At 39.0% G+C, this 144,179-nt stretch overlaps 1 protein-coding gene across 3 annotated transcripts; it reads right to left on the reverse strand.

The window, feature by feature from the left end:
- Positions 1-32,450: 32,450 nt before the first annotated feature.
- CCDC172 (coiled-coil domain containing 172) lies at positions 32,451-115,522 on the reverse strand. 3 transcript variants are annotated; one of them, XM_089313972.1, is made up of 9 exons: positions 115,401-115,522; positions 114,930-115,070; positions 114,658-114,743; positions 81,969-82,049; positions 79,758-79,923; positions 72,950-73,051; positions 71,810-71,912; positions 38,826-38,913; positions 32,451-36,945 (listed from the first exon to the last, which is right to left on the reverse strand). In XM_089313972.1, exons 1-9 carry the CDS (start codon positions 115,498-115,500, stop codon positions 36,910-36,912), a joined length of 903 nt encoding a protein of 300 aa, XP_089170098.1. In that variant the 5' UTR covers positions 115,501-115,522; the 3' UTR covers positions 32,451-36,909. The 3 variants fall into 3 exon arrangements, with proteins under 3 accessions (XP_089170098.1, XP_051680147.3, XP_089170100.1); XM_051824187.3 differs by having other exon boundaries at positions 81,969-82,085; XM_089313974.1 differs by lacking the exon at positions 115,401-115,522 and adding an exon at positions 115,183-115,394 and having other exon boundaries at positions 81,969-82,085.
- Positions 115,523-144,179: the final 28,657 nt, after the last annotated feature.

Here is a 144,179-nt window from a genome sequence, read left to right on the forward strand (position 1 = left end):
TCAGCTTCTGAATACTGGATTTTGTATTATTAATTCTTTTCTAACTTAAGAAAATCTTAGATTGCTTATTTGCTCATTCCCATTACTAAATTGTAAGCTTGAAGGCCGAGTGTGTGTGGGTGTGTGCATGCGCACGCACGCACAGGTTTTTGTAAAACAGATCTCATCAGCATTCATGTACGGCTTTCACAACAGGCCTCCATGCGCTTTCCCACTGTTTCCCACTTTATACATCCTTCAAACTGAACCCCTAAGAACCCGGAAAATCAGCTGGTTGTGCTCACGATTCCCTGCACCTCCTCCTGCACTGAGTCAGATGCAGCCTACGTGTTACCTACACTGTGAAGCCATCCCCACTCTCTGACTCAGCAGTTATTATATACTCTGTGCTCCTCTACACAGTACACATCGCTCTAACTCTGACACTACTACATTATAATCAGACTCAAGTTGGACTGTCCCATCTGACCACCTCCCTGAAATTAACTTTCAACTACTTTCATAGTATTCTTTTAAGCTTCCATATTTCCAGAAAGGTTTAGTTTTGATGAATTAAAATTTTTATTATCAATTTTCATTTTATTTAAAAGACAAAGATTTTCCAACTGCTGGTTCACTCCCCAGAAGCCCACAGCAGTCAGTGCTGGGCCAGGCTAAACTAGAAGTCCAGAATTTAATTTAGGTTTCCCACATGGATGGCAGCGACCCAAGCACTTGAATCATCACCTGCTGCCTCTCAAAATGTACATTAGCAGGAAGATGGGATCAGAAGTGGGGCCAGGACTCAAACTTGGGTACTCCAGTACAGGATCCAGCCATCCCAAGCACCGTGTTAGCTGCTGAACCAATGCCCACTCTGAATTTAAACTTCCTGAGACAAAGATTACTTGGGGTATTTTGGAGACAAATGGGCTTTCTCTTTTCACAGTGTCAGTAATTCAACTGTTATACACAGAATGAGATTGTTCTATTTTGGGTGTATTAAATACATATCTTTAAACTCTCTATATGATAAATCACAAAATATTTTAATAAGAGCACTTACTTTCCTCTGGCAGATTTTATATTTAAATTTTACATGACAGGGCATGCTGTAGAAAAGACAAACCAATTTGACATCAAAGAGAGTAGTATGAAAAAGGCTCTCTAGAGATAGAGATAAATAGAAACACAGGGTATTGGTCTCTACTTCTGATACTTATCCTACCCAGAAATTACCTAGGATCATATACTCTGAGTCTTGACTCTTGTTTACAAAGTGAGGAAGTTGAACTTTGTAATAAAAGGTTCTTTGTGGTTTTAAGACAGCCTATGCTTTAAATTTTAAGGATCACTTTCAAAGAGACTTGAGTAAGCTCTTCTAAGAAAGAAAATAACCAATGTTTCCTCCTGTCTCACGAGGATGCTGTGCTGTAACCATAAAATTATCCTAATGTGTCATTATTTCTTGCTACCTGTGCCGTCTCAGTGTTTATCGCAGTTAGGGGGTCACTGTAAAGAAAGAAGGGTCTCTCTTGGAGTGGATAGATATCATTACACAATTTTAGGAAAGAAGAAAGACTTTAATTTCAACTAAAATAAACAAATGATCAATTTGTCTTGGCGAGTAAAGGGACTGGTGTATGCCCAGTCACATCTGAGACTTTACCGTGGCATGAATATCACTGTTATTTAAAAATAAAATCAGAAACTGAGATTCACTTTTTCCCCCTTATGGAAGGGCTAATGAAAATAACAAGGAATTAAATTTCTTTATGCTCCACCTTAGAGCCTTAGAAAATAAGTCCCACCCTTGGGTTGGGAGACACCTGAGAAAGGAGTAGACTAATTGACAGAAGATAAAGGACTCAATTTAGGAAGAAATCTTCAGATAGTAAAAGGTCCCCAAACTGGAACTCATTAATTGATTACTTCAATAGTATATTTGAGAAACACTGGTTACAAACAGGGCTTTAGTTTTAAATATTGATTCTGCCTCAGAGAGTCTACAGTCTAGGAGAATTTGCAAGGCATATGCATAAAGAACTCTAAATTCAGATAGAAGGTAAAATTAAGAACTGAGTTATATCTTCCTGAACTTAAAAAAAAAAAGGAACTAAGTAGAAAGGCAATAAATCAAACATCATTGGCGATGTTCAAGGAGAGGCTGCATGACTGGGGTAGGAAGTTTAAGAGCATGACTTTCAGGATCTTCTCTGAAAAACGCTTTGCAGTTTTATTAAGTGTATCACTGTAGTAAGGCCTTTTAAAAACTGTCTGATTTTCTGTTCCACTCACATCTCAGTTAGATATTGATTTTTCTTGCAGAAACATATCTCTACTTCATACTACTAATTTCCAATACTAGTTCTCGGAAAAAAACACTGTTAATTAACTTACTTACATGTCAGAGAATTTAATCAATTAGAAAAGGCCAATATTGTTTTTAAAACTATTTCTAAAAATGTAAACTTTTTAAAAAGTATAATCCTGATAATTTTTATAAAGTAAAATAATTACTTTAATAAAAAGTAGAAAAATGCAATGAATAAGCTTATATCTATAATTTCCATTCACTTTTCATACTATTTTAGCTTTGAGATTAACTGTTCAGAATCTTATTTCACAGCCACTCAACTTTTATTGACTTCAATATTGACAGACTCGCTACATGTTATAAAGTCTTGTGTGGCATGATATGTAATTAAAATACTTAGTCTGATAAGTTATATTAGTGGATGTGTGTCAGAGAATGCCTGTTTGCCTTGGAGAAGAATGTAAACCCACACTAATTAATTTATTGTGGAAAAGTCTATCAGGGAATTCACCACCTTGCCTTTGTTTACTTTGTAAGATGCTGGCAGCTATAGGCTATGGGTAAGAGCCCTGTAGGCTCAGCCAACTGCACTTTCATGTGACTCTGTTAACAGTAAACTCACATTCAACTAATCTACTAATTGCTCAACATGTAAAGTCAATGGGTTAGATTAAAATAACAGCATCAGTAGAAACACCTTTTCTTGGAATTATCGACTAGCAACTTTTTTTTTTTTTTTGACAGGTAGAGTTAGAGAGAGAGAGAGAGAAAGGTCTTCCTTTCGTTGGTTCACACCCCAAATGGCCGCCATAGCCGGCGCGCTGTGCTGATCTGAAGCCAGGAGCCAGGTGCTTCCTCCTGGTCTCCCATGGGGTGCAGGGCCCAAGCACTTGGGCCATCCTCCGCTGCACTCCCAGGCCACAGCAGAGAGCTCGACTGGAAGAGGAACAACCGGGACAGAACCGGCGCCCCAACAGGGACTAGAACCCGGAGTACTGGCACCACAGTCGGAGGATTAGCCAAGTGAGCTGCTTCACTGGCCGACTAGCAACTTTGATTTGCACTTCAAAGAATACCAAAAATTCTCCCAGAGTATCTCCCAAGTTTATCTATTTCTTACAGGCTTTCAAAATAAAAGTCATGATAATTATACTTTTAACTTATGGGGCAAGGCTGCCTTGTACATCCAATTGAACAGTGATGTGTAGCATGTGCCCATTTTTAGAATAGGGAGTTATAAAGTAGTCAGATCTGGTTCACTGCTTGAAGTTCAAGACACTGAGGATAAGGCTCTAATAACTGATTTAGGTGCCCAAACTGACAAGAAGCTGAAATGTAAAACTGGAAAACAAAAAAATCAATGTATAAGGAAAAAAAACTCACGTCTGAGAAGGCAAGATACTTTGGTACCCAGTAATCATGGTCTCCCCCCAAGTCAGATCAATATGTTTCTGTTGCTTGGTGTCATATCTGATCTAACCAAGCTTAGCTTGTTGAGTGGTATTTATGACTAATTTTGTCAATCTGGAAAAACATGCTATATCTAGCTCCACATTAACAATATACTTGAATTCACTTGTCTGAGTACATTTTCCCCTTCACAGTGCTACAGACACTCTCAAAAAAATCCTGCCTTTTGGATTCTCTGTAAACATCATATAAATTATTTTCTTTAATATGGTCTTTTATCAAAGGATGATAAAACAGCAACTGGAGGCTTAGGTCAAGGAAGAGGTCATTGGTTCAAATGTCAACAGGGCCAGCAAGTCATGTAAACAAGTGGAGAAGATGAGGTGCCAGTCCAGCCAAGTGGCAGAAACACAACCAAAATTACATTTTCTCAACAATGATTTAAGAATATAACACAGTACAAACCAGTATGTACAACATTAGAAATATTTAATATTTTAAACAGAAGTATATTTCATTATTGAGATTTTATTTCATAAATTATTACTCTTGACTTATCATTATAATCCAACAGAAGGTATTACCAACAGCCATAAAGCCAAAGCCAGAAGTTCTTCGACTGGGGCAATAATTTGATTTTCCTGGTTTGATAAGCAAAAGCAAAGCTTACAGTTATTGCTGCTATGTAATGTGTGCAGAGTCTATACAATGATTGTCATCTAAAAGATGTGTGTTCAGTTCTGGTGCTGCAACATCATTGTTTTTTGTTTTCAGTTATTCACTGCTTTGAAGGTTAAAATCTTCCACGTGTAGCTCTTTGTTTATATTGTCAACATCAAACTAGAAAGGGAAACTTAAGTAACAGCTTATTTTCATAAAGTTTAAAATTAAAGAACCTTTTTTGGAATGCCATTTTCAACTATGCAGTTTTGTTAATGTGGTTACAGTGTCACTACGTAGCCATAATATATATTACACTTTAAATTCTTTGGTACAAGCAATTCCTAATGATGTCATCAGGAGACCTAAATTCTATGTCTCTTGCAAAATCTTTCCTTTTTGAGTCTAAGTTTTCACATTAACTTTGTTCATTAATGGAACTGGGTCACATTAACTGATTCTGATCAACTGCATTACAGTTTGTAACACATTCTTACTGACAAAGATAAATCAATTGCTGAATTTGAATCAGGGTTTCTCATCTGATATACAAAAAAAGTGCCAATATCACAGTAACTAGATACTATTAGTTACATATGTGCTCCCACCATCTGTAGTAGAACTACTGCAAACAATTTAACTGTTTTCATACAACTTTTCTGTAGTGCTCAGACATTACTTCAATACACTGGTCAATAGTATTTCCAGTAAGACTTAAATTTACAAATGCTGTCTCGGTGTGAGATGTACATAATTTCTACTGCTTTCTATGATGCTTTTTATACTTGCCATTTGCAAGTTTTTGATGCATGAGCAATTTTTTTCTCTTGATGCATAACCTCATTTCTAGTATATCAGATATTTCATTCATAATCAGAAACAGTTGCTTGCTGAAAATTCAGTTTTTTTTCTCCACTTACACTTTTCATCTCTTACCTTCTCCACGTACCAGTTATAGATCTTATTATGGTTTATTTCATAATGGCCTCTAAAATGTGGTTTTATTTCAACACAGTCATCTTTTATTTACTTGCTACACATAAAATACTATTCTTCACTTCACCAAAGAAAGATGGTCTCTTCCATTGTGCCTGAATCAAACTTCTTTACTCCACATTCAGTGGGGACATGGCTACAGAAAAACAATTCTCTGTTCTAGGAGTAACTAATGCAAACTGCAATTGAAGTCAGTCTGTGTTAGACACAAAAGGAAGTGATGGTGCTTACGGTTAACAAGAGAGTGAGTGCTCCATTTAAAGGAAGGGTTTCTGTATAAAACAAGTGGCTGGGGCCAGTGTTGTGGCTTGCAATGCGGCATCCCACATGGACACTGATTCAAGTCCAGGCTATTCCACTTCCACTCCAGCTCTCTGCTAATGCTCCTGGGAAAGCAGTGGAAGAGGGCCCAAATGCCTGGGACCCTGCCACTCACGTGGGAGACCTGCATGGCGTTCCTGGCTCCTGGCTTTGGCCTGGCCCAGCCCTGGTTATTGTGGCCATTTGGGGAGTGGACCAGCTAATGGAAGATCTCTCTCTCTCTCTCTCTCTCTCTCTCTTTCTCCTTCTCTCTCTCTGTAACTCTTTCAAATAAATGATAACAAAAAAAACAAGTAATCAATTGTTTCCATGCAGGAACATAGACCAATATTGTCAGAATTCATAAGGAACTCTAAAGGAAGCTGGGAAATTGTTAGTTCAATTAAAACAAAACCCAGTACATGTCGATAGCTTCACAGACGATCCGTATGCAATGCCTATATTAAAGTGTTTGATATTTTCATAGAGTTTTGCTTTTCTGGAACTACACCAATCACCATGAATGGAAGCTATATATTCCCAATATCTCAAGTATTTGCAAAAACTCTTACTGGTATAGTGTAAATCTCTTATTTTTTGTTATTCCCATCATGTTTTACCAACTAGTAGAGATGTCAGTTGCCTAGCACTACATCTGCTATCCCAGAGTTGATGTCATATTATGCAGCCTACCCGCAAATCTGGGATTTATGGATGGGTACATGACCCAAGTCAGGCCGATCAAAACCCTCATTATGTTTCATTCTCAACAGTTAAGAGAGATATTCTCTCTCTCTCTCTCTCTCTCAAAAGATTTATTTATTTGAAAGAGTACCTCAGAGAAGGAAGGAGAGCAAGTGCAAGAGCGAGAGCAAGAGCAAGAGAGATCTTCCATTTGCTAACTCATTCTCCAGATGCCTGCAATAGGCAGGAGCCACGAACTCCCTTAGGCTCTTCCATGTGGATGGCAAGGACATTAAGTAGGCTAATCCTCCTTCTGAGGTGCTGGCATCCCATATAGGCGCGGGTTCTAGTCCCAGCTGCCCTTCTTCCAATCCAGCTCTCTGCTACAACCTGGGAAAGCAGTAGAAGATGGCCCAAGTGCTTGGGCCCCTGCACCCACATGGGAGACCCGAAAGAAGCTCCTGGCTCCTGGCTTCAGACTGGCCCACCTCCAGCCATTGCAGTCGTTTGAGGAGTCACCAGCAGATGGAAGACCTTTCTCTCTGTCTGTAACTCTGCCTCTCAAATAAATAAATAAAATCTTTTTTTTTTTTAAAAAAAGGATCACATAGGGCAAAACATAATGTGATATTTCCAATAAAATCTTCCTGACAAAATTCAATCCAAGTAAAGTACCCAGCCAGTGATATCGCCCAACCAAACATCACAATAACTAACTAAAGAAGCATTCATTCTAATACTAATGCTGTCTATACTCCACTGGCAGAGCGCTATTGCCCAGCGTCAGCAGAACACAGGAAATGCATCAGAATCCAAGGAGATAAACCAAATCTGGATCCAGCTCTATAATTTTTTTTTTTTTTGACAGGCAGAGTGGACAGTGAGAGAGAGAGACAGAGAGAAAGGTCTTCCTTTGCCATTGGTTCACCCTCCAATGGCCGCCACGGCCGGCGCACTGCGGCCGGCACACCGCGCTGATCCAATGGCAGGAGCCAGGAGCCAGGTGCTTTTCCTGGTCTCCCATGGGGTGCAGGGCCCAAGGACTTGGGCCATCCTCCACTGCACTCCCTGGCCACAGCAGAGGGCTGGCCTGGAAGAGGGGCAGCCGGGACAGAATCCGGCGCCCCGACCGGGACTAGAACCCGGTGTGCTGGCGCCGCTAGGCGGAGGATTAGCCTAGTGAGCCGCGGCGCCGGCCTCAGCTCTATAATTTCTAAACCTGTATTCACTAATTTAAGGATAAAGTATGCACACTGACTCAGGAAATGCTGCTGAATGCATCTGCCATTAGTCTGAAGACCTTGCAATATTATAATGTTCATGACTATATTCTCATGAACTTGATGTAAGTGTCTTACTCAGCACTTTATACCAACACAGTTCAGCTGGGATACCTGTTCCACACGTACATTGCCTATAGGTTGATCCAGTGTGCACGGTAGACAATCAATCTAGGTTATGTATCCAGTTTTCTGGATTAGTCATATCAAATATCCTCCCTCATTGCCCTAGAAGTATCTTCATATTTGTCAGATTAGATGGTGTGAAAGAATCTTCTATAGGAGATGGGTAGGATGGAAGCCTGTTTAGGAGAGCAAAGGGAGCCTTTTTAAGGGAATAAGAGATGGCGAACACCAAGACCCATTTCATCCATTTACGTTTTGCAGAGGTGCTAAGGCATGTTCTGTGGACCACAGCTGACCTCCAAAAGACAAAACTCCAAAAGACTGGAGATGGCTACCAGTTATTCTGAATTTCTTTCATCTTCAGTTCATCAGAGTATGTAGGACTTTTATTTCTAAGATAAAATAATCTTTTTATTGTTACATTAAATATTTCATTCATTTGAGACAGAGGGAGGGAGAGGGAAGGTGGGGAGTGGGGGGAGAGAATGCTATCCTCTACTGGTTCACTCCTCAAATGCCCACACTGGGCAGGAGTGGACCAGGGCCAAAGCCGAGAGGTAGGGAAAAATCAAGGTCTCCACATGGGTGGGGGAGACCCAGCAGCTTGCATCATCACTACTGCCTCCCAGGGCCTGCCCTGGTGGGAGGCAGGAATCAGGAGGCAGAGGTGAGTATCAAACCCAAATGCTCTGGTGTAGGAGGTGGCATTCTAATCACCAGTTTGACTGGCAGCTTAACTGCTAGGCCAAATGTCTGCCCCAGATGTATGGTTTTAAATTGCGGGATGGAGACTAATGTATGGCCTAGCAGTTAAGACACTGGTTGAGATGTTCACGTCCCGTATCAGAGTAACTGTGTTCAATCTCTGGATCTAATCTCTGATTCTGATTCCAGTTTCCTACTGGTTCAGACCCTGGGAGGCAGCAGGTGATGGCTCAAGTAGTTGGATTCCTGCCACCCACGTGGGAGGCATGGATTGAGTTCCTGGCTCCTGGCTTCATCTTGGGCCAGCCCCAACTGAGGGCAGAGAGACATCAGCATCAGCCCTCAGAAACGGCCATGACTGACCTATATCTGTTACAGTTCTTGAGAGTCAGTCAGCTGTGAACATTTCTCACCTGGTCTGTTGCATTGATTAGCACCATAGCTGACACAGCAAGAAATGGTGAAGAGAGGAAAAGTGGGCATGGGGGCAGATTAGAAAAGTATCTTGGGAGAGGAGTGATTCATACCATCAAGAATCTAAATACAGTACATTGATAAATGAACTCAGTAAGTTCTCAACAGATTTCCTAAAATATAAACCAAAGAACTGTTGCTTATACACAGAAACCAGTACAATTCCATTTGAGTTTAGCTATTAAACCAACTTACTTGAAAGGTAAAAAGTGTATTTCCTGTTATAAGGGGAAAAGCTGAAAACCAATTAAGTTAATGAAAATAGGAAGACTTCACAGTAGCGGTGCAACCCCAGTGGACTACACTCAATCCCTTCAAAAGGTCCCAAACCTAAAACCACAGGAACATTTGGGAGGCTACTGGTGACTCATCCAATAGGAACCTAAGCCTCATACTTGTTGCTTACACTACTTGGTTTTTATACCATACTTTTGTTCAATAAAGGTGAACTACTGCTGAATTATTTTAGAGCCCACTATAAAAATGTTGCTCCATGATATTAAATTCACCAGCACAGAGATGCTTCCTGGAATATCAAACAGGTACTGAATTCTGAAATTGTGCCAGAAGATTACAAACACAGACCACAATTTCTTCTGCTTCACATTAAGAAATCAGACAGTGCTGAGACAGCAAATGCTCATTCTTAAAGGACAATGTTATCCACAAAATAGGGCCAAATAGAGGAAGCTCTTGATTCTGTTTCAGAGTAAAAGAGTTCTAGAATTATGTCTACAATTATGTCCATATAATTTACATTGATTCCAAGATGCTTTCTTTCTTTTCTGCAAGTATATGTATGTTTTGGACTTGTGGGCAGAGAAAAGACATAGTTTAATGTAAATAGTTAAGCTGGGTAGATAGAAGGAAAAGGGTGCTTGAATAAATAAGACTTCAATGGCAAAAACAAAACAAAACAAAACAAAACCTCAGCCTTGTTCAATGTCAGATGAACATAGGGGAGGGACTGACTGGTGGAATACACAGGGAACAGGAAGAGGTAAAAGAACTAAGCACTAGAGATTTATAGAAAAACAATAAGAACCCCCCCCCCCCCAAAAAAAAAACCAGAAAAAAAAAAAAAAAAACCCTGAGCTGCATCAATAAAACCCATACCTCCCCAGTTTCCACAATAGCCTACAGGAGTACAATCTGTGGGGAGCAATCCGGACTGGACTGAGTTACTGGAATTAAGACTTATTCTATGCATCTGCTCTCCCACAATATGGCGCTGGGAGAGAAGTAAACAGCTTCCGCACAGCTGCCTCCAGTTCAACTAATAAACTGTAGGACTTGCTCCTGATTGGAGGAGAGCAGCGTACTCGGCGTGTGGGCAGCCGAGTTGGGATTGGCGGAGGAGGACTATAAAGGAGGAGAGAGACGGCATGTACCAGGAACATCTAAGGGGAACATCTAGCTGAAGGAACACCTGTGCAGCCCCCGAGAAGAGCCGGCCGGCGGTGTGCCGCTCCCCTGCGGAAGTGGGGAATGTGGCTAGGGGGAACTGCCCTTCCACGGAGGTGGAAGGGATAGTAGCCAACCCGGGAAGAACCAGCAGCAAACCCGGGGAGGGCCGAGCAGACGAAAGAACAGCGCAGGGTCCTGTGTCGTTCCTCCACGAAGACGGGGAGCGACAACAATCCAAAAGTGTGGAAAATAACCCAGCAATAAATTAGGCCTTTATGTCACAATCATAGCTGTACTGTAGTGACTTGAAACTGATATATAGATCACTAGATTAAACAGTTTCTGATGTTGAGTCTGAGTGAATGAATCAGTTTTCCTAGACTGATACTAGGCAGGAAATGAACTAAGGAATTTATTTGAACTAGGCTCATAGCCTGCAGCCGATAGTAGAGGTGAAAGAATGACAGAAACAGTAACAAAGATTGTAATATCGAAGGAGATTATGGTCAAGGTTTACCAGGTTTCTCATCACCCTATAGGCTCACATGTACTATATTAAAAATCAGAGTCAGTCCAGTGAAAGCCAAGTGGGATGGTACCTCATCCTTGCTTGAGCTGTCTTAATAATATGTTAGCCAACTTTTCTTTACTAAAACAAAATACTTGAGGCAGTCTAACTCTATAAAGAAAAGTGGTTTATTTTGGCTCACAATTCTGGAAGTTCATGTTCAAGACTGCACATTCCCCATTGGTTTAGCCTCTGGTGAAGACATTCTTGCTGGTAGGGTGTGTATCACATGGCAACAGACAGGGAGTGCAAGTCTATATGTGTATCTGTCTGTATCCTTTCAAAACATAGGGGCTCCACTCCAATGACCCTATCCAATCTAATCACTTCCCAAAGAGCCTACTTCTAATTATCATGATTGGATTACATTTCCACCCTTTTAGCAGCATTAACATAAGACTTTGGGGACTGAACTCCTGAGTTCTAGGAGACAAATATCCAAACCAGAGGACTCTTTCGTTGCCTCCTTCCTAACACTCATATCCTTTTCACATACAACACACAGTCATTCCAACCCCAATAGTTCCAAAATCCTAACCCAATCTCACATTAATTTAAAAGTTCAAAGTCTCATCTAAGACTCAAAGCAAACTCTTCCAGCTGTGAGCCTCTAAACAATCAAAACAAGTGGGAGAGGCACAGGTTATTTATTTCCATTCCAAAGGGGGAAAGAAGAATAATCAGCTCAAAGCACACCCAAAACTCAGTGAGGCAAACATTAAATCCTAAACCTCCCTGTTTGGCATCCAAGGCACACTGTTAACCGGGGATGGGCTCCCAAGGGCTTGGATATCCCCACCCTAAAATCTTCTCTACCAAATAAACTAGCCCATCATCTATAAATTCAGATTATAGCATTCACAAGACTACTCTGAAAGGCTGCTCTGCCTGTATCTATCATTTACTCACTTTTAACAAATTTGGCTTTGGAAAGAACCTGGAGTTGAACCAGGGTTGTTTTCTGCCATGAATACTGGGAGATCCAATTTTGAAATAAACAGTATAATCTGCAGATGAGCCCACAGCTCCAGAATGACCAACTGAAAAATGTTTTCCTCATTCCTATCAGAGCCATTAACAATACTTCTCAGCCTCAGCTGAATATTAGAATTACTCAGGGAGCTTTAAAATTTTGGCCTCAGTTTTTGTTTGCCTGTTTGATTTGTTCTATTGTTAAAAATTTAGATGTAGTTGCTTGAAGATGGAATAAAACATGTAAGTATACACACCATTAAAATGTTAACATTTAGCAAAGTAGGAGTAGACAAGTTTCCTCAGTTTGATAAAGGGTATTACAAAAGAAACTACTGTTAATATATTGAATGGTGAAACAGTAAATCCCTTTCCCCTAGGTGGGAAATAGGACAAGGATTTTTGCTGCCATCATTTGTATTCAACAGTGTACTAGAAATTCTTGCTGGTACATTAAGACACAAAGAAGAAACAAAAGACACCTATATGGGCTGGGGCCTGACTGTGGCATAGTGGGCTTAGCCTTGCTGGTGGTGCTGGCATCCCATGTGGGTGCTGGCTCTAGTCCCTGCTACACTACTTCCAATCCAGTTCTCTGCTATGGCCTGGGAAAGTACCAGAGGATGGCTCAAGTACTTGGAGCTATGAACCCATGTGACAGCCCCAGAAGCAGCTCCTGGCTCCTGGCTTCAGATCAGCACAGCTCTGGCCGTTGCAGCCATTTGGAGAGTGAACCAGTGGATGGAGGACCTCTCTTTGTAACTCTCTCTCTCAAATAAATAAATAAATAAATCTTAAAAAAAAAAAAAAACAAAAAAAAGACATCTATATTGGAAAAGAAGTTGTCAAACTGTCATCATTTTCAGATGACATCAGTGAGTATGTGAGAAATCCTAAGGAATCCCATAGAACTAACAAGTGAACTTAGCGATCACAAGATACACAGATAATATCAAAAAGGAACTGTATGTCTAATACTAGCAATGAAAAATTATAATAAAATTAATTTTAATATAAAATACTTTGGAAAATATCCTCCAAATATCTCACAACAGCTTTACCTGCTACACCACAGCACCAGCCCCCATATTGGTTTTTAAAATTCAGATGGAAATACAAAGGATATAGAGGACTCAAAGCAATTTTGATAAAGAAGTAGAGTTGGGGGATTGTACTGTCTGGTTTTAAGACTTGCTACCTAAAGCTACTATAATCAGGACAGTTTGGTATTGACATAAAGATCTGAAGCCAGGAGCCAGGTGCTTCTTCTGGTCTCCCATGCAGATGCAGCATGGTGTGCCGGCCGCAGCCCACTGGCCACAGCGGCCATTGGAGGGTGAACCAATGGAGAAGGAAGACCTTTCTCTCTGTCTCTCTCTCTCACTGTCCACTCTGCCTGTCAAAAAAAAAAAAAAAAGAGAGAGAGAGAGAGAGACATATATATCAATAGCACAAAATATAGGCTGGAAATAGACTTACTCATACATGATCAATTGATTTTTTGACTAAGGCAGCCAAGCGATCCAATGGGGATATGTCTTTTTTTTTTTTTTTTTGACAGGCAGAGTTAGACAGTGAGAGAGAGAGAGAGAGAGACAGACAGACAGAGAGAAAGGTCTTCCTTTTCCGTTGGTTCACCCCCCAAATGGCTGTTACAGCAGGCGCGCTGCGCTGATCTGAAGCCAGGAGCCAGGTGCTTCCTCCTGGTCTCCCATGCGGGTTAAGGGCCCAAGCACTTGGGCCATCCTCCAGTGCCTTCCCAGGCCACAACAGAGAGCTGGACTGGAAGAGGAACAACAAACCAGGACAGAATCCAGTGCCCCAACTGGGACTAGAACCTGGAGTACTGGTGCTGCAGGCAGAGGATTAGCCAAGTGAGCTGCAGCACTGGCTAATAAGTCTTTTTAAATATTGCTAAAAAAAAAAAAAAAAAAAAACCTGGATTTCCATATGAAAAAGAATAATGGACCTAAATCCTATTATTACCACACACACGAAAGTTTATCTGAGGTGGATTATAAACCTAACTGTAAAATCCAGAATTTAAGACCTTTAAAAAAGAAATCACAGAACAGCTTAGCAGCTTTTGGGTAAATGGAATTTTTGGACAATACACAGAAAATACTAACCAAAAAAGGACACTGATAAATTGTTTTCACCAAAATTTAAAATTTGTTTCTCAAAAGTTATTTTAAAAATGAAGAACCAAACATTCCTAGCTCTTGTAGGTACTATAGACTTCCAGAAATAAAACAGCAATCCTATAAATTATCATTTAAATTGAATATGATTTTAATAGGCAAAAGATTTGGACAAGTTATTTTTTAATAGGCAAAAAATCTGTACTTTCCTGGTACAATCTTTGTTAGGTATCAGGGTTATTCTCACCTTATAAAACAAGTTGAGCACTGTTCCCTCCTATTATATTTTATCTGAGAGTTTGTGTATTATTGGCTTTATGTCTTCCTTCAGTGTGTGGTAGAATTCACTAATGAAGCTACCTGAGACTAGTTTTCTGTGTAGGAAAGTTCCTAATTATAATTCTTTAATAGGTGGCTATTTGTGGGGAGCAACTCGGACTAGACTAAGTTACTGGAATTAAGACTTATTCTATGCATCTGCTCTCCCACAATATGGCGCTGGGAGAGGAGGAAACAACTTTAACACAGCTGCCTCCAGTTCGACCAGTAACCTGCAGGAGCTGATCCTGCTCCTGATTGGAGGAGAGCAGCATACTCGGTGTGTGGGTAGCAGAGTTGGGATTGGTGGAAGAGGACTATAAAGGAGGAGAGAGACACCATGCACCAGGAACATCTAAGGGGAACATCCGGATAACATCTGAGCAGCCCCCCGAGAGAGCCGGCCAGCGGTGTGCCGCTCCCCCGCGGAAGTGGGGAAAGTGGCAGGGGGAGTCGCCCTTCCACGGAGGTGGAAGGGTCGGCAGCCAACCCGGGAAGAACCAGCAGCAAACCCGGGAAGGGCCGAGCAGACAAAAGAACAGCGCAGGGTCCTGTGTCATTCCTCCACAAAGAGGGGGAGCGACAGCTATTTAGATGTTTTATTACATCAACCTTGGGTACTTTAAGAAATGTTTTGATTTTTATTTATAAGATTGATGTGCTGCCTACTGTGCTAAGGAAGCAGGTTGGTTTTTATTCAGCTGCCAACTGACTGGCGTAAAGATATCTGTGATACTGACATTCTTAGAATGCCCGTGGAATCTATGGTAGAGTCCATTGTTTCATTCCAGATATTGGCGATTTGTGTTTTCTTTTTTCTTGATCAAACTTGTTAGGGATGTAGCAATTTTATTAACTTTTTTCAAAAGATCAACTTTTGACTATGTTGATCTTTTTCTTTTAATTGGTTCCCATTCCAATGTATATTATTTTATTTCTTCCTATTTTAATTTGTTCTTTATCTTTTTGAACTCTTTAAGTTAGGAATTTAATTTTGTTCCTTTCTTCTTTTCTAATATAAGCATTTAAAGCTATACGTTCTTCTCTAAACACTGCTTTCACTGTTCTCCTCAAATTTTAATATGTTGTGAATCTTGATGTGAATGGAAGGGGAGAGGGAGTGGGAAAGGGGAGGGTTGCGGGTGGGAGGGACGTTATGGGGGGGAAGCCATTGTAATCCATAAGCCGTACTTTGGAAATTTATATTCATTAAATAAAAGTAAAAAAAAATATGTTGTGCTATCATTATCACCCAGTTAAAATTATTTCCTTTTTTTGTGATTTAGTATTACTTAACTTTTAAATACTTGCAGGATTCCCTAAATATTTTATTGTTGTTGATTTCTAATTTAATACTATTGTGATTACAAAACGTTTTATGTATTGTTTCAATTCTTCGATACTTAATGAATTTGTTTTATGTGCTATTATATGCTCTATTTTGCTGAATATTCTATGTACACTTGAAAATAATATGTATTCTGATGAACCTGGGCAGAGAGTTCCATAACTTTTAACTAGGTCAAGCTAGTTGAGTGTTATCCAAGCAATATATTTCCTTATTGTTTTTTTTTTTTAATCTATTTGTTCTATCAATTAGTGAGAGCAGGTGTTAAATCCTCAACTGTGATTGCAGATTTATCTATTTCTTTCTTGAGTGTCACATGTCAAAACAAGGAAAAGTTTGTTTTTAATTCTTTTAATATTATTCCTCAGTGGATAAACCATCAGTAAGAGACACGTTTAATTTAATTATAAAATTACATTAATTTCATGATAAATAATTATTAATAGTTAACAAATACATTATATTTAATTTTAAAGCTACATTCAAGTGCAGTCTCTTAGAGGAAATCATGGTTCAGTATATATACTTTCAGGCTTTCTTGATAACTATAAATATATAGATATGGTACACATATATGATAGCAGAATAATGCTCCCATCAAGATGCCCACATCCTGGCCGGCACCGTGGCCCACTAGGCTAATCCTCCGCCTTGCGGCGCCGGCACACCGGGTTCTAGTCCCGGTTCTAGTCCCGGTCAGGGCACCGGATTCTGTCCCAGTTGCCCCTCTTCCAGGCCAGCACTCTGCTGTGGCCAGGGAGTGCAGTGGAGGATGGCCCAAGTGCTTGGGCCCTGCACCCCATGGGAGACCAGGAGAAGCACCTGGCTCCTGTCTTTGGATCAGCGTGGTGCACCGGCCGCAGCGCGTCAGCCGTGGCGACCATTGGAGGGTGAACCAACGGCAAAGGAAGACCTTTCTCTCTGTCTCTCTCTCTCACTGTCCACTCTGCCTGTCAAAAAAAAAAAAAAAAAAAAAAAAAAGCCCACATCCTGATCTCTAGAACTTATAAATATGTTATATTACACAGCAAACTGGAATTAGGGCTGAAGGTAGAATTAAGTTTGCTAACCATCTGATGTTGAGACGGGGAGATTGTCCTGGGTCTCTATATAAGCTCAGTACAATCACAAGGGTCCCTATAAATGAAAGAAGAAGAAACAGCAATGCAGCTTAAGACTAAGCTTGGCACTGCTTGCTTTCAAGATGGAATGGAGCCACAAGCTACGAGGTACAAGCACCCCTACAAGCTGAAAACGTCAAAGAAGCAGATTCTCTCCAAGACCCTCTAGAAGGAATGCAGCCCTGCTGATGTCTTGATTCTAACCCAGTGAAAACCAATGCTTATTTTCAACCTCTAGAGCTATAAAACACTTTGTGTTGTTTTATGCCATTAAATATGATTGTCAGAGCAGCTAATAGGAAGCTAGTAAAATATGTCACCATCTATTTACCTATATCTGATATCTACACACATGTATGTATCGTTTACACATTATAGATGTGAAGTACATTGTTATTTAAAATACAAATTGTATTTTCTAAATTGACTTTTACACTTAAAAATATATCATGGATATTTCCCCAAACTAGTAACAGATATTCCTCAATTTTTAATAGTTTTATAATGTGACCTTGATGCCACATTTAACCCATTTTCAAGATTTTTAACTACAGATGATGTTGCATTCTTATTTAAAAACATTCACACTACCTATGATTAATAAATTATGTTATTAATTTTGGTTATCAGTTATGAATTTTGCTACTCTACAAATACTATCACAAAGAGCTTGTCCATTTCCCCTAATTTCACCAATATTGGTATAATCTCTCAGTTCAATTTTTGCCAGTTTACAAGAAAAACTGTATCTTGTTTTATTTGTATATTTTAATTATAAATGAGTTTGAGCATCTTTTCATATGAATATTAGCCTTTGTATCTTTTCCTATTAATTATTGATATCTCTCATGTATTTTTCTATTATTTCCTCTTTATTATATTTGAAGATCTCTAAATTATTAATGCTAGCCCTCATTTATTACTTGTTGCATATATATTTTCTCAGTTTTTCCTATGTGCATGTGTGTAGTGTTGGATGCCCTTGGTCTGAAGTATCTGAATTAGATCAATGTTGATGAAGTCTCTGGCACAGCATGCAGCCCACAGAAGACATTCAACATGTGGAGTTACTATTATTATTCTTGTTCTGTGAATGGAGGAGATGGCTGATATTATATGCATCTCGTATACTTGTACACGTCTTTGAGGAAACGAAATGCTTCATTTTCTATACACTCCTCACTTACATGATACTCTTAGCACTCAGTCCTAGAGATGTATTTCTTACTTTTTTTTTTTTTTTTGACAGGCAGAGTGGATAGTGAGAGAGAGAGACAGAGAGAAAAGTCTTCCTTTTGCCGTTGGTTCACCCTCCAATGGCCGCGACGGCTGGCGCGCTGCGGCCGGCGCACCGCGCTGATCCGAAGGCAGGAGCCAGGTACATATCCTGGTCTCCCATGGGTGCAGGGCCCAAGCACTTGGGCCATCCTCCACTGCACTCCCTGGCCACAGCAGAGAGCTGGCCTGGAAGAGGGGCAACCGGGAGAGAATCCAGCGCCCCGACCGGGACTAGAACCCGGTGTGCCGGCGCCGCTAGGCGGAGGATTAGCCTATTGAGCCGCGGTGCCGGCCTTCTACTTTTTACTTTCACATTCTGTTAACAAAATGGTTAAACTGACACTTTTTAAATTGAGGTTTTTTTTTTTTTAAGATTTATTTACTTAATTGAAAGGCAGAGTGATAGAGAGGGAGAGCTAGAAAGAGAACTTCCATCTGCTGGTTCACTCCCCAGAAGGCCACAATGACTGCGGCTGGGCCAGACGGAAGCCAGGAGGCAGGGGCCCATGCACTTGGGCCACTCTTCCACTGCATTAGCAGGGAGGTGGATTGGACTCTAACTGGGGCTCCTATATGAGATGCTGAGGTTGCAGGTGACAGTTTAACCTGCAGTGCCATAGCACCAACCCCAAAGCTGAGTTTTAATTAATCTAAAATAATTTACCCTCAAACATTACACTATTATTGGCATAAAATGATCAAATGACTCATCCTTGACAGCAAAATGTCCTCAGACAGTGGAACAAAGGCATAACAGGTATTGGAGAGCCTTGTAGACACTGTCTCATGCTCCCCAGACAGGAACTAATGTACTGTGGCTAAGAAACGAAGAGTGTTAGTATCATTTCTGTATTCACAGTGCATACCTTCTTCCACAAGGAAAAGATTTTAGTGGACTATCTTACTAGGCTTCATATATTAGGCTTCATTCAATGATATAAATAATTTCTGCAAGTGCTATTAGATGAGTACTTTTTAAAAAATCATAGGCTCAGTGTTAAACTAAATGAAAGACGTGGCAGAACGGTCATGAGGAATTACAGAGAGTGAGAGATCTGAGGCAGGAAGACCTTTAAAGTCAGAGGTCTGATTACTGCTGGTGCTCTACTAACAAGTCCTTTACCTACAAAAGCACCGTCTTCTGGCCTGGATTAATTAAAACCAAAATGATCTTTCAGTGAAATTGTTCACATACTGACAGACATAGAAAGCTGGGGGAACATTAGCATTCCAAATGATGCACCTCCTCCTATGTTTTATACCATCTTATCATCCTCGATCAATTTAATAAGCCACTCATTCACTCAACAAACATCTATGCACTACTTACTAAAGGTTTTTATCCTTGCACTGAGCCTGGCACAGCCGCTTATGTTTACTAAGCATTTATTTAACAAAATGAAAAATGAATAGATCTGTGGAGCTGTATGCTGTGCTGGGTAGGATGGTCAGGTTTTAGGCCTTACCTCTCCTCATACTACTAGAAACAGCTGCCCCTTCCTTCTTTCTTTTTTCTAAAACATTTATTTATTTATTATTTGAAAGGCAGAGTTACAGAGAGGCAGAGACAGAGGCAGAGGGAGAGCCTTTGATAGAGGGAGAGACTGGTCTGACAACTTTGAGCCCTTGGACGCAGCTGTGGTTAAAGGTCAGGCTGCATCCCAAGGACTCCTTAGGTAAGTGAGATAGTATAATTTTTTTAAAATAGTTCAAGTTGGGTATGTAGTCATATGAGTTTCAGTTGTACAGAGATGCAAATCAAAGTGCACCAACTTATTCAGGACTCATCTGTTGGTTCACTCCCCAGATGGCCACAATGGCCAGAGCTACACCGATCCAAAGCCATGAGCCAGGAGCTTCTTCCCGGTCTCCCACACAGATGCAGGGGCCCAAGCACTTAGGCATTCTCCACTGCTTTCTCAGGCCACAGCAGAGAGCTGGATCAGGAGTGGAGCAGCTAGGACTTGAATAGACACCCACATGGGATGCCAGCAGTGCAGGAAGCGGCTTTACAGCACCGGCCCCTCATTCCTTCCTTCTTGAAAGTTGGATTCCTTGATTTTGTCCATGTCACTCTCACTTTGTTTTTCTCCTACCTCTTAGGGCAAGCCTTACTGTTCTGCTCATCCTCATCTACTTGACCCTGAAATTTTGGTAGTTCCTCTGGGGCCTGTTTCTTTGTTTGTTTTAAAGAGCTATCTATTTATTCTGAAACTCAGAGTTACAGAGAGAGAGAGGGAGAGACAAACAGCCCTTCCATCCACTAGTTCACTCCCCAGATGGTTGTAATGATCAGGGTTGGGCCAGGCCTAACCCAAGAACCTCATCCGGGTCTGCCACAAGGGTGGCAGAGGCCCAAACACTTGGGCCATCCTCCACTGCTTTTCCCAGCCCATTAGCAGGGAGCTGGGTCAGAAGTGGAGCAGCCAGATATGGACTGTCACCCGTAAAAGATGCTGGCTTTGCAGGTGGTGGGCAGCTTTACTTGCTTTGCTACAACACCAGTCCCTTAGGCTTTCTTTTGAGCCACTCATTCAAACCTGGTTTGAAACCTGGCTATTTCATAACCATGTCTTCAATATCTGTAAATTGGCAACAAATCTTTATTTCTAATTTAAGTCTCTCTCCTAACAGATCCTACCCAATCGTTTTTCAGTTTCTCCAATTGCATGTCTTGCAGATACCTCACTGGAATTCACCATTCTCCATCCCACCCCACCTCCACCTCCACCTCCTTTCAATCCCCATTACTCCACAGCACCTATCTCAACAAATGGAATGTCTATGCAAACTAGTGTTCAAGCCAGAAACCTGGAAGTCACGGGTAGTTCCTCTGTTTCCTCCATTTCTCATTCCCACTTTCTTCCTTCCAATCAATCATGAAGCTCTCCTCACTGTGGGGCTTACATTTTTCTCAAATTTTAAGGTTTTCTGTCTCCTCCGGCCAATTGCCTCCACATGTTCTTGGTCCAAGCCGTTCTAAAGTTTCACCTCTTACACTGTAATAGCCTCTGACCTCCCTGCCTTTAGTCTTTCTCCTCTTCAATTTCTTTCTCATGCTGTGGTCAAAATAATCTAGAAGGAAATAGTATCATGTAACTCCCTTATTACATTTTTTTTTTCATCATCCCTAAGGAAACATCCAATTGGTCCGTTTATAGTGCAACCCGAGATCTGGCTTATGGATACTGATTCCTGTACTACATGGGATTCAGATCTTTCACAGAAGCCCTCTCCTCTTCCTGAAACAGCCTCCCACCCACTTCCACTCCACCTTTCATTATGCTAACTCACTGACTCTTCAGGTGTCTGTTTAAACATCACTCTCTCTAGGAGTCATTCCTTCATCCCCCATCTGCTCTCACAGTGCCATTTTAAAACATGTACCATATATATTTTCTTCTTTATTAATTCATCTTCTCCACTGAAAACAAGCTTTATTAGTGCAGGAACAATGTGTATATTAGAATCCAATTTTCCTTCTAGCATTAGCACTATGTCTGGTACACAGTAGACACACAATAAATATTTATTGACTAAATGAATGAATAAATGGAATTCAAACAAAAATAAAACAGTCTTTGCCCTCAAGGACCCTGCGGGCCACAGAAAGACAAAAATATTGATCATAGTCAAACGCAAATGATGTGTCATAACATAGATATATGCAAAAGTTACAAAGAAATCAAAGAGTTGATTAATGTTGTCTATAGTTGAGCAAGACACAAAAAGGGCTTTATAGAGAAAATGATACCTGAACAAAACTTTGAAGTAGGGATTCAGAGTACTTGGAATATATTAAATAATTTTGCTGCTAGTACCAAACATTCATTCTTCCTTCTTGTGGTAACAGAAATATGGAGAAATATGCTTCCCCTTTCTTAGTGCATGAGATAGGCTTGCATGGAGCTGATCTTACCCCTTGCCTCACTACTCAGCCTTGCCTGACTGATCAGAATCACAGAGATTGGTTCAAAGACAGGCACCTAGTTCAGAGCAGGCCAACAGTTCAGAGACTTGCTAGAACTAGGAGACAAAGGTGCTTCTTTCCACGTGGATATAAGAAAGGCCTGGAGGTACCAGTAACCATCTTTGCCACCATGTGTGTAGCATTTGCCTGGAGATGAAGCTAGCCTTTGATAGAGGGAGAGACTGGTCTGACAACTTTGAGCCCTTGGACTCAGCTGTGGTTAAAGGTTAGGCTGCATCCCAAGGACTCCTTAGGTAAGTAAGATAGTATAATTTTTTTAACTAGTTCAAGTTGGGTTTGTAGTCATATGAGTTTCAGTTGTACGGAGATGCAAATCAAAGTGCCCCAACTTATTCAGGACTCAATAAGTATCAAAAAGGATATGCATTAATGGGCAAAAATAATGAAGTGTGATTCCAGTTAAAGGAATAAACAGCATAAGCAAAGGACTAGCAAATTTTATACAGCGTTAAGCTGTTAATGAATGCTTCTCTAAAATGCAGGATGCCAGGAATGTGGGCCTCTGCCTTCTCAAATCAAGACCACCACCTATCTCACCTATTTCTGCTTGGGGCCCCCTCTCCACGAAACGCAAGGGAAAAAACAGCCCCAGGCTCACCTCACATGCTTTCTATCTCCTGGGAATCATGACTCTACCTGATTTCAGTACCCAAAAACAGTTGCCTAAGACACTAGTCTCATTTTCTTGTTTTCAGTATGAGGGCAAGTCCAATCTCAATTATTCACGTGACTGGAAGCCAAGGCATACACAACTATTTGACTCCTTAAGTTATAACTTGGATAAAACAAAAGAAAAGACACATACTCGCTTCCTTTCATTATTTCTTTGTAGAAGAACCTTCAAATGGAAAATGAGGTCCTAGAGTGAGAAATGATGCCTCGACCATTTTTTTTCATTCCAGGGCTTTGATATGGACCCAGTACTATGTTAACTGTCAATGAATAATTATTTAAGTGAATGAATGACCAAATAACTGAATATTAAATATGCTAAAAAAACTTTAAAAAATATTAAAGCATTACATTTTTTTGATCCTCATTCACATTGTCCATAGGATAAATAAAGAGGATGGCTGACTAGTGTAGTTAAAAGAAATCAGATTCAAGTGGGTGTACATTGTTTATACCTTTCTTACATAAAGTTCAAGTACAGACAAAACTACTCTACAGTGAAAAAAACCAAAACAATGGTTCCCTGAGGCAGGGCAGGAGCAGGGAGGCATGGGAGCTTGCTGCAGAGATGCGAGCATCCTATCCCTGGTCTGGGTGGCTACATGAGTGCACACCTTTGTCAATGCTTATTAAACTGTCTGCTTCAGTTCTGTGTATTTTATTGTATATAATTTACAGCTCAAGAAAAATTATTTAAAGGAGAAAAAGCAATAAAGAAAAGATAAGGAACTGTGTTTACATGGCAATGCTTAGCTTTTTATGCAAGCCTAAGAGGACTCTTGTAACTTAAAGAAAGTAGTATTTTGTAACATTGTTGGAGTTATTTTAAGATGGTTCAAATCAGCTTCAGAGACTCAGTCATTAAATTTCAGATTTACTGAGAGTCCTAGTCACATGGGTGGCTCCTGAAAACTCTGGGCTTCATTCCAGGGTCATCAGGATGGACTTTTCTTTGAAAAAAAAATCCTGTCTTAAGTCTTGTCTTTTGGGCTCAGAGAAAGATATTTCAACCTTTTACTTGAAGCAGTGGTTTACAAACTGGAGTATGTCTCTGCATCCCCGGGAGGACTTGTTAGAACAGAGATTGTCAGGCCCTACCTCCAGGTCCTCCTTCAGTGGGTCTGGGGTAGAGCCCTACAATGTGATACCACTGCTGCTGGGTTGGGAACCACACTTTGAGAACACTGGTCTAGAGGACAAAAATGTGATTGCCCAAAATGAGACTTAAATTGAGATAAAAGGGTTGGGGATTACAACATTCAAAATGTAACATTTTCTTACTCGTTCTATCCTCAACAACACCTGATGCCCTTGCCCAGAGACCCTTATATTCTCCAGAAAATAAACCTGAAATCTTCTGTCTGGGCTGGGGAGACACAGTTCCTCAGCCAGAGTGAGCTGTCATGAGATCTGAGGATCCAGTTTCTTAAACACATGTTCCACCAATGCTTGCGTTTTCAGTCCCATCTTCTCCTCCCTCACCAGAGGTACTCAGTACTCCCACTTCCTGAGTGTTTTGAGGGTACCATAGGGGTCAATCAACATGGTTTTCCTCTGATGGTCAGGAATCCACTTTCTCAAGTTTGCTAAGTCCTTCTCCACTTAAGCCTCTGCTTTTAGCTTTCTGAAGTTGTATTCCTATCAACTCTTCAACACCAACTTCTCTTTCCCCTTAGGTCTCTAAGGAAAATAAATTTACCACTGTGGTAGAGGCCTTTGTCTTTTAATTATTAAAGTTGTGGTAGAGACACCCCCCCACCCCAAGGTCAGGCAGAAAAACGACAAACTTACCCTGGAAATGGAATGTGATCATTATCTGCTTGCCTATGAATGCTTCAGCTATAGTTATTATCTGCTTCTATGTAACCATTTCAGGTTCTGCTTGGTAGTATAGAGCAATGGTGTTAACCGTTGCCAGACAGGGTACAGCTCAGTATGTGTGTGGAACAAACATCATCAGCAACTATGTACACATGCACAGTATTGTATCAATTCCGGTGGCCGCCACGCAAAATTAACATATCCAATCAAATGTATGCACGTGGCCATATAAGGGGGACAATGAAGCTAAAATCACATTTAAGGAAATATACCCTCTTTGGTACAGGCTCAGGCTTTTGGATAAGAAATTCCACCTGGGCCTTATGCCAGCATAAACAATAAAAGGCTACTTCCTGTTAAAAGGCCTTGGTGTCCTCTCTGTACTCAAGTCCCGCTACACTACTGTATAGTGGACTTCAGGGGAAAGAGCAGGGGAAAGGTTGTGTTCAATCTGTCACTGTCGACTGAAATTTAGAAGTCTTCAGTGTGCAAAAACACCTGTGTTTCCAGACTCCAATTATATCTCTAGTACACAACAAATAGAATTTTTTTAAAAGTAAATTGAGGAGGCTGGCAATGTGGCTCAGTAGGTTAATTCTCTACCTGCGGCGCTGGAATCCCATATGGGTGCTGATTCTAGTCCCAGTTGCTCCTCTTCTGATCCCACTCTCTGCTATGGCCTAGGAAAGCAGTCTTGGGCCCCTGCACCCATGTGGGAGACCCGGAAGAAGCTCCTGGCTCCTGGCTTCGGATCAGCACAGCTCCGGCTGTTGTAGCCACTTGGGGAGTGAATCAGTGGATGGAAGACCTTTCTGTCTCTCCTTCTCACTGTCTGTAACTCTATCTCTCAAAAAAATAAATAAAATCTTTAAATAATAGTAAACTGATCCAACTGTAAGAGTGCCTCTATGTTGGTCAGTTCAATTGTTTCAAACTTCACAAACAATGCCAATTATCTTGACATAAGGCAATCTGTTTCACAGCTTCAGACACATTTCTATCACAGCCAAGTGTACCTTGAGTCTTAGACACAAGCCACGTGACTCCAAGCAAGCGATTTCAAAGTGTATGAACCAATAAGTCCATTTTATATATAAAGAGTAATACTGGGCTGGCGCCGCGGCTCACTAGGCTAATCCTCTGCCTTGCGGCGCCGGCACACCGGGTTCTAGTCCTGGTCAGGGCGCCGGATTCTGTCCCGTTGCCCCTCTTCCAGGCCAGCTCTCTGCTGTGGCCAGGGAGTGCAGTGGAGGATGGCCCAAGTGCTTGGGCCTTGCACCCCATGGGAGACCAGGATAAGTACCTGGCCCCTGCCTTCGGATCAGCGCGGTGCGCCAGCTGCGGTGGCCATTGGAGGGTGAACCAACGGCAAAAGGAAGACCTTTCTCTCTGTCTCTCTCTCACTGTCCACTCTGCCTGTCAAAAAAAAAAAAAAAGAGTAATATTGAAAACATTAATGCCATGCTAAAGTATCCTATTCCATACTGTCTTCTGACCAACAATTAAAGTGACTGATTAACTGAGCACATACTGAGCTTCAGAATTATGCTACAGCCTTTATAGATACTTCTCACATAATCTTTCAAACAACCAAACAAAATGGATATTATTTTCTTTTATTATGACCAGTTAGAAGACTGAAATCCTGAAAAGTTGAGTAACTAAATCAAGACCACATAGGAAGGGCTGAACCAGAATAGAACTGTAGGCCTGCCTCATTATAAGGCCATTTTAAGTCAAATGAGGGAAAAACAAATTGATATACTTATTTTGAATATAAAACCCAAGCTGATTTTGTAATATACCATAGCCTACTTAAATTCAAACTTTTTACAAATTTGGGCCACTACTACTACTTTCACTATTTTATTTTATCTCTATTATTTGTATTATTTGTCTTCCATAAAAAATACCAGAACAAAGCTTTAAAAATTATTCATTATGTTGAAGATTATTACAATATATTTAATAGCTTTCTAAGTTTGCATAAAGAACAAGTTCATCCAAGATTACTATCGATCGTATGGTGAGTCACTGTGTGCATTTCTGCCAAGAGTACCAACACCACAGAGAACCCTTCAGAAGCACAGACTTTGTGAGCATCACTCTGCAACATCCTATATCTTCAAATAAGAACAGAGTCCACATATCTGGACCAATAAGGTGGTTTTTAGTTTATATAGTTCACTCTTTTACATTCTTTTGGGAGACTTCCAAATGAAGCTTTTTATCAAAAAGAAGAGATTCTACTAGGAAGTAATCTTCATATTTTAAAATCTAAAAATTGAAGGGAACATAGCTTTATTAACTATCCAAAAATACAAGTTACCCAGTAAAATATATAAACCAGCTAAGTGTAGTCAGAAAGAGTGAAGACAAAAAATATATTTTTAAATATGAAAGTGTATTTGGGAACAGCACAGAAAGGAAAAGCTGAGGTTTTAACAATTAGAAGGAGGAGGAGGAGATAGAGGTGGGAAAAACGCTAACTTAACACACCCATAAAATATCTTTGTTAGAAAATGGCACAACCCTATTCTCTAGGAGCAGGAAACCCACTCAATTGTATCATGTTTTTGCTTTATTGCACACCAGAATTATAAAAGCTAAAATATCATTAACTGATACTGATTTTTTTCTCTCAATTTCAAAGGACTGATATTACAGAAAATACATCACATAATTTTTCTTTTCTTTAAAAGAAAAAATCACACAAAATACATTACATAATTTAACCTATTTTAAAGAGTAGAGACAGGTCATTGATATGATACGCAGAATTATGGCTCCCTCCAAAGATGTAAAAGAGTGATCTATATAAACTAAAAACCACCTTATTGGTCCAGATATGTGGACTCTGTTCTTATTTGAAGATATACACGTGTGTAAAATAGCAAAGGAATCAATATTTCCATTCCAACTACTTCCACACTTGATTGGAAAGAGTAACCAATGGCCTTCATTCAGAAAGAGAATGTTTTCACATCCCTGGTGCATAGAAAATTGCTCTCTGCAACTGTGAAACTGTGCAACTGTGAAACTGCTGCATTTCTAAATTCATGCAAAATCAGCCCCCAGGTACTCTGGGTTAAGAAATACAGCATTTATTAGAGAGGATTGAGTTAAGGAAGTCCTGGATTCAGGTCTACTTTGAGAGTGACAGTGTGTTATCTTGGCAATTTACTTAGCTTTGCAGTGTCTGTTTCCTTGGCTATAAAATTCATTAATATTCTTATCTTTTAGGTTAATGATGAAGACCAGAGTTGATTTATTTAAAGCCAGATCATGAGAGGTCAGGGATAAAATTCTGAAATTAGGCTCTCTAACACACTCTCTGTGTGTGTGTTTCTAAAGTACTTCAAAAAGTCTGTGGGGGGCAAGTGAGCATTTGGTACAGTGGTTAGGGTAACTGTATTCTTCTTCTTTGGAGTGCCTGGGTTCGAGTCCTGCCTTTGTTTCTGACTTTAGCTTCCTGTTGGTGTGTACCCTGAGAGGCAGCAGGGGATGACTCAAGTGGTTGAGTCTCTGTCACTCCTGGGGGAGATCTGGATGGAATTCTAGCATCTTGGCTTTGGCCTGGTCCATCCCCAGGTGTTGTAAGCAGTTGGGGGAGTGAACCAGATGATGAAAGATCTTTCTCTTTCTTTCTCTCTGTCTCCTTGCTTTTCAAATAAATAAAAACATAGAATAAATTAAAAGTTTGCTTCAGTACAGTAAATTCTGAAAGTTTTTTTATTTTCCACAAACTTCTTGAAAATTTTCCATATGTATGGATTTGAAACTTTTTTGCACCAACATAAACTTATATTTTAATTCCATTTTTCCACACAAGTTTTTGAAGTACCCTCATAAATAAATATATATGCATACATGATTGCATGTTTGATTAGTGTTCATGGGCTCAGGAAACATATGGAACTTGAGAATCATTGTCAAGTTTAACTGACACCATTCAGTAAAATAAAGCAAACTTTTTAATTTGAGAGGCAAAGATATGAGAGCTCTCATCCACTGGCTCATGCCCCAAATGCCTGCAACACCCAGGGCAGGGCCAGGCATACACTGGGAGCCAGGAACTCAATCCAGGACTCCTACGTGGGTGGCAGGAATCAACTACTTGAGCCATGGCCTGCTGCCTCCCAAGGTATGCATTAGCAGGAAGCTGGAATTGGTAACAGAGCCAGAGCTTGAACCCAGGCACTCCTATGTCAGATGTGGGCATCCCAAACAGCATCTTAACCACTAGTCCAAATGACCACACTGAGTTGAGAATTAAAAAAGAAAAAGTTTTAAAGAAAACAAAGATCTAGTGATAAAGCTGACTGGTAGGTCAATCATCAGATTCTAAGTAAAGTGACTTCACTATATTGACATGCCCATAATTCATGAGTGAATCTGAAAACTAAATACAAGCACTTAAAAGGAGACTGAAAACTTGTTACTTACATTTTAATTTTAAAAATAAGGGGGAAAATGCATTGATTAAATCAACTAAGGTTGGAGAAAGTAGAAACAGTGTTGTGATATAACTAAAATGTCACTTTTAGGTTATTTAGACTACATTTTCTCTAGTGGCTATGTGATACTAATTTTTTTCTTGGCATATAAAAACTGTTTTCAGTGATTTTTCTCATCTCTTTAAAAATGTGATAAAAATCTGAAACTTAGTTATCAAACATATACTTGAAATTATATGTTTCAGCAATTAAAATTTTATATAAAGAGATTTAAAATGTATATTTACAGAAATAAAGGAAAGGATAGGAAAGGAAAAAGGAGGGAGAGAGGGAAGGAGAGAGGGACAGAGGAAAGAAGGAAGGTAGATTGGTCTTCCCCAAACTTGAGTACCAAAAAAAAAATCCACATATTTGTTAAATCTTGTTCAATGTGGTACCAGACAAATCCAGCAGATGGCACTCATATTTTTCTAAATATGGTGCTGAATTAAAAGCAGGATTGCTTAAGCTTTGTACTCTCATTTCAGACCAGAAAGACTGAATAAATCATAGAAGGAAACCCATTTCACAATTTTCTATTACCATGGAGAAATAATGCTCTTAAAGTACTCTAATGCACATTCATAGCTTGCAAGCAGAGTACAATTTTCACTTCCTATTCTAGCAGCTGGTGGAAAGTAAATGTTCATAACCATTATCTGCCAATCAACAGCTTGATAATAGAAAGCCATAGTGACCACTGAGAGACCTACAAACTCTTCCCTTGATGGGATGTGGGATCATTATTTTCTTCTACTTTATTTGGATGTTTTTATTTGTTTTTCTACATACATAGATTCTGAAATTAGCAAAAATAACCTCTACCAATTTTTCAGCCAGGTAAACAGAGCCTCAGAAAAAGTGAGGAATGAGATCAATTAACCCAATCAAGAAAGACAATCAACTATAAATTAATCAGTTTCTTTAAAAAATCAATAATTTATACTTAAAACCTTGATTAAGATAGCTTAATTATACACAAGCTAATTCAAGCCATATTCCAACACTTTCTATACTGCAGACAGTAGTCCAGCTTTGAGGGAAAAGCAGTGTGTGATACAACGAATACTTGTGCTCTCATGGAACCTGTATTTTAATGGTGGTAAATGAAGAAGAAAAATAAACAAGAAAGATGTCAGGAAGCATGAGGAGCATGAAGAGAATTTAACTAGGGTGTGAGATAGTGGGACTGTGTGACTTCTTTAAACTGTTTAAAAAAACACTTCTCTGAGGAGGTGACATTTCACTTGAGTGACACAAGCAGCCAGCCATGGAGAACCCAGTGGGAGGAGCACCTCGGCAGAGGGCACACAGCTCATGAGACGATCTGAAGACCAGGACAAGTTAAGCATTTTGGAGGGAAGAAGGTAGGCCTGTGGGGCAAAAGAGGAGTGTGCAAGGAGAAGAATGAATGGCATGAGTTCTGAGAGATAGATGGGAGACAGGACAGGTGAATGAAGCTAGAAAGAACAGAACAGGAGGGCAAGATTCAGGTTAATCAGAGATTCTTCTACATGTTTATCTTTCTGGGAGTTCCTATTAGACCATATTTCTGCATTAGTGAGAACAGAAGAATGAAAATAACTCTTATGATTTGATATTTTAAGCAGGTCCCAGCCTTTGAGCCAGCACCTTAAAAACGAATTACCACAGGATGGCACTGGAAAAATACATCTGTAGGCCGGCGCTGTGGCTCAATAGGCTAATCCTCCGCCTGTGGCGCTGGCACCCTGGGTTCTAGTCCCAGTCCGGGCGCTGGATTCTGTCCCCGTTGCCCCTCTTCCAGGCCAGCTCTCTGCTGTGGCCCGGGAAGGCAGTGGAAGATGGCTCAAGTGCTTGGGCCCTGCACCCCATGGGAGACCAGGAGAAGCACCTGGCTCCTGCCTTCGGATCAGCGGTGCGCCGGCCGCAGTGGCCATTGGAGGGTGAACCAACGGCAAAGGAAGACCTTTCTCTCTGTCTCTCTCTCTCTCTCACTGTCCATTCTGCCTGTCAAAAAAAAAGAAAAAAAAAAAAGAAAAGAAAAGAAAAGAAAAATACATCTGTAGAACATAAAGTGTGATGATGTAGACATTCAGGAAATGCTGAGAAGGTGCATTTTCAATAATACTTGAGTCTGTTTTGTTCTGATTTGCCCCTTTCTTCCTGAATGTAGAAGGACATTCTTAGCTAATGAGAGATTTATATTCACTGATTCTGATTAATCAATGCTTTCTGGGGACCAAAGGGTGATTTAAATAATTCTCAGATTTATCTTCTCATACTTATCAGTTGTGTAAGATTTTAGCATACACAAATTCTAAAAAGCACTATTTTTTTAAAATTTATTTGACAGATAGAGTTAGACAGTGAGAGAGAGAGACAGAGAGAAAGGTCCTCCTTCTGCTGGTTCACCCCCCAAATGGCCGCCACAGCTGAAGCTATGCCGATCCAAAGCCAGGAGCCAGGTGCCTCCCTTCCCCTGGTCTCCCACGCGGGTGCAGGGGCCCAAGCACTTGGGCTACCCTCCACTGTCCTCCCGGGCCACAGCAGAGAGCTGGACTGGAAGAGGAATAACCGGGACTAGAACCTGGTGCCCATATGAGATGCCGGTGCCACAGGCAGAGGATTAATCAAGTGAGCCACAGCGTCGGCCCCAAAAGCAGTATTTTTTAAGGTACATAAAACTGAAGCCCAAACAGCTCATCCATAAATAGAGGCCCACTGCTCTCTGTGACCTCGCACAAATTAGATCATCAATCCAAACCTCAGTTCCTTCTGTAAAAACTTGGCTATATGCTAGGTCTCCATAGACTCAACAAAGAGTTTTGATGTTATTGGATAAAACTGCTTTTATAAATATAACGTTGGTATTTTACTTGGTACCAGATTTTAGCACCAAATTTTAATTGGCACCAGATTTTATAGTTGACCCTGCACTGACCTTTTAACTACCCCTATGTCACCCAATCCCAATCAGGAGCTTCTTTGTCAAAGTCCACAAAAACTCTTTCAACAACCACATTACTTAATGATGACTCGAATTTGCAAATACTTTCTCTAGTAATCACAAAGTCACATTCAGGAATATTCATTAGTAATTATATTTGCATCTATTAAACATAGATTAAGAGGATTTTATTTTAACAAGATTTTATTTACCAACTAATTAGAATAATTTACTATAAGTATAAAAATAATCAATTTAGAATTATTAGAGTAGTGTAACTTTGGCTTGTAAGAAAAAAATAATATCATCTTCTCTCTAAGGGCCTTGTTCACAACAGATATTTGTATCAGTCATTGTTATTAATTTCACATTTTTATTTACTCTCTATTTTCCCAGACATTCAAATTCTGGTACGGTTGATTTCATACCGTCTTTTAAAAGATAACTTCGCCACGTATCAAAAGGAGTGGTTTAAACAGCATTCAGTTCTGACAGCCTTGCTCTTGATGCCCTCCCAGCAGCAGCAAGGAGAGCACTGCCACCAGTTGTGGCTCTCGTGGTCATGCTCTCTTTCTTCCTGTGATTGAAGCAAATAAGAACAACAAGCACCACCCTGCAAAATTCGTCCTCCTGTCTGGTAAACGTGACCTTCCAAACAGTGAGTAACCAACAGACAGAATCCTGATTCTGCCTTACTGAACAGGACAAAGTTCTTAGATTATTTCCTTCATGTATCAGTCAATACTGTCTCAATATTACTCTTTTGTCAAAAGGCATGAAAATCAATAAGAAAATAAAGCTTCTTCATTGATATAATGATTTGAAATCATCACACCAAGACAATTACCTACTTAACCTGAAAATATAATGTTTAGAAAGCACAAATTTAACTAACATTCACTCCTGTCTCAAATAATTTCATAGATAACTTCATCCTTACCAGTCTTCATTAAAAAAAACTGTTGCCTTAAGATAAAAGGGCCACAAAAACTCCAAGACTTAATCCTTGCTTCAGCTAATGACAAAAAAATTTTTTTTTCATTTTTAGTTCATATCCTAAAAAAATTTCCTTGACAGAAAATGTTCTGAACTAGATTCTGAGAGGTAAATGTATTAGGTTATTTTAAGTTTTTCAGAATGACTAAGGGGAGAAGGGGCGGGGTCAAAAAAGAAAAATAAAAGTTTTCCTAAAATACATCAATTTCAAATACTAAAATAATTTTTAGTAAATTGAACAACTTTAAATTTCAAAATTTATGCTATAAAAATATTAGAACAACAGAACACCTTACCCTGGTACAACTAGGATTAAAATCATCTCATATTTATTTCTAATCATGTCACTGTATTGCTACTGTTTTCTGGACTGAAAGTAAATGATTTATTCACAGTAGTGTGACACAATTATGTATGATTGATTGGTATGAAATAGAAAGGGACTTTGTCCTCAGCCAAAGCTAGGAACTGGGCCTGTCCTATGTACACTGTCTGTCCATCTGCAGCTAGCCAGCTGAATGACTGCTTGCCCTTTTGGTAAGAGACTCAAAAGATTTTTCTCAGCACAATTCCCACTCTACAGTAATTACCAATGCCAATTAATTCTGTTCTTTTTAGATTCCATTCAAAATAATGCAATGACCTCAACCTTACCAGACTTTTCACAATCTCATCACGATTTTTAAATTCCAAGAAGAAACAAGCAGGTAGGCAAAATGTTCCTTGGTTCATATTTTTTTAAATAGGAGAAAACACTACTGTTGACAAAACAATGATAGTATAAGACATCTTCCTGATTGTTTATACCTTAAAGCTATTTCTTTGCTTTGCTTTTTCTTCCCATTTCAATAATTAGGCCAAGAAAAGAAGAAAGGAATTTCTAGTCCAGTGGTCATGCTCCACATCCTGTAATTTTACTGTTGTTTTCTTCCTAGCCAAATAGCTCCATTAATCAGCAGGAAAAAAATATGCAGCAAACTATCTATCTATACATTCTAATATTATCCCCAATGGAAAACTGAAAATTGAAGTTGCTTGTGAAAGAACTGTTACATTAAAGAACTATTTTGACATGGCAGGAACCTCAGAGCAGTTATCAGTGTTACTTTGGGTTAGTTTGCACTTCGGTTATAACTAAGTATATGGCAAATTTTATGAATTTACTTAATGAATGGGCATTCATTTGAAAACTGCCTTTCTACACAAAGTCTCGCTTCCAGCGTAATTAAATTCAGCCTGAGCCATATTTTTACTCAGATAATTTCAGTTAATTTTCCTACACAAGAGTTTTATGACTTACTAATTCTTTAAAAAACTAAAAACAGACCTACTCCACGCTGCTATTTTATATTGATGGCGCAGTTTAGCTTTGTGCACTGATTTCTATTGATCGCTGTATTTTCTTTGCTTCAGAGAACTTGTTCTTTTGATTACATTGATTCAAAAAGTTCCAGTTATTTAGACTGACGTCACATGGGCAGTGCTTTGTATTATTCTTTCACCTGGTGCTAAAATCATTATTCATTTGCATATATTAAATTATTTTAAATATTAAAGGATGCATTTCAAGCATTTATGAAAATATTGAGCTCAGTCTTTTCTCATAATTCATATTAAGTCTTATTCTACTATTGAATATTTAACCTAGATATTTTATATATCAGACATGTGAAAGAACAGTGTATCAATAATATAGTATTCTGAATATGTATTCTGCATATATGCCATTGTGTGCTAGCTATATAAATAGGTGGCAGATCTCTAGTTCGTATCAATATTTTAGTTACAATAATGAACAAAAATTATTGGTAAGTGAAAACCCATGCTGCATATTAACAATATGATATACACATAGTAGTAGATATTTACAAAAATTAGAATGTGGGTTGGCAAATGGACTAAAATAAGACAACTGAAGTTGTGATTAATTGCAATAACAATTTCCCACTCCTTTCATATAAAATAGGTTGTAATTCTCTGGAACCATTAATTTTTTCCTTAAGCAAAAATAATTTATTATTAATTTAAATTTTTAAAAATAAAAATAGAAACAGTTCTGAAATGATTTAATCAGAAATTAGTTTTTGTACAGCTCAAAGCACAGTGTTTTAAGTTAGCTAATTTTTTTAAAAGAGTATAGAATATATACACAAAAGTTGTGTCAAAGTGAGAATTGCTGTGAAATTAGACCTAAGCACTTTATCTTAATGTCAGTAGATACAAGACATTTGTAAAAATGTCATATTTGACAGTAAATTAATTCAACTCCAACTACAAAAGAGAACACGTTTCTAACATTAGCACTCAGTACTTTAAAATGTTTTTCCCAAGTAAGTTTTTCCCCCATCCCACCTATTCCAATTTAAGGTCATTAAAATATTTATTTATTTATTTGAAATGCAGACTTATAGGGGGAAAGAAAGAGACAAAAAGATATTGTCTCTTTGCTGGTTAACTCCCCAAATGTCTACAACGGCTGGGGCTGGGCCCAGCCAAACCAAAGCCAGAAGCCAGGCTTCTTCCAGGTCTCCCATGTGGCTAATCACTCAGACCATTCTCTGCTGCTTTCTCAGACACATTAGCAGGGAACTGGATGAGAAGTAGACCAGCCTGGACACAAATGGGCACCCATATAGGATGCTGGCATCACAGGCAGCAGCTTTACCCACTACGCCACAACAGCAAAGCCTAAGGTCTTTTTGAACAGTTTCAACACACTTTTAAACACTGGTGAAAATATACTTTTCTGCCTAGTCAGTAGTGGTACCAGCAGAAAGACAAGGGACATTGAAAATTTGGAAGTACTATCATGTTGAATCCAATCATGAGTCTCCTATTTTCAGTCACAATGTTCAGGCCATAAGCAAGGATGAGTTCTGGTAGCCATAAGGAGATTATCTTTTTTTTTTAAGTGTTTTTTTTACTTATTTATTTATTTATTTTTATTATTTTTTATTTTTATTTGTTTATTTATATGACAGGTAGAGTTATAGACAGTGAGAGAGAGACAGAGAGAAAGGTCTTCCTTCCATTGGTTTACTCCCCAAATGGCCACTACGGCCGGCGCTGCACCAATCTGAAGCCAGGAGCCAGGTGCTTCCTCCTGGTCTCCTATGCTGATGCAGGGCCCAAGCACTTGGGCCATCCTCCACTGCCCTCCTGGGCCACAGCAGAGAGCTGGACTGGAAGAGGAATAACCGGGACTAGAACCCAGTGCCCATATGGGATGCTGGTGCCGCAGGCGGAGGATTAACCAAGTGAGCCACAGCGCTGGCCCTGGAGATGATGTACTTCTGCCAGTGGATAATTTATTTTATTCTAACCAACACTGGCACTAGGAAGAAAAGCAACAGGCAAAGAGTGCTAGAAAACAGCTGTAGCTGCCTTAGACCTTACAGACGCCACAGAAAATGGAGAAAACTGGCTTTTGCAGATGAAGAGTCTCGGAGGAACTTATCAACACATATTTTATGTTTAATGAAGGATTAGAATGAAAGTAAGCACCACTGCTGGTGGAAACAGCACCAACAAAATTAGGTCAATAATCTGAGTGTTTTTTCCTATGTAAGTTCAACTGGACCCAAGGTAAGCTACAACAAAGAATGAAAACTACAGATGAGAAAAAACAGATAAGCTTCAGGGTCAGGGAAATCCAAGAAGCCTGGGAACACAAAATCTATTTCTCCTTTCTCTTCCTTTAGAAACAAAATCATATACAAGAACCCATAAAGTTCCGGTGAGTAACAAGACAAAAATTATTTTAATATACTAGCAAATTAATTCTATATATTAACAACTTTGAGCATTCTAGAACTCAAGTTTTTCACAAGAATCCTTTATAATGGGTGCCAACCATGTATCTATTACAAGATTTGATTCTATAATGCTTTCATCCAAATTCAGGTGACTGATTCTCTAAGTTATTCATCTTCCTGAAGACCTTTCTGTGCCAATGTCTGAAAAAAAATATTTATAAGGAAAATTAAATTCTAATATAGGAATTATATAAAATTTACCTACATACAGCACAATAACTCTAAACATCTCTTTTTTTCTAAATATTTGCTTATTTTCATCTATTTGAAAGGCAGAGTGACAGAAAGGTAGAGAAAGGGAGGGAGAAGTGAGGGAGAGAAAAGGAGGGAGACAAAGGGAGAGATCTTACATCAGCTATTTCACTCCCCAGACGCTTGTAAGTCAGGCTGGGTCAGGCTGAAGCCAGGAGCCAGGAACTCATCTGAGTCTTCTGCCTTGGTAGGGGCCCAAGCGTTTGAGCCATCACCTGCTGCCTCCTAGGATGCATTAGCAGGATGCCAGATTGGAAGTGGAGGAACTGAGACTTGAACCAGCACTTTGATATGGGATGCAGGCATAGCAAGAGGCGGTTTAACCTACTGTGCCACAATGCCCACACCTAAACTCAAATGAATTATAGTTTCACAAGTTTTCATAGAAAATACAAATCCAAACATAACCTATTTGAACATATTTGAACAAGAAAATGTTTACAGGAAATAAACACGAAGCAAAATTTAAAATATCAAATTAAAATTATATTTTATCATACTTGAAAGCTATGTATGTCCTCTGTTAACACAGAACATGGCAAACACTATGTTCATTTTATCAATAACCAAATAATTGAAAGCAAATAAAATCTCCAACACAATGTGAAAATAAGTCTTCAATAATTGAATCCAAAGTTTTGACATCATAGAAATCTGCACTAGGGACGGCACTGTGGCATAGCAGGTAAAGCCACTGCCTACAATGCCACCAGCCCACATGGCCGTCGATTCAAGTCCCGGCTGCTCCACTTCCAACCCAGCTCCCTGCTGATGCTCCTGGAAAAGCAGTGGAGGATGGTCTAAGTCCTTGGGCCCCTGCACTCATGTGGGAGTCCCAGAAAAAGCTCTTGGCTCCTGGCTTTGGATCACTCCAGCAGCAGCCATTGCAGCCATTTGGAGAGTGAATCAGCGGATGGAAGACCTACCTCTCTCTCTCTCTCTCTTTCTGCTTTTGCCTCTCTGTAACTGCCTTTCCAATAAATAAATAAATCTTTTAAAAAAAACCATATGTAAAAAATAGAAATCTGCACTGACAAAGTTTTAAGATCAAATATTATAAAAGTATAATTTATGCCTATCAAAAACAAAAAGTTTTTAGGCCGGCGCCGCGGCTCACTAGGCTAATCCTCCGCCTAGCGGCGCCGGCACACCGGGTTCTAGTCCCGGTTGGGGCGCCGGATTCTGTCCCGGTTGCCCCTCTTCCAGGCCAGCCCTCTGCTGTGGTCAGGGAGTGCAGTGGAGGATGGCCCAAGTGCTTGGGCCCTGCACCCCATGGGAGACCAGGAAAAGCACTTGGCTCCTGGCTCCTGCCATCGGATCGGCGCGGCGGCGGCCATTGGAGGGTGAACCAACAGCAAAGGAAGACCTTTCTCTCTGTCTCTCTCTCTCACTGTCCACTCTGCCTGTCAAAAAAAAAAGTTTTTAAGCATTATGGTAGTTAAACTCCTTTAGTGCATTAATCCTCTAGTTGTAGCTTCAGTCAAGGAAATGTGAGGTCAGATTTGTATTTTTTTCAACTTAGTTTGAAACTGTACATATTCTCTTTGACTAAAACTTGCTTTATGTAGAACATTAACTATCAGGAACTAAAAACATTTCATGGAATTATATCTTGACCTTAGGGTTTTTTTTTTTTTTTTTTTTCAGTTACATTTTTTTTTCTGCAGAGGAGCAAAATACCAATACAAGAATATGTACATCAATAAAACCATTCTTACCAGTAGGCAAAATAATGCTTAATAGAAGTTAAACAGTCAATGATAGCTTACCAACTCCAAAAATTCTATTTCTGTTTGCAGAGCTTCATAAATACTTTCCAAGTCATCTTCCTTATAAAGTTCTAATTCTTTTTTAAGTCTGTTTTAAAAGAAAATGTGCCTTATTAGTTCAATAGTAAATTGTTTTATATATTTTTTATTATACAAAAAATGGCTGGTTATAGTTTCTATAACAGAATTCAAGGTAAAACTAAAGAACTTGGAAATTTTAATTCTCTGTAACACCATAAGGCTCACATAAAATTTGGGGGAAAAACCATTTATAAGAAAAATAAATTAGGGAAGGGCATTTGGTACCATGGTTAGGATGCTGCTTAAGAAACCTGTATTCCATATTGGAGTCCCTAGGTTCAAGTCTGAGCTCTGCTCTCAATTCTAAAGTCCCATTCATGCTGCACCCATGGTGGAAGCAGATGAGGACTCAAGTGCTTGAATTTCCCAGCTGTGTGGGAGATGCGACTGGAGGTCCTGGTTCCTGCTTGGGTTTGGTATAGTCCCAGTTGTTGTGGCCATCTGAGGAGTGAACCAGTATATATGAGATCTCTGTCTTTCTTTCTCTCTCCCCCTCTTTCTCTTCCTCTAAAATAAATGTTTTTTTAAATAAAAAACATTTTTTAAATAAAAACATTTTAAAGGAAAAAAAGGAATACTGAATAGAAAATAAGCATTTTATATTTTAACATAATTCAAGAAGCACTGCTGTAATAGGAAAAATATAGCACTATATCTGAAGACCTCTATTTTAGTTCTGGCCATTAATAAACTTAACACGCTGAAATTATTGAGTTTCTCTGAACCTCACCTGAAAATTTTTAAGTATGGAAAGAAAATTATTTCTGAGATTATTTCTTGCTCTAATACTAAATGACAAGTTTATGCAGAATATATAATTAAAATGTATTTTAATCTGAGACTGAGAAAACAATATCAATGTTCCTTTTACCCAATTATCTTTAATCCTTTAAATATTCAGATGTTTAAGTCATTTTATGTTTGTATTTAATGTGAGAGGTTTTTTATTGTAGCGCTTTGTTTAACATTTCTTCCAAAAATAAAATTACAAATAAAATCTAAGAGCTGTGGCTGGAGACTGAAACCAGGAATCTGGGCGTTCGAAGCTGCCCCGAGGGCAGAGAGTAAGAGCAGCTCTAGCTCACAAATCTAAGCTACTCTTGGGCCAGCAACATGGTGAAAAGCACAGAACAACTTGAACCTTTGCTGAACCACAGCACTCAAGGGGAAACTGAAGGGATCCTAGACAGCAGTATTCCCCAGATACAAGCCAAAGCAAAATAAGAGCCTCTCCAAAGGAAACTTTTAAAAAATTAGACCAATACGTCTCCCACAGATTGAAAACAAATAATGAGCATACAATAAAAAAATCACTACCCAACTAACAAAGCCACTATGAGTAAAAGTCAGCAACAACAGGAGGTACCACATAATACCTATCACATGAAAACTAAAATCCCTTCAGATAAAGAGAACACCATGGAAATGTGCACCAAACAAAAAACTAAGTTTTTAACAGGTCATTCATAAAAAGATATTTGATGGCTAATAAAAATATGAATTGGTGCTCAACTTCATTAATGATCAGAGAAATACAATGGAAAATACAACAAAATATTCCTAAATATCCACCAGAAAAGCTAAAACGAAAAATAGGCAATAGTAAGTGCTGACAAGTATATGAAGAAACTAGAACTTTCAAAACTGACACAAAATGATACTTTCCATTCTGTTTAACCGATTTACATCATATTTAAAATAGATTTCTAATGGAAATCATATAGTTGTGTCTTACTCCTTCATCTAACATGATAATTTCTGTCTTTTAGTGGGCAAGTCCATATGATTTATATTTAGTATGGTTATATGGCTGGATTAAAATATAGCACTTATCTAATTGTCTTCAATTTGCTCCATCTGCTCCTTCCTTTTTGTTTTCCCTTCTGCTTCCATTTGGATTAATATTTTCTCATTACTGTATTTTTATATTCCCCATTATTTATAGCTATTTTTTAATTTCATAGAGCTTGGACTGCTGTTATGGCACAGAATCAAGCTGCCGCTTGCAACGCCTGCATGCTGTATCAGAGTGCTAGTTTGAGTCTTGGCTGCTCTGCTTCTGATCCTGCTCCCTGCTAATACACCTGGGAAGGCAGTGGAAGATGGCCCAAGGACTTGGAACCCTTCCACCTCTGTGGGAGATCCAGATGGAGTTCCTGGCTCCTAGCTTCTTCCTGGATGAGACCTGAGTGTTGGGAATATTTCAGGAGAGAACCAATGGACAGAAGATCTCTGTCTCTCCCTCTCTCTGTGTTGCTCTTTCAAATAAATAATTCCTTTTTAAAAAGCTCAATATGTAACTTCAGTTTATTACTGTGTACTCTCAACTAGTAAAATACAGCTGCACTTACATAAGAACCGTACAACAGTACATTTCCAATTCCACCTTTCCATTTTTTTCTATTATCATCATATATTTTCTTTTACATATGCTATAAACCTAAAATGTTGATACTATTTTTGCTTTAGTCATTTATCTTTTAGAGCAATTAAAAATGAAAAGGGGCTATTTTTGCTTCCCTTCATCTTAACCCTTCCTGAAGGTTGTTTCTTTGTATAGCTCAGCTCTGAGTTTCTATCTGACATCATATTACCTCTTCCTGAAAATTTTGCCATAGCTTATATTTGTAGGACAATCTGTTGGCAAGCAATTAAATCAACATGTATTTGTCTAAAAATATATTAATTTGCCTTCATTTCTGAAAGGTATTTTCACTGAGAGTTCTGAATTGGTAGCTCTTGATTGGATTAAGATGTTAGTCCCTTTTCTTCTGATTTGCGTGACTTCTAATCAGAATCTACTGTAATTCTTTATTTTTTTAAGATGTTATTTGAAAGGAAAGTAATGGGGGGTGGGGCAGGGAGAGACACAAAGAGAAAGAGAGAGATATCCCATCCACTGGTTCCCTCCCAAGGAGGCTGCAACAGCAAGGTCTAGGCCAGGCCAATGCCAGGAGCCAGAAACTCCATCTGGGTCTCCTATCTGGATTTCAGAAGCCCAAGAACTTTGCCCACCTTCTGCTGCCTTTCTAGGCTCATTAGCAGGAAGCTGGATCAGGAGCAGAGCAGTTGGGATTTGAACTCTAGTATGGGATGCTGGCATCACAAATGCCAGTAAGCCAGCCCCCAGTCCACCAAAATCCTCACTTTCCTTCCCTTGTATGAAGTGTGTCTTCTTTCTTCACCTGCATCATGATTTCCCTTTTATCTTTTTTTTAATTCCATAAACTCTATAAATTGTTGCAATTTATAAGAATTCAGGAAGGTTACCAGATGAATTTTTTTTCTTTCTTTTCTTAAAAGATTTATATATTTATTTATTTGAGAGGCAGAGTTAGAGAGAGACAGAGACAGAGAGAGAGAGAGAGAGAGAGAGAGAGAGAGAGATCCTCCATCCACTCTTTCACCCACAAAGGGCCACAATGAATGGAGCTGAGCTAATCTGAAGCCAGGAGCCAGGAGCTTCTTCTGGGTCTCTCCCATGGGTGCAGGGGCCTAAGCATTTGGGCAATTTTCCAATGATTTTCCAGGCCATTTACAGGGTGTTGGATTGGAAGTGGAGCAGCCGGGACATGAACTGGCACCCATATGTGATACTGGCGCTGCAGGTGGAGGTTTAACCAATAACGCCACAGTGCCACGACCCCTCTTTTTAAGGGGTTCAAATACCATGTATATAGATTTTTTATAGTACTTGGGACTCTTTGAGATTTTTACATTTGTGAAGTAAAGTATTTCTTTACTTCTATAAAGTTTCCTGCCATTATCTCTGACATACAGAACAGTATGTATGAATCTCAAATGCAATATACTACATTTTAAAAGGCCAGACTTAAGAGGCTACACTGCACATCATTCCATTTATGTTACAAATGGAAAGGGGAAGATTAGGAAAAGAAAATAAATTAGGGCCAGGAGTGGATTGCAGGCAATTATTACAAAAGAGCAAGAGGATACATTCTGGCATAACTGAATAATCTATATCATGATTGTGACAGAAGTTGCATGACTGAAGTGTTTGCCAACTGGGAACTGTACACTAAAAAGGTGAATTTACTATATGTAAACTATATTAACAAGACTGTCTTTTAAAAGGTAATAACAAGAGTCCAGTGGCTATGGCATAGTGGGTTAAGCCTCTGCCTCTAACACCCACGTCCTACATGGACATCATTTCAATTCCTAACTGCTCTACTTCCCATCCAGTTCCCTGCTAATGCACCTAGGAAAGCAGTGGGAAATGGCCCAAGTGCTTTGGGCCCTTGTACCCACATGGGAGACCCAGAAGATCCTGGCTCCTGGCTTCACATCAACCCAGCTCGGGCCGTTGCAGCCATTTGATGAGTGAACCAGCAGATAGAAGATTCTCTCTCTCTTTCTCTCTCCTTCTTTCTCTCCCTTTATCTCTAACTCTGCCTTTCAAATAAAATAAATAAACCTAAATAACAACAAAAACCTAAGAGTTCAGGTACTATAGGAATACAAGTCATCTAAATTTTTTAAAAAATCTGAAAATCAAATAAAATAACCAAAAAGCCATATAAGCTAGCTAGCAAAGAAAAGGCATCACAAACTTGAAATTACATGTAGTAGTGAAGTAAACATCTAAATCCTGGGGAACCCACTCTGAGGCCTACACCAAAGGGAGACAGGTAAGTAGCAATTATATTAAAGAGAGGATAAAGGAAAAGGAAGCCTAGAGGGGATGAAACAGAGATTTAGTGACCCTAAAAAAGTGAAATTCTGGTCTTGGTAGAGAAAATACCGAGAACAGGCCTGAACACTCAGGTACTGGCTTCTGTGACTGAAGGAAGTTTTTAAAATTAATGGTTCTCATCTTTTGCATGGGAAAGGCCTTTTGATTTTTGACTTCATAACTTTTGTTCTTCCTGGGTACTTAATTTACATTTTCTTCCTTCTTGTCTTTAAAGAAGTTTGTCTTCCAAATTGTCTATTTCTCAGCCAATAACCATAGCTGAAAGGGAGAAAAGTTTTCTTTCATTTTGTTACAGAAGATGTTTTTCAAAGAACTAGATTATGAACATATGAAGCAAAACACTTTAAGAGACCATAATGATCTCACAACTACATAAATTGGTCCATAGTATACAAAAATATAAGGAAAACTGCCAACTTCTTTTCTTCAAGCAAATATAACATTGATACCTAAATCCAACAAAGATATTACACAGGGGTGGGCATTTGACCCAGTGGTAAAGATGTTGTTTAAAATACCCAAATGTCCTAGCAAAGTACCTAGGTCCATGTCCCAATTCCAATTCCAATCCAGCTTTTTGCTAAAATAGACCCTGGGAGGTAGCAACTGATAACTCAAGTAGTTGGGTACCTGTCATCCTCATGGGAGACCTGAACTGAGTTTCCAACTCCCATTGGTGGCATGACCCAGTCCCAGCCATTGCAACATTCGAGGAGTGAATCAGCTGATGGGAGCTCTCTCTGCCTGTCTCTCAAATCTCTCTCTCTCCATCTGTCTCTTTCCTCTCAAATAAAAAGAAAAGGCAATTTTAAAAATATAGTGCCTATATACACATCTGTGAATACTGATGTAGAAATTCAAATATCAGCAAAAAGAATCCAGTATCACATTAAGAACATACTGTGATCAATTTGGATTTATTCAAGGAATTATTGCCAGTTCCTATTAGAAATTCATTAATATAATTGACCAATACTAATATCTCCAAGGAAAAAAAACAGTATTATTTATGATGGTTCTCAAGTAAGCACTTCATTTCCTGGTAAAACACAGTATTTTCTGTATATAAAGATAATTGAAAATGAATCTTGATGTGAATGGAAGGGGAGAGGGGTCGGGAGGGGGGGTTGCAGGTGGGAGGGAAGTGATGGGGGGGAAAAAGCCATTGTAATCTATAAGCTGTACTTTGGAAATTTATATTCATTAAATAAAAATTTAAAAAAAACCACTGTGGTCAATCTCTTTAAATTTGGGATCTAGAAAGACCACTGTCTGTTATTTTCTAATACCTTGTTAGAGGAACTAGCCACTTAAATCAGTCTATAGAAAATAACTAAGGGGTTGGCACTGTGGCTTAGTGGGTAAAGCCTGCAGTGTCAGCATCCCATGTAGGTGTGGTTCAAACCCCAGCTGCTCCTCTTCGGATCTAGCTCTTTGCTGTGGCCTGGGAAAGCAGTAGAATATGGCCCAAGTGCTTGGGCCCCTGCACCGATATAGGAGACCCAGAAGAACCTCCTGGCTCCTGGTTTCAGATTGGCCCAGCTCTCGCCATCCAGCCATTTGGAGAATGAACAAAAAAAAACAAAAACAAAAAAAAAACAAAAAAAAAAAAACAAAAAAAACAAAACTAAAAGACATAAAGAAGAAATAAAGCTACTTTGGTTTTCAGGAGATATGACAACATACCCAGAAAACTCAAGAGAATTAATGAGAAAACACAATAAGATAATTTAGTAAGGTAGCAAGATAAAAATAAAAAATAGGCTTCACACTCACCCATAATAACTAAAGCACTATTTCTAACAGTATTTAAAACTACAAGTTACCTAACAATAAAACTCACAAAATATGTTCCACATTGATAAGTATAAACTTCCATTAAAAGTTATTAATTAAGACTTGAATAGATAGAAATATCCTAAGCTCATAGACAGCAATTCTCAGTAATACAGTTATAAATTCTCCCAAAAGTGACCATAAAATGAGTTTAACTATAATCAAAATCCTAAAATATTTTCATGGATATGATAAAGTTGATTCAGAAATTATACTAAAAAGCAAAGGATAACCAAGACATTCCCAATCAATACACAAAATTGGTGCAGAAGATATCCTACCTATATCAAAATTCATTACAAAGTAACAGTAACTAGGGGTCGGCACTATGGTGTAGGGGGCTAAGCCTCCACCTGCAGTGCCAGAATCCCATTTGGGTGCCAGTTCATGTCCTGGCTGTTCCTCTTCCAATCCAGCTCTGTGCTATGGCCTGGGAAAGCCGCAGCAGATGGCCCAGGTGCTTGGACCCCTGCACCTGCATGGCAGACCCAGAAGAAGCTCCTGCTGTTGGCTTTGGATTGGCTCAGCTCCAGCCATTGTGGCCATCTGGGAAGTAAACCAGTGGATAGAAGACCTTTCTGTCTCTCTCTCTCTCTCTGTCTGTAATTTAACCTCTCAGATAAATAAATAAAAATCTTTTTAGAAAATGGTTTAAAGTAACAATAATTAAGTACTTAAAATTGAATAGTATGCATTTAATAGTAATTAAGATACTTCTGAATGTGGATGAACTAATTGACCAAAGGAATACAATATACACTATATATGTATGTTTGTTTTTTTTTTTAAATAAATGTAGATTAGTAGAGGAAGGAGAAAATAATACTGCTAGGAGAACTGGTTATCTATACCAGGGAAAACTGATCTTACCATACCCCTAAACAAAATGTAATTCCAGATAAACTAAGGACTCAAATGTGAAAGGCAAACCTTATGAACAATTAGGAGAAAAATATAAGAGAATAACCTTTTGAACTTTGGTAGGGAAAGAGTTCACAAAACATGAAAAGATGTTAAACCACACACATAGTTGAGGCAATGCAGGGCAATGCAGGATAAGACTATAAAATATCATGTACATAAGATTGGCAAAAGTTAATAAGTTTGAAAATTAATTTATTTTTGGAAATATAAATCAATTAAAATTGTATAATGTGTTAACAGAAATAGAAATTGGTTTAATAACTTGGGAAAACTGTCATTATTTTATGAATTTCAACATTTACATGTCCAGTACTCAGCAATTTCAACAGGCATGTGTCTTAGAGAAATTCTTGTATATGTGTACCAGCTTGGAAACCTCAGCACTTTCTGTGATAGAAAAAAACTTGGAAATGACCCAACTGTCCATTAAAAATAGAAAAAAGATAGTGGTATATTCACCAACATGGTTAAATTCAACAATGTTGAATTTAAAAGTCTCAGCACAACATCATTTTTACATAATTCAAAAGCAACCAAGAGACTGTTTGGCCATACATATATATTATAAATGGATTATACATAAATACATGGCATAAATTTAAATACATGATATAATACAACAAATAAAACTAAATAAAACAAAATGAATCAAATAAGCATTATAGAAGGATTATAAGATAGTGGAATAGGTAGGGAGCTTACTGCTTTAGCCTAGGGGAAGATAATTAAAACAAAAAAAGGTAGAGAGTGCAATCTCAGAATTAGGGAGAGAACTGTAGAGGAAATTCCACACAAATTAGAAGGACACTGGGGATCTACTTGGAGGGTGTGGATGCACACAACTCAGGACCCCAGCAGCCAAGAGCCTCAGCACCAGCTTTGGAGAGTGAGGTGAGATCAGACTGCAGCAGCCCAAGACTCTGGCAATAAAGCTTTGGGAAGAGCCTGGCATGAGTTGGACTTGGAGCCCTGTGGGGGACAGCATACCTGCCAACCGAGAGGGAAAAAAGGCGGCATGTTTCTCTCTTCCTGACCACTCAAAACCAGCATCCCATAAGTAGCTGAGAGAGGGTGGGCACCATTTTGGATATATGTAAAGCTGTACCACCTTGAGTCCATGCGCCAAGCAACCAGCCAACAGGACAGCCTGGAGTCTGGCTGGGAAAACTGAGAGGGGGCTGGGTATTTGTGACTGTGGGAGCCTTGTGTGCTGGAATTGTTGAAAACACTGTGACTGTGTCGGAGTGTGCAGGGCATGGCTGGGTCTTTGGGTAGTCACTGTGGGCGATTCCACACACTCAGGGCCCCCTGATTCCCTTATGAGGGTAATTGCTATGGGACCTGTGATCACACCAAGAACTGCACAATCCTTCATGTGGTTCTGTGGCAGTGTGGAAGAATAATGCACCCACTGGGTCTACTGCCCAGGCATTGGTATCCTTGGAGGAGAGAAGGTGATCAAGCCTCCTCTCTGATTAAAAAAAGAAGTTTACCATTGCTTCTCGGCCTTTTGGCTAAGATCTAGTGTAAAAAAAGGTTTACCGCATCCTACTTGGGTGTCAGCTTGGATACTACACTCACCCTGGAGCACTGAACAGAGCTCCCTGGCCAAACCTAGCACATGCCTCTGAGTAATCACTGAAAGAGCAGACATTCTACTAAACCACAGAGGCATAGTCCAAAGATAAAAGACATCACAGGGAAAAAAAAACCTAACAAGTATCTCCACAAATGCCACAAATGTATAAAAATAAATGCAGAAATTCAAGAAAAAAGAATAAGGAAGACAACATCATGCCCCCAAAGGAGGACAATAACACTTTAATACTAGAATGTGAAGATGAAGAGATTGAAGAAATGACAGAAAAGGAATTCAAAAATTTGATCATAGGATTACTTAGATGTAATCAGAAGCAAATCCATGAATTAAAGAAATCCATACATGACATGAATGAAAACTTTTCTCATGAAATTGAGATGTTAAAGACAAATCAAAATGAAATATTAGAAATGAAAAATTCAAGAGATCAAATAAAAAACGTGGTAGAAAGCCTTAACAACAGACTTGTTGAGGAAGAAGAAAGTATATCAGGGTTAGAAGACAAATCTCTGCAAATTTTACAGTCAGACTAAAAAAAGAAGAAATTAGAAAACTAAAAAACAGTGCTGGAACTTTATGAGATATTATCAATGACCTAACATATGGGTCTTAGGAGTTCCTGAATGTATGGAAAGAAAGAATGGATTAGAAGGCCTTTTTAGTGAAATAATTACAGAAAACTTTCCTAATTTGGAGAAAGAAAGGGACATCCAAGCACAGGAAGCACACAGAACTCCTAACAGACAAGATCAGAAAAGATCTTCATGATACATTGTAGTCAAACTCTACACAGTAAAACATAAAGAAAAGATTCTGAAATGTGCACAAGAGTAATGCCAGATTACTTTCAGAGAATCTCCAATTGGACTCACAGCTGACTTCTCATCAGAAATCCTACAGACTAGGAGAGAATGATGAGATATATTCCAAGTCCTAAGAGAAAAAAAAAACTGTCAACCTAGAATACAGTATCCGGCAAAGCTCTCATTTATGAATGAAGGTGAAATAAAGACCTTCCATTAAAAAAAAATACCTTCCATAACAAACAGAAATTGAAAGAATTTGTCACCACTCATCCAGCCTTACAAAAGATGCTTAAGGATGTGCTACACATGGAAACACAGAAACATGGTCACCATTATCAAAGAAGGTGAAGGCAGAAAATCTTCCAGTAAAAGTACAAAGGAAATCCAAAGTAAATAATGGGAATATATATGGAAAAACAGCAGGACTAAGTCATTACTTATTAATAGTCACCTTGAATGTAAATGACCTCAACTCCAGTTAAAAGACACAGATTGCTTAATGGATTAAAAAACAAAACCTATCTATTTGTTGCCTACAAGAAATACATCTCACCAACAAAGATGCACACAGACTGAAAGTGAAAGTATGGAAAAAGATTTTCCATGCTAACAGAAACCAAAAAAGAGCTTGGGTAGCCATCCTAATATAAGACAAAATAGACTTTAACATAAAAACTGTTAAAAGAGACAAAGAAAGACATTATTTAATTATTAAGGGATCAATTTTACAGGAAGATGCAACTATAATAAACATATATGCACCTAATTACAGGGCACTTGGCTATTTAAAAGAAATGTTAATTTACTTAAAGGGAGACATAGACTCCAATACAATAGTAACAGGGGACTTCAATATCCCACTTTCAGCAATGGACAGATCAACCAAAAAGAAAATAATCATGGAAACAACAGTTAACTGACACTATAGACCAAATGGACCTAACAGATATCTACAGAACTTTTCATCCTACAGTTACAGAATACACATTCTTCTTACTAATGCATGGAACTTTCTCTAGGAAAGACCACATGCTAGGCCATCAAGCAAATTTTGAAATATTCAAAAAAGTCAAAATCATACCAGGAATCTTCTCTGATCACAATGGAATGAAGCTGGTAATTCACAACTCAAGAATCTCTAGAACATATGCAAGCACATGGAAACTGAACAGCATGATCTTGAATGAACAGTGGGATACAGAAGAAATTAAAAGAGAAATAAAAAAATTTCTGGAAACAAAAGAAGATGACAAACAACATATCAATATTTATGTGATACAGCAAAAGCAGTGTTAAGAGGAAAGTTTATAAAAATTGGTGCCCACATCAAAAATTGGAAAGGAACCAAATAAATGAGCTATCAATACATCTCAAGACCTAGAAAAACAATAGCAATCCAAAACCAAAATTAGTAGGAGGAAATACATAATTAAAATTTGAGAAGAAATAAACAAAACTGAAAGCAAACAAAACAAAACAAAACAAAACAAAAAACAACACAAAATACTAGTGAAACAAAGAGCTGGTTTTCTGAAAAAATAAACAAAATTGACAAAATGACACACCATTGGCCTAACTAACCCCACCCCACCAAAAAAGTGAGAAGACACAAATCAACTATAATAGAGATGAAAAAGGAAAGGTAACAACAGATACCACAAAAATAAAAAGAATCATCAAAAATTACTACAAAGAGCAATATGCCAACAAATTTGGAAATTTAGAAGAAATTGATAGATTTCTGGACACATACAACCTACCTAATGTGAGCCATAAAGACATAGAAAACCTAAACAGACTAATGACCAGGATGAAAATTCAATCAGTAATAAAGACCCTCCCAAGAAAGAAAAGCCCAGGACCGGATGGCTTCATTGCTGAATTCTACCTAATTTTTAAAGAACAATTTACTCCAATTCTTCTCAAGCTATTCCAAACAGTTGAAAGGGAAGGAATCCTAACAAATTCCTTCTATGAAGCCAGTATCACCTAAATTCCTAGATCAGAAAAAGTTATAAGAGGAAGAAAACTAAAGACCAATTTCCCTGATGAACATAGATGTAAAAATCCTCAACAAAATGCACAAAAAATACACAAAACAACACATCAGAAAGATCATTCACCTGGAGCAAATGGGATTTATCCATGGTAGGCATGGATAGTTCAACGTTTGCAAATCAATCAATGTGATACATCACATTAACAAACTGACGAACAAAAAGCATATGATTATCTCAATAAATGCAGAGAAAGCATTTGATAAAATACAGCATCTTTTCATGATGAAAACTTTAAGCAAAGTTGGTATAGAAGGATCATTCCTGAACACAATCAATAAAATTTATGACAAACCCATGGCCAGCATCCTATTGAATGGGGAAAATTTGGAAGCATTCCCGCTGAGATCCAGAACCAGGCAAGGATGCCCACCCCCATCACTGCTTTTAAATATAATCCTGGAAGTTTTATCCAGAGCCATTATGCCAGAGAAAGAAATCAAAGGAATACAAATTGGGAAGGAGGAAGTCAAACTATCCCTATTTGCACATGACATGATTCTATATATAGGGGATTCAAGAGACTCCACTGAGAGACTATTGGAATTCATAAAAGAGTTTAATAAATTGCAGGATATAAAATCAACACAGAAAAATCAATAGCCTTTGTATCCATAGACAATGCCACCACTGAGAAAGAACTTCGAAGATCAATCCTATTCACAATAGCTAAAATAAAAAAAAAAAAAATTAAATACCTTGCGATAAATTTAAGCAAAGATATCAAAGATCTCTATGATGAGAATTACAAAACATTTAAGAAACAAACAGAAGAAAACACCAAAAAATAGAAAAATCTTCCATGTTCTTGAAAGAATCAATTTCATCAAAATCTTCATACTACCAAAAGCAATTTACAGATTCAATACAATAGAAATCAAAATACCAAGGACATTATTCTCAGATATAGAAAAAATGATGCTGAAAATTGTATGGAAACACATGAGACCCTGAATAGCTAAAGCAATATTACACAACAAAAACAAAGCTAGAGGCATCACAATACCAAATTTCAAGTTATACTACAGAGCAGTTATAATCAAAAGTCTGGTACTGGTAAAAAAAAAAAAAAAAGAAAGAAAGAAAGAAAGAAAGAAAAATGGATCGACCAATGGAACAGAATAGAAACTCCAGAAATGAACCCACACATCTACAACCAACTTATCTTTGACAAAGTAGCTAAAATCAATCCCTGGAGCAAGGACAGTTTCTTCAACACATGGTGCTGGGAAAACTGGATTTCCACATGCAAGTATGAAGCAAGACCCCTCCCTTATACCTTACATAAAAATCCACTCAAATGGATTAAAGACCTAAATCTACAACCCAATACCATCAAATTATTAGAACACAAGGGGAAACCCTGAAAGACATTGGTATAGGCAGAATTCTTGGAAAAGACCACAGAGGCACCACTCATCAAAGTCAAAACTGACAAATAGGATTACATCAAATTGAGAAGCTTCTGCACTGCAAAAGAAACACTCAGCAAATTGGAAAGGCAACCAACATAATGAGAGAAATAATTTGCAACTATGCAACTGATAAAGGATTAATAACCAGAATATATAAAGAGACCAACAAATTCCACAACAAAACAAACAATCCAGTTAAGAAATGGGCAAAGGACTTAAACAGGCATTTTTCAAAAAAGGAAATCTAAATGGCCAACAGACACATGAAAAAATGCTCAGGATCACTAGCTGTCAGGGAAATGTAAATCAAAACCACAATGAGGTTTCAACTCACCCCAGTTAGAATGGTTCTCATAGAGAAATCAACAAACAACAAATGCTGCTAAGGATGTGGAGAAAAAGGTACCCTAACCCACTGTTGGTGGGAATGTAAACTGGAAGACAGTATGGAAATACCTCCAAAATGGACTTAGACCTACCAAATGACCTATCCATCCCACTCCTGGGAATTTACCCAAACGAAATGAAATCAGCATAAGAAAGAGTTATCTGTACTCCCATGTTTATTGCAGCTCAATTTATAATAGGTAAGATATGGCAAAAATACAAATGTCTGTCATTTAAAACTAGACAAAGAAATTATGGTATATGTACACCATGGAATAGTACACAGCAGTTAAAAAAACAAATCCTGTCACTTGCAACAAAATGGATGAAACTGGAAAACATTATACTTAGTCAAATAAGCCAGTCCCAAAAGGACAAATACCATTTGTTCTCCCTGATCTGTGATAACTAATAGAGCATCTAAAATATAATCTATAGAAGTGAAATTGACACTTTGAGATGTGATGACTTTGAATTGCCCTTGTCTTGACTGTTGAGGAACAAGTTTTTTTTTTCCATACTATTTATTAAACACTTTACTTAGAATAGAGTTAATCTTATGTGTTTAAAATTAATTAAAAATAGATCTTGGTAAAAATAATAATGGGCATAGGAGAAGGAGGAGGAAGAAAGGTGGGAGTGTGAGTGGGGGGGCAGGTACAGTGGGAAGAATCACTATGTTCCTCAAGTTGTATTTACGAAATGCGTGAAGTTTGTATACCTTAAATAAAAGTTTTCTGGGGAAAAATAGAATTATAATATATTTTGGGACATTATTTAGAAAATGAAATACAATACAAGACATTAATTATACCTGAGGTAAGGAGGGGAATATAGATAAAGGAGTTGCTATAGCTAATATATGTTATTGGTAATATTCTAATTAGTTCACAGATGTAAATTATCTTATTATACTTTAGAGATTTCTTATACTCTACATACTATTAGGAAAGAAAAACATTATTTATAATAGGAATGAATGGGGAAAATAATGCCCTAAATATGTGAACCATTGTGTTATGAACTTTTAAGAATGTATAGATATAGGGCTCCAAGATGGTGGAATAGGGAGGAAGCTCACTGATAGTCCAGTTTAATAAAAGTGGAGAAACTGTAGTCTCAGGGAAGACTTAGGGAAAAAACTGCAGATGAAACTCTTCTGGAATTAGAGGGACACGGTGGACCTACGTGGAGGGTACGGGCACCCACAGCTTGGGAGCCCAGCTGCCGAGAGAGTCTCCACTCCAGCTCTGGAAAGGGAGGTGAGGTGAAACCAAAGTAGCCTGAAACACTGGCAGAAAAGCAGCAGGAAGAGCCTAGAGGAAATGAGGCTTGAAGCCCCATGGGGGAAAAGTATACCAGCCTAACTAGAGGAGAGAAAAAAAAAATAAAAGGGACCGGTATGGACACGATTCTCTCTCTCCACTCACCTTACAAAGGCAAGTGAGACAATAGAGCAGGCGCCATTTTGGACATATGTAACAGCTGTGCCAGCTCACGGCTGCGCCCGCCCTCAACCAACCAGAAAAACCTGACTCTGGTGGAGAGAAATAACAGGAGACTAAGAGCTAGTGAATGTGTGGGACTGTGAAAAAAAAAATGGAGGGTGTGTGGTAGAACTCACAGTTGGCTGGGACGAGAGTAGTCTTGATGGGAACGCCAGAAATTCAGGTGGCCTTGGCTACCTGGTGAGAGACATTGCAGGGGAATCTGAGTTTACACTGAGGACTGCACAAATCCTTTGTGTGGTCCTTGGGACAGAACAGACGAATATTATACCCACTGGGGCTAGTGCTCAGGCACTGATTGCCATCGAGGAGAAGAGCTCAGCTGAGCAGAAGTAATTCCCCTCTGAATAAAAAAAATAAGAGAGAGAGAGAGAGAAGATTTACCACGCCAAACCTGGGTGTGTCACCTTTGGCACACCCTTAACCCTAAAGAACTGAACAGAGCTCTCTGACCACACCCACCACAAGCCTCTAGATATTCACCAAAAGCAGACAGTCCACTTAATCTAGAGTCATAGCATGACGAGAAAAGCCACCACAGCAAAAAAAAAAAAAAAAAAAGAAGAAGAAGAAGAAGAAGAAGAAGAAACCAAAGAATATCTCCACAATGCCAAACAACAAATGCAGAAACCAAGGAAACAAGAACAAGGAAGTCATTATGATGCTCCTAAATGAACATGGCACTCCAATACAAGAGTATGAAGATGATGAGATAGAAGAAATGCAAGATACAGATTTCAAAAAATTTATGATAAGAACATTTAGAAGTTATCAAAAAATGTATGAACTACAGAAATCCATAAAGGACAGGACAGAAAAATCTCTCTCGTGAAAATGAAATCTTAAGGAGGAATCAAAATGAAATGAGGAATTTAGTAGAACATGAAATTGAGATATTGAAGAGAAACCAAAACAAAATGAAGAATTCAATAGAACAAATTAAAAATCTTAAGGAGGAATCAAAATGAAATGAGGAATTTAGTAGAACATGAAATTGAGATATTGAAGAGAAACCAACACAAAATGAAGAATTCAATAGAACAAATTAAAACACATTTGAGAGCCTTAAAAACAGAATCAGTGAGGAAGAAGAGAGAATATTGGACTTAGAAGAGAGAGCACAGGAAAGTATACAGTCAAACCAAAGAAGAGGAAATTAGAAATCTAAAAAAATATTGTTGGGAATCTATAGAATACTATTTTAAAAAACCAACATTTGGGTTCTAGGAGTTCCTGAAGGCATAGAGAGAGAGAGAAAGGCTTAGAAGGCCTTTTTTAGTGAGATACTAGCAGAAAACTTCCCAGGTTTGGAGAAGGAAAGAGACATCCAAGTACAGGAAGCACATAGAACTCCCAATAAACACGACCAAAAGAGATCCTCAACACGACACATTGTAATCAAACTCACCACAGTGAAACATAAAGAAAAGATTCCAAAATGTGCAAGAGAGAAATGTCAGATTACTCTCAGAGGATCTCCAATCAGATTCACAGCCAACTTCTTATCAGAAACCCTACAGGCTAGGAGGGAATGGTGAGATATAGCACAAGTATTAAGAGAAAAAAACTGCCAGCCTAGAATATTATATCCTTCAAAGCTCTCATTTGTGAATGAAGGTGAAATAAAGACCCTTCATAGCAAACAGAAATTGAAAGAATTTGTCACCACTCGTCCAGCCCTGCAAAAAATGCTTAAAGATGTGTTACACACAGAAACACAGAAACATGGCCATCAATACGAAAGAAGGTAAAGGAAGAAAATCTCTCAGTAAAAGATCACAGGAAATTCAAATATATATTAGAAATATCTTTGGAAAAATGGCAGGGCAATGTCGCTACTTATCAATAGTCATATTGAATGTAAATGGCCTCAACACTCCAATTAAGACACAGACTGGCTGAATGGATTAAAAAACAAAACCCATCTATTTACTGCTTACAAGAAACACATCTTTCCAACACAGATGCATGCAGACTGAAAGTGAAAGGTTGGAAAAAGATATTCCATGCCAACAGAAATCAAAAAAGAGCTGGTGTAGCCATCTTAATATCAGAAAAAATAAACTTTAACACTAAAACTGTTAAGAGAGACAAAGAGGGGCACTATATAATGATTAAGGGATCAATTCAACAGAAAGAAGTAACTTTTATAAACGTATAAGCACTTAATTACAGGGCACTGGGTTATTTAAAAGATATGTTAAGGGGGCTGGTGCCGCGGCTCAATAGGCTAATCCTCCACCTTGTGGCACCGGCACACCGGGTTCTAGTCCCAGTCGGGGCACTGGATTCTGTCTCGGTTGCCCCTCTTCCAGGCCAGCTCTCTGCTGTGGCCCAGGAGTGCAGTGGAGGATGGCCCAAGTACTTGGGCCCTGCACCCCATGGGAGACCAGGAGAAGCACCTGGCTCCTGCCTTCAGATCAGCACAGTGCATGGCGGCCATTGGAGGGTGAACCAACGGCAAAGGAAGATCTTTCTCTCTGTCTCTCTCTTTCTCTCACTGTCCATTCTTCCTGTCAAAAAAAAAGCCACGTTGTCTGCATGTTGTTGGTCTAAAGGAGTTCTCTCCCAGGAGGGGGATTAAATCCTCAGGACCTCAGCATCACACTTGGCTAAGAAAAAAAAAAAGATATGTTAAGGAACTTAAAAGGGAGACTTAGACTCCAATACAATAGTATTCAGGGGCTTCAGGACTCCACTTTCAGCACAGACACATCAACCAGACAGAATATCAACAAGGAAACAGCAGATTTAATCGACACTTAGCCAAAATGAATCTAATAGATATCTACAGAAATTTTCATTCTACACTTAAAGAATACACATTCTTCTCAGCAGTACATGGAACCTAATCTATGACTGACCACATACTAGGCCATAAAGCAAGTCTCAGCAAATTCAAAAGAACTGAAATCATACCATGCATCTTCTCAGACCACCATGGAATGAAGCTGGATATTAGCAACTCAGGAATCCCTAGAGCATATGCAAACACATGGAGAGTGAACAACATGCTCCTGAATGAACACTGGGTCATAGAAGAAATCAAAAGAGAAATCAAAGACTTTCTGGAGGTAAATGAGGATAACAATACAACATATCAAAACTTATGGTATACAGCAAAAGCAGTGTTAAGAGTAAAGTTTATAGCAATAGGTGCTTACATCAAGAAATTGGAAAGGCACCAAACACTATTAGTGCATCTTAAGGATCTAGAAAAATTGCAGCAAACCATACTCAAAACTAGTAGAAGAGAAATAATTAAAATTAGAGGACAAATCAACAGAATTAAATCCAAAAAAAAACATTACAAAAGATCAGCAAAACCAAGAGCTGGTTCTTTGAAAACATAAACAAAATTGACACACCATTTGCCCAACTAACTAAAAAAAGAAAAGACCCAAATCAATAAAATCAGAGATAAAAAAGGGAACGTATCAACAGACACCACAAAAATAAAAAGAGTCATCAGAAATTACTAAAAAGAGTAGTATGCCAGCAAACAGGGAAATATATCAGAAATGAATAGATTCCTGGACACATATGACCTACCTAAATTGAACCAGGAAGAAAGAGAAAACCCAAACAGTCCCATAACTGAGTCAGAAATTGAATCAGTAATAAAGGCCTTCCCAACAAAGAAAAGTCCAGGACCGGATGGATTCACTGCTGAATTCTACCTAATGTTTAAAGAAGAACTAATTCTAATTCTTTTCAAACTATTCAGAACAACTGAAAAAGAGGGAATCCTCCCAAATTCTTTCTATGAAGCCAGCATCACCTTAATTCCTAAATCTGAAAAAGATGCAGCATTGAAAGAGAATTACAGACGAATTTCCCTGATGAACATAGATGCAAAAATCCTCAATAAAATTCTGACCAATAGAATACAACAACACATCTGAAAGATCATCCACCCAGACGAAGTGGGATTTATCCCTGGTATTCAGGGATGGTTCAACGTTCGCAAATCAATGTGATACACCACATTAACACACTGCAAAAGAAAAACCATATGATTACCTCAATAGATGCCGAGAAAGCATTTGATAAAATACAACACCCTTTCATGATGAAAACTCTAAGCAAACTGGGTTTGGAAGGAACATTCCTCAATACAATCAAAGCAATTTATGAAAAACCCACAGCCAGCATCCTATTGAATGGGGAAAAGTTGGAAGCATTTCCACGGAGGTCTGGTACCAGACATGGATGCCCACTCTCACCATTGCTATTCAATATAGTACTGAAAGTTTTAGCCAGAAAGAAAAACAAATTAAAGGGATACAAATTGGAAATGAAGAAGTCAAACTATCCTGCTTTGCAGATGATATGATTCTTTATCTAGGGGATCAAAGAACTCTACTAAGGGACTATTGGAACTCATAGAAGAGTTTGGCAAAGTAGCAGGATAGAAAATCAATGCACAAAAATCAACAGCCTTTGTATACACCAGCAATGCCACGGCTAAGAAAGAACTTCTAAGATCAATCCCATTCACAATAGCTACAAAAACAATCAAATACCTTCGAATAAACTTAACCAAGGTTGTCAAAGATCTCTATGATGAGAATTACAAAACCTTAAAGAAAGAAATAGGATACCAAAAAATGGAAAAATCTTCCATGCTCATGGATCAGAAGAATCAATATCATCAAAATGTCCTTTCTCCCAAAAGCAATTTATAGATTCAATGTGATACCAATCAAGATACCGAAGACCTTCTTCTCAGATCTGGAAAAAATGATGCTGAAATTCATATGGAGGCACAGGAGATCTCGAATAGCTAAACCAATCTTGTACAACAAAAACAAAGCCGGAAGCACCACAATACCAGATTTCAGGACATCCTATAGGGCAGTTATAATCAAAACAGCATGGTACTGGTACAGAAACAGATGGATAGACCAATGGAACAGAAAAGAAACACCAGAAATCAATCCAAACATCTACAGCCAACTTATATTTGATCAAGGATCTAAAACCAATTCCTGGAGCAAGGACAGTCTATTGAACAAATGGTGCTGGGAAAATTGGATTTCCACATGCAGAAGCATGAAGCAAGACCCCTACCTTACACCTTAAACAAAAATTCACTCAACATGGATTAAAGATCTAAATCTACAACCCAACATCATCAAATTATTAGAGAACATTGGAGAAATCCTGCAAGATGTAGGCACATGCAAAGACTTCTTGGAAAAGACCCCAGAAGCACAGGCAGTCAAAGCCAAAATTAACAACTGGGATTATATCAATTGAGCAGTTCCTGTACTGCAAAAGAAACAGTCAGGAAAGTGAAGAGGCAACCAAAAGAATGGGAAAAAATATTTGCAAATTATGTAACCGACAAAGGATTAATAAGCAGAATATATAAAGAGATCAAGAAACTCCACAACAACAAAACAAACAACCCATTTAAGAGATGGGCCAAGGACCTAAATAGACATTTTTCAAAAGAGGTAATCCAAATGGCCAACAGACACATGAAAAAATTCTCAGGATCACTAGCCATCAGGGAAATGCAAATCAAAACCACAATGAGTTTTCACCTCACCCCAGTTAAAATGGCTCACATACAGTAATAAACTAACAGATGCTGGCGAGGATGTGGGGAAAAAGGGACACTAATCCACTGCTGGTGGGAATTCAAACTGGTAAAGCCACTATGGAAGTCAGTTTGGAGATTCCTCAGAAACCTGAAACTAGCCCTACCACATGACCCAGCCATCCCACTCCTTGGAATTTATCCAAAGGAAATTAAATTGGCAAATAAAAGAGCTGTCTGTACCTCAATGTTTATTGCAGCTCAATTCACAATAGCTAAGACATGGAATCAACCTAAATGCCCATCAACAGGAGACTGCATAAAGAAATTATGGGATATGTACTCTATAGAATATTGTACAGCAGTAAAAAAAAAAAAGTGAAATCCAGTCATTTACAACAAAATAGAGGAATCTGGAAACATCATGCTGAGTGAAATAAGCCAGTCCCAAAGGGACAAATATATGTTCTCCCTGATCGGTGACAACTAACTGAGCACCTAAAAGGAAACCTGAAGTGAAATGGACACTATGAGAAACAATGACTTGATCAGCCTTTGTCCTGACTGTCGAGGAACAACTTGCTATTTTATTCTTTTTTGTGTTTTTTTGTTCTACTTAATACCATTGGTTGAACTCTTTAATTAACACACAATTATTCTTAGTTGTTTAAATTTACCTGAAAAGTGATCCCTGTTAAACATAAGAGTGGAAATAAGAGAGGGAGGAGATGTACAGTTCAGCACATGCTCAATTGGACTTACCCCTAATGGTAGAGCTAGAAACGTGCCAGGGGATTCCAATTCAATACCATCAAGGTGGCATGTACCAATGCCATCTTACTTGTAAAGTTCATAATTGATCAAAAAGTTAGGATTAAATGTCAAAGGGATTACATAAATAAGACCAGTGTCTGCAAATAATTGATAGAATTAAAAAGGATAGAATCCCCCTACATGGGAAGTAGGATACTCAGCAGACTCATAGAATGGCAAAAGCCCTAAATAGCACTCTGGCCTCAGAATCAGCCCTTTAGGCATTCGGATCCAGCTAAAAAGCCCATGAGAGTTTTGCAGGCATGGAAAGCCAAGACACTGTGGAAAACAAACAAACAAACAAACAAACACCTAAATGAAAGATCTCTGTGAGTGAGATCCCAGCGGAAAGAATAGGCCATCAAAGAAGGAGGTACCTTTCCCTGAAGGTAGGAAAGAACTTCCACTTTGTCTATGGCCTTGTCTAAAAAAGATTGGAGTTGGTGAACTCAAGAGGCTTCCATTGCCTTGGCAGCTCATGACAAGAGCCTCAGGTGATTACTGACATCATAAATAAGAGTGTCAATTGTTAAATCAACAACAGGAGTCACTGTGCACCTGCTCCCCATGTAGGACCTCTGCCCTTAATGTGTTATACTTTGCAAATTAATGGTAAAACTACTACTCATACAGTACTCCATACTTTGTGTGTCTTTGTGGGTACAGTCTGTTGAAATATTTACTTAGTACGTACTAAGTTGATCTTCTGTATATAAAGATAATTGAAAATGAATCATGATGAAGAATGGGATGGGAGAGGGTGTGGGAGATGGGATGGTTGCAGGTGGGAGGGAGGTTATGGGGAGAAAAGCTGCTATAATTCAAAAGTTGTACTTTGGAAATTTATATTTATTAAATAAAAGTTGAAAAGAAAAAAAAAGAATTTATAGCAAATAGGATCTTATAGTAATGCTTAATTAGGAATGATAATTTACTAATTTTTAGCATTAATGTTTACACAAGCATAAAAACTCTTATAGCGGCTGGCACTGTGGCACAGCAAGTTAAGGCCCTGGCCTGAAGCACTGGGATCCCAAATGGGCACCGGTTCTAGTCCCGGCTGCTCCTCTTCCAATCCAGCTCTCTTCCATGGCCTGGAATAGCAGCAGAAGATGGCCCAAGTCTTTGGCCCCTTCATCCACATGGGAGACCCAGAAGAAACTCCTGGCTCCTGGCTTTGGATAGGCACAGCTCTGGCCCTTGTGGCCATCTGGGGAGTGAACCAACGGATGGAAGACCTCTCTCTGTCTCTCCTCTCTCTGTAACTCTGTCTTTCATATAAATTAAATAAATCTTAAAAAAAACCTCTTATAATCTATATTTTTAAAGAGTAGATAGAAGGTCAAATGGAGAATTACAATGTACCATGTCTGGTACAACGTACCAAGGACACAGTTATTATAATGTAAGTAAGGCTTCATTTTAATATATTTATGATTTCAAATAGAATGATAAATATCCTTCTTCCCACTATACCATCAATACTTGCTCATCTCCTTTTTCAATTCAAATGGACTGCAGACTCTTTACGATCTTCCATGCCCATCAGAATTGGGTGGTGATCACTCTTTTTCAGATACCTAATAATAAGAATGAGAGACTTCCAAAATTAAGGAGGGCATTGAGAGCGAATTATAGAAAGTATTTCTTTATTCAGCATATAATCAAGCTGTAGAATTTAGATCTGCACTTAAAGAAAAGATTGCTGTTGCTAGCTTTAAAACAGGCTAGATGATAATGGTATGAATATTAATACATTTGCAGCTAGCCAAAGCAATATAATGGTAAGCACATCTCATGCTTCAGTGCATAGACTGATTACTTACAAGAGTCAAGAAGGACTTCCCTCACCCATTGCACAGTAACTAAGGTCAATCTGAACAGGTTATTGTCACCTTTCTCTGAATTATCAAATAACGATCAGAATGGGTCATTATTGCTAGTTTGGCATAACATATGTTCCCTGTATTTTAATGATTTTCTGTACCACTCCAAAAATTTTTTAGTTGTTTCTCAGAGACATAGAAAAGCCTGAAATAACAGTAGAAATAATAGTACCCTCCTTAGCTATAGGATTACACACAAATACTATTTAAGTATAAAGAAATACAAATTTACCCGAAGCCTTAATACCAAACTCAAATGCTGTAAAATGTAGGATATTTCATTTCATTATGTAATTTCCATATAATAATGAATACACAGTTTGGCCTCTTAGTTTGTTCTCTTGGTTAATGCAACCATACCCTTTTCCTCCAGTAAACTACATGTGCCAATTAATAACATTTAAGATAAATATGTAGCATTCCAAGTGGCCACACCACAGTTATCTTATTCTTTTATGGAAGGGCATTTTAGTTGTTCATATTTTTTTAATCAAAAATAACATTACTATGAACATCTTTGTGAATCAAGGTTCTTCTATACTTAGAATTGCTTTCCTTGGGCTAAAGTTCGTAAGTGGAATTACTGGGACAAACTGCATTAACATTTCAAAGATGCTTGTAATAATTTATATCTGTTAAATTACACTCCAGATATATATCAGTAATATCTTTGTACCACACCTTTGTCAATTTGGATTATAGTCATTTAAAAATATTTTCAAAATCTGATATTAAAATTGTGGTAGTGGTTTTAGTGTGTCTTTCACTGATGAGCAGTATAACTAAATTACCTTGTTTTATTCATCTTAGTAACACAACAACTGGCATAGTGTTTGCTACAAAGTAAGTGTTTAATATGAGGCTACTTGAAAAATTTCATAGCAAATGGAAAAAAAATATAGGTTTAGGGGGGCTGTTGCTGTGATGAAATAAGCTAAGCCTCCACCTGCCATGCTGACATCCCATATGGGCACCGGTTTGAGTCCCAGGTGCTCCACTTCCAATCCAGCTCTCTGCTATGGCCTGGGAAATTAGTAGAAGATGGCCCAAGTGCTTGGGCCACTGAACCCACGTGGGAAACCCAGAAGAAGCTTCTGGCTCCTGGCCTCTGATCAGTCCAGCCCTGGCCATTGTGACTATTTGGGGAGTGAACCAGTGGTGGAAGACCCTTCTCTTGCCCTCTCCCTCTCCCTCTCCCTCTCCCTCTCCCTCTCCCTGTCTGTAACTCTACCTCTAAAATAAATAAAATATTTTTAAAAAGGTAAGTTTAGGGTCCAATGCTATAGCTAGTAGATTAAGCCTCTGCCAGCAGTGCTGGCCTTCCATATGGACACCAGTTGGAGTCTTTGCTGCTCCACTTCTGATCCAGCTCCCTGCTCATGGCCTGAGAAAGCAGTGGAAGATGGTCCAAGTGCTTGAGCGCCTGCACTCACGTGGGAGACCTGGAAGAAGCTCCTGGCTCCTGGCTTCAGACTGTCCCAGCTCCAGCAGTTGTGGCCATTTGGGGAGAGAACCAGCAATCAAAGCTCTTTCTCTCTCTCTCTCTAACTCTGACTTTCAAATAAATAAATAAATCTTTAAAAATAGATTTAACATACAAAATTAAGGTTCCATGTATTAAAAAATCATCAGTATGGAACGGTAAACTGAGGGAAAATTAATACTTACTATAAAAAAGGGATAACTGTTTAATTAATAATAAAATAGTTTTCCATTCACGCATTTGTCCAACAAACACATCTGAAAGCACTCCATACAATTCACGGAAAATGCATCATGTTAAGAAACTATGTATGGATTTCAACATTTTTGGCACCAAATTAATCTTTTAAAGATTTATTTATTTGTTTGAGGGGCAGAGTTCAGACAGATATGAGTGCAGGGGCCCAAGGACTCGGGCTATCCTCTGCTGCTTTCCCAGGCACATCAGCAGCGAGTAGATCGGAAGTAGGGCAGCTGGGGCTCAAAGAGCTTGCCTATATGTTATGCCCGCATTGCAGGCAGAGGCTTACCACACTATGCCACAATGCTGGCCCCCAGTTAAATCTATTAATCTTGACCTTTTTGGTTTCCTTAGTCAAACCAATGACTTAATAAGTAGTCCTTTCTAATTTCTACTAGTTTTGAATGGCTTGACATTCTTTAACATTATTTATATTAATTCATGTGAAAATTATTTAATTTCTGTTTAATCACAAAATTACTTTTTCTTATACAGAGGGCCCTCTTTCATAAATAATCTATTTCTGAAAGTGGGTTTACGGGTTCTAGTCCCGGTCAGGGCGCTGGATTCTGTCCCGGTTGCCCCTCTTCCAGGCCAGCTCTCTGCTGTGGCCCAGGAGTGCAGTGGAGGATGTCCCAAGTGCTTGGGCCCTGTACCCCATGGGAGACCAGGAGAAGCACCTGGTTCCTGGCTTTGGATCAGCATGGTGCGCCAGCCACAGCACGCCGGCTGCAGCGGCCATTGGAGGGTGACCAACGGCAAAGGAAGACCTTTCTCTCTGTCTCTCTCTCTCACTGTCCATTCTGCCTGTCCAAAAAAAAAAAAAAAAAATAAAGAAAGAAAGAAAAGAAAAAAGAAAAAGAAAAAAAGAAAAGAAAGTGGGTTTAAAAGCTGAATGTGTGAAAGCAGATTTTTCAATGTCCTAATTATGCTGTCCCTCACCCCAGCCCACCAGAAGGCCGCTAAGAACCTTCAGAGATGTGTAGGTCTGAACTAGAGGGATCAGCTAAGAGGATGCTGGAAGAGGAAAGGGTCCTTACAGTGTTCTGTTATTCCACACTATGCGTTGGTTGGATCAGGCATCTCCTTTTACCACATATTTTCTGCCATCTTCCATATTCCCCCCTTCACCACCAAATTGGTTTGTTTATAAAGGTAAACATATGAAAATGAAAAAAATATATTTTGATATTAAAGATACTAATGAATTTAGAAAACAGTTGCTGATATATATCTTTTATATAATAAACAAAATTATTTTAAAATTTAGGGGAAAATGGGTATATTTATATCAGAATATAACTTTAAAAATAATCAATTAAATCTACCATCAAAATGTTCCCTCTGTTTACTTAGAAGCTTAATAACTATAGCATGTGCCAAGAATTACAAAACAGAGGATCTATTAGCTCGAAGGCTACATAATCAATGCTGTAAAGACACTTCTGTTAGTGAATAAATGATGAGGCTTTACCAGAAAAGATGCGAAATCAACAGAAATATTTCACAAAATATACAGCTAAGAATGATCCTGGAATTCAATGATGATTTTCATAGTTTGTAAATGTTTTTAAAAGAGAGGGAATATGGGTTGGGTACAGATATATAACTATTTGACTAGCATTTTACAGATACCTTAGAGCTGAGATTTTGTTAAACTTGTCTGGAATTAGATTCTGTTGAAAAAGAGCAAAATAATAGTTTGCAAACTGCAGACCAGTTATTTGACTCTCTGATCCCTTTTTACTAAAAACACACAGACATACACACTTGCCCATGGGCACACTTAGACATGGAGAATAAGTGTAATCTGATAGAATATATGCCAAACTTTTAATAATGGTCACACTTCAAACATCAGAACAAGCTGATGAGAGGGGAGACTTCAACTTTACATCTTTGTGGTATTTGAATTTTTTATTCAATCAATGTAACTCACTCTCATAATTTAAATATACACATACACAAGTATACACATATACACAAATATATATATTTGGTAAAACAAAAACATGTACATGGCCGGCGCCGCGGCTCACTAGGCTAATCCTCCGCCTGCGGTGCCGGCACACCGGGTTCTAGTCCCAGTCGGGGCGTCGGATTCTATCCCAGTTGCCCCTCTTCCAGGCCAGCTCTCTGCTGTGGCCAGGGAGTGCAGTGGAGGATGGCCCAAGTGCTTGGGCCCTGCACCCCATGGGAGACCAGGAGAAGCACCTGGCTCCTGTCATCGGATCAGCGCGGTGCGCCGGCCGCAGCGCGCCAGCCGTGGCGGCCATTGGGGGGTGAACCAACGGCAAAGGAAGACCTTTCTCTCTGTCTCTCTCTCTCACTGTCCACTCTGCCTGTCAAAAAAACAAAACAAAACAAAACAAAACAAAAAAAACACATGTACATGTGTAAAGGTATATTTCTCTGTATAGTATCTCATAGAGAGGTTAAAAATGCTTTAAAACTATAATATATTCATGCTTTCTTATAAATTAGGGACCATAAATAAGACCCCTATGACCAATTTAACTGCATGAATTCTTCACTGAAAAGGCAACAAGGCTATTTTATGATGTCCCATAAATTCATTTAGAGTCCCTGAGTAGCAGATGTAGATTAACTTTTGTGCAGTCTCCATTGCAAACATGCACTTCAAAAACCACACAATCTTTAAAGTGTTCAGAAAGAAAATCTCATGCTATTGACTTTGCAGATTTGTTTCTGAAACAGGCATTCCTGTTGCATTAAACAAGTACAAATATTAGCTATTCCAGAGATGAGTTTTAGGGGAAGAAAAAAAACCTGTTTTAAATTGCTAGCTATGTTACTGTGTGGAATAAATAAAAAATTATTATAAAGAACTATATTTTGGTAACCCTGGTATTGGGCAAAAATAAAAAATAAAAGGTTTGTGCTATTTAAAGGGGTTCAAGATACAACACCATTGTTTTCTGTCTGAAATATGCCCATTTCAAAAATAAGGGAGGTTGGGGAAAGCATTGTGGCGCAGCAAGCTAAATCACTACCTGCAAGGCCAGCATCCCACATGGGTGGCAGCTCAAGTTCTGGCTGCTCCATTGCAGATCCAGCTCCCTGCTAATGTACCTGAGAAAGCAGCAAAAGATGGTCCAATTACTTGGGCCTCTGCACCCAGATGGGAGACCTGGATGAATCTCCTGGTTCCTGTCTTCAGTCTGGCCCAGTCCTGGCTGTTGCAGCCATTGGTGAAGTGAACCAGTAGATGGAAAATATCTCTGTTTTTCTCTGTACGTATGAACCCCTCTCTCTGTAATTCTGACTTTCAAATAGATAAAATAAATATTAAAAAAAAAAGAGGAGGTGTTAACAACAGATTTGCTACAGACACAGCAAACTGGATAGTGTAGCTTGTATCTACAGGTTTTCTGATCTTGAACCCCAGATTTAGGCTAATTTAACTCACATCATGAAAGGTAGCACTGGGCTTACACACGCTTCTCTCATGGAATGCTGCCACCATAAAATTTTAGGGATGGAGGAACGGAACAGAATTCATACTCCCAGAGGCAGGCAGATCTCCAAAAAGACAAGAAAAGGATGGGATGGCTCCAAATTACCCACTTCAGCCTTCCAAACTCACAGATTAAGTCACTCCTCCACACGTTGGGGGTGGGAGGAGAGCTGGAGGAGGCCATGAGGGTTAAACCAAGAATTATTAAGGTTAGACTAAAAATTATTATGGCTGGGACTGTGGCATAGTGGGCTAAGCCCTGGCTTGAAGTGCTGGAATTCCATATGGGCACCAGTTCGTGTCCCAGCTGCTCCTCTTCCGATCCAGCTCTCTGCCTTGGCCTGGGAAAGCAGCAGAAGATGACCCAAGTGCTTGTGCTCCTGCACCCACGTGGGAGACCCAGAAGAAGCTCCTGGCTCCTGGCTTTGGATCAGCTCAGGTCTGGCCATTGCAGCCATCTAGGGAGTGAACCAGTGGATGGAAGACCTTTCTCTCTGTTCCTCCTGCTCTCTGTCTGTAACTCTACCTCTCAAATAAATAAATAAAATTTTTTTAAAAAATTATTTTTTCTACATTGAAGAAAAAAAAATCAGGAGTGAAAGGAATTTCATTCCAAAGTAAAGCTATCATAATGGTCTGAATACATCATGTCTTTGAGAATAGCTGAGGAATATTTATCTTTTTTATCATAAAAATTCAATTACAAGTAGGCTTAATAACTGGAGTATATATGCATTGAAAAATCATATGCCCTTGACTGCACTAAATACAGACTCAAAGAAAGACAACAAGAAGTGGAGGGAGTTCCCAGTCTGGTGAGACAAGCTAGTTACATAGCTATTATAGAGCATGATTCATGATGCAACTGAACTGTAACACGTTTTCTGTGAGCACAGAAAATCAATCAGGAGAGGCATGTTAATAATTTATTACATTGGGGCCGGTGCTGTGGCTTAGCGGGTAAAGCTTCTGCCTGCAGTGCCAGCATCCCATATGGGCGCTGGTTTGAGTCCCAGCTGCTCTACTTACAATCCAGCTCTCTGCTATGGCCTGGGAAAGCAGTAGAAGATGGCCCACGTCCTTAGGCCCATGTACCCACGTGGTAGATCAGGAAGAAGCTCCTGGCTCCTGGCTTCAGATCGGTTCAGCTCCGGCCATTGCGGCCAACTGGGGAGTGAACCAGCGGATGAAAGACCTCTCTCTTTGCCTCTCCTCTCTCTGTGTAACTCTGCCCTTCAAATAAATAAATAAATATTTTAAAAATAATAATTTATTACATTTATTTATACTTGTATTTATTCAACACCTACTGTATACCAAGCTCTGTACCAAATTATAAATATACAATGATGAACAAAATAGACAACATCCTTCTTACTGAGCACTTTGTAGAGATAGGCATTAACAAAATAAGCATGTAAGTATATAGTTACAAATGGAATATGCGCTATTAGGGAAAATAATAAATATTACATAATTTAGATCACAGGGAAAGGGGAGACTTCTCTGAGAAAATATTCAGCTAAGGCTTAAAGATGGGGTATGTCCCGCTAGGTTGGAGATAGGTAAACAGATAATTCAGGGTGAGGGAAGGCCTATACAAAGGTATCTAGGTAAAATAAAACTTGGTTAATTGGAGGAACAGAGTAAGAAGGAAACCATGGTTTAAGACAACATCAGGAAGCTGTCCAGAGGCCACACTTCGAACAGTTATGTAGTCTACATTGAAAACTTCAGGTTCTTCTATGTTTAGCAAAGCCACGAGTTTATCAAGCAAGATAACACAATTCACTTTACAATGTATTGGATGATGAGAGAGAAGAAATGAGACTGTTACTGAGGTCCAGGTGAAAGTAGATGGTGGCTAGAACCTGACAGAAGCAATGGACATAAAGAAGTGCAAAGATCCAAGAAATGTTTTGGAGATAGAAGCAACAAATCGTAGTGATGAACTGGGGGTACAGCAATCATGATGGGATTTGTGATATGTCAAAAATGTCTGTTAGAGATAAGACACGCGATACTCAGAAAACATGACTGGAGAGCTGGTCCTTGAAGATAAGCTGAGTCTTGGCTGAAGGCGATCAAAGAGACAAGGACACAGAGTGTGAAGAGCTCAGTACTATCTGCTGTACTCAGATGTGATGGTCTTGGAAATATTTGTTGTGGATAAAGGGACTACTGCACTGTTTTTCCTATACATACCCACCTATGATAAAGTCTAACTCATAAATTAGGCATAGTAGGAATTTATCAACTGTTAATAACAAAATAGAACAATTATAACCATAAACTGTAATAAAGTCATGTGAACCTTGTCTCACTCTCTAGAAAAAGTCAAGAAAAATATGAACATTTTTGGCTCCAGCTGACCGTGGTAACTGGAACTACAGAAAGCACAGCTTCAGCTAAGTGGGTCCTACTGTAGAAACCACAAGCTCACAGAGATGAACGATGTCAAGGCTTCTTTTGTAATTGTTTTACACCTGGTTAAAGTTTAATGAGTAGAATTATGATATCCTCAAAAATAAAACTGATTCTTCCCAGGGAGAGATTTTGTCATACCCCTACCCCTGTCCCTGGAGACATTTGGCAATGTCTGGAGATATTTCTGGTTGTCACAACTTAGGGGTGGAGGTGCTACTGTCATCTGGTGGGTAGAAGCTAAGGATGCTACTAAACATCTTACAGTACAGAGGTCAGACCCTCAAAATACAGAAAAATCTGGCCTAAAATGTCAATAGTACCAAATTTTAAGAAGCCCGCTATAAAAATAATACCTACTGCAGTACAAGTTAAACCTGAAAATTAAGAAAAATGAAACTAATATAGAATTCACTATAAATTTAAATACATACATTTCAAAAGACTATTATATTCCAAATTTTAAAAATAAAAACAACTTAATTTTTGGTCTTCATGAAGTTGAATAAAAGTTATATCATTTCTTGCCATCCTTAGCTTCTCGTTATCACACTAATTATAAGGTTGATGATATTCTTCCCTAAAATATTTACATTCAATAATTTCACATTTAGGAAAAACCTTTATGAAACATAATAGTGAAAGTGCACATATTAAAAGAGTGGGAACTGATAAATATTGACATTTCATTTAATTAAACTGCTAAAATGCAAACTAAGTACACAACTGATGGTTCTTTCCATGCAAATTTCCAGTGTCATCATGGGCGAAGGAAAAAGCATACCTGAATAAACTTTGTGTGCTTTACTTAACTCAGACCTGATTGATAAACTCACAAAATCTAGAGTTCCCACTGGAATCCTTTATGGTATAGCATAATGATACCAATGGACATTACCATTTTAAAAAGTGTAAAAAAAAGTCAATGAACGATTATCATTACTGAAACTCATTCTAATTCACACACATCATCCAAGAGATTGATATTTTATGCTTATAAAACCTAACATAAAATTAAATTGAAAATTTTGCCTGACAATCTACAAAAATTTTGGGCTAAGGTAATACACTGCTAATATGCAGCATTTGTTCAGCTCTAGTGCACATATTTACTATGATTTATAGGAAAGAAGGCTTCATTTGCTTCTTCACAGATTTGGTAATGATATTCCTTTTCTTATACTCATGCCTAGAAAGTATAAGAACTTCTTTAAAAGGAAGGAACGAATATAATACTAAATTACTGATAAATAAGTCAAATTTAAAAACTTGCAGTCTTTTCTTGTTACATTTATCACTATGTAATTTCAAACAGCAGTTATTATTTCATTATTCAAATGCATATAAAGCAGCTAAATATTCCATACAGAAAATACATTTGCATTATTTAGGAATAAAATCATAATAACAAATTATGAATAAAATATTAGAGTGTGATTTTTCCCGGGAATCTAAAAATATTAAAAATAATTTCAATCACCCCCCCTCCAATTAGGAATGACACAAAGGAGAGTTGTCTTATCTACTGGGATTTGATTAACACTGAGTTCTTGAAATACAAGACAAGACAAAATTGATTTCACCATTATCAACTCAATGCATTGTGATCTTCAGTTTCTAGCCAGTGAAGTGTTTGCTTATAAGCATGTTTCAAAGTAAAGTAATCATGCCTTCATTTGGAACTTTTTAAAAAATATATCTGTGCTATTGTTTTTATTCTGCCACCTACTTAACTTGAAAAAATTACCAGATTTTATACCAACATATAATAAGAAACTTACCTCAGGCATTCAGCATCATTTTGAGGCTTTTCATTGATTTTTATCTTTTCTGCCTCTAGGTATTTAGTAGTATGGATGGCTTCATTCTCTTCATCTTCAAAACCTAAACAATTAAGAAAATTCTTAGAAAATTGAACAAATATTTATTCACTCAGAACAACACTCTAATTTTTCGTGCTTCTATGTAAAATGTACATACTAATGATTTCTCTTTTCTACTTTAATATAGCAATTAAAGACACAAAACATTCTAAAATTTTCTGCTATTAAGAATACCAGCTCAACACTCTGGCCTCAGAATCAGCCCGTAAGGCATTCGCATCTGGCTGAAGAGCCCATGAGAGTATTTTAGGCATGGAAAGCCAAGACACTCTGGGGGAAAAAAAAAAAAAAAAAAAGACCTAAATGAAAGATCTCTATGAGTGAGATCCCAATGGAAAGAACGGGGTCATCAAAGAAGGAGGTACCTTTCTCTGAAGGGAGGAGAGAACTTCCACTTCGACTATGACCCTGTCTGAATAAGATCGAAGTCGGCAAACCCAAAAGGCTTCCATAGCCTTGGAAACTCATGACTAGAGCCTAGGGAGATTACTGACGCCATAAACAAGAGTGTCATTGTTAAGTCAACAACAGGAGTCACTGTGTACTTACTTCTCATGTGGGATCTGTCCTTAATGTGTTGTCCAATGTGAAGTAATGCTATAACTAGTACTGAAACAGTATTTTTACACTTTATGTTTCTGTGTGGGTGCAAACTGATGAAATCTTTACTTAATATATACTGAATCCATCTTTTGTATATAAAGATAATTGAAAATGAATCTTGATGTGAATGGAATAGGAGAGGGAGTGGGAGATGGGAGGGGTGCGAGTGGGAGGGAAATTATGGGGGGGGGAGCCAATTTAATCCATAAACTGTACTTTGGAAATTTATATTTACTAAATAAAAAAAATACAAAAAAAAAGAATACCAGCTCAAAAAATATCAGCTCTAATACTGATTCTATGTGTTTTATATATTCCTTTCTTATATCAATAGTAATATGACATCCCATTGGGTTAACACATTTTGAAAGAATATGATCCTATCATGTGCATATAACTGTATCAGTAAAATAAACTAATTCATGAAAGCAAAACCTTTAAGTTTTCTCTGAAGAGTAAATAATTCTTCAATCAATTCCCTCTTTTGTTTCTGAAGTTCATTTAACTGGCCACTATCACGTTCCACTGACTTCATTTCTAGAAACAAATTTGATAGCATAAAAATATATGAATAAATTTAATAAAAGAGGTGAAAGATTTGTACACTAAAAACTGTAAGACATTGATGAAATCAAAGACACAAACAAACGAAAAGATATCCTTTGTTCATGGGTTGGAAGATTTAATACTGTTAAAATGCCTATACCACCCAAACCTATACACAGATTCATCTCAATGCCCATCAAACACAGATTCATCTCAATGCCCATCAAAATTCCAATGGCTTTCGTCACAGAAATAAGGGGGAAAAAAATCTAGAAACAAAGAAGACAGTATTGTAAGTATTTTTTCTTTGCCTTAAATATGTTAGCAATCATTACCCTTTTCTCATGTAGTAAAGATTTAAGCAGTATATGGTCAATTTTAAGCCCCATTGGCTTCCGTTGATCACCTAGGAACTGATATTAATAAACTGTCCAGAACTTGTTACTCGCCAACTAGATACAAAAAGGAAAGTTAATTGAGGTTAGGCTACCAAAAGAGAATTCAAACATGCTATCACTAAAAAAAAAATAAACTTCCTAATGAGATAAGAAAACTCTATTCTTTAAAACCATAGCACATTTTAAATGGCATTGCATGGTTCTCATTAAATGGCTCTAAGCTTTCACAATATTGATAATACTGTTTCTTCAGCCTAAAATGTCCTTTCTCCCTTTATTTCCACATTAACTATAATCTGTTCTTTAAGATTCATCTCCTATTTTTTAAAATATTTTTTGTCTTCAACCAAAACTTCTGGAACTTCAACTATACAAACATGTGTTAGAGTATGTAATATTTTGCCAGAGGTCTCTGATTTCTTTAAAGAAATCTATTTATTTATGCATTTACTTGAGAGGCAGAGAGGGAGAAAGAGAGAGAATGCTCCCATCTGTTGATTCACTTTCCAAATTCCTGCAGTGGCTAGGACAGGGCTGGATGAAGCCCACAGCCACAACTCAATCCAAGTCCTCCATGTAGGTGGTAGGAATCCAACTCCTTGAGCTATCCCTGCTGCCTCTCAGGGTCTGCATTAGCAGAAAACAGGAGTCAGGAGGTGGGGCAGGTTATCAAACACACATACTCCAACATAGGATGCAGATATCTTTGCTGGTATTTTAAGTGCTAGGTTAAATGTTCAACCCTAAGGAGATTTTAGTTTCTTTGAAGTCTTTTATATCCTTCAGTATTAATTTTTAATGCTGTCTTTTAATGGTTACTGATATTTTCTTCGCTGTGTTTATCTGCTATTAATCTCTTCCCCACTGCACCACAATATCCGCCCTTCCCATTTTTCAATTGGTTAATTACTGTTGTTGTTAGTGAATTCTTTTAGTTCTCAAGTTCTCATTTATTCTGGATATTGATCCACTCTGGATAAAGAATTTACAACAATTTTCTATTTTTTTAAATATTCACTTTATTTATTTGAAAGAAAGAGTTATAGAGAGTGGTAGAAACAGAGAGAGGAGTCTTCCACCTGCTGGTTCACTCCCCAGATGGCCACAACGACCGGAGCTGCGCTGATCCAAAGCCCGGAGCCAGGAGCTTCTTCCAGGTCTCTCACTTGGGTGCAGGGGCCCAAGGACCTGGGCCATCCTCCACTGCCATCCCAGGCCATAGCAGAGAGCTGGACCAGAAGAGGATCAGCCGGGACTAGAACCGCTGCCCACATGGGATGCCGGCGCCTCAGGCCAGGGGGTTAACCCGCTGCACCATAGCATTGACCCAGCCTTTCTAGTCTTAATGTCTTTTCCTCCCTTGCTTATTATAATGGCTAGGACATTCAGAACCATAACAAACAGAAGTAGTAAGAATGGGCTTCCCTACTTTAGTACCAATCTTTGTGGGAGAGTATTTAATATTTCACCATTATGAACGATGATATTCAGTGTATCACAAGTAAGTATAATGTTAACTAAAGGTTTTTCACATAGGGTCATTATCAGACTAAAGAAATGTCCTTCTATTTCTAGTTTACTGAGATTTTTTGTTCAATTTTGATTTATTTTTGTTTTAACTGAAAGAGCGATCGATGCGCAGAGACACACAGAGGTAGCACATCTGCTGGTTCACTCTCCAAATGCCGCAATAGCTGGGGCTTCGCTAGGATGAAGCCAGGGACTCAGTCAGGATCTCCCACACGGGTGCCAGCGACCCAAATACTTGTCCCCATCATCGGCTGCCTGCTGGGGTATGCATTAACAGGAAACTGAAACTGAAGCAGAGCCAGGACTTGAACACAAGCACCCCAGTATGGGATGTTTGCATCCCATGCAGCGTCTTAACTTCTAGGCCAAAGCCCACATCTGAGAGTTTTAGTCACATATGGGTGTTAGATTTTGTAAAATACTTTTCCTACATTTATTTAAATAGAAATGTATTTTACTCTCTATGTTTAAATGTCAAACCAATTTTTAAATGTTAAATAAACTTTGTATTCCTGAACTGAAATCGACTTGGTCATTATATATATTATCATTTTAGAATTTTTGTTGAATTTTATCTGCTAACATATCATTAGGGTTTTTATGTATGTATTCATAAGGGATGTATGTCTATAGTTTTCTCAGAATGTCTATCTGGTTTTAGATTAAGGTAATTCTGGTTTCATAAGATGAGAAGGGTTCTCATTGTAGTCAGGCTTCTCCAGGGAAGCCAGACTAACCACATGTATCTCTGTATGTATAAAAATACACATACAGATTTATTATAAGGAATGGGCTCAAGCAAATATGAAGACTGCCACTTCTCAAGATTTGCAGCTGACGAGCTAGAGGCCCAGGAGAGCTGATACTGGAGCTCCGATCTGAGTGTGAAGGCCTGGGAATCAGGAAGGCCAATGGTGTAAATTCAGTTCAAAAGCCAGCAGGCTTAAGATCCGAAAAGAGCCAGTTTCAGTTTTATCCTACACCAGAAAAAGACCAATGTCTTAGCAAAAGTAATCAGGCCAGAGGAGCTGTCTCCTGTTCACAGAAGGGTCAATTTATGTTCTAATCAAAGCAACAAATGATGAAGCTGAGGGTCACCCACCCTAGTGAGCTTTACTCAGTCTATTGTTTGAAATGTTAATTTCATTTAAAAACTCCCTCACAGACACACCTAGAAAAATATCTGAACAAGTACTGAGGACCTCATGGGTCACTGAGGTTATTACATAACATTAACTGTAACTGTCATCTTCTATTTTCTAAACGCGTTTGTGTTGACTGATTTTTAGAATACACTAGTGATATTCTCTGCATAATTTCTTTGAGGGAATATGTTTAGCCATGAATTCAATTTTTAAATAAATATGGGGATATCTTTTTCTTTTTGTCTGAACTTTCAATAGCTTGGTATTTCAAGGAATTTATCCATTCAATTGAGGCTGTCAAATTTGTGAACACAAAGTAGTTCAACAGTGTCTTGTTATCTTTGTAATGTCTTTAGGGATTAGTAACTATAATCTCTTTCAATGGTGGTATAAATGATTTACATTTCTTTTTTTCTTGAACCTTATAGTTAGGAATCTGTTCCATTGATTGCTTAAATGAAGTTTTGGCTTTATATATTTTTTCTATTTTTTTCATTTTCATATTTGCTTTATTTTTTAAATTTACTTCTCTGTTTAGATTTATTTGCTCTTATTATTCTAGCTTCATCATGTAAAATGTCTTATCAATGATCTTGGAGTTTTCTTTTTTACTAGTATAAGCATTTAAAACTACCCATGAACATCAAAGCACTGTTTTAACTATATCCTACAAATTAATATGCTGATTTTTACACTACCAATCAGTTACAAATATTTTCTAAATTTTCTATTTCACTTCTGGTCCATGAATTATTTATAATTGTGTTGCTTAATTTCCAAATATTTAGGGTTTTGTTGGAAATTTATTACTGAATTTCAATTTATTCTTCTTCTAGTTAGAGAACCACTATGTATGAGTTTAATCTTAACTTATTATGAATTGACATATCTTCATTATAAATTTCCCATTTATCAGTGGTAATATTATTTATTTTTAAACTCCGTTATATTTGGAAGTAACATAGCCCCTTTAGCCTTTCTGTGGTTACTGTTTACTTGGTATATCTTTTTTCATCCATTTTTTTCAACATTTTTTGTAACTTTTTCTAAAGATTTATTTATTTATTTGAAGGGCAAAGTTACAGAGAGGCAGAGGCAGAGGGGAGGGGGGGAGAGAGTTTTCCATCTGCTGGTTCACTCCCCAGATGGCCGCAATGGCTAGAGCTGCACCAATCTGAAGCCAGGAGCCAGAAGCTTCTTCTGCGTCTCTCTAGCAGGTGCAGAGCCCCAAGGACATGGACCAGCTTCCACTGCTCTTCCAGGCCATAGCAGAGAGCTGGACTGGAAGTGGAGCAGTGGGACTCAAACTGGTGCCCATATGGGATGCCGGCACTGCAGGCGGTGGTTTTACCCACTATACCTCAGCGCTGGCCCCTCAACATTGTAACTTTAAGTCTCTTTAGACTCTCTTCATGAAGGTATACATTTGAGTCATTCTGGTAATCTCTGCCTTAAATTATGATTAACTCAATAACAATTAATGAAATTATTGATATAGGTGGATTCAGGGCTACTATTTTATTACCTGTTTCTACCTTTTCTCTGTGACTTTTGTTCCTCTATTCCCCTTTTTCTGCTTTCATTCAGATTATATAAACATTTTTTAAGAATACTCTTCGGCCGGCGCCACGGATCAATAGGCTAATCCTCTGCCTGTGGCGCTGGCACACTGGGTTCTAGTCCCAGTCGGGGCACTGGATTCTGTCCCTGCTGCTCCTCTTCCAGTCCAGCTCTCTGCTGTGGCCCGGGAGTGCAGTGGAGGATGGCCCAAGTGCTTGGGCCGTGCACCCCATGAGTCTTACCAGTAAGAAATGACTTGAGATCCACAGCATTCTTAGGAAATCATGATCTAAAAAACCTAGGACCCTTTACAAAGACCTCAGAACAATACAAAGTAAAGCCTGAGAGAGCCATTAAGTCAAACTACAGGTATTAACAAACTTAGGGATAGTGACTCAGCAGTTTCAACAGAAGCCCAAAGAAGAAAAATCTTATAAAAGTACTCAAAATGCTTGTGGAAAAATGGAATTATAAGAAAAGTTTACTTTGGTGTAAAAAATATTGAAAATCTTGTATAGTTTATACACATTTAACAGAACTTTCTGAAGATCTCTCAAATCTCAAAAGATCTGGAGTTGCAGTTTTTGCTTTAACAGAATCAACCATTGTAAGATTCCTGTGAAACTCACAAAGTCTTTAAGAGACCTGTATTTGCATAACCATAGTAAACTTGGATTGAAATGAGTACAAACAGTACAACATGAAAAAGGAGCCCTTGAATATTCAAACTTCTTCAAGACAGAAGCAGACTGAGGAAAGGAGCAGTGGAAAACACATATCTTTATTTTTATACGGAATGGCTCACGAATGGAAGCAAAAGCAAGAAGGTGGAGCCAAGAGCATTTGAAAATCATTCCCAGGTGGGAGGATAGCCAGTACTAATCAAGACATTTCCATTTCTGCCTGGCTGGATTTCAGAACTGCTATGGATAAATGACCCCTGTGTCTATCCTGTTTTTCCTCTTTGTGATATATGCCTATCTTAACACAGTATGTTGTTAGGTGAAAAATAACTAGTTTATTTAGAGGTCTTCAGGTCAAGAGGAAATATACTCAGAGTTACATAAGGAACTACATTCAGGAAGGCCCATCTGCAACTGAACCTGATTTAGATGAGAAGATACTATAAGCTAATGCTATAATAGAATCTCTCTCTCACTCTCGCTCTCTTTTTTTTTTTTTTTTTTTTTTTGGACAGGCAAAGTGGACAGTGAGAGAGAGAGACAGAAAGAGAGAAAGGTCTTCCTTTGCCATTGGTTCACCCTCCAATGGCCGCCGCTGGTGCACTGTGGCCATAGCAGAGAGCTGGACTGGAATAGGGGCAACTGGGACAGAATTCGGCGCCCTGACGGGGACTAGAACCCGGTGTGCCGGCGCCGCAGGCGAAGGATTAGCCTATTGAGCTGCGGTGCCGGCCTATAATAGAATCTTAATGTATAACAGAAAATGTGGTTTATCTTTGATTTTTCTATTTCTATATTCATTAATCAATAACAAAAACCTGTTATTCTCCCTAAATATCTCTGTAAGTTATTCCCTCCTCTCTTTGGTAACTGCTTTAATTTAGTATCTTGTTATAGACTGCAATTACCTGCACATTAGTATTTCTGAAATGAAACTCTCCCCACCTGACCGGGTAACCTTATTTCCTAAGCTTATACTGGATTGATGATAAAAAGAGGTTCATAGCAACTGTCCTAACCCTTATGGTAGATTCCATGACATTGTACTGTAAATGTCTGCTTACATACTTGCTTCCTCCATTTTTTAGTTTCACATCCCAAGGACCTAAAACAGTGCCTACCTCATAACAGGTAGTAAACAGCTCTCAACTTATTGAATGAATAACCAAATGCTGATGTCACATGTAGTTCTAAAGAATTTGAGAGTGTTTACACTAAAAGAAATACATACATTCGGACAATTAAGATAAAAGTGAAATAATAGCTATACAATAACCCAATCTGCTTATGAAAAAGTTAAAATTATTGAAAAATTCATTCATCCAAAGTCAGTTACTTTAATTAATATCAGACAAAAGAAGTGGTACTATGTGGTTCATACCCCTTTTCAAAATGTTTGCCTGGTTTTCTAAGACAGATATTTCAATCCTGACGTTTTCTTTCATCAAAAGCTCTCTTTTCTTTGTTATTTCATATTCATTATTAAAATCTGTAATTTCCTTAAGAAATTTATCCTCCTCCTCTGTCACTGCTTTTTTTGTACTCTCCTGAAAAACAGAAATAAAAGATCAAATGTAGGTGCTAGTTACAATAATATTTTTCTTTAATTATTTAAAATATAATAATTTAGAATTATTAAAAACAAAGTATAAAATTTTATTTCTTAACATTACCTTTCCATTAATATTAACAAAAAACTGAAACATGAGAATCAACTATCTTTAAAGATTTATGCTAAAAGTTTTTAGAGAATTACTAAGAAAGAATTCATAACACTCTCCAGCTCTCTGCTGTGACCTGGGAAAGCATTAGAAGATGGCCCAGGTCTTTGGGCCCCTGCACCCACATGGGAGACCCGGGAGAAGCTTCTGGCTCCTCGCTTCAGACTGGCACAGCTCTGGCCATTGTGGCCAATTGGGGAATGAACCATCGGATGGAAGACCTCTCCCTCTCCCCTCCCCCCCTTTTCTCTCTGCCTTTCCTTTCTCTTTGTAACTCTGTCTTTCAAATAAATAAATAAATCTTTAAAAAAAAATTGGGGCCGGCACTGTGGTGCAGTGGGTTAACACTCTGGCCTGAAACGCCGGCATCCCATATGGGCGCCGGTTCTAATCCTGACTGCTCCTCTTCCAATCCAGCTCTCTGCTATGGCCTGGGAAAGCAGTAGAAGATGGCCCAAGTCCGTGGGCCCCTGCACCCATGTGGGAGACCCGGAGGAAGCTCTTGGGTCCTGGCTTCGAATCAGCACAGCTCCAGCCGTTGCAGCTAATTGGGGAGTGAACCCTCAGGTGGAAGACCTATCTCTCTCTCTTTGTCTCTCCTCTCTGTGTAACTCCGACTTTCAAATAAATAAAATAAAATCTTCCTTTAAAAGAAAAAAGGACAGCAGCAACCAACTGAAATTAGCAGCCACTATATTAAAAAAAATCATATCACTCATTATTAACTATATATTTGCATATTAAAACTCATATATGACATTTTGTCATTATGATATAAAACTGGGTGTTAAAATAATTAAATGATCAAACTGGAAAATTAAAATCTATACTCAAGGGAATTACTGCTTTATAGAAAAACAAAATCAGGTATCTAAGGTAAACTTTAAATTTATTTATTGTAGTTATTTGAAAAGAGGAGAGACATACACCAGTGGCAGGGGATGAGAAGAGGAAGACAGACAGAGATCTCCTAATCACTAGTTTATTCCCCAAGTGCCCGTAACAGCCAGGAATGGGCCAAGCCAGGAGCGGCGAGCAGGAGCAGAGCTGGGACTTAAACCCAGCCACTCTGATGCAGAATGTGGGAATCCCAGCACCATCTTAGCCACTACCCCAAATGCCCATACCCCAAGGAAACCTTTCAAGATGTAGATAATGAAGGCAAAATTATAGATCCATTTCAAAATCACTTACAAATAATAGTTTACATTTTATTAAATATCAATAAGGCATGGAAATAAGAATTTCCAAAAAAATTCTGGATAATGCAAAACCCTACATTTTTTTTCACAAAGCTAGATATTATCACATTTTTTTCCATTTTTTCTAAAAGATGTCAACTAATCATGAGCCACATTCAGAAACTAGCCATGTCATTCAAAATCAAGTTTGTAGATTTTGATTTTCAATATGTATATTTAATATCTTTAAATATATTTTCTTTAAATGTCGATTACATGTCGTCATATTTCTAATCTGGCTTTGTCAGTCAAAACTGATGCTCAGTTCGCTGGCTCTGACTCAAGAAAAAAGAATAAACAAAATCCATTATTTTCCCACATTCATAAATATGCGTAAAGTGTGAAAAGCATTAAAACAAACCAAGTTCTAAAATCCAGAAAATTTCAAAATCAGCTTCACTGTTTTTTAATGCAAATAATTCCTACATCACATCCCTGCCAATAGAATTATCTCAAACTATATTACTTTGTCAATTGATTTTAAATAGCACTTAATACTTTTCTGTAGATACTGAACAGTACTATCTGCCAATATGCATATGGATAATTTTCTGAAAGTACACCTAACTATATTAAAATACTTTTAAACACAGTTATTAAATGGATTTTTCTAAGTGGCTGGAGACTTACAAAGGTTTGGAGAAGCATATTCCTTTGGTTTGTAATTTCACTGCATTGTCTTTCTAAAGCATTTTCATGAGTTTTCAAAAGCTGTAAGAGGAAAGATTTTTCAGAAAACTGCTGAACCTTCAAAGTAAAAAGAAACAAAATGCAGAATGAAACAATTAGACATTTTATTTTAGAGTGTCTTAGTCAATAGAACAGATTTATAAAACACTTTCAGTATTAATTTTAACCTATAAAATAACATTCACATTAAATATCTTACTTTATATGCAGTATCATATAATATTTTATAAATGCCTTATTTTTACAATTTTATAATCTCTCCCCTTGGGAAGACTATCAGCTCCTCAAGGGCAAAGACCATGTTTCTCCACACCCAGCACAGTTCTTAGCTTAGGAACTAAGCTATTAGACTAAGCACACTGAAATCTACTTCAAAATAGTTTGTTCTAAAAAATAAGCTTCTATTCATATTACTTATAAGGAAGACATGGACAAATAAGTCATTTACACAATATGATTAGTAAGTTCATGAGATAAAACCTACAAACTACAGGCAAAAAAAAAATCAGCCACATGATTACATCAAATAACATACAAATCTGTTAATGCCCTTCAATACAGTTGGAGAACACATTTTTTAATGCCTCACATGGTTATAAATAACAAAGTATATAATAAATATTAATTTGTTCTTTAAAATATACTATCTCCTAAAACATAAAAATTGAAACATAAGCCAGGAAGCTTGAAAAGATAAAAACCAAAAATTATGTTGGACAGGTAATCTTTCTACTACATTCAGTACTATCCCTCAAAAAAAAAAAAAAAATCACTTCCAGTTGGGGTTGTTCCCATCTCTACAGAGAAAAGAAAAAGGATATAAATTCAACTTAAATTGCAGAAAGCAAGATTTATGTTGGTTATAAGAACTTCCTCAAGGTGAGAAACAGGTTGTGAAATCTCTGTCCCAGAAGATATTGAATAGTAAAGAGCTTAGCAATAGTCTAGTCCAGAGGCAAAGGGTTGGCTGAAAAGACATTTTGAAATATTATAGCTGAAAAATTCTAGAAATATTGGCATTAAAAAAGGAGCCAAAATAAAGCAGAAAATATGATCTTAGATTTATATAAGATCATAGCACATCTGCACACACCTTCAGTGCTGTTCTTACCAGCCCTATTTTAAGAAAGACATCAACAGAGAAAGATTAGAGAAGTACAATTTACATGACCAAAGGAACTGAGACAAACTGGGGGAGAAAAGATGGATTAGTCAGTATTTTACTGTGTAGCAAGGAACAAATTATAAAACATATGGCCAACTCTATAAAATCATATAGAAATTGACAAGGGCAGAAGAAGAGTATGATCACAAATTCTATTGTATTTATTTAGAATAAGAAAACTCTTTAGGACTACTTAGTGCTTATTATATAAATAAGGATAAAATGAAGTCCAAAGAAGTTAAATACTTCAACAAAGGTAACATACTAATTAGGAGCAGACCCAGAAATAAAATTCAGGGCTTCTGTCTTCCTTTCTTCTAAGCCATGAGATTATACGGAAATATTAGAATGATTTCAAAGTAAAAAAAAAAAAAAAAAGTAATTCTAGATCCTAAAAGGGACTTCAGCCTCTGATAATAGTATTTGAAAGTACGTAAGCTTAAGAAACATTTAGGAACATTGTGTCTCCTAGGGTCACCAGAGCTTATTAAGAAGGTTGTTTGCAGTAAACACCTCTAGGGTTACCACTTTGGACAGGAACCATGAATGCCCACAAAAATGCTTCAGAGACCAAATATTGGGCTGAATAAACTTTAGTTTAACTACTAAGGCATTTCAAGTATCCTGCCCTTCAGAACAAACTTCCTGAATTCTAATTCTCTTTCTGCCACTGATTTGTTATGAAAGATCTTTGTCAAAATCTAAAAGTGGGGGCCAGTGCTGTGGCTTAGTAAGTAAAACCACTACCTGCTGCGCCAACATCCCTTGTTGGTACTGATTCCAGTCCTAGCTGCTCCAGTTCCAAAGCAGCTCCCTGCTAATGTGCCTGGGAAAACAGTGGAAGACAGCTATTATGTCCATTTGGAGAGTGAACCAGAGGATGCATGATCTCTCTCTCCTTCACTCGCTCTCTGAAACTCTGCCTTTCAAATAAATCAATCTTTAAAAAAAATTCCAAAAGTGAAGAAAATATTACCTATCAAATAAACAAAATTTTAACTGAGACAAATTTATTAATAAAATTCAGAAAAATCTTCTGCTAAGGACTCAGAAATTAAGGTACTTGTTTCAGCTATCACTAACTCAGAGCTAAAATTACAGTGAGTTAAAATAACAAATATCCAAGAGAGGCAAATGTCATAAATAGCATTTAACTAAAACATTTTCTCATAAGTTGAAAAATAAAACCTATATACCAAAAATTAAAAAGTAGACAACTATTCAAAAGATTCATAAAAAGGACATGCCTATAATTTTCCTCTCCCCTAAAATTCTATGTAAATTATCCATTTTGTGGTCTTCCCTGTTTCTATTTTTAGTCTCTAAAAATGTCTGAGAGACTCAGATAACAGTAACACTAATTTTAAATTTTACTTAGGATCTGTTATAGAGTGAACAGGATTTGGACACCCAAACTCAAGCAGATGTTTAAAGCCCAAAGTCTAGGCGCAGGGCAGGGAGGGGGGTTGTTGTCCCAAGATGGCAGTATAGTAACAGGATGAGCTGAGTCACACAGGGGAAAACAGACAGTTAAAAAGGAAAGATATGGCCAGCCGGTGCCGCAGCTCACTTGGCTAATGCTCCGCCTGTGGTGCCGGCACCAGGTTCTAGTCCTGGTTGGGGCACCGATTCTGTCCCCATTGCTCCTCTTCCAGTCCAGCTCTCTGCTGTGGCCCAGGAAGGCAGTGGAGGATGGCCCAAGTGCTTGGACCCTGCACCTGCATGGGAGACCAGGAGGAACCACCTGGCTCCTGGCTTCAGATTGGTGCAGCACCGGCCATAGTGTGCCAGCCCTAGCGGCCATCTGGCGGGTGAACCAACGGGAAAAAGGAAGACCTTTCTCTCTGTCTCACTCTCTCTCACTGTCTAACTCTGCCTGTCAAAAAAAAAAAAAAAAAAAAAGGAAAGATACACTCTGGAGACAGATCCATGGGAAATTCGTGACAGGAAGCCCAGGAGACCAACAGAGACTGGGCAGGTCCATACTGAAACAGCAAATAAGAAAGGGAAGTGGCAGAGGCACAGAACAGGGAGGCTGGTGCCAACCCAGAGCAGCCTACATTAGACGGGAAATTGTGAGTCCATGGAGCTGCAAACAGCAGTAGGATGGGGATCTTGGTGAACTGCTAGTGAAGTTCCATGCTGGAAAATAAGAGAGGTGTATAGAGGAACAAACAGAGATGTCAGGCACCCCTGCCCATCTCTGTGCCCTGCCTCCCTCACCAGACCTGAAGCTAGCTGGGAGAAGCCATATTGTTTATTTATATTTTCAAAGGTAAGTAGAGGACTCCAGCCTTTGCCTCCTGTGCACGCCCCATCAATTGCCAGGGCCACCTCACCACCCAAGAATGAGGACCACAGCATTTCAGAAGCATTTCTTCCCCACCACGCAAGCTATGTAACAAGGAGAAGTCCTGAATATTGAAAACTCGAGCCATTCCAACCACCCATGAGAAGTGAGCCAGGCCTCAGTAGCTTGTACCCACCTCCACTATGATTGAGAGGTGAGCTGGGCTCTAGCAGGCAGGGCTGCATGCTTCCACTTGCAATGCACAGACACATAGCAGCTCATAACAGAGGGAAACCACACCACAAGAAAATCTCCATAGATTAGCGGTGCAGTTTGTTAAGCAAGGCGATATAACCCAAAATACACCAGAGACTAACACAGAGGCGTCCCACAACTGTGACGAAAAGTATGGGTCACATCAACAGAAGTGAACAACCTCCTCTGACCAAAAAACCAGAGTAAAGCTACAAAGCCTCATGGGGGCCTTACACTGGATACCTCCTCCAGCCCCAGAATACTGAACAGAGCACCTAGGCCACAGCCAGCACCACACCTCTTGGAACTCACTAAAAGTACAGATGTCCCACTAAATCACAAAGACAAGAATAAAAGAGAAAAGCAACTAGGAAAAACAAAAAGAATAAGTGCACAAATGCCCAAAAACAAAGGGAATAGGAACAACTCTAAGTAAGAATAAGGAAGACACTATGAGTCCCTCAAAGGAACACTACAACTCTTCCATAATAGAAGGTGAAGATGAAGAAATCGAGGATATGCCAGAAAGGGAATTCAGAAAATTAATCATCAGATTACTTAGAAAAAAAATCAGAAGCAAATTCACAGTCTAAATGAAAAGTATACCCAAGAAACTGAGATATTAAAGAGAAGTTAGAATGAAATACTAAAAATGAAAAATTCAATAGGTCAAATAAAAAATGCAGTAGAAAGCCTTAACAAAAGAATAGGTAAGATAAAAGAAAGAATATCAGAACTAGAAGATAAATTGCTGGAAATATTACAGCCAAACCAAAATAAAAATAAAAATAAAAAAGAAGAAGAAGAAATCAGAAAACTAAAAAACACACGTTGGGATGTACAAGATACCATCAAATGACCCAACATATGGATCCTAGGAGTTCTGGAAGGTTTGGAAAGAGAGAAAGGGCAGAAGGCCTTCTTATTGAAATAATAACAGAAAACTTCCCCAATCAGGAGAAAGAGACATCCAATTATAGGAAGTACACAGAACTCCCAATAGACACGACCAAAAAATATCTTCACCATGACACACTAGAAAAACTATCCATAGTAAAGCATAAAGAAAAGATCTTAAAATGTGCATGAGAGAAATGCCAAATCACATTCAGAGGAAACACAATTAGACTCACTGCAGACTTCTCATCAGAAACCCTACAGGTAAGGAGAGAAAGGCAAGATATATTCCAAGTCTTAAGAGAAAAAAACTTTCAATCCAGAATATTGTACGCTGCAAAGCTCTCATTTATGAATGAAGGGGAAATAAAGATCTTCCACATCAAACAGAAATTCAAAAAATTTGTAACTACTCACCTAGCCCTACAAAAGATGTTCAAGGGTACACATAGCAACAGAATCATCATTACAAACATCATTACAAACAGAAACAGAATTATCATTAGAAAAGAAGATGAACACAGAAAATGACCCAGTAAAAGTACAAAGGAAAACCAAAATACAAAATTAGGACTACTTATAGAAACATGGCAGGGCAAAGTTGATACTTAACAATAGTTACCCTGAATGTAAGGGTCTCAACTTCCCAGTAAAAAACACAGACTAGCTGAATGGATTAAAAAATAAAACACATCTTATCAACAAATATGCACACAGAATGAAAGTGAAAAGATGGAAAAAGCTAATCCATGCTAACAGAAACCAAAAAAGAGCTGGTGTAGCCATCCTAGCATGAAACAAAATAGACTTTATCACAAAAACTATTAAAAGAGAAAAAGAAGGACACTATATATGACTAAAGGATCAATTCAGTGGGAAGATGTGACTAATATAAATGTGTATGCACCAAATTACAGGGCACCTGACTAGCTAAAAGAAATGTTAATGGATTTAAAGGGAGAAACAGACTCAATACAATAGTAATGGGGGACTTCAATACCCCACTTTCAGCAATGGACAGATCAACCAGACAGAAAATCAGCAAGGAAACGGCAGAGTTAATCAACACTATCGACCAAATAGACCTAGTGGACATATACAGAGCCTTCCACCCTACAGCCAAACAACATACATTTTTCTCACCAGGCCATGGAACTTTCTCTAGGATAGACCACATGCTAGGCCACAAAGTAAGTCTCAGCAAATTAAAAAAAAAAAAAAAAACTGAAATCATACCATGCATCTTCTTGGAACATAATGCAATGAAGCTGGGAATTAGCAACTCAGGAATCTCTAGAATATATGCAAATATATGGAGACTGAACAACATGCTCCAGAATAAACACTGGGTCATAGAAGAAATCAAAAGAGAAATAAAAAAAAACATTTCTGGAAACAAGTGAAGATAATACAACATGTCAAAACTTATGAGATACAGCAAAAGCAGTGTTAAGAGGAAAGTTTTTATCAATTGGTACCTACATCAAGAAATTGAAAAGGCACCAAATAAATGAACTATCAGTGCACCTCAAGGATCTAGAAAAACTGATAAAGGATTAACAACCAGAATCTACAAAGAGATCAAGAAACTCTACCACAACAAAACAAAAAACCCACTTAAGAGATGGACCAAGGACCTAAACAGACGTTTTTCAAAAGAGGAAATCCAAATGGCTAACAGACACATGAAAAAATATTCAGGATCACTAGCCACCAGGAAAATGTGAATCAAAACCACAATCTAACCCCACATAGAATGGCTTTCCTACAAAAATTGACAAACAATAAATGCTGGCAAGGATGTACAGAAAAAGGTACCCTAATCCACTGTTGGTGGGAATGTAAACTGGTAAAACCACTATTTAAGATAGTTTGTAGATACCTCAGAAATCTGAATATAGTCCTACCATATGACCCAGCCATTCCACTCCTTGGAATTTACCCAAGGGAAATGAAATCATCAAATAAAAGAGTTATTTGCAACCCCTTGTTTATTGCAGCTCAATTCACAATAACTAAGACATGGAAACAACCTAAATGCCCATCAACTGAAGACTGGATAATGAAATTATGGGATATGTACTCTATTGAATACTACACTGTGGTAAAAAAAAAAATAAATGAAATCCGGTCATTTGCAACAAAGTGGATGAATCTGGAAAACATCATACTTAGTGAAATAAGCCAGTCCCTAAGGAAAAATACAATATGTTCTCCCTGATCTGTGATAACAGAGCACCTAAAAGGAAACCTGTTGAAGTGAAATTGACACTTTGAGAAGCAATGAGTTGAACATCCTTTGTCTTGACTATCAAGGAACAGTTTTTTGTTGTTGTTTTTGTTTTTTCCTTCTTAATACCATTGGCTGAACTCTTTACTTAACACAGAATTTATCATATGTGTATAAAGTCAATGGAAAATAGATCCCAGCAAAAAAAAGAGTGCAAATAAGAGAGGGAGGAACTGTATAGTTCTGCATACATCCCTACAGACTTAATTCTAAAGGTATAACTAAAAACTTGCCATGAGACTCCAAATCCCATTAAGCTGGGTGGTAATAATGCCATTTTAAGTGTTAAAGTGATCATATTAAGTGTTAAATCAATCATATATATAGGATTAAGTGTTAAAGTGATCAGATAAATAAGATCAAGTTTCTGGTAATAATAGATACAATTTAAAAGGAGAGAATGTTCCAACATGGGAAGCAGTCCACACAGCAGACTCAGAATCTGACAATCACTCTAAATGCACTCTGACCTCAGAATCAGCCCTTAAGCCATTCTGGTCTGGCTGAAAAGCCCATGAAAGTACTTCAAGCATGGAAAGACAAGACTTTGTGGCAATGAAAAATGTTGCCTACAGTGACGGCATCCCATATAGGCACCAATTTGAGTCACCACTTCTCTACTTTTGATCCAGCTCTCTGCTATGGCCTGGGAAAGCAGAACAAGATGGCCCAAGTACTTGGGCTTATGTACCCATGTGAGAGACCTGGAAGAAGCTCCTGGCTTCTGGCTTCCGATCGGCACAGCTTTGGACATTGCGGCTAATTGGAGGGTGAACCAGCGGATGGAAGATCTCTCTCTCTCTGCCTCTCCTTCTTTCTCTGTGTAACTCTTACTTTCAAATAAATTTAAAAAAAATCTTTAAAAAAATGTCCTACATCAAGGTTCCCTGTGAGTGAGACCCCAGTGGAAAGAAGGTGCCACCAAAGAAGGATGTACTTTTCTATGAAGGGAGGAGAGAACTCCCACTTTGCTTATGGCCTTGTCTAAACACTGATGGAGATTGTGGACTCCAAATGCTTCCATAGCCTTGGGAGCTCACGTCAAAAGCCTCAGGTGAGGGTGAACCAACGGCAAAAGGAAGACCTTTCACTCTGTCTCTCTCTCTCACTGTCCACTCTGCCTGTCAAAAAAAAAAAAAAAAGCCTCAGGTGATCAATGACATCATATATAAGAGTATTAATTGTTAAATTATTAATAGCAGTCACTGTGCACTTTCTCCCATGCAGGACCTCTGTCTTTAAAGAGTTGTACTGTAAGAAGTAACTGTAAAACTTGTTCTCAGTTTTTATATTTTGTGTGTGTATTCAAATTGTTGAAATTTTTACTTAGTATAGGGTTGGTCTTCTGTGTATAAACTGAGCCGTGAAGATATAGAAAATCTAAACAGACCCATAACCATGGAAGAAATTGAATCAGTAATAAACGCACTACCAAAAAAGAAAGGACCGGAAGGCTTCACTGCCGAATTTTACCAGACATTTAGAGAACAACTAACCCCAGTTCTTCTCAAGTTATTCAAAACAATTGGAAGGGAGGGAATCCTCCCAAATTCTTTCTACGAAGCCAATATCACCTTAATTCCTAAGCCCGGAAAAGACACAACAGAGAAAGAAAACTACAGACCTATCTCCCTGATGAACATAGATGCAAAAACACTCAACAAAATTCTGGCAAAGCTAATCCAACTGCACATCAGAAAGATCATTCACCCGGACCAAGTGGGATTTATCTCTGGTATGCAGGGATGGTTCAATATTCGAAAGTCAATCAATGTAATACATCACATTAATAAATTGAGAAACAAAAATCATATGATTATTTCAATAGATGCAGAGAAAGCATTTGACAAAATATAACACCCTTTCATGATGAAAACCCTAAGCAAATTGGGGTGAGAAGGAACATTCCTCAACACAATTAAGGCAGTCTATGATAAACCAATGGCCAGCATCATATTGAATGGGGAAAATTTGGAGGCATTTCCTTTGAAAACTGGCACCAGACAGGGATGCCCACTCTCACCATTGCTATTCAATATAGTCCTAGAAGTGTTAGCCAGGGCCATCAGGCAAGAAAAAGAAATTAAAGGGATACAAATGGGAAAGGAGGAAGTTAAACTATCCCTATTTGCAGATGACATGATACTATATATAGGAGACCCAATAAACTCCTATAAGAGACTATTGGAACTCATAGAAGAGTTTGGTAAAGTAGCAGGATACAAAATCAGCGCTCAGAAATCAACAGCCTTTGTATACACAGATAATGCCAGGGCCGAGGAAGAACTTCTAAGATCAATCCCATTCATGATAGCCACAAAAACAATAAAGTACCTTGGAATAAATTTAACCAAGGAGGTCAAAGACCTCTATGATGAAAATTACAAAACACTAAAGAAAGAAATAGAAGACGACACACAAAATAATGGAAAAACCTGCCTTGCTCATGGATTGGAAGAATCAATATTATCAAAATGTCCATTCTCCCAAAAGCAATTTATAAGTTCAATGCAATACCAATCAAAATACCAAAGTCATTCTTCAAAGACCTAGAAAAAACAATGCTGAAATTCATATGGAGAAACAGGAGACTGAGAATAGCTAAAGCAATCCTTTACAATAAAAACAAGGCTGGAGGCATCACAATTCCAGACTTCAAGACATACTACAGGGCAGTTATAATCAAAACAGCCTGGTACTGGTACAAAAACAGATGGATAGACCAATGGAACAGAATAGAAACACCGGAGATCAATCCAAGCATCTATAACCAATTCATATTCGACAAAGGACCTAAAACCAACCCCTGGAACAAGGACAGCCTCTTCAACAAATGGTGCTGGGAAAACTGGATGTCCATATGTCGAAATATGAAGCAAGACCCCTACCTTACACCTTATACAGCATTTCTTCAATCTTCACACTCTAATATTGAAGCGGTTTTGTGTTCCTTTCAGGGTATTACACCTTATACAAAAATCCACTCAACATGGATCAAAGAACTAGAGATGCGCCACAACACCATGAAACTAATTGAGAGCATAGGGGAAACCCTTCAAGATATTAGAACAGGCAAAGAATTCCTGGAGAAGACCCCAGAGGCACGGGTAATCAAAGATAAAATAAACAAATGCGATTACCTCAAATTGAAGAGTTTCTTTACAGCAAAGGAAACAGTCAGGAAAGTGAAGAGGCAACCAACAGAATGGAAAAAAATATTTGCAAATTATGTAACCGACAAAGGATTAATAACCAGAATATATAAAGAGATCAAGAAACTCCACAACAAAACAAACAACCCATTTAAGAGATGGGCCAAGGACCTAAATAGACATTTTTCAAAAGAGGTAATCCAAATGGCCAACAGACACATGAAAAAATTCTCAGGATCACTAGCCATCAGGGAAATGCAAATCAAAACCACAATGAGTTTTTACCTCACCCCAGTTAAAATGGCTCACATACAGAAATAAACTAACAGATGCTAGCGAGGATGTGGGGGAAAAGGGACACTAATCCACTGTTGATGGGAATGCAAACTGGTAAAGCCACTATGGAAGACAGTTTGGAGAGTCCTCAGAAACCTGAATATAGCACTACCACAGGACCCATCCATCCCACTCCTTTGAATTTACCCAAATGCAATTAAAGGGGAGAAAAAAAAGAGCCATTTGCACATCAATATTTGTTGCAGCTCAATTCACAATAGCTAAGACATGGAATCAACCTAAATGTCCATCAACGGATGACTGGATAAAGAAACTATGGGATATGTACTCTATGGAACACTATACAGCAGTAAAAAACAATGAAATCCGGGCATTTACAACAAAATGGAGGAAGCTGGAAAACATCATGCTGAGTGAAATAAGCCAGTCCAAAAGGGACAAATATCATATGTTCTCCCTGATTGATGGCAACTAAATGAACATCTAAAATGATACCCATTGAAGTGAAATGGACACTATGAGAGACAATGACATGATCAGCCCTTGTCTCGACTGTTGAGGAACAACTTACTATTTTATTCCTTTTAGTATTTTTGTTGTTGTTGCTCTGTTTGTTCTACATAAGACCACTGGTTGAACTCTGTAATCAATGCACAATCATTCTTAGGCATTTAAAATTAACAGAAAAGTGATCTCTGTTAAACATAGGAGTGGGAATAAGAGAGGGAAGAGATATATAGGTTGGCACATGCTCACTCGGACTTACCTCCAATGGTGGAACTAGAAATGTGCCAGGGGATTTCAACTCAATCTTACCAAGGAGGCAGGTACCAATGCCAGCGCACTTGGTAAAGTGATAAGTATAAATACACAACCAATCAAAAAGATAGGGTAAGTGTTGAAGAGATTTCACAAACAAGACCAGTGTAAGCAAATAATGAAGGATAGAATTAAAAGGGAGAGAATGATCCTGCGGGGGAAACAGGACACACAGCAGACTCATAGAATGGCAGCACTCCTGCCTCAGAATCAACCCTTGGGACATTCAAATCTGGCTAAAAGGTCCATGAGAGTCTCACAGGCATGGAAAGCCATGGCACGGTGGCAAAGAACAATCTAAATGAAAGATCCTAGTGAACAAGACCCCAGCAGAAGGAACAGGCCATCAAGGAGAGAGGCGCCTTTCTCTGAAGGGAGGAAGGAACTTCCACTGTGATACAGTCTTGACTAAACAAGTTCAGAGTCAGTGAACTCAAGGGGCTTCCATAGCCTAGATAGCTCATAGCAAGAGTCTCGGGTGATTGCTGACATCATAAATAAGAGTGCCAATTGTTAAATCAACAACGGGAGTCACTGGGTACATGCTCCCCACATAGGATCACTGTCCTTAATGTGTTTTACTATGAAAATTAAAAACAACACTACTAGTCAAACAATACCCTATACCTTGTGCGGTTGTGTAAGAACAGCCTGTTGAAATCCTTGCTTAGTATATACTTAGTTGATCTTCAGTATATGAAGGTAATTGAAAATGAAACTCAATGAAGGGCGGGATGGGAGAGGGAGTGGGAGAGGGGAGGGCCACGGGAGGGAGGGAGGTTGGGGGGGAAGCCACAACAATACAAAAGTTGCACTTTGTAAATTCACGTTTATTAAATAAAAAATAACTATATAACAAACAAAAGAAGAAAAAAAAGAACTTAATACTTTACCCTTTTTAGTATTTTTTATGTTCTACTTAAAACTATTGGTTGAACTCTGTAATTAATACACAATTACTCTTAGGTGTTTAATTAATGCTATAACTAGTACTCAAATAGTATTTTACACTTTGTGTTTCTGTGTGGGTACAAACTGTTGAAATCTTTACTTCATATATGCTAAATTGATCTTCTGTATATAAAGATAATTGAAAATTAATCTTGATGTGAATGGAAGGGGAGAGGGAGTGGGAGAGGGGAGTGTTGTGGGTGGGAGGGAAGTTATGGGGGGGGGAAGCTATTGTAATCCATAAGCTGTACTTTGGAAATGTATGTTCATTAAATAAAATAAAATAAAAATAAAAATAAAATAAAAAAAGAAAATGAATCTTAATGGAGACTGGGACTGGGAATGGGAGAGGGAGGAGGTGGTGGGTGAGAGGTGCAGGTGGGAGGGTGGGTATGGGGGGAAGAATCATTATATTCCTAAAGTTGTACTTATGAAATTTGTACTCATCAAATAAAAGGTTTCTTTGGGAAAAAAAAGCCCAAAGTCTGTATTAATCACTAATGGATTAATGATAATATTTGATAGATTTTGGTGGAGGCTTCATCCAATTATAAAATAAGAAGGTGGGATGGGGTCCTATGTTGTGGTGCCTAAAAACACCCAGGCAGCATGTATAGCATCCCAATTCAAGTCCTGGCCTTTCCACTTCTGATCCAGCTCCCTGCTAACTAACATTCTGGGAAAGCAGGAGATGGCGGCCCAAGTACTTGGACCCCTGCCACCCATGTGGGAGACCCAGATGTCATTCCAGGCTCCTGGCTTCGGCCTGGCTCAGCCTCAGCCACTGTGGCCAGTTGGGGAGTGAACGAGCATATGGTAGATCAAGATCAATCTCTCTCTCTCTAACTCTGCCTTTCGAATAAATAAATGAATCTTCAAAAAAAAAAAAAAAAAGATGAGGCTTTTGGGAATGATTGTAGTGCATTAGGTTGTTAGGGTAGAGCCCATGATCAAATCATGATGGCTTTATAAAGACAAATCACGTAGTAGAGAAAGAGTGTATTCCCTGTCCATCTCTGCTTCCTGCCTCACCATGTGCCATCTGAGTGTCTCTCTACACCTCTGTCACTGCCACCTTCACCAGCTCGCAGACTAATGGGGTCACCTGATCTTGGACTGGGAACCTCCACATTGTTGGCCAAAATAATCTTCCCTACTAAACTGTCCCTCTCAAATATTTTAGTTAAAGTAACAAAAAAGCTGACTAATATAAGATCTAAGATGACTATATTTGATACAAAAAAAAGTCTCCATAAGTAGGGGAAACAGCATAATAGAGAAAGTGGCAGGAGTTGAGGAAGGCTAAAGTTACAAAGGGCAAATAAGAATAGATGCCTACAATATGCTGATTCACTTTGTTGAGGACATCAATAGGTTAACGCTGCAGGAACTTGGGCAGATGAGGCCTAATATTAATACAGAGCCTTCTTAATTTAATGGGACTCAAGGGACCAAAATATTTGTATCTGCCTGTTTCTTATCTGTCAAGTGTAAATTATTAACTCCTCAGAAATAAAAGAGCTTCTCATAGCCACCTATTTGTAGCATATTTCAGATTGCTCCCTTTGTTTTTTCTGTTGTCCCAACTAATTTCTTACATTATTTTTCACATTCCTGTATTTGAAACCAAGCCCACTGATGTGTAAAATTTAAGTAAATATTCCAAAAACCCTCAAGATATTGATGGGATCAAAAGATGGGGTCATTTCACAGAATAAATTATCAGAAGATTTTCTCACTTTTCCTTTGTTATAAAATTATGAGTGATGATAAAATTTGGAGAATACTATAAGAGATATAAAATCGTGACATAAAAAATTACTAAATAGATCTGAGTAAGATTTGAATTGAGGTACAACTTTATACTCATGGTGGCCTGAACCATTTATTTTATGATAAATAAAAACTTAAGAAACTATTGATTGTCCCCTAGGTTCTCCAAAAGTCCCAAGAGGTTATAAGAATATTTTTAAATCAATGGAAAGTTCCTAATGGCAGGAATACAAATTTCTCTTTCTCATCTTTCTCCATCTTCTAATCAGAAATGTAGAGCAAATATTTGCATGGAGCCTTAAAGTCACATTCTGGAATTCAACGGCCAAGCTTTGTCAGACAATATTGCTGTTTTGGAAATTTTTAATTTATAGCAGTTCCAACTCCCTGGTTAATTCTGCTTCTCTCAGCAATAAAGATCATTTTTCCTTTCCCTGTTTTATTCCTCTTGGGATATTTGATTTTTTAACAGAGCTTACAGTTTCCCCAGTGAGTTGACTTATCTGGTCAACTAGGTCAGTGTTCAACAAAGCCATTATTTGTGACTCTTTACTACACATACTGCCTGAATGCTTTTAGTTTATTCTACCAGAAGAACTTGAGAATTGAAAATGACTGAATATTTTAATGTTTGAGTCCAAGCAAACAAAATATAGAGCTACTTTTCTTTTTGGCTGGTGTTGTTAAAAATAATCTCAGCCTTGAGGAACTGACATTTTGCTGATTAAATGCTCTGCCCAATAGCATAATAGTCAATTTTACATAAGAAAACATAAGGAGATTTATGTAGAAAACTTCATATTACTAAAATCATAAAAATTGGAGAAAAGAATGTGGTTGTTATGATAAAAGACATTTTAAACAGTACATCAATGAATATTGTATCAATTGCATGTTATTTTTTTAAATAGATCAATTTTTATAAATGTTTCAAAACCTCAGATGAACTATTTAAAGAATAACTCACAATGACACAATAATCCTAAAATAGTAAGCAAGCAAGGTTCAACATTAGGAAATATCAATCCTTAAAATGACTTACAATGCCCCCACTCATTCCTCTGTAATCATATGTCCTACTCAACCTCCCCCTCCTCACTCACTCTCTTCCATTGACTTCTTTGTTGTGCCAGGAACACACTAGGCACTTTGCCCAGGCTGTTTTCTCTCCATGAAAATCTCTTTGCTCAGATTCCTCATGGTTCATTCCTTTGCCTTGGTCACACCTTCACTCATCTCTTGCCTTATCATTAAGGGTTATCAGGATACCTAATAATATCGGTTTTGAATTTGCAAATGTAATTTCTGATATACAAGTCAGGAAACTGGGGAAACATAAACTATAACAACATTTCTGGAAAATAATTCAGAAATTATCAAAAGCCTTAAAAATTATGTATACACTGACAGAGCACTTTGATTTCTAGGACCATATCCTTAAAAAATTAGCTAAGTGCACAAAGATGTATGATTTTTCTATAAGATTTTCACCAAAATGATTTTAATAACAGTATTTAAATAATATTAAATATTTATCAATAGGAAACAGGTTAACTAAAACATTATATAGTGCATTTGATGTAATACCATACAGTTATTAAAATTGTTTATTTAGATATATGTTTACTGAGATATCCAAGGTACAATAACTAGAAAAATGCAAATTATTTAAGAAAAAATGTATATACATTTAAACAATGTTGAATACTAACTGCATGGTGAAATTATGAGTGATTGTCCTTTTGTTTTTTGTCAGTATTTTTGGAATTATTTGAAATAAACATGCATTATTTTATGAGTAGTTAAACAATAAAGCCATTTTCATTTTGAAACAAAAAAAATCTGCATCCCTACCAAATATAATAGTAGATAGTCCCTGGAACTTTCCAAGAATATAACCCATTCTTAACATCAGCAAGTATTCCTTGCAAAGATGTCAAAGAACAGATGTTCATAATGAAAAGAACACTTTGCAGTAACACAATTTGACCTACTTCCTCAATGTGATGGTCATGTATCTCCTTTTCCTTCCTTTTTCCCTTGTTCTCTTCAGAATTTTGAGTAGAAAAAACTAGACTATCTTGGAAGCATTGGAACTAATCTGAACCAAAGCAGCTAGGGTATGCAGTCTTTCAACTTATGTTGAAGTATTAATTCATGCAGTAACAATTCATAAGACTCTATAAGCACCAAGGCCTGTATGAGAAACATTAACAGCACTGGGATCACAGGCACAGCTGTAAGGAGCCAATTTTCCTTTGCTCTCTTTCATTCACCTTTTCTGAACTCATCTGGTATTCCAAAGTTCATTCCAACCGAAATCCTTTTTAAAATAACCCCTGCACTACAAAATTATTCCTCTCCTTTTCTTCAAATAAAACCCCCACTCTCCAAAACCTGCTGATCTCAGCTAGATATTAATCAGATTAGGAAAAGGGCAGTAAAGCACAAATATTGATTTTGTGATGATACTTCTTAATCTGAAAGGCTCTTACTGAAGAGATACTCTGAAATAAGGTGACTTTGTGCTATTTGACAACTCAAGTAGCAGTCCCTTACCATCACAACGTCTTCCTATTCTGTCAGGATATAAAACAACAGAATGCTGAGGTAGTGATTTTTCATGTACTGCTTTAATGGAAGAACCATAAAATGTCACAGATCCTTTAAAATATACATTTTCCTGCTCATAATAAGAAAACTTGGCACACAAGCAAGCAAAGATCAAACTTTAGTCAAGTAAGGCTATTCCACAAAAGTACTAGAAATTGGGTTAAGGATACCACTATCGAACAGGACAAAGAATGATTTTTATATTATATCTGATGGAAAATGGCAGATCTGAGCAGGTCTCAAAATAACAACGTGAACCCTGTGAAAATACAGGGATGTATCCAACAGATTACAAGGAGCACAGTATATCTCTATATTTTACTACAGGATACACAAAAATGTATTAATTGGTTACTTTATATCTTCAATAAGATATAAAGATATGTTCACTAAAAACAAGAGAAAGTACAGATGTAAAAGAATAAGATAAAAATACAACAAAAAGTGCTTTAAAAGAAAGGTAGAAAAATTTTAAAATGTGAAAAAAGTCAATGCAGAATTTAATTTGTAGGGAGCACTAAATAACAACTAAGAATGTAGAAGATGGAGTCAGAAATGTAAATTCAAAAAAATTCTCTCAGGGCCAGCGCTGTGGCATAGTGGACTAAGCCTGCACCCCCAGCCCCAGAATCCCCTATGGGCACCGGTTCTCGTCCCGGCTGCTCCTATTCCAATCCAGCTCTCTGCTATGGCCTGAGAAAGCAGTAGAAGATGACTCAAGGGCCTGGGCACCTGCACTCATGTGGCAGACCCAGAAGCAGCTGGGTCTTGGTTTTGGATCAGCTCAGCTGCGGCATTGCGACCATCTGGGAAGTGAACCAGCATATGGAAGGCCTTTCTCTCTCTTTCTCTGCCTCTCTCTGTAACTCCACCTCTCAAACAAATAAACAAAATCTTTTAAAAAAAATTCTCTCAACCTACTGAAATTAATTAAGAGAATAAGAGATTCAAATAGGGAACATAGATGTAAACTGTAAGAAATAGGAGCACTTGAAAAAGAAACTAGAATATAATAAAAGTTAAAATGGGAGACTCACTCTAGTTCAGACAAAGTTAATGAATGACATCTGTGAATATAGAATTATAAATATAAAAGGAATTATAAAAGCATTCAGGGAAGAAATATATAAAGCAGTATATCTAAAAAGGATTTTAAAAGTCAAGCTGACTTAAATCCTTCTCTTCTCCATTAATAAATTTCAAAAGACGATAGTGCTAGGTCTATAATAAATTAAGAAAAATTAGGGGTCGGCGCTGTGGCACAGCGGGTTAATGCCCTGGCCTGAAGCGCCGGCATTCCATATGGGCGCCGGTTCTAGTCCCGGCTGCTCCTCTTCTGATCCAGCTCTCTGCTATGGCCTGGGATAGCAGCAGCAGACAGCCCAAGTCCTTGGCCCCTGAACCCGCTTGGGAGACCCAGGGGAAGCTCCTGGCTCCTGGAGTTGGATCAGCGCAGCTCCAGCTGCTGCGGCCAATTAGGGAGTGAACCATCGGATGGAAGACCTCTCTCTTTCTGCCTCTCCTCTCTCTCTGTAACTGACTTTCAAAATAAATAAATAAATCTTTAAAAAAATAAAATTAGAAAAATTAGAACTCAAGTGGCAGGTGTTTTGGTACAGGATAAACTGTCACTTCGGATGCCTGTATCCCATACCAGACTGCCTGGGATAGAGTCCCACCTCAACTTTCGATCCAACTTCCTAAGAAGCAGTGGGGGGCAGCTCAAGTATTTGGGACCCTGCCATCCATATGGAAACCTAGATGGAATTCCTGGGTCCTAGGTGTTGTGGGCATTTGGGAAACTAGCCAGCAGATGGAAGTTCACAATCTCTCTCTTTCTCTCCTACCCCTTTTCTCCCTCCCTCCCTCCCTCTTTCTCTATCACTTTATCTTTCAAATAAATACATATTAGGAAAAAAACAAATTCAAGATGTGGAATTTGAGGCATTAGAGAGTTTTATGATAAAGAAATCTAATTAATAGGGCAGCAAACGCAAATGTGGAAAGAATCTTCTTTCTACTCCAAATTGAGAGAAATACTGGATAAAATACAATTACATTTTAAGTATATATTGTTTACACACTGAACTTGAAAGGATAGGGGCCGGTGCTGTGACATACCTAGCAGGTTAACGCCCTGGCCTGAAGCACTGGCATCTCATATGGGCGCCAGTTCTAGTCCTGGATGCTCCACTTCCGATCCAGCTCTCTGCTATGGCCTGGGATAGCAGTGGAGGATGGCCCAAGTCTTTGGGACCCTGTACCCACATGGGAGACCTGGAAGAGGCTCCTGGCTCCTGGCTTTGGGTCAGTGCAGCTCCGGATGTTGCAGCCAATTGGGGAGTGAACCAGCGGATGGAAGACTCTCTCTGTCTCTACCTCTCTCTGTAACTCTGACTTTCAAGTAAATAAATAAATAAATATTTTTTAAAAAAAGAAAAGAAAGGATGAAGGCAAGGTTTTTTTGTTTTTTTGACAGGCAGAGTGGACAGTGAGAGAGAGAGAGACAGAGAGAAAGGTCTTCCTTTACCGTTGGTTCACCCCCACAATGGCTGCCGCAGCTGGTGCGCTGTGGCAGGAGCACCACACTGATCTGAAGCCAGAAGCCAGAAGCCAGGTGCTTCTCCTGGTCTCCCATGCGGGTGCAGGGCCCAAGCACTTGGGCCATCCTCCACTGCACTCCTGGGCCACAGCAGAGAGCTGCACTGGAAGAGGAGCAACCGGGACAGAATCCAGCGCCCCGACTGGGATTAGAATCCGGGGTGCCGGCGCCACAGGTGGAGGATTAGCCTATTGAGCCGCAGCGCCGGCCTGAAGGTAAGTCTTTATGCCTGAAACAGCTATTACAAGTAAGAATGGTATATTAAAACTCAAGCCAACAGGGGTATCTTTCAGAATAGATTTGGGCATTAGAAGCTGAGGAAGACCAAAAGTCAAGGCCAAAGGTAACCAGAATTGGGTTCATTGAATAGTAAGGAACTATTTGATTAGTGGTACAAACAGAACTAAAATAGCTATGAGAGTAACAAAGCTCCAGCTTTGGCCTAGAGCTGCAACATATAATTAAGCCATATCCCATAGAGCCATGAGTTGAAGAGGGGTCACACCCCATAAAATTTAACCCCAAGCCTGAACCATTCATGGATCTGAGATTCATATTTCTATCTATGCAGTGCAGAAATCCTCACCTCAGAAACCCACATAAAAACTGGTTCTAAACAGGTAAAACCTGCAAATCCGGGCAGCAAGGATACAACTACTTCTTAGGGGTACATTTTTTGTCAAGGGTGGTACTTCCAGGAAACATAAGCTCTGCTAATGCCAAGTTATAGTAAAATGAAATTAAAAGTTTGGAAGAAAACCTACCATCATGTAAGAAAGGCACCAAATGAAACAAGAATTGATAGAAGAGAAAAATTCACAAAAGAGATTTCTATGAAAAATTCTAAATTAATTTATCCACTTAATCAATATTTATTCAGGCACTATTCTAGATGCTGGGAGTAAGAGAAGTAAACACAATAGATGAATTTCCCTTTTTAAAATATTTATTATTACTTTAATTATACATATTTATGGGATGCAGTGTGATACATGTACATTATTTGGTACGTGTATTCAATGTATGATCAAATCAGGTTAGTTAGCATTCGCATCTCCTTAAACATTTCTTTAAAAATAAATGAATTTCTATTCCTTATATAGTTTACATTCTACTGAGAGGAGATAAACAAAGAGATCAAAATAAAATATGTCAAGAAGTGATAAGTGATACAAAGAAAATAAAGCAGAGAAAAAAAGAGATAGAATGAATTGATGCTACTTTACACAGACAAGGAAGTCAGGGACGGGTTCTCTACAGAAGCTATTCCCAAGCTTTTTGGTCTTACTACTACTCCCTCGTTAGTGTGTCCCTGGTTGTCTAGTGGCTAGGATTCAGCACTTTCACTACTATTCCCTTGTGTTCTAAAAAAAATTACTGGGGATTTTAAAAACATTGTGGTGCTATACATGTTATTTTCTATACCAAATATTAAAACTTGGAAATGCTAAAATATCTACCTAATTCATTTAAAAATAACAATAAAATCATTGCAGGTTAAAGTGAATATAGTATATTTATGAAAAAATATTTCTGAAACAAAAACATTAGAAAGTTACATGAACATTTTTTACAAATATTTTTAAGGTCTGGTTTAACTGAAGACAGCTAGATTCTCCTAACCATTTCTATTTAATATTTTGCAATTTTTTTGAGAGGCAGAGTATATGGAATACACAGGTATGTAGTTGGAAAGAAGAGGACTGTTCTTGTATTATTTTCAAACAATTATGCATATTTTGCTTTGGTAATACAGTTATTGTTCCTTAAAGGTTAATTGCAGTGTGGAATCTGAAATTTCAATGAACAGTTACAAAAATATCCATTGGTCTATCTCACAATTTGAGGGTATCTTCTATCTTTCCAGCTTTGTAATATTATGCAAGTCATTTGAAAAATATTACCTCATTATGCAGATCTTCCAAATGATGACACATTTAATATGGTATAAAAATATCCATATCAATTAATATTGATAAAAAGCTTCCTAAAAAAAACCTTGAAGTGCTGGGAAGCCATCAGACCTATAGTGGTCAGGTATTTGCCTTGAAATTTTAAACCACATTCATTTTCAAGAAAATTTTGCCAAATTCCTAAGCCTAGGTAGCTACCATCTGATTATCAATTATCCATGTAAAAACACTGTCCCAGAAAAATAGCTAATTCACACTCCAACCAATTCTCATGTCTGTTTCCCCCTGAGACAACCACTGTACTTTGGAATAAAGAAGTACTTTAGGTGAACTTCCCATTTCTTCTCATAAAATATTAAAAATGCATATAGTCAATGGTAAGATTCAGTAAGATTTTTTAATATATACTTTAATCATCAAGTGAAACTGGTGGTTTTGTTTTCTTACTATGAGTGCATGGCAGTGAAGAAAACAATGACTACTAGAACAGTCCAGTGCTACGACCATGATTTGTGCAAAGGTCCTAATAATTTCTTTCACTAAGGCTTTTGTACCATTGATGCACATATTAGCACAGTAAAAATGGTGAACACATTAATATTATTGCAAAAATAGTGGGACTTCACAGATTCCTTGAAAGAATATTGAAGATTCCTAGGACTCCTCAGATCATACTTGGAGAACCCATTCTCTAAGATGCCAACTGTGCAGAAACCTACAGTAATTACCCACCAAGATTTGCATGGGACTTATTGGTGTTAGTACTGAAAGCCCTGAATCTCAGTAGAATGGTTTGTCACCCTTACAGGAGAGACCTAAATGAAGTGAGTGCTCAATAGCTGACAGAAGAAGCATTCAAGAACAAATAATCCGTTTCAAAGACACATACTCCTAGAAAATCAGATCACTCCCAGGCAGATGGGCTATTGGGCAATGTCCAGTAAGACATTCTGTGCCACCTTTTGCCTATTTCCAAGTTTATATAACACTTCATGACAAATGAAGTAAGGCTTTCTTTATAAAATTACACAGAGAAGGGGCCGGCGCTGTGGCGTAGCTGGTAAAGTTGCCGCCTGCAGTGCTGGCATGCCATATGGGCACCAGTTTGAGACCTGGCTGCTCCACTTCCGATCCAGCTCTCTGCTGTGGCCTGGGAAAGCAGTGGAGGATGGCCCAAGTTCTTGGGCCCCTGCATCCACGTGGGAGACCCGGTAGAAGCTCCTGGCTCCTGGCTTTGGATCAGCACAGCTCCGGCTGTTGTGGCCATCTGGGGAGTGAACCAGGGGATGGAAGACCTATCTCTCTCTGCCTTTGCCTCTCTCTGCCTTTCCTCCTCTTTCTGTGAAACTGACTTTCAAATAAATAAATATATCTTTTAAAAAAAGAAACCAAGTACCCTTAGATGCTGTATACGCTGTACTGAGTATTTGAAAAAAAAAAAGAATTACACAGAGAATATTAAAACCAATTACAAACTTTTTATGAGAATGTCAAAATGTCAGGGCCGGCACTGTGACATAGTGAGCTAAGCCTCCACCTGTGGAGCTGGCATCCCATATGGACACTGGTTCTAGTCCCAGCTGTTCCTCTTCCAATCCAACTCTCTGCTATGGCCTGGGAAAGCAGTAGAAGATGGCCCAAGTGCTTGGACCCCTGCATCCACATGGGAGACCCACAAGATGCTCCTGGCTCCTGGCTCCTGGTACAACTCCAGCCGTTGCAGCCATTTGGGGAGTGAACCATTGGATGAAAGAGCTTTTTTTTTTTTTTCCTCCCTCTCTCTGTCTGTAACTCTGCCTCTCAAATAAATAAATAAAATCTTTTTAAAAAGAGAATAAAAGCTTAAGTTTACAGTTAGGTTTATACAATTGAACTTGTTTGATGTCAATTCTCTAAGGAAGGAAAGTGTTATATAATTTATTTGCCAATTACTAACATTTCAGGCTAAACAATTTATTTAGAGTAGGTCTTAAAAAAAATAGAAACAGAAGCACTGACAGAATTTACAACTAGAAACAGTACAGGGAATTTTCCACTTCGTGGATTGCAGCCAGGAAGTATGCAACTTTTGTGATTTATGAATGCCTACAAACAGAACGGCTATCTGGTATATTGTTAGAGTTTGCTGTAAACTGCTATTACCATGAAATACTCTTTGGATCTTATGATCATGAAAACAAAGTTGAGAAAAAAGAGTCCGATGAGTGTTATATATTTCCATTCTATTAATATGAAGAGAGGTCACTATTCAGAGGCCAAGTCTCCTCATAAAAGAATTATAAGCATAAACATGATCATTAGTCAAGGAGCTCATGTTAAGAATAAATGTGCCAAGTGGCCAAGAAGCACCTGAAAAGATGTTAATTATCAGTGTCAGCAGGGAACTGAAGATACAAACAATGATGCCACTTTATACCCATTAAAATTGCTTTTTAAAATAAAACAAAACAGAAAATAACAAGTATTGGTAAGGATTTAGAGGCCGGTGCTGTGGCAGTGGGTTAACACCCTGGCCTGAAGTGCCAGCATCCTATGTGGGTGCAGGTTTGAGACCTGGCTGCTCCACTTCTAATCCAGCTCTCTGCTATGGCCTGGGAAAGCAGGAGAAGATGGCCCAAATCCTTGGGCCCCTGCACTTGCATGGGGGAGCAGGAAGAAGCTCCTGGCTCCACGGTTTGGATCAGCACAGCTCCGGCTGTTGCGGCCAATTGGGGAATGAACCATCAGATGAAGAATCTCTCTTTCTCTCTGCCTCTTCTTTCTCTGTGTAACTCCTACTTTAAAATAAATAAATCAATCTTTAAAAATAAAATAAAATAAAATAAACAGAAAATAACAAGTATTGGCAAGGTGACTCTTGAAACACTGCCAAGTAGGAATGTAAGATGGTACAGACACTGTGGAAACACCCCAGCATTTCCTAAAAAAATTAATCCTGTAGCTACCATAAGACCCAGAAATTCCACTCCTAGATGGAATACTCAGAGATTCGAAAAAGCATATTCAGATAAACATGTTTACACAACTGTTCATAGCAGCATTATTTACAACTAAAAAATGGAAACACAGGTGGTCAACTGATGAATAACTATACAAAACATACATACATATACACACAATGAAATACTATTCAGCCTTAAAAAGGAACAAAGTATTGATCCATGCTAAAACATGATTGGACCTTGAAAATATGCAAAGTGAAAAAAGCCAGTCACAAAAGGCCACATTTATTTATATGAAATGTCCATAGATTAATTGTGTCCCAGGACTGGTAGAGTTTAGAGAGGGATGTGAGTGTTAATGTTAGCGGGTATGTAGGGTTTATTTTAGGAGTGATGAAAATGTTCTGGTATTATGGATAGTTACACAATCTTGTGGAAAGAAAAAAATCACTACTTGGTAACTTTTGAAATATACTTTTATGTTTTAAAGTGACTTAACAGCAAAATCCCCTACTTCAGCCTAAGAAATAAAGCATTATATGTAGCCTTAAGTGGACTACATACCCTTCTTGATTATAGTTATCTTCTACCCCAACAGAGATAATCACTATCTTCACAAGCTATTTATCACTTCCATGATGTCGTTTTACTTTTACTATATAATTATATATCCTACAAAGCTATTTTTCTGTTTCACACATTTTTAAATAGTATCATACTTGTACATATATATACACATACACACACATATAGAGAGAGGTTGCTTTATAAAATCACATTAGAGATTTATTATTTTTCAAATATTTATTCATTCTATTTTAGAGGTTGGGGCAGAGAAAAGGGGGAAAGAGGTAGACAGAGATTTCCCATCTACTGGCTCACCCCCCAAATGCCAAATTTGGCTGAAGCCAGGAGCTTGGAATTCAATCCAAGTCTCCCACATGGGCTGCAGGAACTCAGTTACGTGGGCTTTCATTTGCTGCTTCCTGCAACAGCAACAAGTTAGAATACGAAGTGGAGCCAGGGCTTGAAATCAGACACTTCCATGTGGGATTTGGGCATCCCAAGCAGCATCGTACCCATTACACCAAATGCCTACCCTATTAATTATTTTTAAGTCATAATTAAGTGGCATTTTTTATAACATCTAGTACTTGAAATTCTCAGGTCATACTTCCAGTGGTAACGGTAGGTAGCCAGTGAGTGGCAAGGAGCTTAGGACTGCCATGTGCACTACCCAAATCCTGTCACCTTCCACACTCTTATCATGGCCAAAGGCTCATCACACCCCTTCCCCATTATGCAGTTAAATCTCGCTTTCCATCCTACACCAAATGTCAGGACACCTTCCTGGAGATCACCCTGTCACCTCTGAACATTCACTAAGGCCCCTCTCCAAGCACCATCCCTTATCCTATTAAAAATGACCACCACGGCCTGGAAGGAGACAATTCTTCCTCATGAGTTCACCCACACTCAGGTCTAGGTGTGTACTATCCTTTTGCTTGTCAATAAATCCTGATTTCCTGCTCATCTGTCTCCCAGTCGTATTCCTACACCCCTGGAAGACAAGAACCGGACTAAATCTATCCCAGGGTCTCTCAGAGCTCAGCTGGAGGTCCTGATTCCCACAACACCAGAAATAATTTTGCCTCCTTTTTAATCAATTCAATCAGGTCATTTTTGCAAGCATTTCAAACTACCATTAATTTGAGTTCCTGTTCAAAATAAAAGTGCATTTCATAATATAAAAAGCTTTTTAAGGACTCCAACATAAAACAACTCCATCTTAACTGAGAGATAATTTAGAGGGGGAAATCTCACATATTATGACACATATGATAAATTATACTATAAGTAAATGATAAACATAATCAATAATTAACCTGCAATATTTCAACCAACTACAGGGATTTTCTGTATGACCATTCTGATCTTAATCACTGAAGCTTTTGTTTCGGACACAATGGCTGCCCTAACATGCATTCCTCCTTTTCCTGGGAACCAGTTAATATCTTGTGGAAGCCTGCATAATCCCAGACAGCTAACTGAATGGAGAAACTACTACTCCTTGACTACAATTATTGGTAAATAGGTAGTCATACACCACAATTTGTTGAAATGAAATAGGAGAAATTATCTAGAAAGTCTGGGAAACAAATTTCCCTGATTTTCAGAGACAACTTCTGAAAACATTTCTCTCTCTCTTTCTCTGATTTTAAAAAATAAAGCATATGATTCCAGGGATTTTTAGTAACTCTTTGGGGGATATAAGGGCAATCAGCCATTATACAATTCAACTTGACTAATAAAATTCCAACTTTGTTCAGAGCACAATGTACCCAGTTAAAAGCATCCACATTCCCAGAGCCTTGTGCCAACATTATCCATGTGATAAAATCCTAATCCTTGAGATGCAGACCTAAGTCCTTGGAGAGGACTGCCCTTCCTTTGTAACAATACAAAGTCACATGAGGAGAAGCCCTGGGATCTTCATCCTTCCCTCTTTTGCCAGCTGGAATTTAGAAATGTCTGGGGATGCAATAGTACCTGTGCCTAAGAGGATGAAAGCCTAATGTTAAGGACAGTAGAACAAAAGAGAGTGTGCTGGGTCTTTAAGATTTCTTTGAGCGGCTTTAGTAAACAGCCCTGGACTTCTCACCCCTAGATTTCCTATTATATGAGAAACAATTAACCCCATCTGGCAAAGCCATCAGGTCTAGATTTTTCATGTAAGTAACCTGATACAACTCTTATAGATTTAACTTCCTAATCAAATGTTGAATTTTCAGTTACATTAAGTCAATAATTTCTCAATATTGTTTAAATCATTTTCAAACTGAATTTCTATTACCTGCAAACAAGAACATACTAAGCTGACAGTGCTTCCCTTCTAAAGAAGGGGTAATACCTCTCATTGTAAGTTCCTCAAGGGAAGGATCACATACTATTTATCCTAACTTGCTGCCTAATAGATACGGATCCTTAGTAATCAGCATCCACGTGATTACAGAAAAATCTTTCCAAACTAAAGATATTACCTTGCTTGCATAAGGCTACTCAACTGATAAAGCAGAACAACAAAGAAATAATACGTTCTTATAGGTAACTTCTTCAAACATACATGACACGTACTTATCAATGCCTTCACTTTTCTGCCACTGAGTCTCCAAACTTTCCTGCAGCTACTCTTATCCTTTCCATCTTCCTTCTTTTTACACTACAGAATAGTGGTGATGAGTCAAGGTTCTATAGCCAACTGATACAGATTTAAATTTTAGACTGGCTATTTACTAATTATATAACCTCATGAAAGTTACTGAATTTCTCCTAGTCTTGATTTTCTCAAATGTATAGTAGGGATAACAATAATACTAACCCCATAGGATTCTTGTGAGAATTAACTGAGATAACTTTAATATGTAATATGCTCAATATTAGATCCAATATATAGTTGTTTACTGGATGTTACAACACAAGAGGTATCCTTCCTTTTACCTTATGCTCTGGATCCCAATCCCCTTTTACTTCTCAGGGACTTTTTTTTTTAACTAGCTTAAAGAAACTTCATGCAAAGACGACACAGAAAACGTAAGCATTAAAGTATAACTACCAGGGCTAGTATCATGGCACACTGGGTTAAGCTACCATTTGGAACACCAGCATCCCACATCATAGTGCCAGTTCAAGTCCTGGCTACTCCATTTCCAATCCAGTTCTCTGCTAATGCTCCTGGGAAAGCAACAGAAGATGGCTGAAGTACTTGAGCAGCTGACAGCCACATGGAAGACCAAGATGGAGTTCTGGGATCTTGGCTTCAGGCTAAAGCCATATGGAGAGTGAATCAGCAGATAAAGATCGATCTCTCTCTCCCTCTCATTCAATTGTCTACTTAAAATGAATGGAAATACATAAATTTTTATAAGCATAATTTCCACTTTATTTTCTAAAATTATGATTAAATAATTCACAAGCTTTTAAAATACATGTTCATTACAGAAGAGAGATAATATCCCTTCATCTATTTTTAATTCATTTTAAACAACTTTTAATTGATAAAATTAAATTTAAGCACATCTATATTTTCCTTTGATTAAAGGTAAAGAAAGTAAAAAACTTCAATTATAAAATTCTATTTCAATATTATAAATAATAATAATCTGTGATTTGTTTTTTCCCACTTATATAATATAGTATTAAATGATAGACTTTGCCTGCTGTACAGTGAGGTTCTTATTTTTATCAATTAAAAAAAGAAATGTATACATTTTGAAATAAAAGAAAATGAAGCCACCTTAAGCTACTTTTTAATTTCAGTGTAATTTTCCTTTGAAAGTTCATGATATTCTTTCACTATTTTTATGATATTTATGCAATAAGTTAAAACTGGAAGAAAATATAAACAATATATTCACAAAATAACTTCAGATTCCCCTCCACTTACTCCCTCTCAAGGGAGTATGGCATTATATTGGACTTTATGTAATATTACTTACAAAAATTAAATGTACAAATTTTTCTTTTAAGCCATTTTTTAAAACAGAAGAACATGTTTTAGAAACTTAAGAGATTACAATTGTTCTGTGAATCCCTGACTTTGGCTTACTCTGTCATCAAGACTGTAACACTTTTCCTTGACTATCAGCAGCTCTAGGTACACTGGTAAACATTAAAGCAAACCCAGCCTTTGTTCTCATCTTTCTGTTTTCATATTAGCAAACCTAACCAGGCATAGTATAGCTGTCCAATTCACAAAATACGCATACTATAGCATCGGAGGGTATCACAGCCATATATTTTAAAGGACTCATTGAGCCCTGAAAGGCAAATGCTGTCATTCAAGTTCTAATTACATGCTACCTGAGTTTTACAGAACTGAAAAAGAAAATGAAACTGTACTTCCTAAATATATTTTTGAACCACAAACAACCTCCAAAAATGTATAAATGCCCCAAATACGTCCTGAACGTATCATTGTGTAATAGCTCAGGCATTGTCCTATTCAATTACATTCTAGTTTCTCTGTATACTGCTGCTACTTGATAAATGAATCAATAGATGCCAAGTCAAATATTCAAGTAAATATACTTTCATTGTTATTGGCAGACATATAATTAACTCTGAAAATAAAAGATACAAGAAATCAATTATGATTACTTCTTCAGTTCTTCTCATTAGTCATTTATATTATAATTGTAGTTCCACTTTAAAAATCTTTAAACACACACATACACACAAGCACAACCCATCTTGACTATAATTGTAAATCAAATTAGTTCAATTACAAATTAGTATTGTACGAACTGTGAACCTTATGTTAATTTTATTAGTAAGATACAAGTGTATTATTAACTACATATATGAGCTGATTAAAAAGCAATGCACATTTATGAGCCTATTAAATTAGTAATTCAGCACATGTTTCTAAACAATGTTAGGGATTTGCTCTGTCTTCTAATACAAACATTTGAATCAACATTTTGTTTATTTATGTGTATATATCAACAAATTACATTTCCACATTTGGGCAAAACAGTCTACTAACAAAGAAAATATAAAGAATGAAACTTTTTTAACAAAGAAAATATTACAAAGAGTAAATATTTTATTTTAAATGACATTTATTATCTGTCAAGTCAATAGCATCACCAATCTAGAAGAAATGTATTTTATATAAAAACTTACATAAGTGACCTTTTAAAAATATTTCCCTAGATGCAAAGTTTCAGATATATGAGAATTTCATGATGAAAAAAGTTTATGATAAGCTTAGGAAATATGTTTTAATAAAATACGCTGTCATTACTCAATTGTTTCATTATGGTAGTTTAATTGTTTTTAAATTATGTTCATGAACAAGCCGCTTAACCTCTCTGTCTCCTCACTTATAAAAAGGAAATAATGCTGGTGCATTATCACAGCATTCTTGTTAAGATTAAAGTAGTTAACACAAGTAAAGAATTTAGAACAGTGCCTAGCATGTAAGCAGTCACCAAGTGTTAAGTATGCACTTCTTAGTTACACATATTGTGCCTATTCTTTTTTTTTTTTTTTTAAGATTTATTTATGTGAAAGGCAGAGTTAGAGAGAGGCAGAGGCAGAAATAGAGAGAGAGAGGTCTTCCAACGGCTGGTTCACTCCCCAGATGGCCGCAATGGCTGGAGCTGAGCTGATCCGAAGCCAGCAGCCAGGAGCTTCTTCGAGGTCTCCCATATAGTTTCCCAAGAACTTGGACCATCTTCTGCTTTCCCAGGTCATAACAGAGAGCTGGGTCAGAAGTAGAGCAGCCAGGACTCGAACCAGCACCCATATGGGATGCTGGCACCGCAGGCAGAGGTGCCCGCTGCACCACAGCACCAGCCTCAACCTATTGTTTCTATGAGCTTCTAGTTATCAATCTTGAAAGTATCTTAATTCATTTTCAAATAAAAAGAAGCTATACCCTGACTTTAAAAAAAAAAAAAAGATATTTATTTGAAAGGCAGAGAAAAGAGACACAGAAAGAGAGACACAGAGAGAAAGAAAGAGAGACACAGAGAGAAAAAAGAGAGTATCCATCTACTGCTTCACTCCCCAAATGGCCACAAGAGTTAGGTCTGGGCTATGCCAAAGCCAGAAGCCAGGAAGTCCATCTAGGTCTCCTTTATGGGTGGCAGAGGCTCCAAGCACTTGAGCCATCTTCTGCTGCCTTCCCAGATACATGAGCAGGAAGCTGGATCAGAAGCAAAGGAGTGGGACTCCAAGTGCTGCTCTGATATGGGATGCCAGACAAGAGGTGGTTTAACTTGCTGCACCTCAATGCTGGCCCCATCCTGACATTCTTGATGTTTTGCCCATCCCACCAACTTCTGGTACTGCTGTTAGTAGCTAGTGTATCTGCTATTTACAGGCACAACAGCAGCCAGGGTCTCACCAAAATTATGGTTTCAAAATCTATAGCACTCTCCCACACACGGGCTGGAGAGACACAGAAAGGCTGGTCAACTGAGTTACAGTCAGAGAGAGGAGAGAGAAGTCCTGGTGTTCTACTGCACAGTAAGTTGACTACAGACAATGACAGGGTACTGCAAACTCCAAAAGAGCCAGAAGAAAGAGTTTTGAATGTTTCACTACAAAGATATGATAAATGAGCAGACAGACATGCTTAACCTGATTTGAACATTACACAACATATATATGTATGTATCAAAACATCACATGGTGCCCCCAAAATATACACATTTTTGTGTCAGTTAAGAAATAAGCATTCTCCTTCATATCTACCACACTATTAGTACCCACTGATTCTTTCAACACATTAACATACACCACATGCTAGGCACTCACTAGATACAGGCAGTGGAGGAAAAAGGCAAGAAAGATTCCAGATATGTTGCTAACAGAATTGCAGAGGATACAAACACAAACAATAACTATGTATTGTTACTTAATAAAATTTTTCTACCAAGATGTCCACAGGAGAGCTTTAAGGGTGGCATTTGAGCAAGACCAGGAAAGAGGAGCTGAAGCTCAATAGGCAAATAAAGGTTCTTTGATTAAAGGTTCTTTGATTATCTTATTCACAAAGGAAACTGAAAATTCCTCACAGTGGCAAGTTAAAATAGACACATTTGAAGTAAACAGACTCCTTCAATCAGACTTCCCATTGCACACAGCTTCTTAGTTCATTGTTGGGAGTTGAATAAATATTTTTCAGCAATTGTCTATCCCCACCCACAGTGAGGCCCTCCTTGTGACATCCTTGCATGGTGTTTTCAGCTTCCTCACTAATTGTTTCCATTTTTCTAGGCACAGCCCAGAGATCTTCCTAAAACTACTTTTACCACACTGTTCCCTGTCAAAAATCGGCAGTGGTTGCCTTCTAGTCCCAGACATCAGTCCTCTGCCTTGACCAGGTCCCTCTTCCAATATATCTTGGGCAAATCTGCTTCCATCCTGTGTTCCAAATGCTTTTCTGCTACTATGAGGGTACTCCAAAAAGTTCACAGAAAAACTGAACTAAAAGGTATATATTTGCTTTGGTGCAAAAAAAAACCTTTTGAAATGCACTCACAGTTTGGGCATTTTCCACAGACATTTTGAAGACCCTTCATATATTTTTCTTTGCTTCTCCAAATTCACATTTTCCCTCCAAAACTCTCCTACAAGAAAGTATCAGACTCTCCTGCTTCTACTTAAAATAACAGAACTTTACAGAGATGAAGAAAAGAGAAAATGCTAGTGGAAAAAGTATATACTGCTGGATGAGAGACATGTTCAACGTGGGGTAGAGAACAGAAACAGGCAGAGTCATTTGAAAGCTACAACCAAGCCATTATATCAACATAGCACACTTAAATTATTTATTACTCAAAATTTATACAGCGCACCAACTACTTATTGAACAATTACTCTTCCAATGGCACTGTGCTCTATTAAAATCTTAAACATCCTGCAAAACGGCCAAAGAATTCTTCATTACTAAAAATGGTTTCTTTAGGGCAAGTTCATCTAAAACAGTAGGTGTCACTGGATTCAGATCCCTACATGCTACCAGGCAACACGGAACTACATGAACCAGCACACAAGCAGTGGGCTTCCCACCTGCAGGACAACTCGTTAGTGAAATCGTCCCAAAAGGGCAAGACAGGCTTTTTCAAGCCCTAATTAGCACACTCTGCAGGTGAGCACCTTAGATTCCAACTTGACCTGCTCTTCATTCAACTCCTCGGCTGCTTGCTTCATTTTTTCTCGGCACCTGGTTATGTCCGACCGTACTGCAATGAAAATTAGACGTTTAGATAACATCAGTCTTTCCCAAGCCCCCATGTCGGTAGCACGTGGTCAGACACCTGCACACGGAAAGCAAACTCCCCCAACTGCACCCACCGACCACGGCCTCGTCGCCCAGCGCCCAGCCCCCAGCCCGGAGGCCCCGGCGGCGGCGGAGGCAGAGGCCCGACCTTCTCGCAGCGCTCGGCGGCTCTGCTCGGCCTGGTTCTCGCTGCAGAGAATGTGCTGGAACAAGGATTCCAAGCTCATCTCCCCGGCTCCTGCGGACCCCTTTCCCGGCGTTAAATATTCTCTGACGGAGTCTGAGGATCCTGGAAAGCACAGCAAGGGATCCTCCGGGGCTCTTCCCACACAGCCGGCCTCCCGCTCCCTGCCCGCGGCGAGCCCAGGGGGTCCCGGGACCCCCTGTCACACTTCACACACCCAGGCTTCCTCCCTCATGCCCTGAACCACGAGTTTCCCTGGCTGCCTTCTTCCCTGACAGGCTCCCGGGCCCTCCCGGGTTTCCTTCTTGCTCTGCCTACAGAAAACTATGGAACCCGGGCCTCGGCTTCCGAGGGGTCGGGGCAGCAGCCCTTCCTGTGCCCGCTCTGTCCTAGGGATGGCGCCCCAAAGTGCGCTTTCCCTCAACTACATCGTACTTGCTGTCAACACCAAAGGCCGACACCGCCCCTCAGAGGGACGGGCGCGCCAGGTCGGGTTTGCGCGGGAAGTTCGCCTACGGCGGCTCCTTGGGTCCATTCTGAGTTCGCGGTGGTTTGCGAAAGACCTTGGGGCCCCCCGTGGGGCGTTACTGGACTTGGGGTGCTCAGTCTGCAAGGCAGAAACACTCGGCATAGAAAGTAAGAAGAATCCGTGATTCTAAATATAGACTTTTAAAGACTTATTCTTTGACGATAGCAAAGACTGCTATAAATGTGCGATGTCTGACATTCCGCCTTAATCATTCCTTTGAAATCAGGGCATATCTTTTTTGTCTGCTTTACAATTAATCATTGCCTTTTGTAATCAAGCTGCGGTATTATTAACACTTCAATATCTGTGCAATGTGTCAGAGACCAAAGTGGTTACTAATTAAAGCTTAAACATGAAAGGCACCTTTGGGACTTCTGCATGGGGTTTTTTAAATTAAAAAATAAGATATTTCTGGTTTCCGTAGGTCAAAATATTGATATTATAATAAACATCTGAATTTATTTCTGAATGTAAAATAGACATTGGTTAAACTTTAAAAAGTAATTTCTAGTTAGAATGTATTTATAATTGAGGAAAATAATGTAAAACTAAAGTGTCATGTCATCTTATATATGTAAAATAAGGTACATGTAAGTTATTGCATCCCAACAGAGTTAGTTACTATCTCTTTAATACTGTAGTATAATTTAAATTTCTTTTTTTAATATTTTTTTAACTTTTATTTAATGAATATAAATTTCCAAAGTACAGAATATTGATTACAATGACTTCCCCCCCATAACGTCCCTCCAACCCGCAACCCTCCCCTTATCCACTCCCTCTCCCCTTCCATTCACATCAAGATTCATTTTCGATTCTCTTTATATACAGAAGATCCGTTTAGCATACATTAAGTAAAGATTTCAACAGTTTGCTCCCACACAGAAACATAAAGTGAAAAATACTGTTTGAGTACTAGTTATAGCATTAAATCTCAATGTACAGCACACTAAGGACAAAGATCCTACATGAGGAGTAAGTGCACAGTGACTCCTGTTGTTGACTTAACAAATTGACACTCTTGTTTATGGCATCAGTAATCACCCTAGGCTCTTGTCATGAGCTGCCAAGGCTATGGAAGCCCCCTGGGTTCACTGACTCTGATCATTTTTATTTATTTATTTTTTTTTTTTTGACAGGCAGAGTGGACAGTGAGAGAGAGAGACAGAGAGAAAGGTCTTCCTTTGCCGTTGGTTCACCCTCCAATGGCCGCCGCGGCCGGCGCGCTGCAGCCGGCGCACCGCGCTGATCCGATGGCAGGAGCCAGGAGCCAGGTGCTTTTCCTGGTCTCCCATGGGGTGCAGGGCCCAAGCACCTGGGCCATCCTCCACTGCACTCCCTGGCCACAGCAGAGGGCTGGCCTGGAAGAGGGGCAACCGGGACAGAATCCGGCGCCCCGACCGGGACTAGAACCCGGTGTGCCGGCGCCGCTAGGCGGAGGATTAGCCTAGTGAGCCGCGGCGCCGGCCGCTCTGATCATTTTTAGACATGGCCATGGTCAAAGTGGAAGTTCTCTCCTCCCTTCAGAGAAAGGTACCTCCTTCTTTGATGACCCATTTTTTCCACTGGGATCTCACTCGTGGAGATCTTTCATTTAGGTTTTTTTTTTTTCCCCCAGAGTGTCTTGACCTTCCATGCCTGAAATACTCTCATGGGCTTTTCAGCTGGATCCGCATGCCTTAAGGGCTGATTCTGAGGCCAGAGTGCTGTTAGGACATTTGCCATTCTATGGGTCTGCTGTGTATCTCACTTCCCATGTTGGACCATTCTCTCCCTTTTTGATTCTATCAGCTAGTATTTGCAGACACTAGTCTTGTTTATGTGATCCCTTTGGTTCTTAGTCCTATCATTATGATCAATTGTGAACAGAAATTGATCACTGGGACTAGTGAGATGGCATTGGTACATGCCACCTTGATGGGATTGAATTCGAATCCCCTGGTATGTTTCTAACTCTACCGTTTGAGGTAAGTCAGCTTGAGCGTGTCCCGAATTGCACATCTCTTCCCTCTCTTATTCCCACTCTTATATTTAACAGCGATCACTTTTCAGTTAAGTTTCAGCACTTAAGAAGAATTGTGTATTGATTACAGTATTCAACCAAAAGTATTAAGTAGAACAAACAAAAAAAATACTAAGAGGGATAACATATCAAGTTGCTCATCAACAGTCAGGGTGAGGGCTGATCAAGTCACCATTTCTCATAGTGTTCATTTCACTTTAACAGGTTTCCTTTTTGGTGCTCAGTTAGTTGTCACCTATCAAGGAGAACAAGTGGTATTTGTCCCTTTGGGATTGGCTTATTTCACTCAACATAATGTTTTCCAGATTCCTAACAGGGATCACTTTTCAGTTAAAATTTAAACACCTAAGAATAATTGTGTGTTAATTACAGAGTTCAACCAATGGTACTAGAACAAAAAAAAATACTAAAATGGATAAAGTATTACATTGTACATCAACCGTCAGGACAAGAGCTGATCAAGTCACTGTTTCTCGCAGTGTCCATTTCACTTCAACAAATTTCCCCTTTGGTGCTCAGTTAGTTGTTGCCAATCAGGGAGAACATATGATATTTGTCCCTTTGGGACTGGCTTAATTCACACAGCATGATGTTTTCCAAATTCCTCCATCCTGTTGCAAATGACTGGGTTTCGTTGTTTTTGACTGCTGTATAGTATTCTATAGAGTACATGTCCCATAATTTCTTTATCCAGTCTACTGTTGATGGGCATTTGGGTTGGTTCCAGGTCTTAGCTATTGTGAATTGAGCTGCAATAAACATTAATGTGCAGACTGCCTTTTTGTTTGCCAATTTAAATTCCTTTGGGTAAATTCCAAGGAGTGGGATGGCTGGGTTGAATGGTAGGGTTATCTTCAGGTTTCTGAGGAATCTCCAACCTAGTCCTAATTCACATTTCCAACTTAATTCCGTTATCATGCAGGCATAAAACTTAATTCTTTCTTTCGTTCCTTCTCTCTCTTTCATTATGTGAAAAAGTGAGAAAGAGAGAGAGTGAGAGAACGTCCATCTGCTGGCTCCCTTCCAAAATGGCCACAACAGCCAGGGCTAAAGTCAGGAGCCAGGAACTCCATCTGGGTCTCCCTCTGCTTCTTTTCCTAAGTGCGTTAACAGGGAGCTGGATCAGAAGCTTGAGTAACCAGGGCCTGACCCAGGCACTTTGATATAGGATGAGGGCATCGCAAGTGGTAGCTTAACCTGCTGAGCCACAACACCCACCCTATAAAGCTTATTTTTAACATGATTATGAAAGAATACATACCGGAGGTTGGCATTGTGGCGCAGCGAGTTAAGCTGCCACCCACAACACTGGCATCTTATATTAGGGTGCCAGTTGGAGTTTTGGCTGTTCTGCATCCTATCTGCCAACTTGCTAATGTGCCTGGGAACGCTGGGAAAGGTGGTCCAAGCACTCAGGCCCCTGCCATACTTGTGGGATACCTGGATGGAGTTCCAGGCTCTTGGCTTGGCAAGGCCCAGCCCCTGCTGTCGTGGCCGTTTGGGGAGTGAACCAGAAGATAGAAGATTCTCTGTCTCTCCCTACATCTCTCTCTGTCTCTGTCTTTTCCTTTGTTCCCTGCCCCCATCCCGTGCCAAGAAAACTTTATTTAAGGTATACAAACTTCATGCATTTCGTAAATACAACTTCAGGAACATACTGATTCTTCCCACCATACCTGCATTCCCACTCCACTTCCTCCTCCCTCCCATATTCCCATTCTTATTTTTCACTATGATCCATTTTCAATTAACTTTATACATATAAGATTAACTCTATACTAAGTAAAGAGCTCAGCAAATAGTACGGAAAAAAATACCATTTCTCAATAGTCAAGACAAGGGCTGCTCAAAGTCATCACATCTCAAAGTGTCAATTTCAATTCGATAGATTACCTTTTAGGTGCTCTATTTGTTACTACAAATCAGTGAGACATTTGGTATTTGTCCTTTTGGGACCGGTTTATTTGACTAAGTATAATGTTTTCTGGTTTCATCCATTTTGTTACAAACAACAGGATTTCTTTTTTTACCATTGTATTATATTATAAGGTATACGTATCCCATAATTTCTTTGTCCTGTTTTCAGTTGACAGACATTTGGGCTGATTCCATGTCTTAGCTGTTGTGAATGGAGGTACAGATAACTCTTTCCTATGCTGATTTCATTTTGTTTGGGTAAATTCCCAGGAATGGGATGGATAGGTCATATGGTAGGTCTCTATTCAGATTTCTGAGGTATCTCCTTACTGTCTTCCACAGTGACTGTACCATTTTACATTCCCACCAATGGTGGACTACAGCCAGCATTTGTTGTTTGTTGATTTCTGTATGAAAGTCATTCTTACCAGGGTGAGGTGAAACCTCATTGTGGTTTTGATTTGCATTTCCCTAATAGCTAATGATCCAGAAAATTTTTCTATGTGTCTGTTGTGCCCTGTAAGTAGGTGCATATGTTTATTATAGTTATATCTTCCTGCTGAATTGATCCCTTAATAATTATATAATGCCTTTCTTTGTCTTTTTTAACAGTTTTGTGTTAAAGTCTATTTTGTCTGATATTAGGATAAATACACCAGCTCTTTTTTAGTTTCTGATAGCATGGAATATCTTTTTCCATTCTTTCAATTTCAGTCTGCATGTATATTTGTTGGTGAGATGTGTTTCTTGTAGGTAGCAAATAGTTGGGTTTTGTTTTTTTTTTTTTTTCCCTCTTCCTCTTTTTTTTTTTTTTTTTAAACTTTTATTTAATGCATATAAATTTCCAAAGTACGACTTATGGATTACAATGGCTTTCCCCCCATACCGTCCCTCCCACCCACAACCCTCCCCTTTCCCATTTTTGTTTTTTAATCCATTCAGCAAGCTGTATCTTTTAACTGGAGAGTTGAGTCATTTACATTCAAGATGACTATTGATAAGTAATGACTTGGCCCTGTCATTTTTCCGTAAATATTCCCATTATTTACTTTGGATTTACTTTGTACTTTTACTGGGAGATTTTCTGCCTTCACCATCTTTCATAGTGATGACCATGCTTCTGTGTTTCTGTGTGTAGCACATCTTTAAGCATCTTTTTGTAAGGCTGGATTAGTGGTGACAAATTCAATTTCTGTTAGTTATGGAAGGTCTTTATTTCACCTTCATTCACAAATGAGAGCTTTGCAGGGTACCATATTCTGGGTTGATAGTTTTTTTCTCTTAAGACTTAGAATATATCTCACCATTCTCTCCTAGCCTATAGGATTTCTGATGAGAAGTCAGCTGTGAGTCTAATTGGAGAGCCTCTGAAAGTTATTTGGCATTTCATGCATATTTTAGAATCTTTTATTTGTTTTAATGTGGAGAGTTTGACTACAACGTGTCATGGTGAAGATTTTTTCTGGTCATGTCTATTAGGAGTTCTATATGCTTTCTCTACTTGGACATCCCTTTCTTTTTCCAAATTAGGGAATTTTTCTGTAATTATTTTGCTCAAAAGGCCTTCTAATCCATTCTCTCTTTCTACACCTTCAGGAGCTTCTAAGACCTGTATGTTGGATCATTTGATAGTATGCCATAAATCTCCAACACTGTTTTTCAGCTTTATAATTTCTTCTTTTTTATTTTTGTTCTGACTATAAAATTTCCAGAGATTTGTCTTCTAACTCAAATATTCTTTCTCCTGCCTCACTGAGTCTGTTGTTAAGGCTTTCCACTGCATTTTTTTAATTCTTGTATTGAATTCTTTATTTATAATATTTCATTTTGAATTCTCTCTGAAAATCTCAATTTTGTGGAAAAAATTTCATTCATGCCATGTATGGATTTCTTTAATTCATGGATTTGCTTCTGGTTACATCTAAGTATTCCCACAATCAATTTCTCGAATTCTTTTTCAGCATTTCTTCAATCTTCACATTCTAATATTGAAGCGGTTTTGTGTTCCTTTCAGGGTATCGTGTTTTATTCCTTATTCTTGTTTCTTGAATCTCTTCATTTATTTTTAGGCATTTGTGGAGATGCTTATTTTTTCCCCCTGTGTTGGCTTTTATTTTTGGACTCTGCCTCTGTGGTTTGGTGGAATGTCTGCTCCTTCAGGGAATACCCAGAGGCATGTGCTAGGTGTGGCCAGGAGCTCTGTTTAGTGCTCCAGGGTGAGGGAAGTGTCCAAGGAGACACCCAAGTTAGGCATGTTAAATCTCCTCTTTTTTTAATCAGAGAGGAGGGTTGATCAACTCTGTTGACAAAGTCTCAGGCTCACCTCCTCTCTTCCAAGGAGACCAGTGCCTGCGTGGGTGCACTATGTATCTGCACTGCCATAAGAACCGCACAAAGGATCCATGCTGTCCTCAGTGTGAGCATGGATCCTGCAGCAATGACTTTCACCAGGCGATCAGGGAGACCTGAGTGTGTGGAGCCACCCACAGCGACTACACCAAGACCCAGCCACACTCTTCACCCAAGGCAGCGTTTTCACAGTCCATCCCTGCACACAAGGCTCCCACAGTCACAAGCACCCAGCTCTCTGTCAGTTCTCCCGGCCAGACTCAGGCGTCTCCCTCAGCTGGTTGCTGGGCACATGAACCCAAGCTGGTGCAGCTGTTACCTATGTCCAAAATGGTGCCCACCTGCTCCACTATTTACAGGATGCAGTGCTGGCTGGCCAAGGAGAGAGAAACGTGTCTCTTTTTCTTTTTTTTTTTCCCCTCTAGGTTGATAGGTCACTGTCCCCCTACTGGACTCCACGCTGGACTCATGCCAGGCTCTTCTCATGGGTTTATCACCAGTGGCTTGGGCTGTAGCACTCTGGTCTCACCTCCCTCTCCAAAGCTAGTGCTGAGGCTCTCAGATGCTGGAGTCCTATGTTGTGGGCATCCACACCCTCAGCATGGGTTCACAGTGTCCCTCTAATTTGCATTGAATTTCCTCTGCAGTTTTTTCCCTAACTCTTCCCTGAGATTGCACTCTATCCACTTTTTTTTTTTTTAAACTATCTTCCCCTAGACTAGAGCATTAAGCTCCCTCCCTAGTCCCCCATCTTGGAATAGCCTGCCTTTCAAAAAATTTATTTAAAATTTTTTAAAAATACATATTGAGACATGTAGGGGCCAACGCTGTGGCATAGTAGGTGATGCTGTAGCCAGCAGGCCAGTATCCCATATGGATGCTGGTTGGTGTCCTGGCTGTTCCACTTCCAATCCAGCTCTCTGCTAGTGCCTGGGAAAGCAGTGGAAAATAGCCCAAGTCCTTGGACCCCTGTACACACTTGGGAGACCCGGAAGAAGCTCCTGGTTTCTGGCTTCAAATTGGCCTAACTCTGGTCATTGTAGCCATTTGGAGAATAACCAGTGATGAAACACTTCTCTGTATCTCTCTGCCTCTCTGTCACTCTGCCTTTCAAATAAATAAATCTTTTTTTTTTTTAAAGTATAATGAAACAGGAAAGAATTACCCATGAGCATATTATTCATAAGTCAATATTAATGAAATGTTGGCTGTTGCCTTCCAGGTAACCCTCCTCAACTAACACTTTTTTTTTTTACTAACTTGAAAAGATTGTGAATAAATTATTATTATTATTATTATTCATTATTGCATATTTGCCATGTAACATTTGAAGCATTATATCTGTTATATACAATAGCTTTTGCGATCACCTTCATAGAATAACTGAGGAAACTGAAACACGAAACAATTAAGTATCTTGTCAAAGTTGTAGACCTAGTATATGGCAGACTGAGAACTGAAACCAAGAAATCTGATATCAGAAGCCATGAATTTAATTTTGGATTCTGCTATTATTTTCTCTTGTTACATCCTAAGTGTTTTACTGTTGCATTGAAAACTATTCATAAATACATTTTTATAATTTGGTTATCCTCTGTCATCCAGATGCATGTGTAAAATTCAGATATACAGAAATCAATTTAACTATTTCGTCTGCTCAAGGATGGAAAACAAAGCTGAAATTGTGAATCAAAACCTTTCCTTTGAGCACTCATCTGGAGATTTATGAATGGTGCCGTGAAGGCTATCAAAGAAAAGAGCTTCCAGAAGATAAATTACATTACTAATTAATATGACTGCCTTCAGAATTATTTCCCATGAACTTGCACAGGAAGCATCTTCACAAGGAGGCTGCCTTTCAAAAGTGTGCTGCTATTTAACATTCCAGCTTTATTAGTTACATTCAGACTCACATTTATTATTTAACATGCTCTTTCTGAACTGACACTTGGCAGAGGGGAATTTGGGCAGCCTATGGGGAGCCCAGTGGCCTCACTCACACAGGAACATGGAGAGGGAACCGCTGGAAGGTCAGGAAAGGGGCTGTGGAGAGAAACAGCTTCCTCACCTTCTGCAGTTGTCTGGTTCACATCCCAGAATATTTTGGTGATTTCACATTTCAAGTTAGAATCTTCTTGGAAGTACCACAACTAGAGACATTAGCTGAATTTAAATTCTTTTTGTTGTTGTTGAAGCAAACATGATTATGCAAGCCCATAGTTCGTATTTTAGGTTTTATGCTAATAAATAAAAGTAACACATTAAGATAGTAAAATGCTACTATCATATATCTAGCTTTATTCATACATTTTCTGGAGTGTTAAGATTTTTTTCTTACAGCTGTATATGCTGATGACATCCTATAATATTCAGAGCAAGAGCTGCATTGCTGAAATTTATGCCAGATAAAAATGGTATACGACATGATAAAACGTGGGTGAACTATTTTCAGAAAATGTTTCTCACAAGTCTGAAAAAAAGAAATGATTCATTCAACAACTGTTTAATGAGTTTCTGCTTTTCATTCAACATTCATTCAACAAATATTATTGAACATCTCTTATGTGCCATATTAGAGAAACAACAATAAGATTTAATAAAAACAAAACTACATAGAAAACATTTTTCTTCCCCTGGATATTTCTACCTCATTGGAGAATTATTGTATTTTTCAGCATTTTGGCAGCAGAATAAACAACTGCTTTCAGATGTTTCAACAGATGTTCCTTAGAAAGAAAGCCAATTATTTGCATTATGATACCCACATATGATTCTCAGATCCAGACTTTCCATCTGTACATATTTCATTGAATTGCATACCTATGGAATATAAAAATTGAGATCACTCGTTGTCTCTCACCCTCAGATTTTTGTTCATAATAATACCAGCACCTGGGTTATTGAGCCATAGATAATTGCCTTGCTGGAAGTCCTTATATAAGCCTGTGTTGCTCTTGTGATTTTAAATACGTCTCATCTCCTTTCTAAGATTGATGACTTCCCTAAATTCTAAACTAGGCTTGCAAATACCCACTAGCCCAGGGCATATGCAATGGAAAGAAGAAAAGTAATCCATTTATTTTATGTTTTGCTTAGGGCATCTACCACAAAGAAGAAAAAAAAAACAATGAATGGGTTCAACCAAGTTTAACAACCATTTATTGAGTAGCTACTAAGTATAAAATTCTGAGTAGAACAGAGCATACAAAATCACAAATTTATAGATCCTGCCCTCCTGGAGTTTGTAATCTATCAAGTGGGACATAGCATGCACAAATAAGTCCTGGGCAGGATCTGCACATTGAGAATAAGGCAGAGGATTAACGATTGAGTTTGGCAGAGGTGATGTGGAAGACTTATCAGTAGAGGATAAGAGTATGAGTTAGATTTCAAAGGAGAGTGGAACTTCAGTACACAAAACATAAGGGAAGAAAAAAAAAACAGGAAGTTAGATGGGGTCAAAATTTGTATGGCGTTGAGCATTTTCACAAATAGCATGGAGAACCATGTGGTGTTGAGCAGGTGACTGACACGTCAGAGTGCTTTGAGCAGTCGCTTCTGGAGTGGGTTAGAAGCACTACATGTATTGAACAACTTGCTATCTTATCTGTTTGGATTGCTGTAACAAAATACCATGAAGCAGGAAGCTTCAGAATGATGCAAACGTGTTTCTCGAGGTTCTGGTGGCTGGGAAGTCCAAGAACAAGACGCCAGCGATTCTGTGTTGGGTGAGGACCCTCTTCTGGTCCATGGGAGGCATCTTCTTGCTTCATCCTGACATGGTAGAAGGGATGAGCTAGCATTCTGCAGTCCGTCTTCAAAGGACACAATCCCACTCATGAAGGCCCTGCCCTTATGTCTTAATCGCATCCCCAAAGCCCCAGCTCTTTATTCCATCACTTTAGGGGCTAGGATTTCAACATAGGAGTTGAAGTGGACACACACAGATACTCAAGCAATAGCATTCATTGTGTGCAATTTTTTACAGAGACCTTCACATATGTTAATTCTTTTGATCAACCCAACAATCCTTTGAGATGAAAGCTTTTGTTCTTTGGGGGACTGAGGCGGAGAAGCTAAGAGACACGACTAAGGTCACATACAGAAGCTAGAAAATAGCAGAATTGGGGCCGGCGCTGTGGTGCAGTAGGTTAATCCTCCGCCTGTGGCGCCAGCATCCCATATGGGCACTGGTTCTAGTCCCGGCTGCTCCTCTCTCAATCCAGCTCTCTGCTGTGGCCTGGGAAGGCAGTAAAAGATGGCCCAAGTCCTTGGGCCCCTGCAACCACATGGGAGACCGGGAAGAAGCACCTGGCTCCTGGCTTTGGATTGACGCAGCTCTGGTTGTTGTAGCCATATGGGGAGTGAACCAGCGGAAGGAAGACCTGTCTCTCCCTCTCACTGTCTGTGACTCTCAAATAAATAAGTAAAATCTTTAAAAAAAAAGAAAATAGTAGAATCAAGATTTGAACACTGATGGTCTCTCAACCACTTCACTTTGCTGTCTCTACATACTACAGGTTGGAGACAATGAGACTATTTCAGTGGCTGTGTTTTGTTTCAAGGCGGATAAGTTTTCTAAAATCTGCTTATTGCCAGTAAATTAATATTTTTTCAGAATGCAGTGCATCTGTAATGAATTAAAATAAAATGTGACTTAAGGAAAAATAATTGAGGATGAATCATGCCTCGTTGAAAATGTTTATTTAACCAGCTGCGAATCTTATATGTAAAACTGAAAATGAAATTCATACACAAAATATTATATTAATTTCCTAATTGCTTTCCAGAGCTGCTGTGACAAAGTACTACAACTGAGTGTTTTAGAATAAAAATTTATTCTCTCCAATATCAAGCTATTTGCCCAGTTGATTCCTTCTGGGTGTTCTTAGGGAGAATCTGATTCTTGTCTTTCCCAAGCTTTTGGTCCTTGCTGATATTCTTGGCTTATAGGCACATATTTCAATCTCAGTCTCTGCTACCACTTGGTCTCTGTCTCTTTATCTTTTCTCCTTGGAAAGGTAAACACATTGTATAAAAGCTGTATATTACTCCTGTAGGACCTTGTCTTAACTAATTACATCTGCAAATGACTTTATTTCCAAGGTAATGTTCTGAGGTATTGAAAGTTAGAATCTCAACATATATTTTTGGAGGTATAATTCAAGCCATAAGATTTAATTTAAAGATTAAATTGTAGGAAATAATTGTGATTTCTATTAAACAAATTAAATAAGATAGATTTATTTTATTGTAGTCAAAATATTTTTAGTGCTTTAACGCGCTTTGGAAAACATTTCGTTCGATCCTTTTGTTTTATGGGTGTGAGTCTTGGGGCCGGGTAAGTTGATGAATTTCTCTATGTTACATATGTAATTAATACCAGTGGTAAGTCTAGAACCTTTCCCTAATTTCTTCTGTTCTAATACAAGATCTCTTTCAGTCACTAGTGGCTTTGAACCACTTTAGTTAAAGCAACTCCTTTTTTATCTCGTTTCTATGTTGAACTTCCAAAGCAAGGAGACACATGCAATAAGCAGGCTGCAGAGCCCGCCAGCAGCAATTCATTCAGTTCAGGGACACTTCCCATTAAGGAGATTAGATAGATGATAAATAGGTAGATGACAAAACACACATGAAAGCATAATGTACACACATGCATGACAAAATGAGGTAAGCATAAACTCTCTTTTTGAAAAAGATTTATTTATTTGAAAGAGTTAGAGAGAGAGAGAGAGAGAGACAGAAAGAGAGAGAGAGAGAGATAGAGAGAGCGATCTTCTGGTTCATTCCTCAGATGGCAAGGGCTGAAGAAAGCCGAAGCCAGAAGCCAGGAGCTTCATCCAGATTTGCCACATGAGTAATAGGGACCAAAACACTTGGCCAATCTTCTGCTGCTTTTCTCAGGCCATTAACAGGGAGCTGGGGGGCCGACGCTGTGGCTCACTTGGTTAATGCTCCACTTGCGATGTCGGCATCCCATATGGGTGCCAGGTGCTTGGGTCCCTGCACCCACGTGGGAGACTAGGGAGAAGTACCTGGCTCCTGGCTTCAGATTGGCACAGCGCCGGCATGGCGGCCATTTGGGGAGTGAACCAGTGGAAGGAAGACCTTTCTCTCTGTCTTTCTCTCTCTCACTGTCTATAGCTCTATCTGTCAAATAAATTAAAACACACACACACACACACAGGGAGCTGGATCTGAAGTAGAGCATCTAGGACTCAAAGCCGGTACTGTATGGAATGCTGGCATCAAGGATGGTGGCTTTACTCTCTACACCATAATGCCCACTCCAGCATAAATTCTTTTTTTTTTTTTTCAAGATTCATTTATTCACTTGAAAGGCAGAGTTACACACACACACATACACACACACATGCACGCAGTGGGGGAGAGAGAGAGAGAGAGAAGTCTTCCACCCATTGGCACTTTCCAAATGGCTGCAACAGCCCTGGGGCTGGACCAGGCCAAAGTCATGAGCCAGAGCCTCATCCAGGTCTGCTACATGGGTGCAGAGGCCCAAGCACCTGAGCCATCCTACACTGCCATCCAAGGCGCATCCGCAGGGAGCTGGATCAGAAGTGAAGCAGCGGGACTCCAACCAGTGCCCATATGAGATGGCGGTGCTGCAGACGGAGGCTTAACTGTCTATGTCATAGTGCCAGCCCCCAGCATAATTTCTTAAATGCATCAATTTGCTTTTATTTATTTATTCATTTGAGAGACAGAGTGACAGACAGGGAGCTTCCTTCTGCTGGCTTACTCCCCCAAAAGTCCTTGTTGGCCAAGGGGCCAAAGCCAGGAGCTATGAATTCAATACAGGTCTCCAATGTGAGTAGCAGGATCCCAATTATTTGAGCCATCAACTTCTGCCCCCCAGGATTTGCATTGTTAGGAAGCTGAAGCTAGGAGCCAAGGTGGGGATTGAACACAGGCACTCTTATATGGGAGGTGGGTGTTTTAGCCTTTAGTCCAAATGCCCATCCCTCAATTTTATTATCAGTCTTCTACTTTTACAACAGAAAGAGAACTGTCTACTCTTAATCACTGATTAAGCAAAGCCACCTTTTATTGGCCATGAAATATATTATGTAAAGAAATTCCATTAACACTTTACGAGATAGTAAATGAAGAATACTTGAAGGAAAACAATCTGTAGTGTGGCTGGTGAATTTGGATTCTTGGTATTGTCAGAGCCCAGGGCCCAGCGCAGGATCCAGGAAGACTGTCCCAGTGCCTCCCCAAGAAAGTAGCCTGACAGCCCCAGAAAACACAAAACAGGACTTGGAAACCACTGTTCTCCACAATGTGAATTCAGTTACTTATTCAGTAAGTATTTTGTTGGATATCTATTCATAGTATATATGTAAGGGAAATAAGAATTTGTCTTTACAAAGATGAACAAGACAAGAGGCTTGAAATCTGGCATATCAAGTTATAGTTTCCATGACAATAAATCTAAGTGGTTTGGAATTACATAGAAAGAATTGAGAGAGAAATTTAAGACTTTTTTTTCTTACCAGCTACTTATTTTAGTCATTAATATACTCTTTGCCTACCTAACAAGTTTATATTGACTTACCCACCAATAGCTGGCTCTTAGTTGAGGAATTGTAAACTGAAACCAACAATTAGTGTATTCTACTCTATATAGTCTCTCTTTATTAAAATATTTATTTCTTTGTTTGAAAGGCAGAGTGAGAGAGAGAGAGAGAGAAATGAGAAAGAGAGAGAAGGGGAGAGAGAGAGAGAGAGAGAAAGACATAAACTGGTTCACTCCCCAAATGGCTGCAACAGCCAGGCCTGGGCCAGGCCAAAGGCCAGAGCCAGGAACTCCATCTGGGTCCCTCACATGAGTAACAGGGGCCCAATTGCTTGGTCATCTTTTGCTACTTTCCCAGACACATTAGCAGGGAACTGGATTGGAAATAAGCTACTAGGACTCAAGCCTTCTCTGAGATGGGATGCTAGGCCTGCAAGCAGCAGTTTAACCTGCTGCTCTACAATGCTGTCCACTCTATCTAGTCTCTTATTATAATGCCTATGAATTAAGATCTCTATTAATTTATGTGAATTGGTCATAGTAACTATTTGGACATTAAGGGTGGATTTTAATATTTCTGTGACTTTCTCTGAATTATTCATAGTGATTCTTGGAAAATTTGTATAAAAATTAATGTACATGTATACATATATGAATCTGGGTATCATGGATCATAAATTCTGTTTCTTCTGAAAGTACCTTGTTAAATTGATCGTTTATCAGGATTAAATCACATGATGCTTTCAATGTTTAAAAAGACTTTAGTGGCCTTAGTACAATAGTACAATGTTATAAAAATCAGACACTGCCCTTATTTTCCCTCCACAATGCCATAAATAGTTTGAAATTTTTATTGTAGTTTATATAGCTCATAAACCTCATCTTTTATTTGACATTGCAGGTGTGTTGATACCAGAATATAGAAATCCCTGTAAGGTTGCTAAAGGAAACAATTAGCATTTAAACAAAAGAGCTCATTGAGAAACATTTTAACAAGAGAATAAGCTGATTTTTTCACAGGTAATAGTAAGAATTTCTAGAATAGAATGGAATGAGTAATGAGTGAAAAGAATTTAAATATCTGAAGACATATAAAGAAATCTTGCAAAATATTAGAATTGCTAAAGAAGTTGTATATATGTCATCATTTGACATTTATTATTCTGTGCTTGTTATATCTCATCATTCTACTTATAAAACGTGTACATGCACAGTTTTCCTGAGGCATTTGATCATCTAAATTCTACCATTTCCTTTCTCAAGGCATTACTATGGAGAAAGGCAGGAAAACAGCCGAGATTCCACACTGCATTGTGCCTTAGCCTCCAGTGAATAAATGCAAGGATTGTGCACACAGGATCTAAACACTCGTAAAGAAGATTCATGGTGATGTGCTTAGAAGAAATTAATAAAACCAAAGAGAACTTGTCAGAACAATGTCCTAGAGATGATTTTATTTCAGTAATTGTTGTATTTTAAATGCTTTCATTCTCTTTTGTGATGTCTTTTATCTTACTTACAGATACTATTACTCATAAAATACGATATTTCAGTCCAGAAGGCTGTGAGTGTAAATGAAACATAATATTCTCATGGAGGAGTAGATAAGGAGATTCAGATCTCCTGTTCCACAGTGTAAGCTGATTACTGCAGGGGTCAGAAAGCTAGTTTCCACTTCCTTAAGCCCCAGCTATGCTGTGCTACATAACTCACCAAACATCTAAAGCTTTCTTTTGTTCAGTCCCGGTGTCTGATTGGCAGCCTGTCTCAAGGGTTTACAAGACGGAGGAGAAATTCTATGTCTTGAGAGTGGTGTTATGACTGTAGGGTAAATCCGTGTGGAATAACCACAAGCATCATTCAGTAAGTATTTATTGAAACCCTACTGTATACCAGGTTCTACACCACAACAGTGAACAAGATAAATGAGCTCTTTGCACTCATGGAGCCTATAGGGGCAACAAACAAAGTACACACATTCATTAATTCAATTCAAACACAGTAAGCATAGGATAGGGTCCTGCTGTAGGCAGAGTGGACCACACATTTATGACCCAAGAGTCCTCACACTGGACAGAACTTGGCATCTGCAGAACAGAGAGGAAGCCAGTGGGATGGGTGCACATATAGGGTCCTCAGAAGGCTCAGAGCCCAGTCATGCAGGGTTTTGGAAGCAATGGAAGGAATTGGACTTTATTCAAATTGCAGGGGAAGGCCATGGAAGGGTTACATGGTGAGGGATTGCACTTTAAGAATAAGAAGATGACAACGGAGCTCTGCTCACTTGGAGTGGAGGAGTGACTCCACATCACCATGGACGGGATGGAGTGTGCTGAGCCTGGTCCAGGGCTGCCCGGGCTGATGCCTGGCTGTGTGAATTTAAGCAAGTCACTGATGCCTTTCCCCCTTTGTTTCACTTGTCTCCTGTTATTTGTTTGTTTGTTTGTTTGTTTAAAGGTTTATTTTATTTATTTGAAAGAGTTACAGAGAGGTAGAGAGAGAGAGATCTTGCATCTGCTGGTTCACTCCCTAGATGGCTGCAATGGCTGGAGCTGCACCGATCCGAAGCCAGGAGCCAAGAGCTCCCTCCGTGTCTCCCACGTGGGTGCAGGGGCCCAAGGACTTGGGCCATTTTCTACTGTTTTCCCAGGCTATAGCAGAGAGCTGGATTGGAAGAGGAGCAGTCGGGATTAGAACCTGCGCCCATATGAGATGCGGCGCTTCAGGCCAGGGCTTTAACTGCTGTGCCACAGTGCCGGCCCCTTGTCTCCTGTTATTTAAAATGTGGATAAGAGAGGCAGAGTTTTTCAAAAATGAGAAAACGGGGTAGATGAAAGAAAAATAGACTAAATACTTAAACAGATGGAATTTTCAGATAGTAAATTTTAAAAAATCTATGGGTTTAATAATAAAACTCTTAAGCAAGGAGTAATCCCAGCCCACTCTCTGGAAAAGCCTCATGTAGTATACAGAGGAAAGAATTCAGAAACTTATTAGAATTGTTGCTTTGGCAACTTTGGTTGAGAATTAATCCCAGAGCCTCCAGGAAGAAAAATTCAAGAAACGTGTCAGAATCTGCTCTACATCCTTTAGATTTAGTTTTACCTACATCTGTACATGGTAGAAATTCACTGCTACACCCATTCTGACTGAGAATACAATGACATGTGTATTCCCACACTGGTCGGCAAATAGTCACTGCCCCTGTCCTCCAGTGCCAGCTGCCACTCACGCTGGCTGTCCACCCCCATGGCCATGCAGATCCACCCACAGTCAGGCATCTGCCTGGTTAACACTTGGCTTAGCAGGCCTCAAGGATCCTGTTCAGTGCCATTTCTGATAGCTCATAGGAAACCACCAGAGGCTTAAAATAATTCAGATTTGTGATCTTCTGGTCCTGGAGGCCAGAAGTCTAAAATAGGCCTTAGTGGGTTAAAATCTAGGTGTTCATATTCCTTCTGGAAGCTGTAGGAGACCATTTCTGTCCTGCCTTTTCCAGGTTATAAGAGCCGCCTGCAGCCCCTGGCTCCTGGTCTCCTGCCTCTTTCAGCATCAGTGTAGTTTCCTGAGATCTCTCTCCTGCTCCGCCACTCCTGCCTCCCTCTTATAAAGACCCTCGTGATTCCGTTGGGCCCATTCACGCATTGCATGATAACCTCCCCACCTCGGACCCTTAATTTAATCATGTTTCAAAGTCCCTTTTGCCCCATGTAGGGTAACATGTTCACGGGTCAGGGATTAAGATGCAGATATCTTGGAACCACTGTTCTGTCTACCAAGGTGGTATACTCCTGTTTTAATAGTGTATCTGAGTATATATAATAAGCTACATAAAATTCTCATAAAAATAGGTCACAAGTAAAAGATGAGATATTAGAGGAAAGAATATGAGTCATAGGGAAAAAAAAACCATAACCTAGATCCTTGTCTTAAGAACTTTCTGGAACACTGCAAACCTTTAATTTCCTCCTCTGCTATAGTAGCTACCAGTATCAAATAGATGAAATAGCCAGAGAAAGAATGCACATGTCAGGTGCAAGTCCAAACAGAGGGTAGAGGAAGAACCCAAGCAGATAAATCCCAGCAAGGACAACAGGAGACTCCAGAACCTGATGGTGAGGTCGTAGCAGATGACACTTCCAGGCCAGTCGTTTCCCAATGTGAGCTGGGGAAAGTTAGACAAAGGGAGAAAACAACAATGTGAAAGTCCTCTGCAATTTAAAGCTTGTTAATATCTATGGGTTTGATTTGAAGAGGTTGGGGATTTTTTTTTTTTTTAATTTGAGAGATACTGAGAGAGAGGAAGACAGAGAGTGAGTTCCCATTTGCTGGTTCATTTCCCCAAAGGCCCACAGTGGCAGGGTGTGGGCAGGGGCTGGAAACTGAGAGGCAGGAATTCAGTCTTGGTCTCCCATGTGGGTAGAAGGCATCACTACTGTCTCCAAGGGTCTGTATTAGCAGGAAGCTGGAGTCAGGAGCTGGAGCTGGTTTTGAACCCAGACACTCAGATGTGGGGTGCAGGAGTCTTAACTGCTGGGCTAAACACTTGCTCTCTGGGGTGAATTTCAAGATGTGTAAGGAACAGCTAATCTAGTACACTTTAATGTGCTCTTGGAAAGTAGGAGCCATATCCAGTGGGTCTTCCCATATGAAACAGTGGCTTGTGTGCAATGGGAGCCAATGTTCCAAAGTAAAACCCAGGAATGGCCAGTGCCACGGCTCACTAGGCTAATCCTCCACCTGCGGCGACAGCACCCTGGGTTCTAGTCCCGGTTGGAGCGCCAGATTCTGTCCCGGTTGCTCCTCTTCCAGTCCAGCTCTCTGCTGTGGCCCGGGAGTGCAGTGGAGGATGGTCCAGGTCCTTGGGCCCTGTACCTGCATGGGAGACCTGGAGGAAGCACCTGGCTCCTGGCTTCGGATTGGCGCAGTGTGCCAGCCGCAACGTGCTGGCAATAGCGGCCAATTGGGGGGTGAACCAACGGCAAAAGGAAGACCTTTCTCTCTGTCTCTCTCTCTCTCACTAATTCTGCCTGTCAAAAAAAAAAAAAAAAAAAAAAACACCAGGAGCCACAGTCAAATGCTAGTTCCATAATGGAATGCCCAGTGATCTTGTGCACACCACCAATTCCCAGCCTCCGGAAGAAGCAGGCAAATAGCAGATGCCCAAGAACTCTGTGTTAAATGAATAAACAAAAATGAATATATGCAAAGGTTTGGTTTAAACAAGTATTTAGTATAAAAATGAACATTTTAATAACTACAAAATGCTGGAAACTTATTCTCATTTAAGGGTATTGGATTTTTTTTTTATTTTATTTTAAAGGCAGAGTTAAAGAGAGAGAGAGAGAGAGAGAGAGATCTTTCATCTGGTGCTTCACTCCTCAAATGGCCACAATGGCCAGGGCTTTGCCAGGCCAAAACCAGGAACCTGGAGCTTCTTCCAGGTCTCCCACTTGGGTGCAGGGGTCCATGCATTTGGGCCATCTTCTGCTGCTCTCCCAGGTACAATAGCAGGGAGCTGGATCAGAAGTGGGGCAGCCAGGTCTTGAACTGGCACCCATATGGGATGCTGGCATCATGGCTTAATCTGCTACACCACAACGTTAGCCCTGTGTATTGGCATTTTAATGTGCTGTATCAAAGCCTGAGTGAGCCAATGAATTTAAAGGCCTATGTTCCTGTCTATAATTTAGCAGGTAAATATAGATTTAGCAAGTAAATATAAAGGATGTCCAGTGAGATGTAAATGTCAAATAAACAATGAATAGCTTTTTAGTATAAGGGCATCCCAAATATTTCATGGCCACCTGTCTATAAAGTAATGCTGTATTGTATTGCATATCAATTATAAGTTTGTAAAGATACCGTGTTTCAAATGATGGTATTATTGAGGAGGGAAAAGGAGGTGCATCTGCCAGACTGTGCTCAGATCGGGGTAGTAGATGGTGGAGACTAGAAAAGCTTGCTTTTCTGTGAGCCAGAACCCGTGGAGTAGGACTGAGACTTGGCTTCTCGTGAATTCTGCAGAGCTACCAGGGAGCTGCGATCAGGAAGGATAAAATCTGAAGGAAGGTCAGTGAAGCAGGTAAGAGCTGCTGCATCCATATTACCCGAAGCACACAGGGTCCCCCGGGAGGCCCAGAAAGGGAGCCCCGGGGGAGGGCGAGGGTGGTCCCAGGAGAGCATTATCAGATCGCCTTAAGGAAAAAACCCCCCATCCCAGCCCCGATAGCCACTTTAATTTTATGCGCATGCTGTGCTTGCTTGGTACAGAAAACCGACTTGAGCATGATCTAGTCCTTGGTGTTCTGTCTCTCTCGTGCCTCATTGCTGGTGAAGTAATTCACTGTTTGTCTTAGACAGGGTATGCTGTTCCCGTGTTCATTTGTGACTGATCCGAAGAATTTCTATTGATGCCTTTTTTCCATCAGGCATTTTCATGCTACCTGGCTGTTAGGCCTGAAAATACCAGATGGAGCTTGGGAGCAAAGCAGACACTGTTGTCATAGAAACGAGATGCTATCCCAGCTCTGTGCAGCTGCCATATTTTTTTTTTCTTTCTTGTTTCCTTTTACTGAGAGGAGTTCTGATAGGAACAAATACTGATAAAATATAGATACCTGCCCACACACTCACCTACCTTGGAATGCGCCCATTACTAATACGTCCCTCGATGTACTGACAGCCATGAAAAAAAAAAAAATGACTTAATTTCTGGGTCTTCTCATCAGAGCACTACTGGTAAGCCGCTGCTTTGACATCATCTTCTTCCCTTAAATGGTGCTGATGCATTTGTGCTGTCCCCAGATGAGACAACATGCCTTCCAGCCAGGGAAGCCCCAGCTTTGCCTTTCCTGGAAAGGCACCTAAGTGTTGTAGTCACTGTGCAATGTCTGTGTTCAGCAGGAGGGTGCAAAGTCATCGGCGAGACCCCGAATTTCACACTGTGGCAAGCAGGATGCTGAGCACCCGGAAGGGGCGGGGTGGATTCCTGTGCTCCAGGTCCAGACTTGAGGGATGCCGTCATTGGCCGTGGGCCCTAGCTGCCGCCTCGCCTCTCTGGCAGTAATGGGATCCTCCTCGCACTCAGCACAGGTTGGAGGAGGAGGCAATGCTGTTTTCCAGAGGCAAGGCTGCTTGCATGTCCCTCGTCAGTTGGACACAGGTTAAATCCTATGCCTTAAAGCTCTGGCTTGAAGAGTTGCTATTGAAATGGAAGTGGTTTGGGGCAGGGTTTTGTGTTAGTTTCCTTTTGCTGCTGTCACAAACTACCACACATTGAGTGGTACACGTTTATTCCCCTAGAGTCCCAAGGGTCAGAAGCCCAAAATCAGTTTCACTGGAGTAAAGTCAAGACGCGAGCAGGTGAGCAGGTCTGGTTCCTCTCTTTCCTCACCTTCCCCCACCCCAAGAGCCTTCCTTGCCCGCTGGGTCACAACTCATTCTTCCATCTTTAAGGGTGGCAGTGTTGCCTCTTGCCCCTGTCATCTCTTGGCCTCCTCCTCTGTGTCAGACATCCCCCTGCCTCCATCTTCCAAACACACTTTGATCTCATTCAAGGCCGCCCACCCGGGTAATCCCAGATAATCCCCCATCCCAAGCATCCTGATCTTATCATCACCTCTACCACCTCCCTCTTGCCATATAAGGTGTTCCACCATTCACAAGTGCCAGGGATCAGGATACGAGTATCTGGGGGAAGGGGCATCAGTTAGCCTGCCTCAGCGCCCAAGCTCAGAAAGCTTATCAAAAGTGAGGATTTTCAGGCTGTGCATGGGGCTTATCCTAGCAAGCTTGTCTTAGCGAGGGGGCCTGGGATGCCCTGTCTCTAACACTCCCTCAAGTGGCTCCACTGACAAGCTCTGCCAGAAGCTTTTCCAGGCTTTTTCCAACGTGTGCAGTGATGACTTGGTAACACGGTGGTTGGATTTCCTGGATGAGATCCAGGGTCAGTGAGGGTGTGTGGGGAGATGTGTTTGTTTGGAAACTTGGAAGGTCATAGCATCCGCCGAGGTTCACAACACTCGCACGGAATAGCTTTGGCCCAGCAACTTGTCCATTTAATGGTTAGGACACCAAAATGGTTTGCTAATGCCTCCCTAGGCCTTTAACCCTATGAAATATGCATTGTGATTTCTGGGATCAGCTGGTGCTTCTTTTCCTTAAAGGGTCTTTTCCACTTCCTGCCTCACACGTTCTTTTCCTTCCTAGATGCTTCCAGTTGCCCTCACAGCCCTTGAAGTTGCCTATTTTGCCTACTTTAAGAAAAATGGCTATGGCACAGGAAAAAACCCACACAGTATCTTTAGAAAAACTGTAAATATTTCATCATTTCTTACTATACATACATTATTAACTCTGTAATGTAAATATTTTATGGCCTGCAACTGGCAATTTTGGAATATATTGGTATGTTTGGCGAACTGCGGTTCAGTTAAGAGTCCTACACCGCATACGCAGCTCATATTTAAGTTGCATAACTCTTTTAAAAGCATTTAACTCTCAGAATTAAGGGAGTAACAAAATCTATTTTTTAAAGGCGCTGAAGGACCAAACTCAGAACCTGAGTTTTATTTCTGTAAAAAGAGAAAGTTGGAGACTACAAGAGCCCAGGGCGTCCATCCTCTGTGGGATAACAGCACCCTAGTGGATCTAACTTCATCCAGTGGAGAGAGGAGGCAGGCATACCCACAACCAGCTCATTAGAATGTCCATAATCGGGGTGGAAGTGGAATATGAGAAGAGTTTTCTGCCCTTTTGCCATACACAAAAGGGCAGAAAATCTTCCCATCTTTAAGGTAAGTATTTGGAGTTGCTCTTAGGACAAGATAATCTTCCATTAAATAAAATGACTACATCTCAGGACATTTAAACCAGATTTTCAAATATAGACCTAAACTGTTGGGAGAATTTTTTTTTCTTTTTTTTAATTCCAGTGACTCTCCAATACCGAGGTCATGGAAGCTGCCATCGTTCTAAATTACAGCCCATTTCAGAGGTTGGCTGTAAGCCAGGAGGTTGCATTATTCCAAATTGCCTGTCAAAAACTGTCAAAACACTGCCATTATCAAAAACTAGTCCTTTTAAATAATTTTCTCACTCTTCGCCTGAAACTTTACTGGCATTGAGCCTTAATGTCATAGCTTATAGGCATAGGAAGTGAAAATCTTTCAGAAGAGAAGTGGCAAAAATAAATAAATAAATAAATAAATAAAAAAGCAAACCCAAAGTGAAAACATTATCCCAGGCAGAGAGCAATATACAAAATTTTAGGCAGAAAATTGCATCAGATTTTCAGATGTTATACCCCATAAAGTAGTAGCTATTACTGATCTACTTGCAAAATGGTGGCCAAAGGATGCAGAAAGATTGAATCTAAATAGTTTGATCTTTTTTTTTCATGTTTAACATGTGGAAAGAATTCTATTGTTTCTGTTCTCCACATTTTTTTTATTTGTCCTTTCCTACCAAATTGCTAATTCGCATGTTGTCTCTTCCATGTGACCACAGTCTATTTCCTTCATTTTAGAAATATGGATATTGACACCCCAACAGCTGGCTTTTACCCATAGGTTTATGATAAATCTGAAGCTGAACCTGTGCTCTTTTCCCTCCAGATTTATTAAAGTCTATTTGAAAAATACAATTTATTGGGTCCTGCGCTGTGGCTCAGCAGATTAACGCCCTGGCCTGAAGCACCAGCATCCCATATGGGCACCAGTTCTAGTCCCGACTGCTCCTCTTCCAATCCAGCTCTCTGTTATGGCCTGGGAAAGCAGTGGAAGATGGCCCAAGTCCTTGGGCCTCTGCACCCATGTGGGAGACCTGGAGGAAGCTCCTGGTTCCTGGCTTTGGATTGGCTCAGCTCTGGCCATTGCGGCCATCTGGGGGAGTGAACCAACGGATGGAAGACCTCTCTCTCTGTCTCTACCTCTCTCTGTAACTCTGTCAAATAAATAAAATAAATCTTAAAAAAGAAAAATAAAATTTATTTAAGGTGAAAAGCATAATAATTTTATACATATATACCTATTGTGCAATGGTCACATTCAAGCAAATTACATATTCATTATTTCATATAGTTGCTTCTCTGTGTGTGTTTATGTGTGTATGTGTGGCAAGAACACTTAAGGTCTGCCCTGCTAGCGTATCAAGGGTACAGTACAGTATTGTACTTATAGTCACCTTAATGTACATTAGCTCTCCCAAACTTATTCCTCCTATGTAACAGTTACATCCTATGGAACTGAAACTTCATACATTTTCATTTACATCTCAGATTTTCCCAACCCCAACCCCTGACAACCACCATTCTACTCTCTTTTTTATGATTTGACTTTTTTAGATTTCACAAGAGGGAGTCCTCAAAAAATTAATGGTAAATGCATATTATGAAAAAGCTATGCATAGCTTTCAAAAATTTTTTCACTATGACAAACTTACCTTTTCATTTCAATTTTCTATGAACTTTTTGAAGTCAAAAGTGAAAGCATGCAATATCATTTTCCTATGTCTGGTTTATTTCACTTAGCATCTTGTCCAAGTTCATTCACATTGACTCAAATGGTGACATTTCTTCTTTTTAAGGGCTGAATAATATTCCATTGTGTATATATAGCATGTTTTCTTTACTCGTTCATCTGTTGATAGACACTAGATTGTTTCCATATCTTGACTACTGTGAATAATGCTGCAAAGAACATATTGTAAATTGGTATAGCCATTATGGGAAAGAGTGTGGAGGTTCCTCAAATAAGAACTACCAGTTGGTCACAATCCCACTTCCGGATATATTCACAAAAGAATGGAATCAGTTTCTTGGAGAGATTTATACACTCCTTGTATCCTTTTAAATATACTTCCCAATTCTCTTTTTAATATAAAGGAAATCCATCTCCTTTATATTCTCTTCTCCACTTTTAGACTCCAGAATTCTACCATTTGAATTAGAACAAATTCCTTCAAAAAGAAAACTCTCCACCGTTTGCATTCTCTTGCATATAGAACTTGATCTTGGCCAGCACTGTGGCTCACTAGGCTAATCCTCCTCCTACTCCTCCTGCAGCGCACTGGGTTCTAGTCCCGGTCAGGGCCGGATTCTGCCCCGGTTGCTCCTCTTCCAGTCCAGCTCTCTGCTGTGGCGTGGGAAGACCTTGGAGGATGGCCCAGGTCCCTGGGCCCTGCACCCACATGGGAGACCAGGAGGAGGCACCTGGCTCCTGGCTTCGGATCAGCACAGCGCGCCGGTCGCAATGCGCCGGTCGCAACGCGCCGCCTGTGGCGGCCACTTGGGGAGTGAACCAACGGAAAAAGGAAGACCTTTCTCTCTGTCTCTCTCTCTCTCTCTCACTGTCTAACTCTGTCTGTCAAAAAAAAAAAAAAAAAGAATTTGATCTTACAACTTTAATTCTAGTGAAGAATTTCAGCATTTCAGCAACTATTCTGTTTAAGACCATTTATCTTTCAAACAGTATAAGATGACAAAATATTTTAGAGAGACTGCACTTATTTTGAGGCAATACAATTCATGCAACAAATTAGGAAATCAACAGGGTAATTCAGTCCCATAATCATTGTGACAGTTGTATTTGTCAACAACTAGTTTTTGGAAGAAATGAAACTCAAAGAAAATACATAGCTTCCAAATTCAGACAAAGAGATGCATACGAAAATTCCTGAGACCCTCAGTTGTATATCATAGAGAAAATTTGATTTGCAGGTGAATTCTTTTAACAGATAGACAATGCTTTGAGCAAATGTTGCATGAAGATGTTTCAAAATAGATCTGCAGCATCTGATGCTGCCAGTAATATATGTAATGGTGCTTGATCTCATTAGAAGCAGCTCAAACTCTTCAGCTACCATAAAATACAAATTGTAATCAGCACATTCTTTGGAGCAATATATCTGTCTGACCCAACTTCTGCTCTGCAGTTAACAATTTTGCTTTAATCCATGAAAAAAGAAATTCCCATCATCTCTAAGTTGTGCAAACAGATTCCCTAAAGATCACACTTACATCGAGTTTTCGTGTGTTGTTCTGTGTTCTACAGCAATAGCTAGAGCTTGGGAAATGTTTTTTTTTTTTTATCTTTTATTTAATGAATATAAATTTCCAAAGTACGACTCATGGGTTACAATGGCTTTCCCCCCCATACCGTCCCTCCCACCCACAATCCTCCCCTTTCCCACTCCCTCTCCCCTTCCATTCACATCAAGATTCATTTTCGATTATCTTAATATACAGAAGATCCGCTTAGTATACCTTAAGTATGGATTTCAACAGTTTGTTCCCACACAGAAACATAAGGTGAAAAATAATAGATGATTTTTTTTTAAATGATGATGAAATCAGATCAGACCTATTGTCATGTTTAATCCTAGTGAGAGTCAAGTTGGGAATTGATAATTTCTTTTTTTTTTTTTTTTTTTTTTTTTTACAGAAGATCAGTTTAGTGTACATTAAGTAAAGATTTCAATCGTTTGCACCCCCATAGAAACACAAAGTGAAATATACTGTTTGAGTACTCGTTATAGCATTAAGCCTCAGTGTACAGCACATTAAGGACAGAGATCCTACATGAGGAGTAAGTGCACAGTGACTCCTGTTGTTGACTTTACAAATTGACACTCCTGTTTATGGCATCAATAATCTCCCTATGCACCAGTCATGAGTTTCCAAGGCTATGGAAGCCCCTTGAGTTCTCCGACTCTTATCTTGTTTAGACAAGGTCATAGTCAAAGTGGAGGTTCTCTCCTCCCTTCAGAGAAAGGCACCTCCCTCTTTGAAGACCTGTTCTTTCCACTGGGATCTCACTCACAGAGATCTTTTTGCCAGAGTGTCTTGGCTTTCCATGCCTGAAATACTCTCATGGGCTTTTCAGCCAGATCCGAGTGCCTTTAGGGCTGATTCTGAGGCCAGAGTGCTATTTAGGACATCCGCCATTCTATGAGTCTGCTGAGTATCTCACTTCCCATGTTGGATCACTCTCCCCTTTATTTATTCTATCGGTTAGTGTTAGCAGATACTAGACTTGTTTATGTGCTCCCTTTGACTCTTAGTCCTTTCATTATGATCAATTGTGAACTGAAATTGATCACTTGGAATAGTGAGATGGCATTGGCACATGCCACCTTGATGGGATTGAATTGGAATCCCCTGGTATGTTTCCAACTCTACCAATTGGGGCAAGTCAGCCCGAGCATGCCCCAAATTATACATCTCTTCCCTCTCTTATTCCCACTTTTATGTTTAACAGGGATCACATTTCAGTTAATTTTCAACACTTAAGAATAACTGTGTGATAATTACAGAATTAAACCAGTCATATTAAGTAGAACAGACAAAAAAAAAAAATACTATGAGGGATAATGTATTAAGTTGTCCATTAGCAGTCAGGGCTATGCTGATCAAGTCACCATTTCTCATAGTGTCCATTTCACTTCAGGAGGTTTCCTTTTTGGTGTTCAGTCAGTTGTCACCGATCAGGGAGAACATATGGTATTTGTCCCTTTGGGACTGGCTTACTTCACTCAGCATGATGTGTTCCAGATTCCTCCATTTTGTTGCAAATGACTGGATTTCGTTGTTTCTTACTGCGGTATAGTATTCTAAAGAATACATATCCCATAATTTCTTTATCCAGTCTACCATTGATGGGCATTTAGGTTGGTTCCAGGTCTTAGCTATTGTGAATTGTGCTGCAATAAACATTAGGGTGCAGACCGCTTTTTTCTTTATCAATTTAAACTCCTTTGGGTAAATTCCAAGGAGTGGGATGGCTGGGTCGAACGGTAGGGTTATATTCAGGTTTCTGAGGAATCTCCAGACTGATTTCCATAGTGGCTTGACCAGTTTGCATTCCCACCAACAGTGGTAAGGGGATGGCGCTGTGACATAGTGGGTAAAGCTGCCACCTGCAGTGCCGGCATTCCATATCAGAGCCGATTCAAGTCCTGGCTGCTCCACTTCTGATCCAGCTCTCTGCTATGGCCTGGGAAAGTAGTAGAAGATGGCCCAAGTCTTTGGGCCCCTGCACCCACCTGGGGGACCTGGAGGAAGCTCCTGTCTCCTGGCTTCAGATCAGCTCAGCTCCAGCCATTGTGGCTATCTGAGGGAGTGAACCAGTAGGTGGAAGACCTCTCTCTCTCTCTCTCTCTCTGCCACTGCCTCTCTGAACTCTGTATTTCAGATAAATAAATCTTTAAAATAAATAAAATAAAATCACTGACAAGCCATAGTTAACTCACACAAAGACAACACCAAGACCTTCAGTATAGGATGTAGAATTCCAAGAGACCTCCCCAGAAAGGCATTTTATTAGTACCGGTGTTTCGTTTCGTTTCTTTTCTTTTCTTTTCTTTTCTTTTTTTTTTTTTTTTTATTTTTTGACAGGCAGAGTGGACAGTGAAAGAGAGAAACAGAGAAAAGGGTCTTCCTTTTGCCGTTGGTTCACCCTCCAATGGCCACCACAGCTGGCGCGCTGCGGCCGGCGCACCACACTGATCTGATGGCAGGAGCCAGGTACTTCTCCTGGTCTCCCATGGGGTGCAGGGCCCAAGCACTTGGGCCATCCTCCACTGCACTCCCTGGCCACAGCAGAGAGCTGGCCTGGAAGAGGGGCAACCGGGACAGAATCTGTGCCCCGATAAGGACTAGAACCCGGTGTGCCGGCGCCGCAAGGCGGAGGATTAGCCTAGTGAGCCGCGTGTTTCTTTACCATTCTGGTACTAACATTACAGCAGCCTAACCTAACCAAAGTTGATAACAAGTTACAGGAAGGAGTAGTTTCCAAACTGTGCTTCATGGAGCTCCTTATTTTCCTCAAGATTTTTACATGCTTTCTTTAAAAG

This window comes from Oryctolagus cuniculus, chromosome 15 (genome assembly GCF_051225735.1).
Source record: "Oryctolagus cuniculus isolate XC-2025 breed Fujian yellow rabbit chromosome 15, ASM5122573v1, whole genome shotgun sequence".
Lineage (NCBI taxonomy): Eukaryota > Metazoa > Chordata > Mammalia > Lagomorpha > Leporidae > Oryctolagus > Oryctolagus cuniculus.

Coding starts and splice junctions, on each gene's coding strand:
- CCDC172 (XM_051824187.3), bottom strand. CDS start 115,500: ATGGACCCAAGGAGCCGCCGTAGGCGAACTTCCCGCGCAAACCCGACC. Junction 114,744..114,929: donor CCGCCGAGCGCTGCGAGAAG/GTCGGGCCTCTG, acceptor TTTTCATTGCAG/TACGGTCGGACATAACCAGG. Junction 36,946..38,825: donor AAATAGAATTTTTGGAGTTG/GTAAGCTATCAT, acceptor ATTTTTTTTCAG/ACATTGGCACAGAAAGGTCT.